This window comes from Salarias fasciatus, chromosome 3 (assembly GCF_902148845.1).
Source record: "Salarias fasciatus chromosome 3, fSalaFa1.1, whole genome shotgun sequence".
In the NCBI taxonomy this organism is placed as follows: domain Eukaryota; kingdom Metazoa; phylum Chordata; class Actinopteri; order Blenniiformes; family Blenniidae; genus Salarias; species Salarias fasciatus.
This window is the reverse complement of record NC_043747.1, coordinates 26237676-26354393: the sequence shown is the minus strand read 5'-3', so window position 1 is coordinate 26354393 and position 116718 is coordinate 26237676. Positions and strand designations below refer to the sequence as shown.

Genomic DNA, 116718 nt, shown 5'->3' with positions numbered 1-116718 from the left:
ATCGGGGTCCATAATGTTTACCTGCATATGAGTTTTGAAATAAATTAGAATTCTGATCAGTTTCACCTCCAAACCCTTGCTGGAGTCTCCAAAGGGTTAAATGATGCTCACTGAATGATCAAGGTGTTTTTAACATTAGAATCCACTGTGTTGGGAGCAGCGCTGCTGGACATTAAACATGGTTTTATGAGTCAGTTTTGAACTGTGAGGCTGACTTAGTGTCAGACCTGGCAACCCTGGTTCTGAGAAGTGCGTCTCTTGAGAAAAAAAAACGGTTTCCTGCTTCTTTCAAGAGGAAGTGCGCTCTTTCCGCGTATTGCGCACTTAACTTTTACACGGTTTTTTTGCTTCTATTGTGAATATATTTTGTTATAAAGCCACAGTTGTAGGTTTTAAACCTCAGCGTGAAGCTCCGTCTGTGTCTCCAGGGATCTCTGCTCCATCCTGACGCTCCTGAGGAAACACAGTGAGTTTCCTGAGCCTCGGTGTCTCTGCGGCTCACAGTTTAGAGTCTCTCACATTCAGACTGGACGGATGGACTGATTTCAGGCTTTATCTTTCACATTTCCTCTGAATGACCGTGTTTGGCTTCAGGCCGGTCCCAGACGGTATTTCAGGGTAGAGACAGACGTGTGAGGGGGGCACAGGGTGGAGGGTGGAGGGTGGGGGGTGGGGTACTTTATGAGGCCTCCACGATCAGCACTGAGGAGGAGCGAGGAAGGAGAGATGAAACTTTTTATTTCATTTTTCAGCTGCTGTCATAAATCGTGTCTGACTTTATATTTTCTCACTGAGAACTGAAGATGAAAGGGAGATAAAAACTCTGAACAAAGCAGATATAATGAAGTTTTATTGTTTTATGTTTTTTCCTATCAGTCAACATCCACATATTGTTTTCATTGTTAAATTATCCCTGTTGAACTGTTCAAGATAAAAAGAAACCAGACTGTGTCTTCAGCAGCGTCTGTCCCGGTCTGTGCAGCGTTACAGTCGCTTTTCCTCCCCCTCCCTCAGGTGGTGTTCAGGGTCGTTCAGGGTCATTCAGGGTCGTTCAGGGTCATTCAGGGTCGTTCAGGGTCGTTCTGACTTTTGGGATTTCAGGGCGCGAAATTCCCTGTAAAATGGCGGCGGGGACCGAATGAGATCGAATCTCCGCCGGTTTCGGTGCCATATAAGTAGGTCCGACCGCATGTTGAGAGCTCGGTGGAAAGTCTGCACTGTCAAGCGGAGCTGGCGTTTTATAACAGCACCACGTCGATGCTACAAAACAAAAAACAGTGACTGCATTCTGAAATTGTTGCTTTGCACTCCTTTGAATGCAGTTTAAATTTTAGGGCAGCTGTCAGTTTAAAAAGGTGAATGTGCTGTTTTGGACTCAGCCTGAGTATTATTTTGTTTGTTTTTTGCACGAGACAGATGGCAAATTAATATCAATAGGAATTGTTTGATAATACTGAATATTGCCTGCCGTACTCGAAGTGTTCTTTAATAATCAGCTTTCATGTGCATTTTTTTATAATGAAGGCAAGGCGTTAGTCCTCTCTCAGGTATTTTATTTATTTTTTATTTACATAATTTCTGAATTTAAAGTACAATGTTCATCCTAGCAACGAGTGTTCCTGTGCAGTTTAATAAATGTTACTGCAAGCATTAATAGTAGTTCATTTTTTTTGTCCATGGTGAGTTTTATGCTTTCCAAAATAAAGAAATGTAAAAACACACACACACACACACACACACACACACACACACACACACACACACACACACACACACACACATAATATGTATCGACCAAATGAATCAATAGATTAATCGATTACTAAAATAATCGATAGCTGCAGCCCTACATGCATACCTGCAACAAAATAAATAATCATTTTATTAATTTGCTACTGAGGGTGGGCCATATAGCATAAGAAGATTTACCATCCCAGACACAGTGCAGCAAATAGATATAAACAGAACTAAAGAAGCACAACAAAAAAACAACAGTTTAATTAAAAAATTATTGTTGGATCCTGTTTTTGATCAGCATTTTACAAAACTGAAAATTAAGGACCTGTTAAAACTTGTGAGGACCTGCTGAAAACATTTGGAGGGCCTGTTAAAATTCTGACAAATTTCATGCCCTGGGGTTTAAAGCAGGAGGTGTCAGAAAAGTTTCCACAGGGAGAACTGGCTTGTGGCGGCCAAGTGTTCATAGCGACGTCGCTTTTTGATCCTTCGATGTCGGCTCTTCCTGTCATTGTGAAGCAGAACTCACCAAGCGTTGGATTGTGAACGTGTGTGAGAATGTGTGTGAATGGGTGAATGTGATAATGCAGTGTGAAGCGCTTTGGTCTCTGCTCATGCAGACGAAAAAGCGCTATATAAGTGAAGTTCATTTACCATTTCGTGTCATTCAGGGTCGTTCAGGGTCGTTCAGGGTCATTCAGGGTCATTCAGGGTCATTCAGCCTCATCGCTGCTCCCAGGTCAGGAGGTCACTGAGCTGCTGAGCTTCACAGCTGCAGCAGCAGAAACATGAAGACTGTTGAGTTCAGCTGCTGTGAGCTGACTGGGCCTGAATCTGTTCCAGTAACATGAGTCCTGATTGGTTAAGCGCCGAGCGCCTCTCCTTCTCATTGGCTGCTCCTGATGTCTGTCAAAACATGCAGGAACCAATCTGGAGAGAAGTCTTTCTTATGTCTGTGGAGGAAAAGGTTTATCAGCATTTATCATTCTTGTTTTATCACACAGCCCTGTGTGTGGTGGCAGATGATCAATTTTCAGTAAATTAAACACTTTTCTAATAGAAAACCTTTTCTCTTTGCAGGGGATTAGTACTGTCGGTTCACCAGGAGGAGATGATTTAACTGAACGCAAGTTAAAGATCTCAAGAGATCATTTATCATTTTATTCAACTTCATGGCTGTTTTAAACTTGTGAGTCTTCAAATCAGTTTAAAATGTGATCAGTTTCACCTCCAAACCCTTGCTGGAGTCTCTAAAGGGTTAAATGATGCTCACTGAATGATCAAGGTGTTTTTAACATTAGACTCCACTGTGTTGGGAGCAGCACTGCTGGACATTAAACATGGTTTAGTGAGTCAGTTTTGAACTGTGAGGCTGATTTACTGTCAGACCTGGCAACCCGCTGCTTGAGCCTCCACCCGACACATTTCCTGTTCTCTGTGGAGAGAAGGGCGCTGTCTCGTTGCGCTCTTGTTATTCTGCTATAAACCTCCGTTCTAACTGCATCGTCTCGCTGTGAAACCTGCTCTGTGTCTCCAGGGATCTCTGCTCCGCCGTGAGGAAGAACCAGTGAGTTTTAATCAGCCTCAATGTTTCACTGCGTCTCCAGACTTTAGAGCTTTTAGATTCATTAAAACCTTCAAACTGGACGGATAGGATCGATTTGATTCTCTGTTTCACATTTGCTATGAATTTTGTGAAATTTGTCATGTTTGTTTTCCTTTATTCTTTTTTTTTTCTCACTGAGAACAGGAGACTGATGAAAGCGAAAGTAAAAAATAACGGACTAAAAAAAGTTTTTTTTTTCTTTTTTTTCGGAGGTGGGGGGGGGGGGGGGTTCTGTAAATGTTGCTGGGTTGATTTTCTTTTTGCAGTTTGATTTGATACAACCCGGATGAACTCTGCCCTGTTATTTTACTTAAAGGATTACTAAAAAAACGGTTTTTCCTGTTCAGCCTGCGGTGTGTGTGTGTGTGTGTGTGTGTGTGTGTGTGTGTGTGTGTGTGTGTGTGTGTGTGTATGTGTGTGTGTGTGTGTGTGTCCTGATCCTTGCTGCTGTTTTCTCTCTCAGCTGACTGAAGATGTCTGGTGTGGTTGAAGAGGAGGACGGATCAGAGTGTGAGGACAGGTCAGAGACGTCAGCTGCTGTTCTTTCTTCTTGTTTCCCTCAAAGTAAAGAGTCAGTTGAAATGTTTGCTGTCATGTCTGGAAGTTCTCTCAGCGTTCCTCTACAGGTTGGACATGTTTGTCTCAGAGTCTAATGAATGTGTGTGAACTGTTAGAACCTCCCTGATCTGTCAATGAGCCAACACAACATTCTGACCTCCTGTCAAACTCCTTACTGGGCTGTATGAGCCTGACCTTTGACCTTTTTCTTCACAATAAACTTACTGAACCATTAAAACTGTCCTCGTTTCTGAATCATCTGATTTCTCTCTCAGGTTGTCTCTGAAGAGTGACTGGTCTAAAGGTCTCCTTCCTCCAGACTTCAGTGGTGAACCTGGACCTTCAGACTCAAAGTAAGAAACTGTTTGTTTCTCTTTCTTTTCTTCACTATCAGTGTGTTTTGACTGTGTTTGATCCAGAATGTGATCATTCCAAAGCGTTCAGTGTGTTCTGACAGATTCTGATCCAGTCAGAATGGAGACACTTTGTGACTGAATCAGGGATGCAAACAATTAATCGCTTATCATTTAATTGCCAATAAGAAATTACTCGTTTAAAATAAATTACTTCCAATTAACACTAGGAATACCAGGATTTTCTGGCCTCCCTGGGAAACCCAGAGAGGCCAAAGTGGTCCAGTGCTTTTGAATACACAAGTCGTTCTCCTACAGCCAGCCACCTTTCATTTGTAAATGCAGCCGATACCTTCCAGCTAGTTGGTTCATGCATACCTCTGAGGGGGAGGAGGAGGCTTGAAAACAGCCAGGGACTACTTTGAGATTTCCTCCTGAGTTTGGCAGAGAAGATTCTTTCCAAACACAATGAACTTTTTTAACCATCACAAATTGTGATGTAACTCCCAGGGTTTGACTGGGACCCAGTTGAGATTGACAGGTTTCCCACAATCTCCAATGTTTGGAGTTTCCTTGTTGCAAACTGCATTTGGTCCTACAATCCAGGCAGGCACATCATCACAAACAGCTGTTCCCAACAAAGTCTCGCTGCTGTTTCTTGCAATACATTGCAACAAAACCAGACAAGGTTGGGATAAAGTTCTGGGTGGAATGTGACCTGAAGAATAAGTATGTGTGCAACATGGTCCCCTATGTTGGGAAAGACCCCAGCCATGCCAAGGGAGTGAGAGTGGGAGAAGATGTGGTGATGAAGCTGATGGAGCCGTTTCTGGACAAAGGCAGAACGGTAACAACAGATAATTTCTTCATGTCTCTGGCTCTCGCCAAACAACTCCTCTGACGGAAGACCACCATCCTTGGCACAATGAATAAGATTCGTGGGGAGCTGCCTGGATCAGCCAGGCAGACTGAATTCTGTGCATCATCAATATGTCACAGGAAGAAATGAAAAACATGAACTGCGTCAACCTCTTACTTCAGTTTTACATTAGATGCAGATTCAGTGTTATATTTTCTACAAGCACATACAGCGCCTTGCAAAAGGATATTTCCTCCTTGAATTTTTTGACCTTTTGTTAAATTTCATACTGCAAACATAAATACATAAAATTGGCAAATCGGCCAGGAAGACTCTTTCCAAAAAGACTGAATTTTTTGTAATCCCAAGTTTTCTTTCTTTTTTTTTTTCCTACCTATGAAACTCTTCCCCTTTTCCCCTGATTTTCAGTGCACAGCTCAGCGGCCGATCGCTGGCCTGCTTTTCTTTTGTAAATGCAGCCGATACCTGCCAGGTTGTTGGCTCATGCATACCTATTGGGGGGGAGAGCCAGGGAGGAAGATTCTTTCTCCAAACAATGGATTTGTTTTGTGTGGTGGGGGTTTGGGGGCCAGAGTGTGAGGGGGAGGAAAGCACTTCAGTGCAGGGGTAGCCTTGTGAAAAGGCCACCTCAAACCTCCCCTCAACAGAAGGACTGATTTTTGTGGCACAGAGAAGAGTGTAGTTTTGCGTTTGTTTCTCTTATAGATCATTGGAATCATTGCAGACCAGTCACATCTGTTCTAAGATCAGATTGCACTCAGACTCTGTTTAGTCATTAGCTCAACATTTGATCATTTAGGAAACAATCAGACAACTTCTGAAGCCACTATGAGAATAGAGGGTGAATAATATTGCACATCCTACTTTTCAGGATTTTATTTCTAAAAACAAGTTTAAATGTTGTACAAATTTCATTTCACTGCACAGTTCTGTCCCATTTGATGTTGGTTCCTCACAAATAATGCCAATTTTATAACTTAATGTTCAAAGTATGAAATTTAAGAAAAAGGGCAAAGAATTCAAAAGAGGTGAAGACTTTTTCAAGGCACTGTACATACTATGTTATGACAAATATTGTTTTCATACACAGCACCCACAGATGCACTGTAAAATATATCTTATTTTTTTAAGTATGAAATACACACACTAATAAAATGTGCAAACTCCCCAATTCTCGTGCGAAATGATACCTTACATCCACAACAAAGTTTTCTCTTCTGAAAATGGTCATTTGTGTCAAAGTGATATAAACTATCACATGAAGAGAGTTTTAGAAGCATCAGCTGAAGATTGGTGTGTGTGCTACACTTCTCCCTCTGTTTGGGCCACATTCCTGCATGATGCATTGCGTAGCGGCTGCATTTACAAATGAAAGGTGGCTGGCTGGAGAACAACGACTTGTGTATTCAAAAGCACTGAGCCACTGTGGCCCCTCTCTGGGTTCTGGGATGGGTTGGGCCAAACCGGCCCCTGCTTGGTAAACCTAGTGTTAATTGCGTTTTGAACCTGTAATTCCCCACAAGCCCGCATGAGGGCGCGCTTGACGTCCTTGACACACATGCAGGAACACAGAAGAAGCTGCTCTGACAACAACAAGACAGACAAGAAGCGGTAAGCTGGCAGGATGAAGGGGAAAGACGGAGTTCGGTACAGAACCACTTTCAAGGGCAACTTCTGTTTTTTGACACCTGGACCTTATTTCTAGCTGTGTCATGCTCATATACTCACTCAGACAAACATGGTGCAGCTCGGAGTCCTTCAGAAGTTATTTAGATCCAACCGATGTAGCCGCACTTAGCGGGGGCCACGGCAGGGGAGCTTCAGCGCGGGACATAATCTCTGCAAAGTCGCTCATTTCGGCTGTATTTCTTCATCCATCGCTGGTGTTATCATAAAGTCAGCTCGTCTACCGTACAGTTTTCACTAACTTAGCCACAATTAGCTCGGATGGGAACGTCGCGGGGACCTGCGGCGTTCCGCCTGGATGTCTCTCCTCACCGAGGGTCTGCGGAGGTCTCCAGGCCGGCACGCGCAGCCGGCTGCTGGGTCTCTCCCCTCGCCGGGATGACCCGGAGGACTAAAGGCTGGGCCCACCGCGGCCTGCGTGCGGTAGGGCTGCACGATATTGGAAAAAACTGACATTGCGATTTTTTGGGGGCTTGCGATATATTGCGATATATATTGCGATATCAAAAATGGAAGAATTTTCACCAGATGACCTGAATAGCTCTATTTAGGGAGATGGCCACTTGAGAGAAATACGTGGTGTTTCATACCGCTTGTCGAGCATGCGGATCATTTTTTTAAATCCCTCTTTAACGATCGACGGTGTTCAATGGCACCATGTCTTTCGCTAGGTAAAAAGTTATTGCATCCATGATTTGTCGATGCTGTTTGGAGTTCCTATCATACGGTGTTATACCGGCAAAGGCTTCTGTAATTGTTTTTTGAGAAAATGAAGTTTCACCTGGGGTCTTTGGTTTTGCACTGGAAATACAGGAGCTTGTGATGGCGTTTCAAATGGTCCAACAGGTTTGACGTATTACCTCGTGTTGAGGCAACCACGACGAGGCACTGTCGGCAGAGAACGTTTTTTTTGTTCCGTATCGTCTTTTTTTATAGCCGAAATACATCCAAATTTCACATGTTGCCCCCCCCCCCCCCCCCCCCCCCCCCCCCCCCCCCCCCCGCTGTGGAGGAGGGAGGGGGGCGGTGAGTACCGAGCAGGAGTGGAGGGAGTGGGGGTGCGGAGCATGGAGCAGCTTGCTGCTTTTACGAAGCAAAACAAAAGTTAAAAATAATAATTAAAAAAAATAAAATATTGCACATCCTGCGATGTGACTATTGCACATGCACACATTGCGATGGCGATGTTCAAACGATATATTGTGCAGGCCTAGCGTGCGGTGCGGCCAGGCCGGCCTGAAGACCTCCGGAGACTCCATGGAGCAAGCTCCGGGCCGTTTACCCACCTCGGCCCCGACTCGGACCAACTCGGCCCTGGAAGTCAGACGCCCACGCGACGTGACAGCCGAGGCCCAGCCAAAGTGCCTCTCTGCTGGGGAGAGGAGCTCCGCGACGTTCCCATCCGAGCTAATTGTGGCTAAGTTAGTGAAAACTGTACGGTAGACGAGCTGACTTTATGATAACACTGGCGATGGATGAAAAAATACAGCCGAAATGAGCGACTTTGCAGAGATTATGTCCCGCGCTGAAGCTCCCCTGCCGTGGCCCCCGCTAAGTGCGGCTACATCGGTTGGATCTAAATAACTTCTGAAGGACTCCGAGCTGCACCATGTCTGTCTGAGTGAGTATATGAGCATGACACAGCTGGAAATAAGGTCCAGGTGTCAAAAACCGAAGTTGCCCTTTAAGTTTTTTAATGACGACAAAGATAACAAATGCACAATCTGTGGAAGTTTTTTAAAGTACAGCTCCTCCACATCTTCGCTAAATCATCACCTCAATCCGTCACATTCAGCCGTGCTGCGAGGAGCGAGCAGCTCAGCCTGCAGTCGCCGCAGCGTCGGGACGAGGAGTGACTCCAGGAAGGCAGGGGGCGCTACCGTTACTGCAGACATGCTGCCAGTACATGTGGTTGAGGGACGGGGGTTTAGAGGGGTAAAGTGCTCATATTTTAAACAAAAATAGGTAAGTCTCACACTTTGCAATGAGGACCACCATGTTTTTAGCTGTTTACAGCCTGTTTTTTAATGTAAAGGAGGATTATAAATGCTGCTAATTGTCCGATTGTGACTTAGTTTCTTTTCAGAATTTATGTATTTTATTATGCTATAAGAGACAGTGCACTAATTCATTTTCAAGTTAAAATCACCTTCATTTTTGTTCTATTTGTTTTGCTTCTAACAGACAGTGCTCTTAATTTTCATGTTTCAAATAGCCTTAAATTAGCCTTGTTCATGCATTGTTCCATCTGTGAATGTGTTGTTCGCTGCTGTTAAGAAAACATCTTTTGTTAAGGAACATGATTTGCATTTTCTCTTTTATAAGAAAGACGGCATTTTCGTAGAAATGAGCCTATTGATTCAGAGGGACATTCAGCTTTACAGAAGAATTGCTGCTTATCAATTAATCGATAATCGATCGATAAGATGAAACAACTATCGATTAATGAATTGCTCGATAATTTGCATCCCTCGACTGAATGTGACTTTGAGAAAACTCCCAGAGTTCCTTGAGCTCCTCACCAGCTGCTGGTAAAAGTCCATCAGTGATTCAGAGCTGCTGCTGCTGTCAAACAGAGTCTCAGTGTGACTGACCTGATGGAGAGTTCAGCAGCAGACTGGCTGAGTGCTGGGAGCAGGCTGGAAGTGACCTTTGACCTCATCTGACACTGGCTGCTGACCTCCAGGAAAAAAAAGATCATGCCTTATTTGAGTTTAATAATTACCAGATGCTTTTATTGTGAAAATCCAAGTCAAGCGAGACTTAAAGGATGCAGTTATGTTCTGACAGAAGGAGGTTATTGCAATTTTCTGAGTGAGATTTCATTTCCAGCTGACCGAACCGAACCTCCACCCTCATTCTGAACCACCTCCAGCCTCACCCCCTCTAAACTCATGTGGACACACACACACACACACACACACACACACACACACACACACACACACACACACACACACACACACACTCATTCATACAGTTTGGGTTGAATAATATTTTGTTCCAGTTGAAGTTGAAGCTCAGAGACTCTGAACTGTTTGAATCTCTTACAGCTGAACGTGTGCATGTGTGCGCTGGGGGTGCAACGGTACAGATAACCCACCGTACGGGCCGTACCTCGGTTTTTGCGCCACGGTTTCGGTTCGGTACGGTACACATTTTGTACAGAAAGAGAACAACTTCTTTCTCCCAAAAATATCCCTTTGTTTTGCTTGTCAGCAGAAACTTTATTTCACAGTGAACATTAACAACATTATCACTGGTGTACTGTATAAAATCATGTGCTTCTGTCATGATAACAGATACTGAACATAGTATTTTTAAATAATAAATGTCCTCTTATTGCCTGAGTGCTTGTGTACATTATACAGCAGTATGAACCGAAGTTGACCCACACCGGAGATTTAAACCAAGCTGGTGCCTCCTCAAAGTTCTGTCTCTCCACTCTGCTGCTCGTGGTGGACATGCCTTCTGTAGGCGCACTCAGTGTTGCCACATTTGTTCAGTAAAATATACAATAAAGTCGATGTGTTTGGAGCCGCGATAGGGGCATGCTTCAAGTCTCAGCTGGGTTTGGGAGAAGAAAAGCCCGAAACGACACTTTGGAACAAGCAAAAAAAAAAAAAAAAAAACCCTCAACTTACATCTGCCAACATCGACAAGAGACTTTTCAAAATGAAAAGCTGATAATAAGCGGACCTGGCAACTGTCGCTGCACTTCGACCCGGCTACAGTTAAAACAGCATATTTGTTGCTGCGATACTGGACTTCACCAAGAGAGGCAGCAATGTGCCGTGAGGCAGCTAGTCTGCCGGAAATTAGTAGAAGAAGAAGAAGAACAACAGCTCTTGGCAGCGTGGCAACGTGAGCAGCAACACAGCAGCGGTTGGACATTAGTTCGCGGAGAGAGAGTGTTTTTTATCCGTCCGGACAGGCGCGTGCACATTAACGACGGGCTGAAAAGCAGCTGTGTAAAATGAGTCACAAAACCAAAAAACCATGGTCCATTGCGGCGTATTGTCCCGTGCAAAGCGAACCGAACGGTTCAGTATTTTGCAGCGTACCGTTGCATCCCGAGTTCCTATCATTGTGAAGCAGAATTCACCAAGCGTTGGATTGTTCACCCACGAATAGGGAACGTGAGCTGGGATTAGGCCGTCGTGAGACAGGTTAGTTTTACCCTGCTGATGATGTGTTGTTGCTATAGTAATCCTGAGCAAGAGCTCGTGCGCATGCAGGCAAAGTGTGTGTCCATATGTTCACAAGGGTGTGAGGGACGGGGTTTCTGTTTTCTGCTGGTTTCATCTCTGAATGTTTTGAACTGCTGAAAAGCACCTTGTGCTGCTTTTTACTATGAAATGTGCTCTGCAACTTTGTGTGTGTGTGTGTGTGTGTGTGTGTGTGTGTGTGTGTGTGTGTGTGTGTGTGTGTGTGTGTGTGTGTGTGTGTGTGTGTGTGTGTGTGTGTGTGTGTGTGTGTGTGTGTGTGTGTGTGTGTGTGTGTGTGTGTGTAGCTATCAGCAGCTCAGACACTCAGCAGAGTCTTCAGGATGCAGCAGGTTGTCTCTGAAGAGTGACTGGTCCAGAATAACTCCTCCATACTTCAGTGGTGAACCTGGACCTTCAGACTCAAAGTAAGAAACTGTTTGTTTATCTCGTCTCTTATTGGACAGAATTCATTTTTAACTCTCACACACCTCTGAATTCTTTCATGTTCTACTAGAATCACTTGAACAAACACATAAAATCAACTCACACACATGATCAACAACTCTCATATTATAAATTTACACACCTTCTACTGAAACCCTACAGACACACACACACACACACACGACTCCCTGTAGGTCATGAAAGAGGCGGAGCTCCAACCTGGAGTGAAGAGGGCAGAGCCATGTTGAAATACCGTTTAAAGGTGCATTAAGGAGTTTTTCAACCTTAAAAATACTTATTTTCCACCATAAATATGTTCCACATTTTTAATGATGTGTACAATGTGTCCTGACATATTCATTACAAGAACCTCTAACAGCGCTAAATTGTCACTTGAAAGTCACAGTGCCGGTCCGGCACCAGAGTTTTTTTGGGGAGAATTTGAAAGGAATGACGTAATGCACGCTCCGGCTGGCCTGCTTTAGTTAAGTTTCGCTTTGTCCGTCATTACTCCGCCAGATGCTTAGTGAGCAACAACTGAGCAGGATCTTCCAGAAAGTAAGAACAGACTGGCTTCTAGCTCTGCCACAGCTGCACACAGACTCCACCAGGGAAAAGAAACTTAAATCTCACTTGAGCGAGGAAGGAGTTCCCCTCTTCCGTGCACGCGAGCCACAGGCACGAGTTTTTCACTAAGCTGCATTACGCCCAAGGCCTGCAGGGGGCACTGTTTCACATAAAACCTGCAAACTCCTTAATGCACCTTGGTAACACTTTATAATAAGTATACACTAGAAAGCATTAATAAATCATTAATAAAGTACTTGTAAGTATCAACTCACTATTAATTAAACATTTACAAAGCATTCTTTGACATTCGTTAAGCATTTATAAGTACATAAGTAGATGCCTTACTAAATATGTATAGGCACATATCTAGTGTCTTTATAAACATTAGTTAAGGGTTTTTTAATCCTTAATAAATGATTTAAAATGTATTCATAATTGATGATAAACTATTTATAAGCGCAGAATAACGTGTTGTTCATTATTTAGAACACTTTTGCAAATCCTATTGAGCCAAAAGTAAGTTTTAATAAATCATTAGCTCATTGTTAAATTATGATTTGTGAAGGATTTACAGCAGACTTAACATTTCATTTGTTGTTAACAGCATGTGTAACCTGTTCAAACACAATAACCATTAACTAAGCCTTAATTAAGCATATGTCAATGCTTAATTTGATGTTAACAAGCACATTATTAATTACCTTATAGTTATAATTGTATGAACCCCTCAGTGAAACTTTTCCCTTTGCCTAACTTATTTCTTATAAATCATTTAAAACTCATTCATAATTGATTGTAAGTGATTAATAAGAACAAAAAAAGATATGTTGCCTGTTATAAGAACAACTGCAAATAATATTGTGCCTAAAAGTTTCAGTAAATCATAACCCGTTTGGCCCGACGGACCCGGTACCGGGTCCAACATTTTTACGCTCCACTTCAACATGTGTAAAAAGTGACTAAAATGCTGTGAGGATGTTTTCTTTCAATTGTGTCTCAAACAATAAGCCTTAATCTCACTAACTGAACGCTCAAACTGCACTTTGATGACCGAGTGTTTGATTTGTAACAACTTTAAAATTCGTATGCAACATTTCGACACGCCCCCCTCACCCGCACCTGCCGACACAAAACGCTACAGAACGCACGGTCCGTCTGTTCCATCCCAACATATTTGGTATCTTGTAAAACTAGAAAAGCTGCTCTTTAAGATGACACCAGGCTGAATATTCTCTGAGCCGACCAGCTCCCGTCAGCGGCAAAACAAACCAAAAACTGATCTTCACATTTCACAGCCAGCACCTCAGATTGCATGATTCTCACACACTTCATTGCCAAATCTCAAAGCTATTCACACAAAACACAACATATTTTATTTCCTTACCGTTTTGTGGTCATTTTCCACCTATCCAGGCTCTCCTCTGACCAAAATTGACTTCATAATCCTCTAGCGAAGTGAAAGAGCGTCGTGCGCCACAATGTTTATATGCTGCCTCATGTCGCCATCTTGTGGGCTCGTCGTTCACCCTGGGAGCTCAAATCACGTTTGTTGATGTTCTACGTCTCGCGAGCTTTCCAACGATATGTTACACGTGACTGGGGGCTCATCCAGCTGGGAGACAGCTTCAAACATAACCCCACGAGCGCCGCCGCCATCTTGGATCGCAGGTGCGCCGGTGCGCACTGCAGAGTGAGACGCACGCGGATGGCAATTAGTGATTGTTTCTGATATATTTGGCAATTTTTTAATTCTGAAACATGCACATTTATCTTCATTGAGCTTTTTTACAGCTAATTGTACGTTGTTTTTGTTTTTTTCTTGATGCGCATTTTGCAGATATTATTGTTTACATATTTCAAAGGGTATAATTTTTTGTTTTCTCAGTGATATAATTGGCTATTTTTGTATTGATTATATTGTTACAAATATATTTCAGTTGGAAGCTAAATGTTATGGTTCAGCCATGTATAAAAATGTATTTCATACTGTGCACAATACTGTGCACAATTATAAGTTTCTCCACAAACACTATGCAGATTCTGATAATATAGTGGCTAAATGTCAGAACCAAAGGGTCCTTTGTATATATACAGACCCTTGTAGTGGAAATTAAAGGTATTTTAAAGTCAGATTCCTTTCAAAGAAAGAAAAAAAACACTTAGTGTAGTTTGGCACAGGTTGGTCTCCAAGTGGCCAAATGGAGGGTTCGCCTGGTACTATCCAAACTGAACCCTATAAAATCTATGTGCTTTGTGCTATTCTCATGAAACTTGGTACAGTTGTAGTCAAGGAGCTACTGAATACAGCCAGTGGCATCATTATAGCTGTCTTCATTGTCATCATGGAGTTTTTCAATGTGGAATCTGAAAAAAAATTCGGTGAAGGTAAAAATTTCATTTTTTTCCTCTACTTTATCAAAATTTTCTCAGGCATGTTAAAATTCACAGTGTTTCTGACACTGGAACTATATTCTCTAAGGTCTTAGCTATCAATTGAGACCAAGATTATGCATATTGTCCAAATAATGGTGGAGATATTGTTGATTTAAAATGGATAGGCATTTTTAGGCGAACCTTGCCACCAAAAACCCTAGGGTTTAACAGGATAAGTTAATAGTTAAATTATGATTCGTTAAGGATTTACAACTGACCTATAAACACTTCATTCATGTTAACAGCGTGTGTAACCTGCTCAAACACAATAGCATTAACTAAGCCTTCATTAAGCATATGTCAGTGCTTTTAAATAATTTTTGTAAACACTTTATTAATTGCTACTTTGTAGTTAGTAATTGAATAAACCCCTTACAAAGTATTTGTTTATGTTAGCTATCTCAAATTTAAGGTGTTTGAACAATCAACTAAGCTTCACGAAGCATTTATTAAACATTTCTTAATACTTATAAGATGGCTATATTTTCACTATAACTCATTTGTAGATACATATGATGTATTTCGATAACAGTTGACATACTCACTTTTAAATTTCAATTTATAAATACTTATTAACCCGTTAAAAATTTAAATAATTAGTTGTAAAGCCTTAGCGGTTAGTAAAGTATTTCAAGAGACCTTATCTAAAGTGATGGTGAAATTTCCATTGTAACGTAGATGGTTATCATATTGTCATTAAGCATAACAAACAGTAAAATATTTCTTTTTAATATCATAAAGAGACCAATGGTTTGAACTAAAAAGCCACTGGAGAGCTCTTTCTGGAAACCCTGGATAAACAACAATGAACATTGTTAAACAACCTTCCACCCTCTCTGAACCCCCTCCACCCTCACCCCCTCTAAACACATGTGGACACACACACACACACACACACACACACACACACACACACACACACACACACACACACACACACACACACACATTCATACAGTTTGGGTTGAATAATACTATTTTGTTTCAGCCGAATTTGAAGCACAGAGTCTGAACTATTTGAATGTGTTACAGCCAAACGTGTACGTGTGTGCACGAACATGCAGGCATAGTGTGTGTTCATATGTTCACATGGAGGTTTTGAGGGACGGGGTTTCTGTTTTCTATTGGTTTCATCTCTGAATATTTTTAAAGGGGACATATGATGCATTTTTCACTTTGTTCAGAGTTTCTTATCGGAGTGTGTGTTGCCGTAGCCTCATTATGACGCTCAAATGTGAAAACTGTTTCCTCCCTGTCTCGCTGCACCACATTTTGTGAAAATGCCTGCTGAAACGGTGGAGTTTGAGTTTGGTCCGATATATTCCCCCTGACTCTGCCCACACCGTGTGTGTGTGAGAGTGGGCGTGGACAGATGCGTTCAAGTGCATACCGAAAAGCAGGCTCAGAAACAGCCTGTTCTGAGGAGGGCTCCTCAGAGTGACTTTTTTGACTGCCTAAACTCCAAACAAAGAATGAATTTGGGGCGAACAAACTTAAATATTATGTTTTTGGGCTTCTGAGACCGACTGTATATGACGTGACTGAAAAATAGCATCATATGTCCCCTTTAACTACTGAAAAGCACCTTGTGCTACATTTTACTATCACCCCTTTTCCACTGGCCAAACAACCTGTCTAAGCCGGCTAATACCCGGCTCCTCATGGCGGTGGGAAAGTGTTTAAACAGCATTCCGACCCGTGTCGATCGACCCTGCAAGCGACTCGGGTTTTAATGGGCTCACCGCCGATCGGCTTTGAGTGTGAAAGGCAGAGCCGGGTCGACGCGGTGATTTACGTGTTGACGTCAACGTAGCATGCCTACGTTAGCACGCTAGTCGTTGTTTCTGGACACAGCGTGAGATATCCTTCGTCAAGATGACCCAGCATTGGCAAGATGACGAGAACAGAGAGCTCCTCTTGATCCGGAGGGAAGAGGAGATTTGTCGACAGATAACGGGGACAGTGCTCCTCTCCATTGTTTAGCTCGTGGTGCTCCGTCGTGCTGATGATGTCATCAGTGTGGGACATCATCAGTGTGGGAAAATGCAGCCATGCAGCTCACCTCCCGGCGATTAAACCCACGTCAGCAGGCGGTGGGAAAAGAGTCAATTGCTGATTGTTAGCGGGTCGACTTGCTGTTTTCAGTGGGAAAGGGGTGTATGAAAGGTGCTCTGGAATTGAGTGTGTGTGTGTGTGTGTGTGTGTGTGTGTGTGTGTGTGTGTGTGTGTGTGTGTGTGTGTGTGTGTGTGTGTGTGTGTGTGTGTGTGTGTGTGTGTGTGTGTGTGTGTGTAGCTATCAGCAGCTCAGACACTCAGCAGAGTCTTCAGGATGCAGCAGGTTGTCTCTGAAGAGTGACTGGTCCAGAATAACTCCTCCATACTTCAGTGGTGAACCTGGACCTTCAGACTCAAAGTAAGAAACTGTTTCTCTTTCTTTTCCTCAATATCAGTGTGTATTGACTGTGTTTGATCCAGAACCTGATAATTCCAAAGCGTTGAGTGTGTTGTGACAGATTCTGATCCAGTCAGAATGGAGACACTTTATGACTGAATGTGACTTTGAGAAAACTCCCAGAGTTCCTTGAGCTCCTCACCAGCTGCTGGTAAAAGTCCATCAGTGATTCAGAGCTGCTGCTGCTGTCAAACAGAGTCTCAGTGTGACTGACCTGATTGAGAGTTCAGCAGCAGACTGGCTGAGTGCTGGGAGCAGGCTGGAAGTGACCTTTGACCTCATCTGACACTGGCTGCTGACCTCCAAGAGAAAAAACAAAAATTATGTGTTATTTGAGTTTAATAATTACCATATGCTTTTATTGTAAAAATCCAAGTTTGGGGTGTGCGATATGACGATATAAGACCGTTAAGGTTTATAACGTCGGGACGATCTCATAAATCAGAAAGATCGTTAAACCGTCTATAGGGCACCTTCTCCTCGTTCTTTTTTCACCTATATATAATATTTTTAGGAGTGATGATGTTACCTGAAAGCTTCAGAAAATATAACCAAACATTCCCTCTAGTGCAGTTATCCACATACATAATAGATACATGCGGAGCAACATTGACGATGATTAAAAAAAAAAAAAAAAACGCAGCCACAGCCAGTGCTGCGTTCTGGACGCAAAGGCAGCTAACACCTAGCGGAGCGCTGTGGAGCTTTTCTGACTGGAGCTGCTGCTGGGTGGAGGCTGTGTCAGGCAGAGCTGGTTTACAGCAGCAGTACGGGATCTACAAGAGATCAGCCGCCATAGAAACACCCCGAAAAGCTGGAGGGAGAGACGCTGAAGCTAGCACCGATGCTAATGCTAGCTAGCAAGCTACCGCTAGCAGTTCACAAGCTAGCATGAGGGATTTTATATACAACAAATCACAGAAATGTGAAAAGACACTTAGTGAACATACCATCAAGTTAACAGCTGAAATGACCCTTTAGTCTGATAACTAGTGGAACGTCTTTGATTTAATGGGATTCTGAGGGGCTGTATTTCAGTGGAGACAGAGCCCTCTAGTGGTCATATAGCTAACTGCTAAAAGCTATTTGATATGTTTAGATTTTTGTGTTACAAAAGTGTACTTTATTGTTCATTATCTTTTACCTCATCTTTAAAAGGAGATAAAAACTTAGATCTCTGAACAAAAAATTGTTCTCAAGCAGCTAAATTATTCACTCAGGTTATCGATATTAAAGTTAAATTGTTTTTGTTGTAAATTGTTGCCCTTTAAGTGGTAACCAGCTAAGTTTGCATTTTTATTGACCCTTTTTAGTAATCTATTTGGTATGTTTAGTTTTTGTGTTACAAAAGTGCACTCTACTGCTGTTCATTACTTTTAATGTTTGTGTTCATTGCACATTTTGATTAGAAAAAAAACTGTACTATTTAAATTAAAGCCAGTTTCTTTAGCTTAAGTTGTCTTTTTTGTCTTTTAGGGTTTTACATGTATAAATACATTTTATACATTTTATATGATTTATATGATCATTAAGGAAAATTGTTCAAACTTGCAAATTAGTCTAGAAAAATCCATACAAAAAAAGAATCATGATAAAATCGTGAGCGTGATATTAATTTTAAAACATCGTGATATGACATTTTTGCCATATCGCCCACCCCTAATCCAAGTCAAGCCTGACTTAATGGATGCAGTTTTGTTCTGGTAGAAAGAGGTGATTGCAGTTTTCTGATTTAGATTTAAAGGGCAACTTCGGTTTTTTGACATCTGGACCTTATTTCTCGGTGTGTGCATGCTCATATACTCACTCAAACATGGTGCAGCTTAGCGGGGGCCACGGCAATGGAGCTTCAGCACGGGACATAATCTCTGCAAAGTTGCTCATTTCGGCTGTATTTCTTCATCCATCGCCAGTGTTATCATAAAGTCAGCACGTCTACCGTCTTCAGGTGAGTCAGCTGACAGTTTTCGCTAACTTAGCCGCAATTAGCTCAGATGGGAACGTTGCGGAGCTCCTCTCCCCAGCAGAGAGGCACTTTGAGTCGGCCTCGGCGTCTGACTTCCAGGGGCCGAGTTGGAAAATGGCCCTCAGCTGCTCCACGGAGGCTCCGGACACCGGCGAAGACGCGCGTCCCACGGCCGGCCCGCTGCGCCGCGGCCGGAGCTCTCTCCTCAGCGGGAGAATCCAGATCTCCGAAGCCCGGCGGATGCGCGCTCCGAGCCAGGCCACGGGACACCGCCGGAGGCCCCCCTTCCGACCGAAAGGCAACCCAGCGCCGATGGAGGAAAAAAATACAGCCGAAATGAGCGACTTTGCAGAGATTATGTCCCGTGCTGAAGCTCCCTTGCCGTGGCCCCCGCTAAGTGCGGCGACATCGTTTGGATCTAAATAACTTCTGAAGGACTCCGAGCTGCACCATGTTTGTCTGAGTGAGTATGTGAGCATGACACAGCTAGAAATAAGGTCCTGATGTCAAAAAACCTAAGTTGCCCTTTAATTGCCAGCTGACCGAACCTCCACCCTCATTCTGAACCACCTCCACCCTCCCCCCCCTCTAAACTCATGTGGACCCACACACACACACACACACACACACACACACACACACACACACACACACACACACACACACACGCACGCACACACACTCTCATTCGTACAATTTGGGTTGATATTGTTTTGTTCCAGTTGAAGCTCAGAGAGTCTGAAATGTTTGAGTTTGAGTCCGTCACAGCCATAAGTGTGTATGTGTGTGCACGAGCTCGTGCACATGCAGGCAAAGTGTGTGTCCATATGTTCACATGGAGGGTGTGAGGGACGGGGTTTCTGTTTTCTATTGGTTTCATCTCTGAATGTTTTTAACTGCTGAAAAGCACCTTGTGCTGTTTTTTTCTAGGAAACGTGCTCTACAATTATTTGTGTGTGTGTGTGTGTGTGTGTGTGTGTGTGTGTGTGTGTGTGTGTAGCTATCAGCAGCTCAGACACTCAGCAGAGTCTTCAGGATCCAGCAGGTTGTCTCTGAAGAGTGACTGGTCCAGAATAACTCCTCCATACTTAAGTGGTGAACCTGGACCTTCAGACTCAAAGTAAGAAACTGTTTGTTTATTCGGTCTCTTATTGGACAGAATTCATTTTTAACTCTCACACACCTCTGAATTCATTCATATTCTATTAGAATCATTTGAACAAACACATAAAATCAACTCTCACACACATGAACAACATCTGTCATATAAACTAGCATAAATTCACACACTTTCTACTGAAATCCTACACACACACACACACACACACACACACACACACACACAGAACTTCTCATTCAATACTTAGATCACTCATTCAAATGTGTGAATTTCTAGTAGTTTATATGAAGCTGGATCTTTGTGTCTTTGCTGTGTGTTGTGTTGCTCAGAGTAAATGTTGCTTGGTGTCCACAGAAAGAGGAAGAGGACTGATGTCTGTGAGGAGCAGCCAGAAAGATCCAGAAGCGTCGCTGCACCAAGTAAGAATGGACATGTGTCTCTGAGGGACTGGTTTGTCTTCACTGGACTTGTTGTGTTGTAGAGTCATGAAAGCTGGTTGTTTGTTTGCAGTCTGATTGTTGTTGTTGTCTTTGAGCAGGTGTTGGTCTGCAGCAGCTTCTAGAAGAACATAAGAAGAGTCTGAGGAGGAGATGTGAACGTGTGACTGAAGGAAGTGATGAAGCAGGAGGAGGAAGCCTCCTCAACAGGATCTACACTGAGCTCCACATCACAGAGGGACTCAGTGAGGATCTTCAGAGGGAACCTGAGCTGAAGCAGCTGGAGACAGCTTCCAGGAAGGAGAGCCTCCATCACACTGCCATCAGGAAGAAGAGGCCTCATAACACTGCCATCAGGGTTCAGGACATCTTCAAAGCCTCGGCCCAGCAGCTCAGACACATCCGAGTGGTTCTGACCAGCGGCGTGGCCGGCAGTGGAAAAACCTTCTCGGTGCACAAGTTCAGTCTGGACTGGGCCGAGGGCCTGGAGAACCAGGATGTCAGTGTGCTGGTGGTGCTCTCCTTCAGGGAGCTGAACCTGCTGGGAGAGCGGCCATACAGTCTCCTCTCGCTGCTGGCTGTTTTCCATCCCACGCTACAGAAGCTGACGGCAGAGGAGCTGGCTGTCTGCAAGCTGCTCTTCATCTTGGACGGCCTGGATGAAAGCAGACTTTCTCTGGACTTCAGCAGCAGCCAGCGGCTGCTTGACGTCTCCCAGCAGTCTTCAGTCAGCCTGCTGCTCACTAACCTCATCCGGGGGGATCTACTGCCCTCGGCTCGGGTCTGGATCACTTCCCGACCGGCGGCGGCCCATCAGATCCCTCCAACATGTGTGGACAGACTGACAGAAGTGCGAGGCTTCACTGACGCCCAGAAGGAGGAGTACTTCAGGAGGAGGCTGAGTGATGAGGAGCTGAGCAGCAGAATCATCTCCCACATCCAGACATCCAGGAGCCTCCACATCATGTGTGGAATCCCAGTCTTCTGCTGGATCACTGCTACAGTTCTGGAGCACATGTTGAGCAGCGAGCAGAGAGGAGAGCTGCCCCAGACCCTGACTGACATGTACTCCCACTTTGTGCTGGTTCAGACACACAGGAAGAAGCTCAAGTACCATGAAGGACCTGAGACGGGTCCACGGGAGCTGACAGAGGCTGACAGGGAGCTTCTTCTGAAGCTGGGCAGGATGGCCGTGGAACATCTGGAGAAAGGAAACATCCTGTTCTACCAAGAAGACCTGGAGCAGTGTGGTCTGGATGTGACTGAGGCCTCGCTGTTCTCTGGAATCTGTACTCAGATCTTCAAAAGAGAGTCTGTGATCTTCCAGAAAGCCGTCTACAGCTTCATTCATCTGAGTGTTCAGGAGTTTCTGGCTGCAGTCTTCATGTTCCACTGTTTCACCAGTGGGAAGACAGAAGTACTGAGGGCCTTCATCGGAGAGGATGATAAAAATAACGAGGATGACGAGGAAGATGAGGATGATGATGAAGATGATGATGCTTTCCAATCTCTCAACAAATTCTTCAAGATGGTCCTCCAGAAATCTCTCAGAAGTCAGAATGGCCACCTGGACCTGTTTGTCCGCTTCCTTCATGGCCTCTCTCTGAAATCCAACCAGAGACTCTTAGAAGGTCTGCTGGGTCGGACAGAGATCAGTCCAGAAACCATCCAGAGAGTCATCCAGAACCTGAAGTGGATCAACAGTGATAAAATGTCTCCTGACAGAAGCATCAACCTCTTCCACTGTCTGACGGAGATGAAGGACCTCTCAGTACATCAGGAGATCCAAGAGTTCCTGAAGTCAGAGAACAGATCAGAGAAGGAACTCTCTCAGATCCACTGCTCAGCTCTGGCCTACATGCTGCAGATGTCAGACCAGGTCCTGGAGGAGTTGGACCTGGAGAAGTACAACACATCAGAGGAGGGACAACGGAGGCTGATCCCAGCTGTGAGGAAGTGCAGGACATTTCGGTGAGTCCACATGTCCTGATCAGTATCTCAGTGATGTTTGTAGGAAGTACTTCCTGTAGTTACTCTGTGGAGATGTTCCTCATTGATGGAATGGAATGCTACTTTATTTTCATTGCAACAAGTTACAGAAGTTACAAGTTACAACGAAATTACTGGGGTTTAAAGACACCGAGGCAGCCAATTATGGCACTCCGTCTTGAAAATGGACAGAGTTGGGGGGGGGGAAGGATACACATATGCACATACATAAATAGCCAGATGCATGAGACAAGTTGCTTCAGTCCAGCAGATCAGCGGTCGCAGCTACATCATCAGAACACGTCATCACCACTGGTCGTCAGCAGAAACGTGTGGTGGAGACGTTGAGAGTGGGGGAGGGAGTGTGTGTGGCGTGTATGTGGCATTTCAGTTCAGTGTTGTGCATGAACGAGTTCAATGAACGGCGTTCACTGAACACGTTCATATTTACGGTGAACTGCAAACTGAGCAATTCAGTTTTCATTAGGGATGTCTCGATGCCACTTTTTCACATCCGATACCGATATCGATACTGCAGCCTTGAGAATTGGCCGATACCGATCCGATACGGATGTCATTCTTTTTGTCATTCTCACAGTTGTTAAAATACATGGATGCAATTTGCTTGATACTGACATCTAAAAATACCACGTTCATTGTACAACACCTGTTCTGATCCCCTAAAGAAAGAAGGAAAATATGTGACACAACTGAAGTTATGTGTAACTGCTGTGGCTTTATTAAAACTTTGAGCTCACATTGCTTTCAACAACACTGTAAACAGTAGATCCAGCTGCACCATTCAAATGTTAGAAAATAAAATAAAGGTGTAACTTTGTGCAAATATTGAAATTTGAAATTTAACAATCCAAGTGTATAAACCACAGGGATGATTCTTGTATGAGCACCGTTGATATAATAAAGATGATTTTGGACTTACAAAGAAAAAGAAGCTCCATTGGAGGAACATGCAGCATCAGTGTTCCCTGCAGGAAAAAAGTTTGGCCAGGGGGGAGCTCGCGCAGCGGGCGGGGGGAGACTAGCGGCTAGCATTAGCGTGAGGCTTTGGACGGGGGGCAGGGGGGTGAGTGTTTGGACCGTCGGGAGGGTGCTCGCGGCTAGCGCAACGCTTCTTTGGACATCTGAAGGAGAGAGAGAGAGCACACACGTGTGGAGCGCTGTTTTTTTGTTTTTGTTTCTTTTTTTTCCCTGTCCGTTGTCCGGGCTCTGCAGAATTTAGCACAGGCTGGGCGCTCGGACTGAAAAGGTCTGGCAGAAACCCTGAACAGATTGGGCTTATGGATCGGATCGAACGAGTTCTCCGATCCGAAAAACTCCGATGCTCGATCCAGTCATTTTGGCCTGGATCGAACGCGATATTGATCCAGCGGATCGGATCGAACCGTCCCTAGTTTTCATATCATGAACCTGAACGAGAGCGCCGCTCACTTTGGCAAGAATGAGTGGCACACGCAGTTCACGTTCATGCTCATTTGAGAAGTCCGGTTTTACGGCACGGTGGAGGGTGGCGTTGCTGATTAAACGGGGATCCCTGTACGTAATGACGTGCGCAGTAAACGGGAAGCAGGACAGTCAAAAACAAGCAGAAAAACACGACGGTGGTTGAAAAACACTTTTGCAATAAAAACCCCGAGAGAACAAACACTGGAGAGGCGAGGTGGAAGCAAACTGTGAAACAGCGAGTTGTATAAAGAGCTCCGTGGCAGAATACGAGCGATCGTCCGGCTGGTGTTATGGATTAACTGGTTCCCGTGTTAACGAATGACGGCGGAGGTCTGTGTAAACACATGTTGATAACAGCAGTTGTTAAAGTAAGACTCACAAAAGACTTTAAACGTATACACTCACTGTAACTGTCGATAACCGACGTTCGCCAGAACAACTACAAGTTCCAGTCATCTATTGGTCACAAGTTAACACGGGCATCAGTTAATTCGAAACATGGGCACGCGGAGCAGACCTCACACCGAGACGTGCTGCTCGGCACGGCGGTGCTCCGGCCAGGGCAGCAGCCGCTCCTTCAGCAGTGTATCATGGAGATGTTGGGACGTTATTCGAGCAGATATCAGCAGATAAAAACACTTTGCTCGGCGCTGAGGACTGCTGAGGAAGACCTGAAAGTTCCTCGTGAGACTTTGTGCGCATGTCACAGGACGCTGTATAATCCGCTTCACCCAGGTTCAAGAATTTTGTTTAGTTTTGGAGTCGCAGTGACTTGTGATGGATGGTTAAGAAGAGGTTTCTATTGAGTACTAACAAAAGTAACAAATGAATGTGAACTAGTTCATTTTTAGATATGTGAACTGAATTTTGAGCTAGTTCTTTTTTAGTATGAACTGGCACAACACTGTTTCAGTTCATCGGTCCATGTACGTGTGTGTGGTTTGACCCGCCTCCCCTTTGCGCACCAACTCGGATGGTAGTTGCCGGGACGGCCTTGAACGAAGCAGTCCAAAGGTGATTTGAGTTGCAGCTGGGAGAGAGAGAGAGGGAAGATAGATAAGCAATCATTCTGGCCTTCGATCTTCAGGGTGTGTTTAGTCTTCCCGGGGCGCCAGACGCAATCAGAAGGTATCTTGTTTTGTTGGAAGGAGCCATTTGACCTTCCTTTTCTCGGTTCTCCACTTTTCACACAGAAGCTGGTTTAACCCTCTCGGTGATGGTGACGTCTCAATCCTCCATAAACCAAATTGTCCACCTTTCGAAAGAGTTCGCACAAACGGTCAGCGTTAGGGTGACCAGATCCCAGTTTACCCCATGTGGGACACATACTATATCTGAGTGGGACAATGTGGGACACCAAGATGTCGTGGTTGTCTTCAATAATTAATTTTAAAAAATGTACCTGTGCTCTGCTCAAGTATATGATATTTCATTTGAATGCAACTTTCCCAGGTTCATGTAAGATAACAACAGAACCTTGGCTCAACTCCAAACACCACAACAATAAAGTGTTTGTTCTGAACAATAATGAACCACATATTCAAGTCCAAGATGAGGCTCCTGAAGAAGCTCCATTCACCTCTGGGCTCAACAAATCAAATCCAACAATCTGATTAAAAAAATGCTGCAAGGAGCTCACCTCACTCATGCAGTTCAGAATAGCAGACTAATTAGACCTCTACCAAATGCATTTTAAATGATGTATTAACCTGTTATTTACTGTGCATCGCCACATTTTATGCCATGCTCTTTATGTTAATTGTCATTTATTTCAGAGGAACACGAGATTGTGCATCTCAAGGGGCTACTCCTCTATAAATGAAATATAAAATAAATAAATAAATAAACATTGTGGTACTGAAGGCACAAAAAGATATAAAATACAAACACCACACTATTAAAGTCTTTGTTCTGACAGAACAATACTGAAGCTCATATTCAAATAAGATGTACTGTAGCTTCCTGCCGGTGTTCTGACCTGTATGAACGGAGTATTGTTCATCGTGCCAGACGCTCGTTAGTTCAGCTGCTGTCACTTTATCTGTGTTCCAGTTGTTTGGGTTTCAGCAGGAGTGTATTTATGGAATGGGAACTGCTCTTTTGAGCCACATTTTTTGTGAGTCTGACTGTTGGTGTCTCACATCATATTCACCTCCATGAGAAACGGAAAACTTGCTCTGACGAACATCACAGAAGACTTTGGTGCAGTCACCCTGCACTGTTCTTACCAGGAGGAGGAAATGGTGTCCCACTCTTTGCTGCATTTTCTTTTTTTTTTTCTTTTTTTTTACGAGTCGTGTCTTTATCTTTTTCCTCCATAACTGCTGCTGCAGCCGAAGCGACGCTGTTGTTGTTTGTGGCGGGGCGGGTCGGGCAGCGGGCGCACACCCGCGTCTGGCTTGATTGACAGATCACCCCAGAGCCCACCCCGCCCCCTGAGGACGGCTCTCTGTCGCGACCACAGACACACAGCTGTTTGATCAGCGCCAGATGAAATGCAGCCTCGGTGAGACTGCATTTAAAACAAAAATCAAGTGCCACTGTCAATGCGGGACATTATCTCAATTTGTGGGATGCGTGAAAAGTATGTAAAATGCGGGACTGTCCCGCACAAAGCGGGACATCTGGTCACCCTAGTCAGCGTCAGCTTTTGCCCGTTGATTTGAAAAGACCGTCCTCCCTTGGATGTCTTTTGTGGTGGCGGTCTTCTTAATCCTCCAGAGGATCAGGCCGCAGCACAGGCCAATCAGCAGCAGGACGATCATCATAAATCCAAAAATGTAAACAACCACAATGTCCTTGACGGACAGGGGTGCCAGGCATGTGACACCCCTCCACTTCTCCCGGGCGTCCATCACATACCCAGCATGCCGAGTCCCGTCCAGACCAGCAGGTCCCCCGCTCCTGTGCTCTTTGTTAAAAAAATCGTATCAATTTTGTAGAGAGACCAGCTGATCAATTCCACGGTTGCCAATTCTGTTTGTTCATAACACCAAGTCAAACAGACGAGACGAGAGTGCAGCAAGCAGAGACAAGAGGGAGGGAGAGGCAAAGTCGAGAGCAATAGAAAAAACGTCCTCCTCCTCCAAGAGCAAAGAAAGCCGTCATGAAGAAACTCCAGCTGCAACAAATGGTGATTTTGATCGTTGACATTTTACCGCCATGTGCTGTTCTCCATGGTTTTCTTGGCTTGTCGGATTATGGAGCACAAAACATGAAATGGTTCTTATTCCGCTATTATAAGCTCCATTTTTCATTCCATCGTTGTAATTGATTACTTATTGAAGCAAAATGAAACTCAGAATATTTTGTTCTGAAATATTTTAAATGAAATTGCTGCCAGAAAATGTCCTTAATAACCCTCAGGGTAGGGCTGCACAATTAATCGAATTTTGATCATGATCACGATTTTGGCTGCTGCGATTAAATTTAGATGATCGTCGCGATTTTTAAATTGAAAAAACGGACTCTGTTGCATGTCAAATCAAGCACTTTTTAAATCCAACAGTCAGCCAGCCACCAGGGGGCGACCGAGGTTAGGGCCTCATCATTATGCCGCCTGAACAGCAAGCGAGTGAACCCTGCAGACAGTACGAAGTGGAGATCAGCAGGCAGTGACAGTGCTGAGGCATCTGGAGGCGAGGAGCTGCTAGCGCCTCCTAAAGGAGCATCATCTACTGCAGCGGTCAGCAACTGGCAGCCCGATGCCACTTTTGACCCGCGAACAACAATATCTGGCCCGCCAGATGATTTTGAGAATCTGAGGCTCCTGCTCCTCCTAAACCGCCTTCATTACCTGTGGAACACCTTGAAATCCTCTGCGTCAGTGAACTACCTGAGCCGTGTAGCTCCTGCTGCCTTCAGGGACACTCCGTAAAAGTAGCTGCTGATGGACGCCACTGTGGTGTCTCAGTCAGCTGTTAGCTTAGCTGTTAGCCACCGACGAACTAGCTGGCTTTGAACAATTCCTTCGTGCTCAAACATCAGTCAATGGAACGCATCTCAACTTCTGTACCGGCGGAAAGAAGATGTAAACGCTGAGCGTCTCAGACAGAATGGGTAAAGTTGTTATTGACGGACAGTTCAGCATCTGAGCGGCGTAGCGGCGGCTTGGAGAGAACGAGGGAATCATTGTTCTGGTAGGTTTCATTTCTGGGTTTAGCGTGACTGTTTACTGTTCTCTTGTTGTTTTATCTTCATCGTGTTGTTCAGTGATCATCGTGTTGCTCTCAGGGGTTAGAATACTGCGGTCAAGTGAGCCTACACTTCTTAGCCCGCAGTCAAATGAGCCGCACGTTCACTAGCTGTGCGCAAATACACCGAGCATTACGGTAACACCGTTCCAAAACCCATTTCAAAAAAAAGTGGAGCACTACGGAACACAGCTCACTGCATGTAATACATTATATACTGATGATTATATATTACTGCACTTCATGAATTATATATTACTTTCATAAACACTATGAAGTATGAATACTGTGTACTTTTACTCTCATTTGTTGCCAAAGTTCATTAGACATAGTAAGACAAGCCATTGTTATCTGACTTTGAAGTGCATTAAAATCCTGTTTTTCAATAAGTAGTCCACAAAATCAGTACTGCTGGACTTAATACATTACAAATTACCTGCACAAGTACTATGAAGTACTATTACTGTGTACTTTTCCTGTAATTTGCCAAAGTTCCCCGTTGTTGTAAATAAAAGCCAATTTCGCCCGACTTTGAAGTGCAATAAAATCCTTTTTTTTAATAAGTAGTCAAATAAATCAGTACGGCTGGACTTAGTACATTACATATTACTTGTACAATGACTATGAAGTACTATTACTGTGTACTTTTCCTGGAATTCATTGCCAAAGTTCCCTGTTGTTGTGAATAAAAGCCAATTTCGCCTAACTTTGAAGTGCATTAAAATCCTTTTTTTCAATAAGTAGTCCACGAAATCAGTACTGCTGGACTTAATACATTACAAATTACTTGCACAAGTACTATGAAGTACTATTACTGTGTACTTTTCCTGTAATTGGTCGCCAAATTTCAACGTTGTTGTAAATAAAAGCCAATTTCGCCTGACTTTGGTGACAAATGACAGGAAAAGTCCACAGTAAAAGTACTTCACAGTGCTTGTACAAGTAATATGTATTGTATTAAGTCCACCCGTACTGATTTCGTGGACTACTTATTGAAAAACAGGATTTCATTGCACTTCAAAAACCCTCCTGACGTCTCACGCTTTTGTTTAGATACGAGGCGGGAAGAAAACTGCTCTTCTTTTCATAAACCGGCTGCTCTCAGAAGAGTCTGAACTGAGGCACCTTCATCAATCCGCCTCCTGCAGCGATCACGGATCAATGGACAATCGCCCGGTGTCCGGTCGCTGCAGAGCTCTGGAGTTTATTTTAGAAAACTCAGGCACGAGGAAGGGGAGAGGTGTGGAGCTGTTGAGGTTTTTTACAGCTCCCTCTTATATGATTCAAACCACTGGCCGAACGCGGAGCGGCGCCGGGAGTCTCAAACTCACTTCCTGTGAGGGACACACCCTCTCTACCGCAAGCTACAAACCTGCCTTCAGAGCTGCTCCGTTTCTAAAAACCTCTTTCAAACTAGATAGTAATTGTACTGAAGTTATACTTAAAAGATTCAAGAATTTATCAATAAAAAGGAAAAATTTAATGATGCTGTTTAAGCAACAAAGGTCACTTCTTCAGGTAAAATTCTCATCTTGAAGAGTCCGGGGAGGACATGAGCGCTTGTCCCACTGACGTCAACGCTAAAGAATTTCATCCCCTCTGAGAATGCTCAGGCCGATAGAAAGTTTCTCCCAGAACTCCAGACTCCCTTAGTGGGTCCTGCTGAGGGGTTTTACTCCACTTCTGAAGAAATCTTATTCCCACAACCTTTTTTGTTCTCACTCAGAGAAATAACACCACTCCACTGGAGCTTTTTACATTTTCAGGGGATTTTTATTCACTCAGAGGATTACAGGTGAGAATCCAAAATTGATTTAAAGGTAAAATAGCAAAAAATGAAGAAATGACAGAGAACTGATTTTGCGTTGGTTCTTACATGTCTCACATTTCAGACATGGATGTTTTAATATGGTCAGTTTAGATGAGCAGTTTTTAGATTTTATCTCTCGTCTGTTTTGAATCTAAATGTGGTGTCTGGCTGAATCAACCTGAAAGGTCAGAATTCAGAAGATTTTCAAAGATCTTTTCTCTGCTAGTTGCGAAAGGAAAATTGACGGCATATCACCGAAGAGCTCCGGGGAGGGAGGGGGGCTCTGAGAGAGAGCGAGCTCACCACCCACCAGAAACCAGGGTGGACTTACACACTCCGGTCGCACAGACACGTCCTCTGATGCTGTGCAGCTGTTTCGTTACCAGGGAAACCAACCGCAGCCTCAGGTCTCAAAACAAAACAAAAACAAAAAAGGAAAGAGAAGAGAAAAAAAACATTGTTGAAAAGAATTATGCACATTATAGAGTTCAACTCCTGCTGCAAACCACATCCCGCCTCACCTCTGTGCCGAAAAGGCAACTTTTTTGTGTAAAAGCTAATAAGTTGGATTCCAATCACAAAAATACTTCATCAGTGAAACACAGTCAGCACGCATGAGCAGGAATATATGATAATATATGATTAAATGAGCGTACATGATATTACTGAAAAACATCAATGAAAAAGGAGTAAAAAGATAAAATAATGATTTAATAAAAAAACATCCACCATGGCCAGATACACAGCAAAACAAAGCTGTTTTATTCAGCAGGGTTCACAGTGAGGAGCAGAGAGGAATCAGGAGGCTGAGCCATTCTTTTCTTTTATATACGCTCCAGGTCATTCTCTTCTGTTACTGACCAAAAGGACTTGCTGGTTCAGAGTCTGTTATTGATCCATGAGCTCAATCAGTTTGAGTTGAAAAATGTTTGGAAACCTGGAAGTGCAGCAGGTTGGACACTACATGGTCAGATTATTACTAAATGATGTTCCATTCAGGTCAGAATGTCCTTCCAGCCTCTTTTCTGAGCAGCAGAATGTTTGAGGTCATGTGGAGATTATTCTGGACAGTATTTGATCTTGTTCTGGATTGTGGCAACAACAGTAAACATGTATTTATTTAAAGCAAGCATATTAGTCCTCCCACGTTGATGAGAGTATTTGGACTTGAACATTTTCACTTTAATGCACATTTGGAGCAGATAAAAAAATGTGTGATCAGTTTGTATCCATCAATGTTTTCATCATCGGGAGTTTCATGCTAAAATAATCATGATTCAGAAAGGTCAAGTAAGTTAATTTCACATGAACCTGCAGGGCAGGTGTGTCGTGCTTGGCCTATGAAAACAGTCCTTGATGTGAAACAGGAGGAATCCAACAAAGTGTCTTCTCTCATAGCAGCTTCCTGTCTTCTCTCTGTCTCCTTACAGAGTTCCTGAAGGAATAGACTGGAGTTACCTCTCTGATTCTGAGTGTGAAGTGATCTCCTCAGCTCTGAAGTCTGACCCCTCCCATCTGAAACATCTGGACCTGAGTGAAAACAAACTGGAGGATTCATCAGTGGAGATTCTGTGTTCTGGACTGGAGAGTCCAAACTGTCAACTGGAGACTCTGAGGTCAGTTCACTGTCTGAAGGTAGAATCTGTTGGAGTCAAAGAATCAAGAGTTGTCCAGTCAGAGTAAACTTTGCTTTGTTTCCTGGTGTTTGTTGTTAAACTTAGCTCATGTGTGTCCATGAAAAAGAGCAGAAGTCCTCGGTGTGTAGCTGCTGTGTGAGCTGGAGATCTGAGATGTGTGTGAAAAGAGCTCTTCTCCTCCTGGTGGCTTCAGCTGTTTGGACTTTACATTTCTAAACTCTTCCAGTCTGAACCTTCTTCAGCTCTCAATGACTTCAACATCAATCTTTGTCCTCTAATCTCGCTTCTTTCTCTCTATATACAGGTTGAGGGGCTGCAGTTTGTCAGAGATCAGCTGTTCTTCTGTGGTCTCAGCTCTGAAGTCCAACCCCTCCCTCCTGAAACATCTGGAACATCTGGACCTGAGTCAGAACCCTCTGCAGGATTCAGGAGTTGAGCAGCTGTGTGGTTTTCTGCAGAGTCCACTCTGTCGTCTGCAGACTCTGAGGTCAGACTCCATGTTTGAGTGTTTCAGTAAAGTAGTGTTGACACTACAGGTCAGACATCAGGCTGATATGAGAGTAATCCACACTGAGGATCTCCAGGAGAAACGGAGCTTCTTCAAAGATCAGATCATGGAGAAGAAGAACCGTAGTTCTTCTCTCAGTTCCTCGGAGCTCCAAACTTCTTAAGAAGAACAAATGAACAACAAGGATCAGTCTGATCAGTCTCATCTGAAGAGGATTAACTCCTCATTTCAACTGTGATTTACAACTAAAGTTAGAAACAAATGACTCATCAAATGTAGAAGGAATTAGAGTTCAGTGTAAAAGAGGTTGCAGTTCTTTCCTTTTCCCAAATGGGGGGGTGGGGTGGGCTTGAAGGGATTGCCCCCTACCAGTTTCACATGAGGAGAGATTTCTACTCTTCAGGAGGAATAATATGCTGGAGCCTAACTTTCAGTCCTCCATTGTCCATTCATGCCTCAGATCAACAGACGGCTAAACTCTTCTCTTCTTCCTCTCTGGGCTGCATCAGTGGCTCCTCTTCTCTCCATGTTCTCTTCCGGGGGGGTCTAACGTGTTTTAGTTCAGGGGCCACATCCAGCTCAGTTTCATCTTGAGTGGGCCGCAGCAGTAAAATAGAGCCGAAATAATCTTTAAATTCAAGCTTTCAAGTTTTTCTTTGTTGTGCTGCAGAGTATACATGATACAAATGTGTATTTTCACAAAACAAAACAATTTCTACAGAAAATGTCGACAATCTCAACATGAAGCCAAATTAAAACCTTCCAAAATACAGTGAAATGTCAGAGAACTTCTCCTGTTGCTGTTGTAATATGCATGTTTTTCCAAACTCAGCCTGACAGCGAGGTCAGATCAGAGCCTCTTGTGGGCCGGTTTTGGTCCACGAGCCTCATGTTTGACACCCCTCAGTGTTTCCCCTAGGTTGAGAATTTACTTGTGGATGTGGGCCGGGCGGTGTAGGAGGACGTTGCGGTCTTTGATAAGTGCATTCACAATAACCTAGTCAATCTGGTTTATGAACCATGTATTATTTATTCTAGATACATCTTAAGCCTGCTTTAACATAAACAGAACCAAAAAGAAAAGCGAAATAAAAAAAATGAAGGAAAAATAGCCATTTAAAGCCACTTGCAAAGCTTGTTGCAAAGCTGACAGTTTGTGTCAGAGCAGTGTATTTTTCTTGGTTTAGTAAAAAAGATCTCCAATGTCTTTCGGTACGGAAAGGATCGGGGTCAGGTCCATTTATGCTGATGCGCATGCATGCAGCAAGATGCTCCCCTTGCAGCCTGTTCCTCAGTTCAGTTTTGATCTAACAGAGAAAAAAAACTTTCATAACCATAATGCAAAAGAGCACAAGAAAATTAACTGAAATTATTCACATTGTGCTCTTATGCATTATGGTTTAAATCACTTACTAGAACTGGGCGATATGGCCTCAAATCAATATCACGATAATATTAAGCAGTTCACCTCGATAACGATAAATGGATAATTATCTACGGGGGGGGGGGGGGGGCATTTAATCACAGCTTTTTATTGTACTGGATTAAATTTAGGACAGTTTACTGTGGGCTCAGGTGGTGCAAACATTATTATTATTTTATTTCTCATTAAATGGGGTCAATTTTCTTGAAATGCTATTACATTTATCAAGATTAGGGTACAAAACATATCTATGTATCCTAACTTTCACAGCAACAGACGTCCAAATCCGACAGAACTCTGCTGATAATGTAAATGTCTTCTCTGTGGGCTTTAGGGAAAATCCGATGACTGGAAGACTATAGAAAATTATTAATGTTCCATGGTTCCAGATATTTCCAGTGTGATGTGGTGTTATGAGCAGCTGAGAATGGAACACAGCTGGACGTCTACCTGTCCCTGAATTACAAATGAGCCCAACTTATTTGTTTACAATCTCCTTCTCAGTTTCCTGTCCACACAGCATCGCTTCAGGAAATATCTACATCCATGCAACATAACAAGGACTCAAAACGATGTAGTTCACCCGCCAGGCCTTCAGATGGCGCTGTCACTCTGACACAGCAACTCCAAAATAGAGAAGAAGACACGGAGCAGGACTCGGAGCTGCACATGCAGCGTGATATAAACAAACACAACACCAGAACATACAGCCTGCTCAATAAAACAGAATGAGGAGCTTCTGCAGGAAAAATCAGCCAATCGAGCTGATTATAAGTTTTACTGTCCGGGACGGTCGACCAGCATTAATCTGCAGCCTGCAGGCTGTTAGCCTGTAGCCGGTAGCGGCTAAACTAGCATGCTTCCATGCTATGTGTCCAGAGATCAGAGTACACGGGGGTGCGCGAGCCTGACACCCAGTGTGAGAGACAGACCGCGCGTTTTTTTTTTTTTTTTTTTTCCATTCATCTTCTTGGGCGGGTGTCAATCTACTTGGGCGGCCCGCCCAAGTAAAGTGTATGTAGGGGAAACTCTGCCCCTGTTCTGGTCTTCCCCTGTCTTCCGTCTCCTCTGCTTCACCTCTTTCCAGCTGAGAACAGGGATTAAAGCAGAAACACATTGTGAGCCTGAAGGGTTGTGCAGGGTTTGATCCTGTCTGTGATATTAACTCACTGCCTTCTTAGGATCTCCAATCTAATCATCAGGCATTAAACCGATGCTGCTCTCAACCAGTAGAGCTGCTCAGAGCCGTGGTATCAGCCAATCAGAAGTAAAGCAGGGAGGCTCAGAAGTCTTGTTTTTCTGTGACGCTTGTTGAAGTTTAGTCTGGATGGGCTGATGTTAGTGTGGATATATATGTTACAACCTGAGAATGGATTCAGTTCATAGACAGCAGCTTCTTTGCTGACATTACCGTTAAGTTAGTGTTGAGGGTCGGGGTAACGCTATGCTCCGTTTGCGTGTCTCCTCATGGTTGGACATTAATTTTTAGCTTTGCCTCGAAGAAGAGCAGTGCAGTACAGCTAGCCAGGACAGGTAGAAGATAATATTCCAGCAGTGTCGTCACAAATAGACACTTCCCAGATAGATGTGTGTGAAAATACTTTCTTTGTCCTCCGTTTTGCCGTGATCAGGAGCGATTATGAACCTGTCCATCTCAGACGGATCCATTCACAAAGATGAATTTCAGGACAATATTCTGGTCTGGATCATGTTGCTTTGTACTTTTTATTATTACTATCATTCAAAAAACATTTAAAGGCATTAAAAAAGCCACATGACAGAATGATGGAGCTCAGAGGTTTTTGCCAAGGTTGGCAGGTCTGCCCTCAAGTGACTCTACATCTCATCGTCATCTCATGGCTGCAGTGTGGGTCAGACAGTGATGCTGCAGTGAGCATGTTCAGGCCGTTGACACTCCACTTCCTGTTTCCAGCATGTGGCCCAATGGCGAGTGGTCATTATTGTCACATGGCTGTGATGAGGGCCAGATTGTGACACAGGTCAAGTTTGAGGCTGATCAGACCATGTTCAGGCTGTTTACAGTGTATTTCCTGTTCCATGGTGAATGTCAAACTTGGTGGTGAGGCTGTGACCACACCCTCAGAGTCTTGAGGAAGATTTTGATGACTGTCGCTCACCAATACAGTTTCTGTGAACTGGAAAAATTTCAGGGCGTTTGACATCATCCTCGAGGCCGGTGGTCTTCAATAGCAGGCCCCCGGGCCGCATGGAGTCCGCCGGCCTCCTATTTGTTTCCCCTGAAGTGTAATTCCTTAGTGTGTTTTGGTTTAGTCCTCATGAGGATCATGTATATGTCAGGTTAGAGCCGAGCTGCAACCCTGAAACAGGTAGACAAGAGAACTCACCAGCAAAAGGAAGCAGACAGAGACAGACATCAGTTTTCCTCATGAGTGGAGAGACAGCTGACTCCATCAGGGCAGCTTCCTTCATCTCCGAAGACCTGCTCACCTCCACGCTTCTTTATTAGAAAACTGATGGGTTGTTACAAACCTGATGTGTTCGTTTTTCTGGTTACACGAGCTTGCAGAAATGTTCTACTATATGCAGAACAGGGCACTGGCATGCTATTCCTTTATTCATGGGCCCTGAAGGGTTAAGTATTCCAGACAGGATAAATCATTCAGTCTCAGCATGAAGCAATGATAATAACTGCATTTTTCCAACAGTATATTTTTCAGTTTCTCTGACCAATGCCAACAGTGTCCTCCACCCCCCATGCTGTCGGGCTCGGACCCCATGGAAAGTTCAGTGTACTTATATCAACAAATTGGCCCTGAGTTCCACTGAAAAGGGGCGGAGTCCACGAGGTCATGTGATGTTTTCGATCCTGTTCTTTAATGATACCTATCTCTAGTGTTGTAGTCCAGACCACAGAAACCGAGTCCACGGTGTATCCAGACCAAGTCAAAACCGAGACCATATCAAGTTTAACAGAACCATTTTATTCAACACTGATTCAATGTAGTTTTTAGACGAGTGTCCTGACAACCTGTCTGGTTCTGTCCAAGACGCACAGCGTTTAACTCTCCTTTCCACCATCTCAGAAGTTGAGATGTTGTTCCGTCTCGTGATGTTGGAGGATGAAGGAATTGTTCAAAACTCGATCGTTGTTTGGTGGCTAACAGCTAAGCTAACAGCAGGCTGCTTTTACAGAGTGTGGCCCTTAAAGCAGCAGGTTTTCAAACAGGTGATGGAGGCAGTTTGGAAGGAGCTGGATACAAGTCAATGTTATTGGACTGTGTGAAAAGAAAAATGAAATTATGAATAATTTCTCAGTCTTTGTCAGCTGTTAGTGAGGATTTGTGCTCTGGCGCTATGTTCACTCACATCCTGTGCACCTCCTGGGGGCTGAGCCCCCCCAGTCCTTAAAACCTCGTGACGCCCCGTCTGTCAACATGAAGACTCACTACTCACTGATCACTGAGCAGAAGCAGAAATCATTGGTGAATCAAGTGACAGAGTTTGATTCTTGGCTCTTTCAGAGTGATCACACACAATTTAATAAGTAACACTGCCTCATAACACCTGGTCTCCAGACTGAGACTGGTCTTCAGTACAACACTACCTCTCTCTGTTAAATATGAATCATTATTGATCACTAAACGCTCTATAAATGTGATTCCCAACATTAGATCTGAGATGTGTCTGAAAAGAGCTCTTCTCCTCCTGTTGGCTTCAGCTGTTTGGACTTTACATTTCTAAACTCTTCCAGTCTGAACCTTCTTCAGCTCTCAGTGACTTCAACATCAATCTTTGTCCTCTAATCTCACTTCTTTCTCTCTTTATTCAGGTTGGTGGACTGCAAGATGTCAGAGATCAGCTGTTCTTCTGTGGTCTCAGCTCTGAAGTCCAACCCCTCCCTCCTGAAACATCTGGAACATCTGGACCTGAGTCAGAACCCTCTGCAGGATTCAGCAGTTGAGCAGCTGTGTGGTTTTCTGCAGGGTCCACTCTGTCGTCTGCAGACTCTGAGGTCAGACTCCATGTTTGAGTGTTTCAGTAAAGTAGTGTTGACACTAAAGGTCAGACATCAGGCTGATCTGAGAGTGATCCACACTGAGGATCTCCAGGAGAAACAGAGCTTCTTCTCTGGTCTTTAGTCCTGTGACTGTGGCAGAGCCGTGTGCAGCTCCACATTTCAAAGCTTGCTAGAAGAAGAAAGGAGCTGCAGTGGATCATTGACTGTGAACCTCTGACACGCTCCATGTTGACCTTCAGCTTTCAAAGCAGGCTGATCTCTCCTGGATCCAGCTGTCACTGATCTCAGGGAGAAGAAGAACCGTAGTGAGGACTCGGCGATATGGCAAAAAAAAAGTTATCACGATATTTTTTTTCATATCATTCAATCTCGATTATAATCACGATATGTTATATTGTTTTTAAACCAGTTTTAAAGCATCTGAACTGAAAATTAAAACTATAGAATAGTTTAACATTTTATTAACAAACCAAGTAAATGGCAATGCAAATTAAATAAGATAAACACAGAAAAATATAAGAACAATCTCACTTAGCAGTGCAGTAAATGGAAAAAAAAAATCGAGCACAAAGATAATAAAATCTTGGGATGCACTGTTTTTTCAGTAAAAGAGAAGAACTGAACGATCGTGAGTTAAAGTGTGACAGTTTACAGCCCAGACGATTTTTGTTGCTATAAAAGATTAAAAAACTAAAGAAACCGCCTGGAGATAATGAAGGTGCTTTAAAATGTAAACATTATTTTCAAGTTATGATGCTAAATATGCTGCTGCCATCATTAATGTTTGCATCAAATGTACAAAACTTTAATAATCTAGATTGGATCGATTAGACTTAAAATGTAACAGTACAAAACTACAATAATATAAAAAAAAAAATGGACAAAAGCAATCGTATGTGTGATCGTTTTTCTCCTCTTAGAATGTTTCTCGTATGGTGCAGTGGCCTGAAGAGACGACACTGGCTGCGGTATGTGCAGTCAATACCCGTGTTAATATGAATATTCTGGTTTCTGAAACATAATAACCTCAGGGAGATCCTCATTCAGACCACGGCGCACAGACAACGCCATGACTGCATTTGCACTTCATGCCACTAGGTGTGCTGTTTGCATGTTCAACCTTATTTTACACAGACACCACAGAAGAAGAGGGGCGCTGCAGGCTCTCTCTGCATGTTATTAGCGGCAAGACGTGGTGATATGTTCAATGATGCGATGCAGCGTTTTTTCAGTAAAAGCGAAGAACTGAACCATCGTTAGTTAAACTGTATCACCAGTAGTTCCTGGACTCAAAAGACCAGATTCCTTGCGGATCGGTGTGCGAGCAGCGGTGTGGGTGGAGCAACCTTTCCTGTCACCAGCATCTTCAGAGGATAACGCCGAGGCATGGCTGACTTCATCTGCTTCGCTGCCCTCGGCTCCACGTTCAGCTCATCTCTGTTTGCTTCTCAGACAACTTACAGGCGGAAGTTGAGCAGGAAAAAGTGGACTGTGATTGGCTGTGGTCACGCACATTTCTGCCTTGTCTGATCGAGTAAATGTGCTCACAGCTGATCACCGTGATCGACTGGAATTAATCGTGATCACTAATCACAATCATATAATCGCCCAGGCCGAACCGTAGTTCTTCTCTCAGTTCCTCGGAGCTCCAACCTTCTTAAGAAGATCAAATGAACAACAAGGATCAGTCTGATCAGTCTCATCTGAAGAGGATTAACTCCTCATTTCAACTGTGATTTACAACTAAAGTTAGAAACAAATCATTCATCAAATGTAGAAGGAATTAGAGTTCAGTGTAAAAGAGGTTGCAGTTCTTTCCTTTTCCCAAATGGGGGGGTGGGGTGGGGTTGAAGGGATTGCCCCCTACCAGTTTCACATGAGGAGAGATTTCTACTCTTCAGGGGGAATAATATGCTGGAGCCTAACTTTCAGTCCTCCATTGTCCATTCATGCCTCAGATCAACAGACGGCTAAACTCTTCTCTTCTTTCTCTCTGGGCTGCATCAGTGGCTCCTCTTCTCTCCATGTTCTCTTCCGGGGGGCTCTAACGTGTTTTAGTTCAGGGGCCACATCCAGCTCAGTTTCATCTTGAGTGGGCCGCAGCAGTAAAATAGAGACAAAATAATCTTTAAATTCAAGCTTTCAAGTTTTTCTTTGTTGTGCTGCAGAGTATACATGATACAAATGTGTGTTTTCACAAAACAAAACAATTTCTACAGAAAATGTCGACAATCTCAATATAAGGCCAATTTTAAACCTTCCAAAACACAGTGAAATGTCAGAGAACTTCTCCTGTAGCTGTTCTAATATGCATGTTTTTCCAAACTCACCCTGACAGCGAGGTCAGATCAGAGCCTCTTGTGGGCCAAAACCGTAAAGCAGGGAGGCTCTGAAGTCTTGTATGACTGTGACGCTTGTTGAAGTTTAGTCTGGATGGGATGATGTTAGTGTGGATATAACCTGAAAATGGACTTGGTTCACAGACAGCAGCTTCTTTGGTAACATTACTGTTAAGTTAAAGGATAGGTACGGTTTAAACAGCTTTCACGTTGTTTATAGAATCAAGTAGAACAAAAAACTCACCCAGAAGGCTTTTCTGATCTGAACAGTGCTTCGGGAGAAATTTAGATCCAAAATCGAGCGGCGGACATTTGTGTACGTCCAGCAGACGGGGCATTGGTAACGCTGCTCCTAAAACAGCTTTAATCGTCCAAAAAGTCTTTAGTTTCACCAACATTTCATCATGGTCCGCTCAGCCTCTCCTCCACGACAGCCCATAAATGTTGTCGTGGTTATGTTGACCTCTGAACTGAAAGCTTTGTTTATGGCTGCCGCGCGCATGCGCAGTACGACTCATTGTTTCTGGGGCTACTGGAGGCTACACGACAACTTTCTTCTTCCAGTTTAGAGCAAAATGGACGAATATCTGTTGGATGAAGATGTTGTGGACGAGAACTTTGAATATGAAGGGTGTCCTTACAGTTTCGAGCGAGAATATACAGATGAAGAGCACATCGAAAGGCGAGTACACAGGCAAAGAGAACGGCTGGCCAGAGCCGGACTGCGCATGCGCGTGGCAGCTGTAAACAAAGCTTTCAGTTCAGAGGTCAACAAAACCACGACAACATTTATCTCGACACCGGGCTGTCGTGGAGGAGAGGCTGAGCGGACCATGATGAAATGTTGGTGAAACTAATGACTTTTTGGACGATTAAAGCTGTTTTAATCGTCCCCACCCCCCCATTTGGGAAAAGGAAAGAACTGCAACCTCTTTTACACTGAACTCTAATTCCTCCTACATTTGATGAATGATTTGTTTCTAACTTTAGTTGTAAATCACAGTTGAAATGAGGAGTTAATTCTCTTCAGATGAGACTGATCAGACTGATCCTTGTTGTTCATTTGATCTTCTTAAGAAGGTTGGAGCTCCGAGGAACTGAGAGAAGAACTGCGGTTAGGCCTGGGCGATTATACGATCGTGATTAGTGATCACGATTAATTTCCAGTAGATCACGGTGATCAGCTGTGAGCACATTTCTGGTGGAACCCTCTGTCTTGTGTGTCTGATGAATTGAGTGTGAAGAAACTCATCGATCTGGATTTATTTCTGTGATTTGCCAGCAACCGTGTGACTGCTAATGTTGCTATTCCCGCGAGATCTTGTGTTCTCGCGATACCGACAGTCCCGCTCTCTGGATCAATGGTTTTTGTCCACCCACATCTTTAAAGTTACCTTCAGCACAATGTCACTAATTTTAAGAGTAATTTTCTATAATTTAGTGTTGATATCTTGTATTTCGGTTATCCTTTTATGCAGTGTATATATTACATCTAAATCCTTATTTTTATCTATCAATTTAGAGGACTCTTAGCAAATAAAGTATAAACATTGTTTTACTGTTTTTAGTCAATAAATTATTCTGTCTTTTTATGAACTAAACAATTCATTGATTTTACAAAATAAATAAAGACAATCTTCTTTTAAGCAACCTCAAAACGTCCCAGCGCACGTGGACGCTGAATCGCCAGCGCTCCTGAACGCATCACAGAGCCGCACTTCTCCCATAGTAACAGCTCGGGCTGCACTCGGGATTTTGACAAAAAACCTAATTGCGATTTTTCTGACCAATGATGCGATTGCGATTCGATGTGCGATTTTCACATTTTATTCTTTCAAATGCAGAAAACAGCTAAAATTATGGTAAAAAAAAAAATTATTGTTACTTTTACATGGTCTTGCTCAAGTTGACACAAAAAAATAACCGAATGTAAATTAAATTGACAAAGCTTCAGGCGGCGGCAGCCGAGGCGCCACCATACCTGTCTGCATCATGTTTAAAAAAAAAAAAAAGAGTGCAATGAAATAACAAAATAATCAAAACCCAATGCTGTCCACATTATAATTCAGTACTGGTCTTGCTCGCATGGTTCACAGAAAATTACTTAGACAACAGTTTTCAACGTGAAATAAATGGAAATTAAAACCCAGAACCGCAAATAGGCCAACCCAGTCTCACGGCAATTCCTGCTGTGAGTCACGTAAATTCATCTATTGCATCGTGTCCGGGAGCACGACTTGCACAGTTTTTTCGTGTCCCACGTCACTCTTTATAAACTAATACATTTCAATGAGAGTCGCCTGGCCACGCCCCCCTCGCGATTAAACGAGGCATAAACTGTTGTTTCTTTTATGCAGACACTCAAATAATAACCAGTTTTACTGTTTTATTGCCCTGTCCACGCTGAAGGTAACCAAATTAGTGACATTATCTGTCCATGCAGCAAGTGAATTTTACTTAAAACGAGATCTTAATATCAGAACATTAAATCAAGAAATAAGTCTCTGTATCTTAAATATATCTTAAATCAAGTGAGATGAGACATTTTGAATGAAAATAAGACTTTTGAACTTGGTAAGATTTTGAATTTTTGCAGTTTTTGCAGTGTATTTTGCAGTCCTAAAAAAATTGGAAATATAAAACTTTATTGATTTATTTCATTAAACATGCTAAAATATGTTCTGGTAAAATATTGTTAAAAATGTAAGGGTTTGAAATGTACTTGTTAAAATGCAGTGAAGCTAAAAACAAGAATGATAACATTTTGTGTTAAATATATAAATTAGAACACTGTATTCAGGTTCTTTATATTGTATTCCTTTTTTCTTTTGAGGTTTTTCCACCTAACGCTACCGCTAAAACTACCTCGACCACTGCTACCACTGCAACGGCTATAAAAGAAGCTAAAAAGGCAGCGAGTCGAGTCCTGCGTGCTTCAGTTGGGGGACATCCTATCAAGTGGGGAAAATCTGCACAAAACGTACACGCACTTGACACATGGTCTTCCCAACTCTATTGGCCCCGAGTTCCTCTGAAGAGGGGCGGAGTCCACGAGGTCATGTGATGTATTCGATACTAGTCTTTAATAATTAATACCTATCTCTCGTGTTGTAGTCCAGACCACATAAACCGAGTCCGCGGTGTATCCAGACCGAGTCAAAACCGAGACCATATCAAATGTAACGGAACACTTTGTTATGGTGCAGCTCAAAGGCTCAGGTGCAGACAGCAAAAGGCAGAGACGGGGGGGGGGGAAGTGATGGAAAAACAGGTTTATTTCCTCCCAAGCTTTTAGGACGGAGATCGAGTCCAAAAGGAGTGAGTCCAGACTGGTGGTGGGAACACTCCAGAGAAGTGTGTCCAGAAATCCTCCCTCTGAAGTAGGGAAGCCAGCCAGAGTCAGAGCAGAGCAGAAAGGCAGGCAGGTGGCTGGGAAGGCAGTCGGAACAGCAGGCTGAGAGGGTCTGAAGACCAGAAACAAGAAACTTGGTTAGTGAGGCTCCGACGGCGGCAGACAAACACAAACTCCCAAGACGAACCGTTGGTGTGTTACAATCCAGCGCTGATTGAAGACTGGGCCTCGCTTAAAGGTGCATTAAGGAGTTTGCACGTTTTATGCAAAACAGCGCCCCCTGCAGGCCTTGGGCGTAATGCAGCTTAGTGAAAAACTTGTCCCTGTGGCTCCCTGCTCGGAAGAGGGGAACTCCTTCCTCGCTCGTTTAGAAGCGCTCAAGTAAGATTTAAGTTTCTTTTCCCTGGTGGGGTCTGTGTGGAGCTGTGGCAGTGCCAGGAGCCAGTCTGTTCTTACTTCCTGGAAGATCCTGCTCAGTTGTTGCTCACTAAGCATCTGGCGGAGTAATGGCGGACAAAACGAAACCTAAGGAAATCAGGTCAGCCAGAGCGCGCATTACGTCATTCCTTTCAAATTCTCCCCAAAAAAACTCTGGTGCTGGACCGGCACTGCAACTTTCAAGTGACAATTTAGCGCTGTTAGAGGTACTTGTAATGAATATGTCAGGGCACATTGTACACATCATTAAAAATGTGTAACATATTTATGGTGGAAAATAAGTATTTTTAAGGTTGTAAAACTCCTTAATGCACCTTTAAGTAGAGGAGCCTCAGCAGACACTGCTGAATCTCATTCAGTGATGACTTGACCCACATTGCAGGAAACAGCCCTTCCCAGCACCGCCCACCTGAGAACACAACAAGAAGAAACAATAGCGCCCCTAATGGGACGCAGACGTGCAGCACATAACAGACTTTTAGAGGCAGTTTGGAAGGAGCTGGATACAAGTCGATGTTACTGGACTGTATTAAAAGAGAATTGAAATCATAAATAATTTCTCAGTCTTTGTCAGCTGTTAGTGAGGATTTGTGCTCTGGCGCTATGTTCACTCACATCCTGTGCACCTCCTGGGGGCTGAGCCCCCCCAGTCCATAAAACCTAGTAAACACCCCCGTCTGTCAACATGAAGACTCACTACTCACTGATCACTGAGCAGAAGCAGAAATCATTGGTGAATCATGTGACAGCAGTTTGATTCTTGGCTCTTTCAGAGTGATGACACACAATTTAATAAGTAACACTGCCTCATAACGCCTGGTCTCCAGACTGAGACTGGTCTTCAGTGCAACACTACCTATCTCTGTTAAATATGAATCATTATTGATCACTAAACGCTCTATAAATGTGATTCCCAACATTAGATTTGAGATGTGTGTGAAAAGAGCTCTTCTCCTCCTGTTGGCTTCAGCTGTTTGGACTTTGCATTTTTAAACTCTTCCAGTCTGAACCTTCTTCAGCTCTCAATGACTTCAACATCAAACTTTGTCCTCTAATCTCACTTCTTTCTCTCTTTATTCAGGTTGGTGGACTGCAAGATGTCAGAGAGCAGCTGGTCTTCTGTGGCCTCAGCTCTGAAGTCCAACCCCTCCCTCCTGAAACATCTGGAACATCTGGACCTGAGTCAGAACCCTCTGCAGGATTCAGCAGTTGAGCAGCTGTGTGGTTTTCTGCAGAGTCCACTCTGTCGTCTGCAGACGCTGGAGTGAGTTGACTTTGTGTTTGAGTGTTTCAGTAAAGTAGTGTTGACACTAAAGGTCAGACATCAGGCTGATCTGAGAGTGATCCACACTGAGGATCTCCAGGAGAAACGGAGCTTCTTCTCTGGTCTTTAGTCCTGTGACTGTGGCAGAGCCGTGTGCAGCTCCACATTTCAAAGCTTGCTAGAAGAAGAAAGGAGCTGCAGTGGATCATTGACTGTGAACCTCTGACACGCTCCATGTTGACCTTCAGCTTTCAAAGCAGGCTGATCTCTCCTGGATCAAGCTGTCACTGATCTCAGGGAGAAGAAGAACCGTAGTGAGGACTCGGCGATATGGCAAAAAAAAAAAAAGTTATCACGATATTTTTTTCATATCATTCAATCTCGATTATAATCACGATATGTTATATTGTTTTTAAACCAGTTTTAAAGCATCTGAACTGAAAACTAGAAATATAGAATAGTTTAACATTTTATTAACAAACCAAGTAAATGGCAATGCAAATTAAATAAGATAAACACAGAAAAATATAAGAACAATCTCACTTAGCAGTGCAGTAAATGGAAAAAAAATCGAGCACCAAGATAAAGTCTTGGGATGCACCGTTTTTTCAGTAAAAGAGAAGAACTGAATGATCGTTAGTTAAAGTGTGACAGTTTACAGCCCTGAGGATTTTTGTTGCTATAAAAGATTAAAAAACTAAAGGAACCGCCTGGAGATAATGAAGGTGCTTTAGAATATAAACATTATTTTCAAGTTCTGATGCTAAATATGCTGCTGCCATCATTAAAGGTGCTGTAGGTAGGATTTTGCTAGTCAGTGCTAATTTTTCTGTGTTTTCTTTAGATTAAATGTTAGAGTATCCATTGATAATCCTTTACGAGTGTAGCATAACTGCTCTACCGCGAGGGCGCAGTGTTTCCATCTGTCTCTGTTCTGAGCTGAAAAGGAATCTCGACAGCTCCAGGTATCTTTGACCAATCAGAAGAGCCCCTGAGGCTCTAACCGTGATTGGTTGAGGGGCGTTCGTCGCACGTTCTTGTGGGAGGGGCTTAACTTGCGTAAGGGCGTGATGTCAGAGAAAACAGGACAGGATTGGCTGTGCTGGGTTTCAAATGGCCATCTTAGATGGGTCAAATCGCCATCTTGCTTAGGTAACCCGAAGCAAGATGGCGGAGATGCAGAATCCTGCCTACAGCACCTTTAATTTTTGCATCAAATGTACAAAACTTTAATAATCTACATTGGACAGACTAGACTTAAAATGTAACAGTACAAAACCACAATAATATTAAAAAAAAAAAAAAATGGACAAAAGCAATCGCGCGTGTCGTTTTTCTCCTCTTAGAATGTTGCTCGTATGGTGCAGTGGCCTGAAGAGACGACACTGGCTACGTTATGTGCAGTCAATATTCATGTTAATATAAATATTCTGGTTTCTGAAACACAATAACCTCAGGGAGATCCTCATTCAGACCACGGCGCACAGATGACGTCATGACTGCATTTGCACTTCATGCCACGAGGTGTGCTGTTTGTATGTTCAACCTTATTTTACTCAGACACCACAGAAGAAGAAGAGCGCTGCAGGCTCTCTCTGCATGTTATTAGCGGCAAGACGTGGTGATATGTTCAATGATGCGATGCAGCGTTTTTTCAGTAAAAGAGAAGAACTGAACCATCGTTAGTTAAACTGTATCACCAGTAGTTCCTGGACTCAAAAGACCAGATTCCTTGCGGATCGGTCAGCTAGCAGCGGTGCGGGTGCAGCAGCCTTTCCTGTCAGCAGCATCTTCAGAGGATAATGCCGAGGCATGGCTGACTTCATCTGCTTCGCTGCCCTCGGCTCCACGTTCAGCTCCATCTCTGTTTGCTTCTCAGACAACTTACAGGCGGAAGTTGAGCAGGAAAAAGTGGACTGTGATTGGCTGTGGTCACGCACATTTCTGCCTTGTCTGATCGAGTAAATGTGCTCACAGCTGATCACTGTGATCTACTGGAAATTAATCGTGATCACTAATCACAATCGTATAATCGCCCAGGCCTAACCGCAGTTCTTCTCTCAGTTCCTCGGAGCTCCAACCTTCTTAAGAAGATCAAATGAACAACAAGGATCAGTCTGATCAGTCTCATCTGAAGAGGATTAACTCCTCATTTCAACTGGGATTTACAACTAAAGTTAGAAACAAATGACTCATCAAATGTAGAAGGAATTAGAGGTCAGTGTAAAAGAGGTTGCAGTTCTTTCCTTTTCCCAAATGGGGGGGTGGGGTTGAAGGGATTGCCCCCTACCAGTTTCACATGAGGAGAGATTTCTACTCTTCAGGGGGAATAATATGCTTGATCCTCACTTTCAGTCCTCCATTGTCCATTCATGCCTCAGATCAACAGACGGCTAAAATCTTCTCTTCTTTCTCTCTGGGCTGCATCAGTGGCTCCTCTTCTCTCCATGTTCTCTTCCGCGGGGGTCTAACGTGTTTTAGTTCAGGGGCCACATCCAGCTCAGTTTCATCTTGAGTGGGCCGCAGCAGTAAAATAGAGACAAAATAATCTTTAAATTCAAGCTTTCAAGTTTTTCTTTGTTGTGCTGCAGAGTATACATGATACAAATGTGTATTTTCACAAAACAAAACAATTTCTCCAGAAAATGTCGACAATCTCAATATAAGGCCAATTTTAAACCTTCCAAAATACAGTGAAATGTCAGAGAACTTCTCCTGTAGCTGTTCTAATATGCATGTTTTTCCAAACTCACCCTGACAGCGAGGTCAGATCAGAGCCTCTTGTGGGCCAAAACCGCAAAGCAGGGAGGCTCTGAAGTCTTGTATGACTGTGACGCTTGTTGAAGTTTAGTCTGGATGGGATGATGTTAGTGTGGATATAACCTGAAAATGGACTTGGTTCATAGACAGCAGCTTCTTTGGTAACATTACTGTTAAGTTAAAGCTAGGGTTGGCGATCTTGGAAAGCTAGCGTTAGCATGTAGCATCTCCCCAAGCCAAGCTAGCTCTGCCCAGCTCCCACCCCATTGGAGGAGCTCCCGTTGGGATCAGAGACGTTCGCGGTGCGCGCGGTGCTTCCGCGTTCCTGGCGTAACCTGTCCTCAGCGCTTTGTTTCTGCGTTTTTCTTCATTTGCACTACGCCAAGTTATGGCGCACTCAACGGTAAGTCAACCCCCAAACATTTGTCTCCGCTATTCTGCAACGACGCTCCGTCCTTCCACGTGTGCACTGAACCAGGGTCAGTGCACGCCATTGACATGTACGCGCAGGGGGCAGGTCGAACGGCGAAGGGATTTGATTGGTTCAAAAGAAGGTGTCCCCTCAAGACTATTGGTTGCTGTTTTTTCCCGTTTTACTCCTGCTGTAGATAGCGGATATTTTCCAAACTACTTTAAAAACATGCCATGAATGTTTTCCCATCGGGTCATAAAGATCATTTTAACCAGTATTTAGAAAAATGTATCTCATTCAAATCGCCAACCCTAGCTTTAAGATAGGTACAGTTTAAACAGCTTTAACGTTGTTTATAGAATTAAGTCGAACAAAAAACTCACCCAGAAGGCTTTTCTGATCCGAACAGTACTTCGGGAGAAATTTCGACCCAAAATCGAGCGGCGGACATCCGCATACGTCTAGGAGACGGGGCATCGGTAACGCTGCTCCTAAAACAGCTTTAATCGTCCAAAAACTCATTAGTTTCACCAACATTTCATCATGGTCCGCTCAGCCTCTCCTCCACGACAGCCCGGTGTCGAGATAAATGTTGTCGTGGTTATGTTGACCTCTGAACTGAAAGCTTTGTTTATGGTTGCTGTGCGCATGCGCAGTACGACTCATTGTTTCTGGGGCTACTGGAGGCTACACAACAACTTTCTTCTTCCAGTTTAGAGCAAAATGGATGAATGTCGATTGGATGAAGATGAGCACATCAAAAGGCGAGTACACAGGCAAAAAGAACGGCTGGCCAGAGCCGGACTGTGCATGCACGTGGCAGCTGTAAACAAAGCTTTCAGTTCGGAGGTCAACAAAACAACAAAAACATTTATCTCGACACCGGGCTGTCGTGGAGGAGAGACGTGAGCGGACCATGATGAAATATTAGTGAAACTAATGAGTTTTTGGACGATTAAAGCTGTTTTAGGAGCGACTTTACACATGCCCCGTCTGCTAGACGTACACAGATGTCCGCCGCTCGATTTTGGATCTGAATTTCTCCCGAAGCACTGTTCAGATCAGAAAAGCCTTCTGGGTGAGTCTGCTGTTCTACTTCATTCTATAAACAACGTGAAAGCTGTTTAAACCGTAATTTTCCTTCAATGTTGAGGGTCGGGGTAACGCTATGCTACATTTGCGTGTCTCCCCGTGGTTGGACATTAATTTTTAGTTTTCCCTCGAAGAAGAGCAGTGCGGTACAGCTAGCCAGGACAGTTAAAAGATCATATTCCAGCAGTGTCGTCCCAAATAGACACTTCCCAGATAGATGTGTGTGGAATTTTCCCAGACAGATGCTTCCCTTTGTAAAAGATGCATTTCAGGACAAATTCTGGTCAAAATATTGTCGTATTATCAGCTCATTACCACAGAAACCCTGAAAATACTGTATTTGTCCTCCGTTTTGCAGTTATCATGAGCCATTTGGGACGTGTCCATCTCATACGGATCCATTCATAAAGATACATTTCAGGACAAATTCTGGTCGAGATCGTGTTGCTTGATACTTTTTTATTATTATTATTGTTATGAGTACAAAACATTTAAAGGCAGTAAAAAAGCTACATGACAGAATGATGGTAATCAAAAGTTTTGGCCAAGGTTGGCAGGTCTGCCCTCAAGTGACACGAAATCTCATCGTCATCTCATGGCTGCAGTGTGGGTCACACAGTGATGCAGAAGTGAGCATGTTAAAGCCATTTTCACTCCACTTCCTGTTTCCAGCATGTGGCCCAATGGCCAGTGGTCATTATTGTCATTTGGCTGTGAGTCAGAGGAGGAAATCGGACAGACTTGGCAGACCCAAACATGTTATGAGGGTCTGCTGGGGACGTCTGGTGGAACCCTCTGTCAGCAGAGTTTTGAACTCTCACCTCCGGAAGAGCTTCTCTCATGTGCCGAGGGACACTGGGAACATGGAGATCAATTTGACCATGTTCTCCACCTCCATTATCGAAGCAGCTGCCTGGAGCTGTGGTCATAAGGTCTCCAGTGCCTGTCGCGGCAGCAACCCCCGAACCCGGTAGTGGACCCTGGAAGTAAGGGCTGCCGTCAAGCAGAAGAAGGAGTCCTATCAAGACTCATGGGACTCCAGAAGTAGCTGACAGGTACCGGCAGGCCAAGCGAACTGCAGCCCGAGTGGTTGTGGAGGCAAAAACTCGAGTCTGGGAGGAGTTCGGGGAGGCCATGGAGGAGGACGACTGGTCGGCCTCGAAGAAGTTCTGGCAAACTGCCCGGCGGCTCAGGAGGGGAAAGCAGGTCTCCACTAAAACCGTTTACAGTGGAGGTGGGGAACTGAGCCGAAAGGCGAAGCTCTCGATTTACCGGTCAATCTACGTTCCCACCCTCATCTATGGTCATGAACTTTGGGTCATGACCGAAAGGACAAGATCCCGGATACAAGCGGCTGAAATGAGCTTCCTCCGTGGGGTGGCTGGGCGCTCCCTCAGAGACATGGTGAGGAGCTCAATCACCAGGGAGGAGCTCGGAGTAGAGCCGCTACCCCTCCACATCGAGAGGAGCCAGCTGAGGTGGCTCGGGCACCTCTTTGGTACGCCTCCTGGACGTCTACCTGGGGAGGTGTTCCGGGCATGTCCCACCGGGAGGAGACCCCGGGGAAGACCCATGATGTTCTGGAGAGGCTATGTCTCTCGACTGGCCTGGGAACGCCTTGGGATCATTCCAGAAGAGCTGGAGGAAGTGTCTGGGGACAGGGAGTCCCTGCTGATACTGCTGCCCCACGACCCGGTCCCGGATAAGCGTTGGAAGATGTAGGGATGGACATTGCCTCATAACGACTGGTCTGCAGACTGAGACTGGTCTTCAGTACTACAACACTACCTATATCTGTTAAATATTAATCATTGTTGATCCCTGAACGGTCTATAAATTTGAGTCCCAGCTCTAGAGCTGAGATGTGTGTGAAAAGAGCTCTTCTCCTCCTGTTGGCTTCAGCTGTTTGGACTTTACATTTCTAAACTCTTCCAGTCTGAACCTTCTTCAGCTCTCAATGACTTCAACATCAATCTTTGTCCTCTAATCTCACTTCTTTCTCTCTTTATTCAGGTTGAGGGACTGCAGTTTGTCAGAGATCAGCTGTTCTTCTCTGGTCTCAGCTCTGAAGTCCAACCCCTCCGTCCTGAAACATCTGGACCTGAGTAGGAACCCTCTGCAGGATTCAGCAGTTTCTCAGCTGTGTGGTTTTCTGCAGAGTCCACTCTGTCGTCTGCAGACTCTGAGGTCAGACTCCATGTTTGAGTGTGTTTCAGTAAAGTAGTGTTGACACTAAAGGTCAGACATCAGGCTGATCTGAGAGTGATCCACACTGAGGATCTCCAGGAGAAACGGAGCTTCTTCTCTGGTCTTTAGTCCTGTGACTGTGGCAGAGCCGTGTGCAGCTCCACATTTCAAAGCTTGCTGGAAGAAGAAAGGAGCTGCAGTGGATCATTGACTGTGAACCTCTGACACGCTCCATGTTGACCTTCAGCTTTCAAAGCAGGCTGATCTCTCCTGGATCAAGCTGTCACTGATCTCCCAGCTGGAGCTCCAAACTCTCAGCAACTCTGCAAACTCTGGACTTGTTGGCTTTCTGTCCAGTAACCTTGGCTGTTGACATGTCCTCCACTGGACTCTGCTTCTGTTTGGTCTTCACATCAGTTCAGCTCCCCACAAGATCAAAGATCAAATCAGTCAGAAGAAGAACCGTAGTTCTTCTTTCATTTCCTCGGAGCTCCAACCTTCTTAGAAGAACAAATGAACAACAAGGATCAGTCTGATCAGTCTCATCTGAAGAGGATTAACTCCTCATTTCAACTGGGATTTACAACTAAAGTTAGAAACAAATCACTCATCAAATGTGGAAGGATTTAGAGTTCTGTGTAAAAGAGGCTGCAGTTCTTGGATTTCATTTTCCCAAATGGATCAGGTGGGGCGGGGCTGTAGGGATTGCCCCCTACCAGTTTCACTTGAGGAGAGATTTATACTCTTCAGGGGGAAAATTTTGCTGGAACCGATCTTTTTTATTCTTTGATTTTTCACTCTTCATTCAACATTTATGTAGAACAAAAAGAAGTAAAGTACAAATCAAAAAGGAACACTGCAGGGTTACACAAGTTTACCTATAAAGACAAAATTAAGTTAGTTTTCCATAGTTAGACAATTACAAGGGGGCAACATCCTCTTCCTTTGCAGCAAACAATAACCTTTTTTCCTCATTTTTCCCAAAAGTCACTTTTGTTTCTCAGGGAAAAAGTCATTATTTCCATGATTAAAAGTCCTTCAACTATATCAATCCATTGTTTTTAAACAGACGGTTCAACTTTATACCAGCTTCTTTCAGGGCCTTTTTACAATCGATGAGCAGAGTTTAACCCAGATACCAGTCGTTCCCAGCAAATGCTTTGTTCATGTCTCCACCCAGATATAATAGTCTGACATCCTTGGGGATATCTGAACCTAAGATTAGCTTTAGGGTGGAGCATATTTTTCCCCAAAATAATTTAATTTTTGGACAAGTTCAGAAAATATGGGGGATGGGGGATTTATTGTCCACATTTCCTCCAGCATTGTCCTTGTGTGTTTGATGCTGTTTAATTTGTGGAGTCGTGAAGAAGCTTCTTCAGTTCTTCCAGCCAAACACTCTCCACTGCTGAGAGTCAGTGGTTGAGTGCTGTGTTTTCTACATTGAGTCCCAATCCTCCTGTTATTTCCTCAGACTCTACTCAGACTCACATTTTGGGACTTGTGAAAAATCATTTTGTTTTTCTATTTCTTCTTACTTTTTTTTTTTTTTTTCTCATCGTTCAAGCCCGACGGTCCTGAGGTCCAGCAGCTGTATGGACCAGTTCAATATGAGTGAAAAGTTAGGAAAGTGCTGTGGAGATGCTGTCTTTCAATTATTTCTCAAACAAAAAGCCACTAACTGATCACTCCAAACGCACCATAACATTAAAGAATTAATTCTGTCAGAACTTTAAATTCATATGAAAAAAATGACCGAGCTACCAACATCAACAACATCCGGAACAAAACACAACAGAACACGAGATCCATTTGCTCCACCTCCACATCGTGGGGCTCATAGGAAACTACAAAAGTGGCACTTTCGGATGAAACCCAGCTGAATATCTTCTGAGACGACCACCTCACGTTAGTCTCTGAACAAACAGAAACCAGACCCTTACTACAGCCGGCACCTCAGATTGCTTGTTTCTCACTCACTACTTCACCACTTCCCAAAAGTATTAATATTATTTCTTTACCATTTTGTGGTCATTTCCAGTCCAGCCACGTTATTCTCTCACCAGAATTCACAGTGTTTTCCTCTGTAATATTACCTCATTGACTGGCAGCCATGTTGAAAGCAGACAGTTCCATCCTGCCAGAGTTTTGGGGATTTTTTTCGCTGAACTTTCAAGGCCCAGAGAATATTGAGTTTTAGGACTACATAGACATTGAAGCCATCTAAAGAAATTTGATAGTCTTTTCTTTTATCAGCAAAAAACAGTGTTCTTTTACACTGTTTAGATCTTTTGAAATCTGCTGTTGGAGCCGAGGATATTTTGTCCATCTCCAATTGGTCCTTTGATTCTTTACTTGGTATGAAATATGGCAGAACAGCTGACTTCATGGACAGTCCCCTGAGTATTTCGCCCTGAAAGAATCCTGATCATTCATGCAACAGACCTTTTATTCCATCTTCTTCTGGGCTGGGCCCCGACAGATAGGTTGGACTTCGTTCACAATTGGGCAATTTAGTGTTGTGAGCTGCCAGTCGAGAGCTGACATGGTTTTCGAGGATGTTTGAGACACTAGTGTGTGGGTGTTGGTATCTCCGGAAAGGTGGGTATGTTTACACTTTAGCAGAACATCTTATATACTTGGTGCACTTGTCTCAGGGACAAGCGTCACAATGACCTGACGTGCAGTTAATACAGCTGTTCCTTTAACTTTATCATGGCAATTGTTTTAATATAAGTATATACCCAACACTGCAGTGGAACACATGGTGGCTTCAATGAAAACGCCTCACTTTGACCAAAAAAACAGAGAAAAGAAGCTTTTTCTACGGAGAAGCAAATTCATGCAGAATCTATTCGCAGACATCTGTGTGTGTGTGTGTGTGTGTGTTTGTGTGTGTGTGTGTGTGTGTGTGTGTGTCTGTGTGTGTCTGTGTGTGTCTGTGTGTGTCTGTGTGCAGCATTGTCCTGCATGCAGAGGTTGATGCTCCAACTCTAGTTGCTTCAGCAACTGTGAAATATTGAAATATATATAGTTTCACAAAAAACATGTTTATTGATTTGTATTGATGAAGTTTTTTTTTTTTTTTTTTGTACCTTTTTCACACTCTGGGACTGGGAACTCCACTTGATCCAGGCTCTGTAGAAATACATTTTTTTGCTACTGCAGGCGATACAGTGATGGAATATAACAGAACAGAATAGAAGTCCCAAAGTCTCTGCGTTTGCATTAGGAAATTCTAAGACACAGCCACTGTGGCTCAGCCGTAAAGAAACTGTTGAGCCACATGGCGCCACAACTTTCTGGGTAATGGTGTAGTAGAATATGTACGGAGTGTCGTGGCTATTTAATGATGGGAACTGTTCGGGTTCTATTTCTGGTGGCGATCTTCAGTAGCAGAGGCACATTTTGTTGTTGTTCCTAAGTTATCACTCCAATGTTTCTAAAAAAATTTAAATTGACTGTATTTTTTATATTTTTTTTCCAAAAAATAACACCACTTCAGGCTGCCACAAATGACTATTTTAATAATCGACTCGTCACCAATTACTTTTGCAATGAGACGACTAAGCAGATCTTCAGTAACCTGCTGCTTATTGCACCAACATGCAGCTGCTCTTATATCACCATCATTAGCTTCCAGCTCCAAGTCTTTAAGGTGTGTGAGACTAAAAATTAAGACTATCAAGATGATAGTTCTTTCAACTTTTAATGAACTTTGCAGCTTGTAGCAGCTTTTCTTACATTTTTTTAACATGATGGTGCAAAATAAAATGAAGCCGAACTCTGGCCTCTAACATTTGGATTTGTAAATGTTCAGTACATTGTAAAATGGAACCAGAAACGATGCACTATGAATACTATGCAGTAGTAAGAATACAAAATATTAACAAATACTTGAAAACATGTTTCTCTTCTCAGGCATCGCCAAAATCATTAAATGTATCACAGAGTGCAAACAGCTGAGTAAAATAAAGCACTGGGCTCAGGAAAAGCAAAATAAATACTGTTGTTGGCTTTTCTTAGCTTCATTTGTCTCTGGCATCAAGCACAGTTGCATTTTAAAGTATTGAATAGAGCTACAAAATCAAATGATTCAGGCACCAGAAAATAAAAAGAAATTGTGATCAAAAATTTAAGTTTTGGTCTCATTCATATAAAATAAAAGAGCATTTTGTGCTCAGTGCTCAAAACTGTTGTCAAATTTACTGTCCCACTTTACACTCTGACTCTAGATCGGCAGTCAGCAACTGGCAGCTGACAATAATATCTGACCCGCCAGATGATCTTGAGAATCTGAGGCAGCTGCTTCACGGAGGCAGCAACACCGTCCATTAAATTGTCAGTATAAGCCGCCTTCATTAACTGTGGAAAACCTTGAAACTCTCTGCGTCAGTGAACAACCTGCACAGTGCAGCTCCTGCTGCTTTCAGGGACACTTTGTAAAAGTAGCCGACTGATAGATGCCACTGGCATCTCAGTCAGCTGATAGCCGCCGATGAGCTCGCTGGCTTTGAACGATTCCTTCATGCGCCAACATCAGTCGGCGAGACGCATCTCAACTTCTGCGACGGTGGAAAGAAGATTTAAACGCTGAGCGTTTGGGACAGAACGGGAAAAGTTGTTACTGACGGACAGTTCAGTTCTGAGAGGAAGTATCTGAGCGACGTAGCGGCGGCTTGGAGAGAACGAGGGAAACAGTTCTGGTGGGTTTAAAGCGATACTTCAACATTTTGGCAAATTGGCCCATTTAGTGCAATTCCTTAGTCATTTCGAACAGCATACTTACTTTTGTTGATCGGGCGAGCTGTTGTTATTCAGAGGTGAGTCAGGGAAGGTTTTCGGGACGGACACAATGGAAGTGAATGGTATTTTTGTTCACCTTCGTCAAACTCATCAAATACAAAATCCAACAACCCCAAAACACTTTGGTGGACACTTTATAATCCGCACATTCACTACGCTGTGGAACACCAACAAATGATATTGTAGCGTTACGAGACCGAAACAAATACTGGAAACTACTTTTTCTTTTGAAATCACTACGCCCAGACGCCATGTTTAGTAAGTAGTTCCGTCTTAGCAATCTTCGCATAAACAACTCAGTCTCGTAATTTTGCATTAACATTTCACAGCGTGGGTTTAGCGTGGCTCTTTACTGTTTTGCTTGTTTTATCTTCATCTTGTTGTTCAGGGATCATCTTGTTGCTCACAGGAGTGAAGGACGCTCAGCTGTGAGGCGTTCAGGTTCCAAAGTCACAATCCGGCTCTTTTCAGAACAGAGGTCCTGTTGAACATTTGTAAATACTCACAGTCGGCGCTTCTATATGTTCGTTTCGAAGGAAAAGCGATCATTCACAACATTGAAATGGTCCTAAATTGTTGACAGTACAGAATTATAATTATTATATTGTACTTTCCACATTTCACACACATACTTGTCTTAAAAGACAGTTTGTTTAACAAGTTGCTGACTGAAGACAGCAGCCACAGGAACTCAAGTATGCTGCTGTCAGGTATTTCATAATTCAGCTTCTTGGTTTTTTTTTTTTGTTTTTGTTTTTTTCTGTGACTCTACAGAGTGAAGCAGGAGACACAGAAGTTATTAGCAGCAGACTGCGACAAATACAAGCTACTTTTTAAATCACAAAATTTCGGACATTTCCGTCATTGTTTTATCGTTCAAGATTGGATGCACCAGCCCCCCCCCAGCCCATGAGTCAACTGCCCAAACAAAAATTGGCCCGACGCCAAATCAAGTTGCCTACCCCTGCTCTAGATCATCCAGGTCGACATTCTGACTCTATAATATCTACATCTACACTCTGGCTCTATATTATCTGGGTCTGTACTCTGACTCTGTTATGGGTCTACACAAGACTCGTCTCATGAAAGTTCTCATTTGTCCATGTTGTTGAGAAAGACTTGCTCTCTTTGGAGTGCAGATGTTTCTGCTGTGGAGAAGATCTGCCCCGACGGGGTGGAAAATGCTGAGCAATATAGTGACGTTAATGTTTGCAGCTAGCTAACCAGTTAGCTTGAAGAGAGATGGAATCAGTCGCGATGTGTTTCCTCCTTGGTGCTCGTCCTGCTGCCGTGGAAGGAAAGTTCTGATGCTGTTTCGACCATCGATGGTTTGGACAGAACTTTCCTGGAGATATCACAGCTGATCCGGCAAGGCGAGCCGTCCACTGTGCATGTGTGTCAGACAGAAAGACAGGCAAGACGGCAGAAGGTGCAGCGGCAGTTTTGAGAGAAAAAAAAAGCTTTGTAATATGGCGCTATAACGTCTTCACCTGCACTCCCAGAATGACGGTCTTGTCCGGCTCTGCTGGATCCCCTCAGATGTGGGGATGAATCCCTGCTGCTGACCGATCCAGACAGCTGCGAATGGTCAGAGGAATCCAGGTCAGGATCAGAATCACTTGGCTCTGAACTGCTTCCGGTATCAGGTTCCAGTGTCGCACCAAACAGTGTGACTGTGCTCACCGCTGGCTCGATGCTATGCTCGCCATGGTCACCAGCATTTTGTTCACTGTCACCCCGATCTTTCATGATCATGACACTTGTAACAGAGTGGTGCGCCCGGTCAGTTTGGGTGATTGTATGTTCCTCCCAGCTTTCCCAGTGACACAGAAGGACACACAGGTTCACCGGTGGACAAAAGGAGTACAGAGGTTCCAAGTGAAAATAATTTATTCTCTTATTGGTTGAGTTCATTTAAATTGTCGTTTTGAAGTACACATAGAGGCGAGCGCTTCATTTCAGTCAAAAGTCCCGTGCGCGGTTGGGCTGGCCCACATGAACACGCCACCGTATCGAGGACACGATTCAGGATAAACATTTAACATGACAGCAGCTCCAGGACGGACAAAGACAAAGACAAAGACAGCCGTGGTGTGCCTGCGCTGGAAACGGGGCTCGAACAGGGCAGAACCTAAGAAATAAGAAGGGTTTGTTACAGCCTGCACACCTGTTGATTAACGTAAAGTTGACACAACAGCATACCGCTTCCTATTTTCGTTAGCGGGCCAAATGCTCAGACCAGCACCGGACCATCGGGACCCACGCACCCGATCTACAGCTGCTGCGGGATGCGCTTGACGCGCTCCCCCGGAGCCATCGCGATACTGCAAGGCTTAACTTTCGTCAGGATCAATACGATATTATATTTCATAGAAAGGGAGTAAGCCTTTACCTGCTCTCCCGGAGCACCGCTACCAGCCAGAGCCAACCCGGAAGTGCACGAGCCAGAGGACAACACAGACGTACAAGGGGTTTTTATAGCGCCCCCAGCCAATAGGCTGAGAACAACACTAAACACACCCATCCTGCCACACACTGCTGACTGCAGATCCACTGCCAGACAAACTGTGCCAGTGTCAGCTGCTTGCACTTTTTGTCTCCGCTAGATTTCACCATGCGCTTTGCTATTTTCCTTTCTTCACCCACATTTCCCCAAGGCCCATCTTCTTCAGAGCGGCCGATCTGCTGCTGCCCATTGGAGGAAAATCCAACTGTTGCCCCCCACTGGGGCAGAAATATGTTACCTACAGGTCTGATATTCACACACAAGATGTAAAAGGCTTTGATCTGCCTCCCCTGCAAAAAAAAAAAAAAAAAGCAAAAGACGTTGATTGACGACTTTGGCAGTCAGTGACTTAAAAAAGTCGTCATGCGCCATCATTTGATCTGCTGCCTCTTGTGGCCATCTAGCTAGCTTGACATTAATCTTGGGAATTTGAAAAACGTTTGTTGACATTCTACATCTCTTGAGCTTTCGAATGATATATTACAGACAAATGATACCTCATCTGTCAGTAAGAAATCTTTAAGTGTAAATACAAGTGGGCTGCCACCGTCTTGGACAAACTAATGGCAATTAGATACTGATTCTGTGATACATTTGACAATTTGGATTCTGAAAACTTCTGAATTTTACTTCAATGTGCTTTTCTCTAACATAGGCATTAGGCTTTTTAATATTGAAAAAATGATTTTGTTCTTTTCATTATGATTTATTTGGCTGTTTTTGCACTATTTTATACTAGAATATACTTTTTTTTAATATTAGACACTTTATATTGTCTATTGTTGTAATAAACATATTGCTATTGGAAACTAAATGTTGCAGTTCAGCAGGGGTGTCATTAGGATTTAAGGACAGGGGGGCTTAGCATCAGGAGATGCGGAAGATGTGAGCAAACGCAGCACATGAGCACAAAATCTCATAAACTAAGCCTGAAAAATTATGCATTATTACTTCCTTTTCTAAAAAAAAACACACACACACACACAACTACAGTCATAGGTTTGCACGATAACAGGATGTTCCTAGCAACAGTTCTCAAACTGTCATTCTCAGACCCCCATGAGTCCGTGAGCCATAGTTTGGGGATCCCTGAAAAAAATTTCAAATAAATTGATGGCTAATGAATACCGTATTTTCCGTACTATAAGGTGCATCTAAAAGCCTCTAATTTTCTCAAAAATCAACAGTGTGCCTTATAATCTGATGTGCCTTTTGTGCGGACAATACGGTAATAAAGACCACTCGGTCTCCATGTTGTTTTGACTAAGATTCCCATCATGCTTTACGACCTGATTACATAGCAAATAACCTCTGCTTGCTTGTAGCTAAGCTACTGAGTTCATGAAGCTTCAGGTACATTATCCACCTTTAACCTGTCAGTCACCATAATCACACAATTTGTCCTCCAGAGCATCCGGCCGCCCACCGCAACGCGGGGAGCAGCCGGCCGGCCACGGCTGAGCTGTCGGTGGGGGACTTCACTCAGGAGACCAGCCGGCCTCAGCCGCTGGCTGCACCCGGTGATTAAGTGGGTTAGACCAGTCGTGGCCGCCCGCTGTGCTGCATGTCTGTGAAGAGGAGCGGTCCTCAGTCAAACTCACTTTGATATGTCGCATGACTCACGATTGAACACATTTCAACGGAGAATGTAACCACCGAGATGGCAATATGTATTTCGCTAATACAGAAAGTGTTTGAATTTTTTTTCTCCCCTTTTATATTTTAATGGATGCGATCGCGATGTTTCCAGAATGTTCCTGTTCAGCAGTGTGGGTGCACACATCTTTAAAGTTACCCTCAGTGTGGACAGGGCAATAATAGTAAAACTGGCTGTTATCTGAGTGTCTGAATAAAAAGGGGAGGGGGATGTGGCCAGGCGACTCTCATTGAAATGTATTAGTTTAAAAAGAGTGGCGTAGGACATGAAAAAACTCTGCAAAGCATGCTGCTGGACAGAATTCAATAGATTAATTTCCGTGTCTCATAGTACGAATGGCAGCGAGACTGGGTTGTCTATTCTTTGCGCCTTATAATGTGGTGCACACTATGCATGAAAAAAGTTTGGAAAAAAAAGCAATTTATTCACGGTGCGCCTTATAGTCCGGTGCGTCTTCTTGTGCAGAAAATACGGCAACCATACTGAATCAGTAAACCTGTACATGAGTAGGAATACACCAGTAAAACTATAAAGTATTGGCTGATAGTGAAGGGCTTGCTTAAAGGAATACTCCAAAGATTTTGGACCCACGCCCTATCCCTATCATTTTTACAGTGAGACAAGATCATACATACCTTTATTGTCTCTCTGCGTCCAGCGGCTGTCTCCCAGCTGTTAGCATCATCGTTAGCTTAGCTCAATAGCTGGAGGTGAAGAGGAGACAGAGCCGGACTGACGAAAGTGGACAAAATACTCCTTCCAGTGGTCCAGGGGACGGCGTGTTAGCACTTGAAGTAAATCCGAATGGTTATAAAACATTTTAAAAGACGTGTTTTCTTTTCAATCCGTTAAAATAACGTTTTGATACACACAGACCTGCGCATGCACAGTGCTCCGCGGAAGGATATACCGGAGCACAGCATTAGAAACCATAGACTCAGCCGCTGTGTGCCGGTATATCCTTCCACGGAGCTCTATGCTTGTGCAGATCTGTGTGTATCAAAACGTTATTTAAACGGGTTAAAAAGAAAGCACGTCTTTTAACATTTTTTAGAACCATTCGGATTGACTTCACAATACGCTGTCCCCCGGACCACTGGAAGGAGTATTTTGTCCACTTTTGTCAGTCCGACTCTGTCTCCTCTTCACCTCCAGCTATTGAGCTAAGCTAGCTACGATGCTAACAGCTGGGAGCCAGCTGCTGGATGCAGAGAGACAATAAAGGTATGTATGACCTTGTCTCACTATAAAAATGATAGGGATAGGGCGTGGGTCCAAAATCTTCGGAGTATTCCTTTAATGCCGGCATTCATACTTTTCCCTTCAGTTTATCTATGTTTGGAGAAGAGACATGAAAGATTTATTTTTCAGAGACTTGACGTGGACTTGCAACAAAAGACGTAAGCATTTCTGCATCACAGGTTCCCAGTTTAAAATCTGGGTCCAGGGCAGGCCAAGCCAACATTTTACAATCATTATCCAGGTCATATTCTTGAACCATTTTACTCCAAATATTTATTGTCTGTTTAATAATTTCATTTTCACTTCCTTGACGCAGTTTAGTCCATTTTTCTCTCAATCTTGTGCAGATTTAGTAGTTGTCTATATTGTTCTCTGTGTCCTTCCACCTTCCCTGATATAGGGGCAGCAGGCACATACTAAAAATCACACTTGTGTGGCATAAAAGTTTTCTCTTTAGTTGGGTTCTGACAGTCCTCTCTCATCTTTGTTTAACTGAAGTGTTTTAAATCTTGCTCTTGGTTTCTGACCAGCCCAAACCCTTCTAGATATTACTTTATCCCACGACCCAAACTGCACCTCAGGGATCATGTGTGGGATGGATTGAAACAAATATAGAAGTCTCAGAAGACCATTCATTTTGATTATTTGAATTTGTGTATCAAAGTCTGGGTTAAAGAACGACCATCTTCTAATGTCTTTCTGAATGTTAGCATTAAATTGGTTTGAGATTTGTTTGTAAGTCTTGTCCAGATTTTTATTGGCCATCACGCCTAATTTTTTGATTGTTTTTGATTCCCAGTTAAAGTCATATTTCTTTCAAATTGCTGCCTTTGGGGAGTACTTTAAGGAGAGAACTTGGGTCTGTTCTCCTCCTGGAGGCCTCAGCTGTTTGGACTTTGCATTTCTAAACTCTTCCAGTCTGAACCTTCTTCAGCTCTCAATGACTTCAGCGTCAAACTTTGTCCTCTAATCTCACTTCTTTCTCTCTTTATTTAGGTTGGTGAACTCCTGGATGTCAGAGAGCAGCTGGTCTTCTGTGGTCTCAGCTCAGAAATCCAACCCCTCCCTGCAAAAACATCTGGGACATCTGGACCTGAGTGAGATCCCTCTGAAGGATTCAGCAGTTGAGCAGCTGTGTGGTTTTCTGCAGAGTCCACTCTGTCGTCTGCAGACTCTGGAGTGAGTTGACTTTGTGTTTGAGTGTTTCAGTAAAGTAGTGTTGACACTAAAGGTCAGACATCAGGCTGATCTGAGAGTGATCCACACTGAGGATCTCCAGGAGAAACGGAGCTTCTTCTCTGGTCTTTAGTCCTGTGACTGTGGCAGAGCCGTGTGCAGCTCCACATTTCAAAGCTTGCTAGAAGAAGAAAGGAGCTGCAGTGGATCACTGACTGTGAACCTCTGACACGCTCCATGTTGACCTTCAGCTTTCAAAGCAGGCTGATCTCTCCTGGATCAAGCTGTCACTGATCTCCCAGCTGGAGCTCCAAACTCTCAGCAACTCTGCAAACTCTGGACTTGTTGGCTTTCTGTCCAGTAACCTTGGCTGTTGACATGTCCTCCACTGGGCTCTGCTTCTGTGTAGAAGAGGTTGCGGTGTGTTTTAGTTCAGGGGCCACATCCAGCTCAGTTTCATCTTGAGTGGGCCGCAGCAGTAAAATAGAACCAAAATAATCTTTATATTCAAGCTTTAAAGTTTTTCTTTGTTGTGTTGCAGAGTATACATGATACAAATGTGTATTTTCACAAAACAAAACAATTTCTACAGAAAATGTCGACAATTTCAACATAAGGCCAATTTTAAACCTTCTCGTCCATCTCAGACGGCTCCATTCATGATAGATTTCAGGACAAATTCTGGTCTGGATCGTGTTGCTTTATACTTTTTTATTATTATCATGAATAAGAAACATTTAAAGGCATTAAAAAAGCCACATGACAGAATGATGGAGCTCAGAGGTTTTTGCCAAGGTTGGCAGGTCTGCCCTCAAGTGACTCTCCTCTCATCGTCATCTCATGGCTGCAGTGTGGGTCAGACAGTGATGCTGTCGTGAGCATGTTCAAGCCGTTGACACTCCACTTCCTGTTTCCAGCATGTGGCCCAATGGCGAGTGGTCATTATTGTCACATGGCTGTGATGAAGGCCAGATTGTGACACGACATGTCAAGTTTGAGGCTGATCAGACCATGTTCAGGCTGTTTACAGTGTATTTCCTGTTCCATGGTGAATGTCAAACTTGGTGGTGAGGCTGTGACCACACCCTCAGAGTCTTGAGGAAGATTTTGATGACTGTCGCTCACCAATACAGTTTCTGTGAGAAATTTTTGGAGAAATTTCAGGGCATTTGATATCATCCCCGAGGCCGGTGGTCCTCAATAGGAGGCCCTCGGGCCGCATCTGGCCCGCTGGCCTCCTTGTTGCCCCTGAAGTGTAATTTCTTCACGTATTTTGGTTTAGTCCTCACGAGGAACATGTATATGTCAGGTTAGAGAGGTGCTGTAACCCTGAAACAGGTAGACAAGAGAACTCACCAGCAAAAGGAAGCAGACAGAGACAGACATCAGTTTTCCTCATGAGGGGAGAGACAGCTGACTCCATCAGGGCAGCTTCCTTCATCTCCGAAGACCTGCTCACCTCCACGCTTCTTTATTAGAAAACTGATGGGTTGTTAAAACTAATAGTATAAATACCTTTCTGGTTACTCAAGCTTTGCAGTATTTTTCTACTACATGCATAACAGGGCATTGGCTTGCTATGCCTTTATTCATGGCCCCTGAAGGGTTAAATATTCCAGACAGGATACATCAGTGAGTGTAACCATGAAGCAATGAAAATAACTGCATTTTTCCAACAGTATATTTTTCAGTTTCTCTGAGCAATTTCAGCAGTGTCCTCCACCCCCCATGCTGTCGGGCTCGGACAGTAATTCATCGTTCAGTGTATCTCATGATATCAACTAACTGGCCCTGAGTTCCACTGAAAAGGGGCGGAGTCCACGAGGTTGTAAGAGTTTCAGTTATTAAGATGGCCTCCTACATGCCCAGGATGGCCAGCCCGTCTGAGAATGGACAAATGAACAGCCCAAAGTCTTCCATTTATTCACAACACCCTCCACAGACAACAGGCGACCCAGGTGTGTCTCCCCACATCCCTAAAATAACTAGGACCAAAGCACTCATGTGAAATTCAGAGGGTTCAGTTCAATGACATTGTCAGTTATTTCATCAGTGTTATTTAGAATTAAGATACTCTATTTACACCATTTACACCCATTCTATGTACAACAACATTCAGTTCTGTCTTTCCCATCGAGCTTCCTTTAAGCCACACATTACAAATTCCCCAGTGAAACCTCCCCTCCCCGGGGTTCCACTTGGGCCAGTCCAATCAGGGTGATGATGTGCACCTGGCCTGATTCAATGTAGTTTTTAGACGATGTCCTGACAACCTGTCTGGTTCTGTCCAAGACGCACAACGTTTAAATCTCCTTTCCACCATCTCAGAAGTTGAGATGTTGTTCCGTCTCGTGATGTTGGAGGATGAACGACTCATTCAAAACGAGCTTGTTGGTTGGTGGCTAACAGCTAAGCTAACAGCAGGCTGCTTTTACAAAGTGTGGCCCTTAAAGCAGTAGAGTTATTCCGATTCCGATACCAGTATCGGAAATTGCGCCGATACTGCCGAAAATGCTGGCATCGGTATCGGCAAGTACTGGAGTCCAGGCACCGATCCGATACCACGTCATTAATTAAATTAGTCATCTATTTACTGGTCAGCTCCGTTAGCTCCGTTAGCGCTGACACTTCTTCTTCTGCAATGTTTTAAGGCAGCTTGCATCCTGTTGGTTGCACTACCGCCACCTGCTGGTCGTTAGCTCTGACACAGTTCATTGCCGCTGTGCTGCAGCTGCTGTTCATGAGAAGAAGAATGCATCACGTGACAGACGTACAGAAGACGTTAAAGAAGCGTATTTTTTTTGTTTAGAGTGCAACTTCTGCTCTGTGGATTTTTATTTTTTTGAATGTGACTTCACAGGTTGGTTTTATCACATTTTGGAAAGTAATCTTTTAAGTTGCTGTTGAACTATTTTTTTTACTGTTCTATTTAAATGCCTTGTTCATTTTACGATGTCATGTTTGCACCCTAATTAAAAACACAACAACCTCGATTTGATTATTAAAGCTAGGGTAGACGATATTGTCCAACAGCACTTTTTGTCATACTGAGTGAAATGCTCCTTGCCCCCTGGGAGAAGTCAATACATTATGTGGACGGAAAAAGGTGCGGAAAAAATCTGACCACTGTAGCGGCCACAGGAGTGTAAAAACTCGACCAATCGTATCGCGCGGACCGCTCTTCAGGAACCAATCAAATCCCTTCGCCGTTCTACCAGCCCCCTGCGCGTACATTTCAATGGCGTGCACTGGCCCTGGTTCAGAGCGCACGCGCGTCGCCAAGGCGCTCTCGGCACTCGCAGCTCACGTGAAAAATAGAAGGAAGTGGAGCGGGCGCGCTGCGCTCCTATGCGCGTTGTGTGCGGCAGTCAGAAAGGTTAATAACATTGGAGGCGATCACAAACTCCCTGCACGAGGCGCTTCCGCGTCCAGTGCGTTCGCTCCCAACAGGAGCTCCTCCAATGGGGTGGGAGCTGGGCGGAGCCTTGGGGAGATGCTACATTCGTGCTACATGCTAGTTTTCCAAGATCGTCGACCCCAGCTTTAAGTTCCTGCTGCATTACTGGTATTTATACTGTTTTATCCAAATGACTTCATTTTACAATATTTTTTCTGCACTTCAATTTAAAAATGCAACAACATATATTTCTAGATTTATTTAAGTTGTCGTTGCACTACTCTTTTATATTGATCTATTTAAATTCCCTTTCATTTAAAAATATTGGGGCTGCACTTTAAGTTATTGAAAATAATTATTCCTACATTGATTTAGTTTAATTGCATTTGCACTGCTGGTTTTTTTTATACTGTTCTATTTAAAAATAAATGGCTTGAATTTGCTGTATTGGTTCATGTTTGAGAGGGTTTAACCTGAGCCAGGCCTCACCACAGTGATAATCATGTGACAGTCATGCAGGCGAGGCATGGGATTATTTTATAATATACTGGTATCGGATCGGTACTCGGTATCGGCCGATACCCACAGTAGAAGTATCGGAATCGGTATCGGGAGGCAAAAAATGGTATCGGAACATCTCTGTGAAGCAGCAGGGAGCTCACACAGCACAGCAGGTTATTTACTGATGCAGAGGTTTTCAGACAGGTGATGGAGGCAGTTTGGAAGGAGCTGGTGTAACATGGTAATCTGTTATTCCACTTGCTGTCATTAATTTAGTGTATTTTTTATTTTACGGGTCACTGCATCCAGATCGAGCCGGAGTGTTGTTTTATTTTGAATATACATTCACATTGATTCCGCATTTCAACTGTGATTTACAACTAAATTTAGAAACTAATGACTCACCAAAAGTGGAAGGATTTAGAGTTCTTTTTTTGTAATTATATTTTTATTTGTGGAGGTGGCAATACAAACGTGCAATTATATCAGTTCCAAGGAAGTCCTCCTCTTCTTTTCTATGACTGACAAAAAAACACATAACAAAAACAAAAACGAGACAGAAAAATAGAAAAAACAAACAAAAAGAGGCTTGGGAGCTTACAGTTGTGGCTTCGGTAACGCTTCCTTTTACAGTACGGTAATTACTGGTCTACAGGAACCCTTGATCTCCATCATCCCGAATACCCAGGACCGCCGTCGCCAGGTGTTGTCACGTCGTCCACGTCCAGACTTGTACCTCCCTCGGCGTGATGAAAACGAGGACAGCACAACTGTTCCTTCTTAATGCTCAGGGTTTATTCACTTTAACACCCAAACCCCAAATGTGAGAGCTGAAAACATACAAATATACATTTTAATAAACAGAAACTTACACAATAAACAAATATACACATTGCACAAAACACAAATATCTTTAAACCTTCAAACATACATATGAAACCGACATTACAACCAAAATATCCACCCAAGCCTGAACATGACACCACAGCCACCCAGCACCCAGCTGCAGAGCTCCACACTACCACCACTATAATGATCAATAAAACACCAAGCAAAATGGAAATATACACACCTCACTGGATGATGGAGATCAAGGGTTCCTGTAGACCAGACGGGTCTGCAGAAAACACATGATGATGTGAATTCACAAGACTGGAGCAGTGTACTTATTAATGTTGATTTATAGTGATTGTTTATCACTGTTATTTGTATTTTGTTTTTTGCAAAAGAAATCTGTTCTGTTTCTTAAAAAAAAAAAAGGTGCCTGACTGCTAAAAATGTGCACTGTTTTGTAAATTGTTTTATAAGAAGTTGAACTCCATTTGATTAAAATGTTTATCTTTGGCAGCTCTCTTGTTTTTGCATGTCTGTCACAGTGAGGTGTTCGGAGTGAGGAAGTGTAATAATAATGCGTTCATCTTCATGTAATGTGATGGCTGGTGATGGTGGTTTTGATGGAAACTCTGATCTCCTGACAGATACAGTGTGCTGTTCAGACACTGCATCACAGACACTGATGGGGTTTGCTGCATTTTTGGTGCAAGTGTGTGGGGTAATGTGAAAGTTTCCGAGTAACAGGCTAAATACTGAGTAATTACCAGGTAATAACATGGAAACAGACCTCACTTCCTTTTACAGTACAAATCCACTTTAATAACTATGTCATTTCCAGGTAGATATTTTTCTATTTACTGGGTAATAAATGAGTAATTACCATGTAATAACATGGAAACAGACCTCACTTCCTTTTACAGTACAAATCCACTTTAATAACTATGTAATTTCGAGGTAGGTATTTTTGCAGTTCCTGGGTAACTAATAAGTAGTTACTAGGTAATAGTGTGGAAACAGGCCTCACTTCCTTTTGCAGTAGTCTACAGTTCAACCGTAATTACCAGGTAAATGTTGTAGTTACTGGGAAATACTAAGAAGTTACCAGGTAAATAGTAAAAAACACTTGACTAATAGGGAAATACATAGCGTACACACCTAGCAGTACCTAGTAATACCTAGTAAAAAGTCTACATTTCCCAATGATTACATGGTAATTACTTAAAAATTACTTAGTAAGTACTTGGCAATTACTGACATATTTGCTATATACATTATAATTACCCAGTAATTAATACTTACTACCAGGTAGTTACTTGGTATTTGCCTGGAATTGGCTTGGTAATTACTCTAAAAGTACTAGGTAATTAGCAACATAGTTACCCTGTAATTACATGGTAATTTTACAGTAACTTCTCCTTATTACATGGTACTTACCCTGCAATTACCATGTTAATACATGGTAATACATGTAATTACCATACTGTAAAAGGAAGCGTTACCGTGGCTTCTTACATGAGCATTCGTCAAAGTGTGATAGTATCAGCATTTTGATCAGTTATTCAAACAGGATAAGTATATACGGAGTCAAATAAAGTCAATACGGTGAGGGGATATAAAATGAATCCATTTGTTCCAAATGAGCTAGAAATTATCTCTTTGAATTCTGAAGGAATATTTTAATTTTTCCATTAAAAATATTTCCTTTATTATTCCAAACCAATCTTCAGTTGTCGGTGAGGTTGGATTTAACCATTTTCTTGTAATTGACTTCTTGCTGGCAGCTAGAAGTGCCTGCAACAATTTTATATCCCCTCTTTTATCCAAGGTTGTAACAAGACCCACATACAGATTTGTAAAATTGTTAATGATTTTAACCTGAAAAACATCCCACAGCACTTTATGAACTCCCAACCAGTACTGAAGCAATCCAGGGCATTCCCAGAATATATGAAAAAGGTTTGCTCCACATTGTCTCCATATCAGTGGCTCCTCTTCTCTCCATGTACTCTTCCACCAAGACGAATCCAGGCCAAAACTCTAAAATATCTGATCAGTTCACCCTGTTATCCACACGAATTCAGCATTCCGTGGATCTGAAACCGAACATTTTTGAAACCAGGTCCCAGGGTGAACAGATCCGAAATCTGTTGAATCCATGGCTCCGTATTTACTCCTGTTTTGGAGCGTTTCCTGATACGCTTGCGTCATCGCGCTACGTCGTAACAAACGCGCAGAACACTGTAAACAACAATAACAATGGTGCTGTGCGGTGCAGCAGACGTCCTGCTGAAGCCTTTTGCTGCTTTTACAGCAAAATATTTCCACCGGATACAACAAATCAGCACGGAGAGCACGATGCTTCATGTGATTTTTTCTTTTTTTCTGTTTTTTTTTTTTTTAATTGTAAATATACTCGTACATGGCAAACATTATGCCAGGGGGAACACAATAAATGATCACTTTCTTTCAAACGGTTTAAATTTCTCACAGATAGGCTCCTGATAGTTTTTACAGCCTTTTTGTTTTCAGAGTGTTTTAACATTTTTATATAAGACAGTACAACTTTTCTGAAGTGGGTAAATGACGGCTTCTGCCTGCTATATTTGCATTTGTGAATTAAGAATTTTGATTTTCGGATGAGTAAATTGATGATAAAATATTCTTCCTTCTTTTCCAGTTTTATGAAGAAACAAAAAAACAACAACACATTTTCCCACCTCAAAGTAAAGTCCTTGTGTACATTATTAATTACAAAGCGACAGAAATCCTTCCAAAAGATCTTGGGGTCGTCACATGTCCAAAAGAGGTGTTGAGTTGTTTCAGGGTGATTTCAGCAGAAAGAACAGTTCACATCAACGTCCCTTTTTCATTTTGTCATGAAGTGGTCAGCAGGATTCATGTAATGTTGGATCCACCACGAAAAAGATCACGAACGGCTACAAGGCGGAGGCGCTATGATATTGCCATGTATTTCCGGCAGCTGTCAGTGATGCACCACCTAACAGCCTGGCATGTTATTGCAGCGTTTCAGCCGTTTTGAAAACAGTCATGTGGACGATCAACAAATTGGTTCTGATCCTGAATTGAGTCTGAACCTTCTTCAGCTCTCAATGACTTCAACGTCAAACTCTGTCCTCTAATCTCACTTCTTTCTCCCTTTATTCAGGTTGATAGACTGCCACTTGTCAGAGATCAGCTGTTCTTCTGTGGCCTCAGCTCTGAAGTCCAACCCCTCCCTCCTGAAACATCTGGAACATCTGGACCTGAGTAGGAACCCTCTGCAGGATTCAGGAGTTGAGCAGCTGTGTGGTTTTCTGCAGAGTCCACTCTGTCGTCTGCAGACTCTGAGGTCAGACTCCATGTTTGAGTGTTTCAGTAAAGTAGTGTTGACACTAAAGGTCAGACATCAGGCTGATCTGACAGTGATCCACACTGAGGATCTCCAGGAGAAACGGAGCTTCTTCTCTGGTCTTCAGTCCTGTGACTGTGGCAGAGCCGTGTGCAGCTCCACATTTCAAAGCTTGCAGACAGGCGTGCACCCCCCCGCAGCCAGCAGCCCCCCAAACCACAGCCAGTCCAAACCCCAAGCCTGCCTGAAATACTAATTTCAAGGAAAAATTTCTTGACTTAAGAGAAAAAAATCTGCCAATAGAACAAGCCAAAAATTTTCTTGATTTCAGAGAATTTTCTCTTAAATCAAGCCTTTTTATCTTGATCAAATATAATATTTATGTAAATTTATCTTAAATCAAGTAAAATGAGACATTTTCACTCAAAACAAGTTGAAAAAACTTGCTCAGATTTGGTCCACCAGAAGGGACCCAGAGCCGGGAACACAGAAGAGCCCATGCGCTACGGAAGCCTCACACGGACAAAAGTGCGGCAAACGAGGAACGTTGGCTCGACCCAGAGAGCGACCGTGTTCTCACTGCATCTGGATCGAGCCGGGGTGTTGTTTTATTTTGAATATACAATGGGGGAAATAAGTATTGAACGCATTAACTGTTTTGTCATTACATTTATTTCCAAAGATGCAATTCATGTGACATTTCTTCCAGACACTGGTATTAACTCAAATAATCCACACATGAAAAGAAATCACAACATTCAAATCCATAAATAGTGATTATGTGGAATTAAGTGCAATAACACAGGAAAAAAGTATTGAACACACTATCTGAGACTCGTTTAATACTTTGTGGAGAAGCCTTTGTTTGCAATGACTGCTTCCAGACGCTTGTTGTATGTATGAACTAATCGCCCACACTGCTCAGGTGTGATTTTTGCCCATTCCTCCGCACAGATCGTCTTCAAATCCTGAATATTCTTTGGTGCCCTCTGGTGAACCCTTATCTTTAGTTCTTTCCACAAATGTTCGATCGGATTTAAGTCAGGTGATTGACTGGGCCATTCTAACACATTGATTTTCTTTTTTTTAAACCATTCGAGAGTCAACTTTGCCGTGTGCTTCGGATCGTTGTCCTGTTGAAAGGTCCAGCCCCGTCTCATCTTCATCATCCTGGTGGATGGCAGGAGGTTCATCTCAAGAATTTGCCGACAGATGTTTCCATTCATTGCTCCTTCAATTATATGAAGTCTGCCAGTACCACGAGATGAGAAACAACCCCATGCCATGATGTTTCCACCACCAAACTTCACTGCTGGTATAGTGTTATTTGGGTGATGTGCAGTGCCATTTCTCCTCCAAACATGGTGTGCAGTATGACAGCCAAAAAGTTCAATTTTGGTCTCATCTGACCAGACAACATTCTCCCAGTATTCCACAGGCTTATCCAGATGCTGTTTAGCAAACTTTAGACGAGCTTCAACATGCCTTTTTTTGAGGAACGGAGTCTTGCGGGCTGAGCGTCCATAGAGGCCATGGCGGTGGAGTGCATTGCCTATCGTTTTCTTTTTTTTTTTTTTTATAATTCACATTTTTTATTGAATTTTTCATTTTTTCAACAAGAACAAGAACATTCACAACAACAACAACAAAAAAAAACAAACAAACAAACAAAACAAACAAACAAAAAAAAACCCCTAGAATTAAATAACTAACCTATAAAGGCAGGTTTTTTAGCAGGCAATGTCCATCACAAAGTTTCTAATGAAAAATTGAGAGGGTTTAACATATAATGGGTGTTTAGCAGATGTGGCACATTCTTCATATGCTTGTATTCACAATAATATTCACTTTTCAGCTCCTTACATACACAAAATCTCTAAAACTCTCCCATTCTTCATTAGCAGCCTCATTCCCACCATTCAGTCTCATCAGCATTTTTTCATAAGTAGCCATTTCCATCATTTGAGCTTTCCACATTTCCATTGTAGGAGTTCGGGGTTCCTTCCAGCACGTCAGGATCAGACGAGCACAGGTCAATAGACCGGATTTTAATATTTGGTATTTGAATTTATTTAAATCTGGTACTATTGTTCTGTCCCCGAGGAGGCAAAGCCTTGGTGACGTTGGGAGTATACATTCAAGCCAATTCCCTACAAACTCCAATACATTTTCCCACAGAGGAAAAACCCAAGGACATTTCCACATAGCATGTAAATATGTGCCACGGTCTCCCTTACATTTCCAGCACAGGTCATCGTCAATTTATTTCATTTTATTAAGTCTAGTCGGAGTGTAGTAATATCTATGTATAATTTTATATTGAATAAATTTGCTCCTAGCTTCTCTAATATATCCTTCAGTGCTGGAAAGAATCCCCTTCCACGTTTCTTCATCCAAAGTACAATCTAGATCTTTCTCCCATATCATCTTTAAAGAATCACACCTTCTGCTGGTCTTCCAGGGACATAACTCGTACCACTTGGAGGCTGTTTGAGATGTTGGTGGTAATTTTAAGAATTGTTCAACTATATTAGCATCGTTATTTATAAAGATCTTACCTTTAATGCAATGTCTGAGCTGTAGATATTTCCAAAAATGGGCCCTTCCTTCCAGTTTAAATTTATTGACTAATGTTTGATAAGAGACAAAATTACCCTCCTCATACAAATCGTCTAATGTTCTAATACCTTTTTTCAACCACTGGGCCCAGTAAATGGTTTGTTTACCTATTTTTATTTTAGAGTTATGCCAAATAGAAGCCGATTTCTGGGTGTTATGTGAGATTCTACAAATTTTATGTATGCCCTGCCATATTTTCCTTGAGTGGGTTAAAATTGGGTTCATCATATTGTTGTCCTTTTGTTTAATCATTTGTGAGAGAGTCTCTGTGGGTTTGAAAGGGAATGTGAGCTCCTGTTCAATCAGAATCCAGTCCAAATCCGTGTTCGTTCCACTCCAGTGTTTCATGAGTTTTGCCATTTCAAAAGAATTGCTATAATAAGAGATGTTTGGCAAAGACAACCCCCCATATTTCTTTGGTTGATAGAGTTTATCTAAACAAATTCTGGGTTTCTTTCCACCCCAAAGGAAGCATTTTATCATGTTGTTATATCTAAGTAGCAGTTGTGGAGGGATGCATAGGGGGATCATTCCAATGAGATAGTTAATTTGTGGGGCAATAACCATTTTAATTGTATTTATTTTCCCCCATAACGTTAAATTTAATATGCCCCATTTCTCCAAATTACCCTTAATTTTATTTAATAATTTTTCCATATTAGTTGTAATAATCTTTTCTATATCCGAATTTAGTTCTATTCCTAAATATTTCATGTCTTTTGGGAGCCATTTGAATTTAAACGCATTGAGTAGATGAGGGGAGCAGGTCTGGGAGACTGGCATGGCCTCTGACTTATGCCAGTTAATACAGTATCCTGAAACTTTAGAATATGTTTTAATAGTTTCCAGTAATTGTGTTACAGAGTTAGCTGGGTCCTGACAGTATCAGAATGTCGTCCGCATAAAGAAAAAGTTTGTGTTCTCTCCCTCCTGCAGTAACTCCTCGAATTCCGGGCTCCTCCCTTATCGTCACAGCAAGAGGTTCAAGAAATATTGTGAACAATAAAGGACTAAGACTGCACCCCTGACGTGTCGATCTGGATATGTTAAAAAACTGAGATATCATCCTATTGGTGAAAACAGCAGCTTTCGGATTTGAATATAAGATTCCTATCCATCTGCAGAAATTAGCGCCAAACCCAAATCTTGACAGTGTTTCAAATAAAAAGGCCCACTCCACCCGATCAAAAGCTTTCTGGGCATCAAGGGATAAGGCAACAACAGGTTGTGGGTTAGATTTATTCATCCATAGTAGATGTAATAATCTCCTCATGTTATCAGTTGATGTTCTATTTTTTATGAAACCTACTTGATCTTTGTGTATAATTTTTGGCAAAACTTTTTCTAATCTCAGAGCTAATACTTTTGATAATATTTTACAATCAACATTGATTAGACTTATAGGTCTGTAGTTAGCAGGGTCTGTTAAATCTTTATCTTTTTTTGGTATTAGGGATATGATGGCTTCATTAAAGCTGTCTGGTAACGATCCATACTCAAATGCTTCCTGCAAAACCTTTGTAAGCACTGGGCAAAGCACATCCAGATATTTCTTATAGAATTCAGCTGGAAAGCCGTCCACACCTGGTGACTTCCCAGATCTCATATCCATAATAGCGGTTTTTACTTCTATATTTGATATGGGGATATCCAAGTTATCTTTTTCCGTCTGAGGAACCTGTGGCAGTGTAATCTTTTCAAAAAAAAAGGCAAAATCCTCCTCATTAGTTGTATTTGAAGATGTATATAGTTCCTCATAAAAGCTTTTAAAAACCCTGTTAATGTCAATAGGTGATGTAAGTAAGTCTTCATTTTCTCTAATTGTCGAAATTGTATTATTTGCATCCTGTGACTTTAACTGTCTCGCTAATAATCGTCCAGTCTTCTCTCCATTTTCATAGTAAATAGTTTTAAGCCTAAATAATGCATATTCTGTTTTTTTGTTGTAAATTTCATGTAAATCAAATTTTAATTGACAAATTTTACGAAATTGTTCCTCCTCAAACCGTTCTGCCAGGATTTTTTCTAAGTCAGTTATTTCCTTTTCTAAAGATTGTAACTTTCTGAGGTTTTCCTTTTTTTTTCCATGAACTGTGAGAAATAAATTTTCCTCTAACAAATGCTTTAAGAGCATCCCACACTGAAGCCAGTCTCTCTGTTGAACCAATATTTAACTCTAAAAACATGCAGATATGTTCTCCCAGTTTTTTGGCAAATTGCTCATCTTGTAGTAAACTTGTGTTCATTCTCCATCTTCCAGCTTTGTTTTTATCAGCATTCAAATCTAAATGTAGCTCCACCAGTGCGTGATCTGTTATTGCTATAACCCCTATATTACTGTCTATAACCCTATCAACCAATGAATTAGAAATTAGAAAAAAGTCTATTCGTGAGTAAGTTTTGTGAGAGTGAGAATAAAATGAATACCCCTTTTCCCGTGGATTAACAAACCTCCAGATATCAATTAAACCCAAATCTTCCTGTAAGCTATGTATGGCAGTTCTATCTCTGGGGGTTGCACCCGGTCTATTCTTAGTGCGGTCTAAATAATCATCCATCACCTGATTGAAATCTCCTCCTAGGATAATTTGGCCATCCAAGCCTCCCAGCATCTTGTTAACTTTATGAATAAAAACTGAGCTTTCTTTATTTGGGGCGTAAATATTACATAATGCAACTTTTACTCCATTAATTTTTGCCTCCAGGCACAGGGTGCGTCCATCATGATCCTTTGATTGTTTTGAAAGTATAAAATTTAGCCTTTTGTTAATTAGAATAGCAACTCCACAACTCTTACTGGATACAGAATTATGAAATACCTTTCCCACCCAGTCACGTTTTAATTTCAAAGCCTCATCTTCATTTTTAAAATGAGTTTCTTGTATGAAAGCAACATCTGTATCCTTAGATTTAAGATATGTAAGTATCTTTCGCCTTTTAGCAGGGGTACTGCAACCATTAATGTTCCATGAAACAATATTGATGTACCGACTACCCATAAGGCTTGTAGAAATATTTGCCTCTCATTGAAAGTAAAACCATACTTTTCCATATTTCAGTGTCATAAATCAATGCCATGCCTCTGCAATAATAAGTGTTTAAACATAAACTTATTACAAATCCTGCAACATTAACAAAACCAGTGAACAAAAAGAAAAATAACCCCAACTCAAAAAACACTGTCTCAAAAAGGAACCTGACAGTGTAAGCAGCCTCCCTGCTGATTTCGGTCCGTGTGGATCCTGTGGGCAGCATCCTCCCGCCGCCTGGTTCTGGCAGCTCCCAGCTGATCCCCGTCCCCTCCGTCACCTTCAGAATAAAGTTCCACTCTCCAAAGTGCGCATTAGTCCTCTTGTTCCGCGGTTGTAATGTTATCATGGACAAAGCGTTCGGCCTTTTTTGGATCCGTGAAGCTCCATCTCTTCCCCTTCCATGTGAATCTCAGGTTCGCTGGATGTGCGAGTGTGTGCTTCACCTGGTGCTGCCACAAAGTCTTCATAATGGGGGAGAACTGCCTCCGCAGATCAGAGCGCTCCTTGGTCAGATCTTCGAACATCGAGAGAGTGCAGCCTTCCCATTTCAACCCTTTTGTTTTCTTTGCAGCTGCAAGAACTTTCTGTCGAGCTGTGTAACGCAGAAACTTCACCAGAACGACACGTGGTGCTTGATCGTCATCCTGTCGCGGTGCCCCGCTCCTGTGGCTCCTTTCAATCTCGTATTCGTCTCCATCCAGTTTAAAACCATCTCGTAGTATCTTCCTGACATAATCATTCATATTGCTCCCAGCTTCTTTACCTTCTTTCAGTCCAACCAACCTGACATTATTTCTTCTGCTTTGGTTTTCATAATCATCCACTCTCTTCCATAATTGTTCCACTCTCTCGTTGAGCCGCTTATTATCGTTAGCCACGCTAGCAGCATTATCTTCCACGTTGGAAATGCGAGTTTCGACTTCTTCCATTCGCGTTTGAAGCACACTTACTGAGTTCTTGAGCTCTGTAGTGTCTGCCCGTATTATGGCCACATCACTCGCTACTTGATTCAAAGTTGTCCCAAGCTTCATAACTTCAGCCATGAGGTCTTCCATGCCGCTTTTCGGGCTAGCTTCAGGGCTGGCAGGGTTAGCATTCCCGGGGGCTGTATTTTTCAGACGAGTCTGCACACATCGTTTGGGTTGATTCATTCTCGCAGTTCTGATCTTCTCCGTGGCTGGATGAAAGCGCTGCTTATTTGGGGTTCCGAGTAATAATTGCAGAGAGTTGCTGTCGTTAATTACTTACATTAATCGACAAGGGTCGGGAGCAGATCTAGTGTGCTGCCATCTTCCAGGTATCCCCCACGTGACTCTCTGCCTATCGTTTTCTCTGTAACACTTGTACCTGCTGCCTCCATGTCTTGCTGGAGTGCTTTCCGGGTGGTCCTTGGCTCTTTGAGAACTCTTCTGACCATCTTTCTGACTCCCTGGTCAGAAATCTTGCGAGGAGCTCCTGTGCGCGGCCTGTTGATGATAAGGTGATGCTTCTTCCACTTGCGGATAATGGCCCCAACGGTGCTTACTGGAATACTCAGATTCTTTGAGATAAGTCTGTAACCAGTTCCATTCTGATGCTGAGCAACAATCAGGCTGCGAAGGTCTTGAGAGAGCTCCTTGCTTTTACCCATCATGAGATGTGTCTTGTTTGACTACTTGGTGAAAAAACAACCTGTTTATAGGGCCATCAATTAGCACTAACCCAGCTGATGTTGGTTTGCACTTATAGGAAGTACAAAGACTAATTACTTTCAGGTGTGAGATGGTATGGTGCCTTTCCTTGACAAACTATACAGCTTTCCCATGGTGTGTTCAATACTTTTTTCCTGTGTTATTGCACTTAATTCCACATAATCACTATTTATGGATTTGAATGCTGTGATTTCTTTTCATGTGTGGATTATTTGAGTTAATACCAGTGTCTGGAAGAAATGTCACATGAATTGCATCTTTGGAAATAAATGTAATGACAAAACAGTTAATGCGTTCAATACTTATTTCCCCCATTGTACATTCACAATGACTCCTCATTTCAACTGTGGTTTACAACTAAATTTAGAAACTAATGACTCATCAAAAGTGGAAGGATTCAGAGTTCTTTTTTTGTAATTATATTTTTATTTGTGGAGGTGGCAATACAAACGTGCAATTATATCAGTTCCAAGGAAGTCCTCCTCTTCTTTTCTATGACTGACAAAAAAAAAACACAAAACAAAAACAAAAACGAGACAGAAAACTAGAAAAAACGAACAAAAAGAGGCTTGGGAGCTTACAGTTGTGGCTTCTTACATGAGCATTAGTCAAAGTGTGATAGTATCAGTATTTTGATCAGTTATTCAAACAGGATAAGTATATACGGAGTCAAATAAAGTCAATACGGTGAGGGGATATAAAATGAATCCATTTGTTCCAAATGAGCTAGAAATTATCTCTTTGAATTCTGAAGGAATATTTTAATTTTTCCATTATAAATATTTCTTTATTATTCCAAACCAATCTTCAGTTGTCGGTGAGGTTGGATTTAACCATTTTCTTGTAACTGACTTCTTGCTGGCAGCTGGAAGCGCCTGCAACAATTTTATATCCCCTCTTTCATCCAAGGTTGTAACAAGACCCACATACAGATTTGTAAAATTGTTAATGATTTTAGCCTTAAAAACATCCCACAGCACTTTATGAACTCCCAACCAGTATTGAAGCAATCCAGGGCATTCCCAGAATATAAGAAAATGGTTTGCTTCCATTGATCCACATTGTCTCCATATCAGTGGCTCCTCTTCTCTCCATGTACTCTTCCACCAAGACGAATCCAGGCCAAAACTCTAAAATATCTGATCAGTTCACCCTGTCATCCACACGAATTCAGCATTCCGTGGATCTGAAACCGAACATTTTTGAAACCAGGTCCCAGGGTGAACAGATCCGAAATCTGTTGAATCCATGGCTCCGTATTTACTCTTGTTTTGGAGCGATTCCTGATACGCTTGCGTCATCGCGCTACGTCGTAACAAACGCGCAGAACACTGTAAACAACAATAATAATGGCGCTGTGCAGTGCAGCAGACGTCCTGCTGAAGACTGCGAGCCTTTTGCTGCTTTTACAGCAAAATATTGCCACCTGACACAACAAATCAGCACGGAGAGCACGATGCTTCATGTGATTTTTTTTTTTTTAATTGTAAATATACTCGTACATGGCAAACATTATGCCAGGGGGAACACAATAAGTGATCACTTTCTTTCAAACGGTTTAAATTTCTCACAGATAGGCTCCTGATAGTTTTTACAGCCTTTTTGTTTTCAAAGTCTTTTAACATTTTTATATAAGACAGTACAACATTTCTGAAGTGGGTAAATGACGGCTTCTGCCTGCTATATTTGCATTTGTGAATAAAGAATTGTGATTTTAGGATGAGTAAATTGATGATAAAATATTCTTCCTTCTTTTCCTGTTTTATGAAGAAACAAACAAAAAAAATCACATTTTCCCACCTCAAAGTAAAGTCCTTGTGTACATTATTAATTACAAAGTGACAGAAATCCTTCCCAAAGATCTTGGAGTCATCACATGTCCAAAAGAGGTGTTGAGTTGTTTCAGGGTGATTTCAGCAGAAAGAACAGTTCACATCAACGTCCCTTTTTCATTTTGTCATGAAGTGGTCAGCAGGATTCATGTAATGTTGGATCCACCACGAAAAAGATCACGAACGGCTACAAGGCGGAGGCGCTATGATATTGCCAATTTATGAAGCGCCACCTTACAGCCTGGCATGTTATTGCAACGTTTCAGCTGTTTTGAAAACAGTCATGTGGACGATCAACTAATTGGCCCTGATCCTGAATTGAGTCTGAACCTTCTTCAGCTCTCAATGACTTCAACATCAAACTCTGTCCTCTAATCTCACTTCTTTCTCTCTTTATTCAGGTTGCAGGACTGCAGTTTGTCAGAGATCAGCTGTTCTTCTGTGGCCTCAGCTCTGAAGTCCAACCCCTCCCTCCTGAAACATCTGGAACATCTGGACCTGAGTAGGAACCCTCTGCAGGATTCAGGAGTTGAGCAGCTGTGTGGTTTTCTGGAGAGTCCACTCTGTGGTCTGCAGACTCTGAGGTCAGTTGACTGTCTGTTCCTGTTGTAGAAGGAGAAATGTTTGTCAGCAGCTGTGATCTGAGACTCTGATCCTGCAGTGAGAGAGTGGACTGAGCTCAGCAGCAGCTGACTGGTGTGTGTGGACATGAGGAGGAGTGTGAATGTTGTGCTGACATGTGGATGATGTGTGTGATGAAGATCCACAACAACAGAACAGCTCATTGATCAGGACTCAGTAATGTGGAGCTGCTCATTTCTCCATCAACACATCTGATTGGTTCCTCCTCATTGATTCTGCTGCTTTCTCTCTTTATTCAGGTTGTTTAACTGCAGTTTGTCAAAGATCAGCTGTTCTTCTCTGGCCTCAGCTCTGAAGTCCAACCCCTCCCACCTGAAGGAGCTCAACCTGTGGTCCAACCAGCTGAAGGATCCAGATGTGCAGCAGCTGGTTGATCTCCAGCAGAGTCCAGACTGCAGCCTGCAGACTCTGGGGTCAGTAGATGGTTGGAGTGAGTCCATGCTGCTTTCAGCAGGTTTGGACTAAACACAGTCAGTGTGAGAACAAAGATCCAGTGTTTGACTCTCAGTGAGGCTGTGAGAGGAGAACGCTGAGCAGCTTCAGGATTGGACAGCAGAGGACACACAGTCAGCCAATCAGAGGAGCCGCAGGCTTGTTGTGTTGGTGTGACAGTGGTGGTCCTTCATGAGCTCTGAGCTGCTGACTGCTGCTCTGAACAGGACTGAAGTCCTCACTGCTTCACAGAGACTCTGATCATCTCCTCTCTTCTCTCTGCAGGTGGGACTGAGAGCAGAGCTTCATCCAGCAGTGAGCGACAGAGGAACCAGCAGAAGATCTGCAGTGTGAAGAGCTGTGAGAGTCCAGCATCGAACCAGGGTTCCTCTGGATGTGACTCACTGGTTAACAGGAGAGTTCCATGTTAAAACGGTTGCTGATCTGTTCCAGACAAAGACAGATGGTGTTTGACTCCATGAATCAGTTTATAAAAATGACAGACTTCAGAGCTTTGCTTCAGTAACAGTGAAGCTCCTTTTTGACCAAATCAAATGATTCCTGGATTCCATCAGTGGATCCTGAACACTGTGTCTACATATCCAGGTCTGGAGTCAAGAAGTCAAGTCTGCTTCAGAGAATCTGCCTGGGATTGGAAAATGGTTTGTTTGCAGAATTTAAATCAAGTTGATGAACAAAAAGAAAAAATGTTCTGCAGCTTCAGTCCTTTGAAGTCAGTCCGTTTTGTGTCGTGTGTAGAGAAACTTTCCTGATGTGTCAGAGGTCAGTGGACTGGTGGAAACATGGAGCTGCAGACGTCCTCTGGGTTCAATATTCGTGTGTGTGTGTGTGTGTGTGTGTGTGTGTGTGTGTGTGTGTGTGTGTGTGTGTGTGTGTGTGTGTGTGTGTGTGTGTGTGTGTGTGTGTTCCAATGTGAGGAATTATTTCCTCCTCTTCTGATAATGGAGGTGGATGAATTATTTCTTTGTGTCTTGACAACATGAAACTTTTTAACTGCAAATATTTGAAAAAAAAAAATGTTTTTCTTGTTAGTTGTTATTTCTGACATAAAGACTGAAAAGAAAGTCAAGCTCCATCATGATAGAGGTCCAATTTTTTTCCGCACTCCTTTGTTGTTCCATAATCTAAATCCTCATCTTTATTACCTGGAGTGATCCGACAGATTAATGGAAAACTTTTTAAATGCTGACATGCAGAGTTCCACTCTGAGGCTGTGTTCTAAGAAATGGGTTCTTTGGATGTTTTTCCACTGTCTCAGTGTCTGAAGAGTACAGATCCAGATTCAGTGGTAACCCTGAGGTGGATTCTTCTTCAATGCAGGATTTATTGTACAGAAATAGTTTTGTAGCGGCGGCCTGGGGGGAATGGCTGAAAGGCATTGTGGGACATGTTCTGGGAGGGGGTTGTTTTCATGATTGTGTTCATGTTCTTCAGTTGTTGTTGTGTTGTGCCATAATCAGTGATGTTCTTCAGCATTTATTGTGTTACTTTGGCCGGGTTCTGTGGTTTATGTTACACTTGGAGAGATTTCGGATCCCGCTGCTGCAGAAGATGCTGTGTGTGTGATGTGTTTGGGTGCCTGTAATAAAGTCAGAATTGTGAAATCCCAAAACGCTCCTCATTTCACCTTCGCCAACATTACAGTATGATGCTGAGGTTAGTTGTGCTGCTGTAGAGAATCACCTGAGGTGAGGAAGCTGGAGCCCTCCCCTCTCATCAGCATCATTGTTTAAGACGGAGTCTGGCTTCGTTTAGTTCTTTAAACTACTATATACAAACTAAATGTAAAGTTTGAGCTGGAAATCTCTGCTTGAGTTGACAAAATGACCCTGGAAGATCTCCAGACAAGAAAAATAAGAAAAAGATCTCAAGATACTGAAAAGTCTTTCTAATATTTTGTCTCCATTAATGGATGTGAAAGGACTGGACGAAGGTATCAGGGACTCACAGATCAATATCATGCATTCAGGAACACCTCCACCATCCTCTGTGGCCTCAATGATACACATTAAAGCTCGTGTCCGGAGTTTTGAAAGAGAGAGGTTTTCTTTTTTTTTTAATCCAGTGTCTCGAGGTTCTTTTTTTTTTAATTTATTTAACAAAAGACACAATACAATACAAACTCTTGTGGAGGAAAAAAAGTGATACTTCCAGTTTTTCTTATGTCATACTACATACAGCCGTACAATGAAAAGTAGCTTAGAACAGGAGTGCCTTAGAAATCATATGAGAGATCATACCAGCTGCCTTCCAGTCTTTTCATCTAAGTAATGCTGAATAATACAGTTTAAATTCATTCATGAAACATGAAAAAGAGGGTTTGTTCCCTCTGCATTTACTACAGTGGATGTGGTATTTGGCTAAAAGGATGACAATATTTATTATATTGGAGTTAGACGAGCTTAAATTGTGCATATAGTATAAGGTGTGGGAAATGTTTAAGGTCGAAATCTTTCGTTCTATTTCATCCCTCCTGACCGCCAGAGGCGGTGCTTCAAGCACTGAATGATCATTCTTGCGTATGCACATGTCGAGAATAAATAACAACAACGTCACCTGGTGACCTCCGGTGACCTACGTGAGTCTATAAAGTCACGTGACACCGGAGACTCAGTCCCTTTTGTTCTTCTCGCGCATGGTCGAGTACTTTGCTGCTTGGAGTGTTTTTTGGGACCCACGGCTGCTGTTTGCGACTCACTGCTGTTAGCCCGTGACCTAGCTGCGTGCGGTCGGTGTTGCGAGCACGGCTCGCCCTCCGGGGCTGCGTGAGCTGCCTGTGGCTGTGTGGTGCTTCAGCGTGGTGAGTATTTCCTGTTACCGTTTACGGTTTGGACGCGGTTTTGTGTTTGTCTGTTGCCGTTTTCGGCGTGACTTTCTGTTTTGCTGCGGCTGTTTTCGGCTGGTTGTCTGGTGATAATTGGTTTATTGCCGTGTCCGGCTCCTTCTTGTTTGTTTGTTTTTTTTTTCTCCTTCCCTTTTTGGGTCTCCACGGGTGGCGTGTTCGCTCACGTGGCTGTGTTTGGTGGCTAATTTTTGCGGTCGTAGTGGCGTCTACGCCCGGTCTGACCCCCGGTTTGTGCAAGATGCTTGATTCTCCCTGTTGCCGGGACTGTTTGGCTCCGCTCCAACAGGACGATGGGCATGATCTGTGCCCTTCCTGTCTGGGGGTGGCCCACCTGCAGGAGGGCCTCACTGAAAATGCTTGCCTGAACTGCAGCGTGATGCCCTTCTCGCTGCGTACGGCTCGCCTAGCCGCATTCGAGGGTTCGGCGGCATGGACATCTGCGTCGTCCTCTGCTCCGCTCCCTGCTGCGCAGGCGGTACGGCGCTCCGCTGCTGGAGACGTTTCTTCTGCCCCACGTAAACGCTCCGCTGGGGGTGACACTGCTGCTCCACGGAAGCGGTCCAAAGGGGAGCGTTCTTCTTCACTGGCGATGAAGGTTGATACTTTGACGTCTGAGCTGGCTCAGATGAAGGCTCTCCTCCAGGCTCTTCAGGGTGCGGAGGGTCGCCAGGAGGCCCCTGCACGTTCCACTGGGGACTCGTCCTCTCTTTGTGAGGAAGATGCCATATCTGTTGCGGCGTCAGATTCCCATTTTCAGGACTCTGACTCGCAGTTTTTTGGGCTGCCGGATGTGAGCCCCGAGGCTTCTGAGGGGGGCTCTCAGGTGTCCGCCTCTTCCGTGAGGAGTGAGGATAATGCTGCTGTATCCGCGATTCGCACAGCGCTGGCGCGTCTGCATCTTGACGCTCCTCCTACGCAGTCGGCTGCATCCTGTGCCTTTTTTCGACGACAGGCTTCTGCCACGGCTTTTTTGGTGCCGCCGTCGGCGGAATATATTGGCCAGCTTCAGGCCTGCTGGACCGATACGAAGGCCTTTTCGAAACCTACCGCTGATGGTAGGGCCCTGGCTTCGATGCAAGAGGCCGCTAAGTTTGGGTTGGACCGTATGCCGGCTGTTGAACCTGCTGTGGCCTCCCTTATTGTGCCCCCAGATGAGGCCTTGAGAACGGATGCTAGGTGCCCGCGTCCTCAATGTCGAGCTACTGACGAGCTGCTTTGCAGGGCTTATGAGGCGGGGGCTCGGATGGGACGGATTGGTAACTCCATGTCCCATCTGTTACTTGGCCTGGCTTCGTCTCTGGAAGCGGTGGGGGTGGACTCCCCTACGCAGGGCCTTGTTGATGCTTCCCTACAGGCTTTTGCCTTCATGTCCCGGGAGTTAGGTCGCCTTCTGTCTACCTTAGTTCAGGCTCGGAGGCAGGTCTGGTTGGCGCAGTCCCCCCTGACGGAGTCTTGCAGGAGAACGCTGCGAAGTCTGCCTGTCCTCCCGGGTGAGCTTTTTGGCTCTGCTGCACTGGAGGCTCTGCAGCGTACGGCGCAGGCCACCCAAACGCGGCAACAGCTGGTGGGTCTTCACCGGCAGGCTCCTACACGCCTCGCCTCACAGGGGCCGGGCCCCAGGGTCTTCACCCCTTCCTCTGACCCTTTCACCGTTCCTCGGCTTCCCGTTTCGAGGTCGGTTAGGTTGCGGAGCGATCGACAGGGAGCCCCGGTTTCTCGTTCGCCTCAACCGGGGCAGAGGGGGCGGCGGCCCCCCAGGTCCTCTAAGGACCGTGGGGGCCGTCCATAGGTCTGGGGGGCCGGCGGTGGGTCGTTTTACCCCGGAGCAGCTCCGGTACTGGGCCGCCAACACTCGGGATCGTTGGGTGTTACACACGATTTCCGGCGGTTACAGGCTGCAGTTCCGCCGCCGGCCTCCTGTTTCGGGCCAGGTCCGGGTCACTCACATTCCGGACCCGGCGAGGTCCCGGGCGCTACAACGGGAAATTGTGACCTTGCTGGACAAGGGCGCGGTGGTGCCTGTGAACCCCCTGCGGGATCCAGGGGGGTTTTATTCCAGGTATTTCCTGGTCCCGAAGAGGACCGGGGACCTGCGACCGGTATTAGACCTACGGGGTCTGAACGAGTTTTTAAAGGTTTTACCTTTTCACATGCTGCGCACCAAGGATGTGCTCCACACGGTGGCAGAGGGCGAGTGGTTCACCAGCATCGACCTGAAGGATGCATACTTTCATGTACCGATCGCCCCTCCGCACTGGAGGTTCCTGCGCTTCGCTTTCCAGGGACGGCACTTCGAGTTCAGGGTCCTCCCCTTCGGCTTGTCCCTGTCTCCACGGGTGTTTACAAGGGTGGTAGCAGCTGCCCTCGCACCGTTGCAAGCAAAGGGGTTGAAGATTCTGCCCTACCTGGACGACTGGCTCATTTGTGCACCGTCACGCGCGCAGGCTGTGCGGGACACGGAGACGGTCCTGATGCATGTTCGTCTGTTGGGGTTCAGGGTGAATTATGCCAAGAGCAGGTTGGACCCCACACAGAGCACCGTTTTTCTTGGGGTTGCTCTGGACACTGTCGCCATGACGGGTCGGCCGTCCCCTCAGCGGGTGGGGGACGTCGTGGAATCCCTGGCTGTGTTCCGAGAAGGACGACGGCTGCCGTTTGTTTGCTACCTGCGCCTCTTGGGGAAACTGGTTTCAGTTTCGGCTGTTGTTCCTCTGGGACTGCTCTACCTGCACCCGTTGCAGATGTGGCTGAATGGCCTGCGGTTGGATCCGACACGGCTCGCTCACAGGCTCACAAGGGTGCGTGTGTCACGGGAGTGTCTCCTGTCCCTGGTTCCGTGGCGGGACAGCCTGTGGCTCAACCGTGGTGTGCAGCTGGGAGCCTCACCAGCGCGCCGCGAGGTTGTGTACACGGATGCATCATCCATGGGCTGGGGTGCGACCTGGCAGGGCCGTGTGGTGCAGGGGACATGGTCCCATCGGCTCCGAGGCGAGCACATCAATGTGCTGGAGCTGCTCGCAGTTTTTCTTGCTCTGCAGCGGTTGCTTCCGTGTCTGCGGGACAGACACGTCCCAGTGCGCTCAGACAACACGGCCGTGGTTTATCATATCAATCACATGGGGGGAACACGGTCTGTGAGGTTGACTCAGGTGGCGGCTCGGCTGCTTACCTGGGCGCATTCTCACCTGGCAGGGCTCCGGGCAGCGTACGTCCCGGGGCCGCAAAACGAGGTGGCGGACTCCCTCTCCCGGCAGTCGTTGCTGCCAGGGGAGTGGAAGCTGCATCCCCACGTCGTGACTCTGATTTGGAGGTCTTTCGGCAGGGCACGGGTGGATCTCTTTGCGTCCGCGGCTGCAACGCATTGCCCACTCTGGTTTTCCCTGGCGGACAGCACCAGTCCGCTTGGTCAGGATGCACTGGCACACGACTGGCCTCAGCAGCTCCTGTACGCATTCCCTCCTCTGCCCCTCATATTCCCGACTCTCCTCAGGGTGGCCCAGGGGGGCCACAGGCTTCTCTTGGTGGCCCCATTTTGGCCGGGGAGGACCTGGTTTCCGTTGCTGCGGAGGCTCTGCTGCGCCTCTCCGATGCGCCTCCCCTGCAGGGCAGACCTCCTGTCCCAGTTGAACGGCCGTGTCTGGCACCCCGATCCCAGTCGCCTCCAGCTCTGGGTTTGGCCGCTGCAAGGCCCGGGGTAGACTTTTCTGTGCTCACCGGGGGCGTGGGTCACACCATTACTAGTGCACGGGCGCCTTCCACACGGTCATTGTACGCCAATCGGTGGAAGATCTTCGATAAATGGTGTCAGGAGCGGGGACTGGACCCTGTACGCTGTCCGGTGGTGTCGATTCTGTCGTTCCTGCAGGGCCTGTTGGAAAGGGGGAGGTCTCCCTCTACCCTGAAGGTATATGTGGCGGCCATTTCCTGTTGGCACATTGAGGTGGATGGTGCGACTATAGGGGGCCATAAATTAATGTCCTTATTTTTAAAAGGTGCCCGGCGGTTGCGGCCTCCGACCCGCCGTATGGTTCCTCCGTGGGACCTCTCATTGGTGCTCGAGGCACTGCGCTCTCCGCCATTCGAACCGCTGACCGAGGTGGGCCTCAAATGGGTGTCGATGAAGACCGCGTTTCTTCTGGCAATGGCTTCGGCTAAACGTGTCGGGGAATTGCAGGCCCTCTCGGCCCACGAGTCCTGCTGTCGGTGGCGTCCGGATGGTTCGGGGGTTACTTTGTGGCCTAACCCCTCCTTTGTTCCTAAGGTGCCCTCAGCGGCTGCTATGGGGCCACTGGACCTGGCCCGTTTTGACTCGGGTTCTTCCTGTGAACAACTTTGCCCTGTGCGTGCTCTGTCCACCTACCTGCGGAGGACAGCGTCTATTAGGAGGTCTGACAGCCTTTTTGTGTGCTTTGCCGGGCCACGGGTGGGCCAGGCACTGTCTAAACAGCGGTTGTCACACTGGGTGGTGGGTGTCATCACGGAAGCCTATGCTCTTTGTGGTCAGCCGCTGCCTCCGGGGGTGAAGTGCCATTCCACCAGGAGCGTTTCCACTTCCTGGGCGGTGACGGCGGGGGTGCCGCTGGAGGCTGTATGTGCCGCTGCGTCGTGGACATCAGTCAACACTTTCGCCAGGTTCTACCGTGTCAACATGGCTGCTGCTCAACCGCTGGACGGCGTTCTGCGCCAGCATCGCCCTTCAATTGATTGAGGTGGGTGCATGAGTGGGTCCATTGATTCCTCGGGACCTTGTTGACACTAGTCATCCAGTGCTTGAAGCACCGCCTCTGGCGGTCAGGAGGGATGAAATAGAACGAAAGTTACGTATGTAACTACGGTTCTATGAATCCCGGATGACCGCCAGAGCGTTCAGTCCCTCGGAATCCTCGTGCTGCGCGAGAAGGTTCTTGGGACTGAGTCTCCGGTGTCACGTGACTTTATAGACTCACGTAGGTCACCGGAGGTCACCAGGTGACGTTGTTGTTATTTATTCTCGACATGTGCATACGCAAGAATGATCATTCAGTGCTTGAAGCACCGCCTCTGGCGGTCATCCGGGATTCATAGAACCGTAGTTACATACGTAACTTTCGTTTTAAAGATTACCAATTTTTAATACTAAACCAAAATTGTTGTGAATAGTGACATGAAAAAAACACATGCTCCAAAGTTTCATCGTCAGAATTACAAAAGGTGCAAGGATCAACATCAAACTTAAATCTTCTCTTAAGAAATTGGGCGACCGGATATATGTTATTGATTATTCTAAAGTGAGTCTCTTTCACTTTCGGAGGAATAGGCCATTTTATGAATTTTGAGTAAGCGTTGGTCATAATAGATTGATTATCTATATTCGGCAGCTTCCTGGGTAAGGCTCTGTTATAATCATAGTTGATCATTTGTTTTATGGCTTTAGTAATAAAGTTATTATTACACTTAACATCAATTAAGTTATAATCATTCACTTTTAAAGCTGGGAGTGATGCAGTCACATCGGAATATAAGAGGGTATTTCTAATTAACTGAATTAACGGTAAAGGGATCACTTTGCATACCTTTTGAAAATCCTTATAGGAACACTTTATATTGTATTTCTCTATAAAGGTTGAGAAGTTTAGGAGATTTTCATGACAATCTAATAAATCCTTCACAAAAATAACACCCTTTTCGACCATTCCTTCTTAAATATTGATTTTCTACCAATTATAATGATTCTGTTATTCCACAGAGTGGATCCATGGGGAGAAAAATTGTGGTTGAATAACATTTTCCAAAAGTGAAGGATTTGTCTGTGGAAGTTGGATAATTTGATTGGAATCTTATTAATCTCAAAATTACATTTCAAAAGAAATTCAATCCCACCGAGCTGCTTAAATATTGAGTCCGGGATGTGGAACCACATGGAATTTGGTTGCATAAGAAAAGGCCTTTAACCATTTGATCTTAAATGTACCAACCATTGATTCAAAATCCAAAGCATTAATACCACCCCTCTCATACTCTTTAGTTGAGATCTTTTTATATAGTGTGTTTTGTTTTTCCACAGAAAATTAAAAATAATTGAGTTTGCTTTTTTAACATTCATGGGAGATATATACATTGAATGACAGGGATAGATAACCATAGAAATGCCCTCTGCTTTTGTTAACAGGTTTCTTCCAAAAATAGTCAAGTCCCTCGTTAACCACCGGCTGAGACCTTTTTCCATCCCTGATATACAGTTTGTGATATTAACATCTTCTCTTCTAATTGCATTATTAGACAACAAGATCCCCAAATATTTCACTTCATTTTCAACCCGAATTGATGAAATGTTCCTGTGTACACAAGTATGAATGGGAAGTATCTCATGTTTTTTAAAATTTAGTTTCAGACCCGATGCCTTGGAGAATAAGGAAATCCTATCAAGTGCTTTTTCAACCATGAGATCATTTTTTAACAAGATTGCCGTATCATCGGCGAACTGGCTAATTTTATATTCCCTATCAAAGATGTTAATACCTTGCAATTCAGGGCTATTTTTAATGAGTAAGGCCAATAACTGAGTCGTTAAAATGAACAATTTTGGGGAAATGGGGCAGCCTTGTCGGATGCCACGCTGGACTTTAAATCTGGAGGTAAGACCTGGATTTAAGGAGACCGAGCTGGAGATATCACTATAAAACGTCTCAATTATTTTACAAAAATTTTCACCGAAACCCATAAATTTTAAGGCTTCTAATAAAAAAGAATGTTCAGTTGTGTCAAACGCCTTATAGAAATCAAGAAATAAAATCAAACTGTCACCATCAATGAAATCACAATAATCCAACATATCAAATACGAGCCTAATATGATTATGAATGTTTCTCCCTCTAACAAATGCTGACTGGCATTCATCAGTTATATCTTTTAATCCTCTGTTTAGTCGGTCAGCAAATACATGTTCCAACATTTTGTAATCATTACATAATAAGGTTACAGGTCTCCAGTTATCCAAGAGGAGAGTGTCTTTATTGGGTTTTGGAATTAAAGTGATGATTCCTGGTTTCGTTGTGGTTGAAAGGTTACCAGTTGAGATACATTCTAAGAGAGCTTTGTGTAACATCACTCTGATGTCGCTCCAGAAGAATCTATAAAATTCAGTCGTTAAGCCATCCAGGCCAGGAGATTTTCCAGTGGACATCTTCAGTATAACTTTATCAAGCTCTTCAATTTTTAAATCTTCCTCCATAAATTGTTGAAAATCAGTATCAATGATTTTGTTAAATTTCCTAATGGCATTCAGAAAAAAAAGACAGTTTGTGTCAGAATAACTCGATTTGTATAAGTTGCTATAAAACCCTTTAATTTCACTATTAATTTGAGCTTGGTCTTCAATAATAGATCCATCTATAATTAATTTATTAATTTTCTTTTTTGACTGTCTATGTTTCTCAAGGTTGAAAAAATAAGAAGTGTTTTTCTCTCCTTCTTCAATCCAGCGGGCTCCAGATCGTACAAAGGCACCCTTTGCTTTTTCTAAATATAACTGATCTAATTCACTTTGTAATTTGTTTAATTCAACAAGTTCCCCACTTGACAGTTTGGCTTTTATGCAAATGTTGTTAATATTAGTAATAATATTTTGCTGTTTTTGTTTTTTCAATTTAGAGGCATTTTTACTTGCCCGAATTGCAAGTTCTCTTGTCTTAAATTTAAACCATTCCCATTAACTTACATTTGACATTTTCAAGGCATCAGTTTCTAGTATTAGCTGTCTAACATCCTTGCAGAACAATTCCCTGTCCAACAGAGTATTATTGAATTTCCAAACGTAGTTAAGTCCAGGTTCAGGTGTTGAAAACATAAAGGATAAAGTGATAACACAATGATCTGTTAAGGGCGAGGCAGAAATATCCCATTTGTTCACATAACTGACTAAAGGAGTAGAGATGAGCCAGTAGTCAATTCTTGAGCTTTGACCATTGCCAGATGCTTTAAACCAGGAAAATTGAATAGAATTGGGGTTTTTCTCCCTCCAGTCATCTACCAAATTTGCTCTATATATCGATTCAATAATTAGGTCATCATACTTATGGCATTGTGCCTTTGGTGGTTGTCTGTCCAGCCAAAGATCAGGTACTAAATTGAAGTCACCTCCAACTATAATTTTGTCAGTTGAATATGTTTTCATACAATCTGTAAGTAATCTACACAAGTCAGATATACTGTAAATGTTTTGTTTTTACCCCTCTCATTGTAACCATAGAACCAGAATGAACTTTTCATCATTTGTATCAGCAATCACCATCAACCAATGACCATTAATGTCACTTGATGTCACGTGATTAATTATTTTTCCAGGAAATTTATTAAAAGAATCATAACACCGGCAGAGTGTGATGTCCCATGACTGAAAAAAATAGAGTCACCCCACTGCAGCTTCCAAAAATGAGCGTCCTCTTCAACAGAATGAGTCTCTTGTAGAAAAACACAACTGCCTTTTTGCTCCTTGCAAAACAGAAAAAAAACTTTTCGTTTCACATTGTTTTTTAGCCCCCAAGCATTTAACGATATAAAGGATAACAGAACTATAGGAAGTCTTTCTGAAAGCGCAAGAATTCAAAGATGTGCAGGAATGACTCTAACTGTCCTTAACAGAAAAAAGTCGTTTACCTTCAGAACTCACCAGGTGAAACAGAAAAAAATCATCCGGAAGATGATTATATGGGAGAGCGATGCTCATTTGGGGTCCACTCTTTGATTGTTTATCAGCGCATATCATTCTTTCAAGAACGCTCTCTGACCTCTCTTTCTGGCATCCTGCACCAGTGGCCATAACTTGGACCGAGCCTCTCTGTCTTCCTTCGAGAAGTCTTCTTTGAAGTGGATGTGTTTTTCCTTACAGACCCTGGCGTCTCTGGATCTCTTCCAGACTTCATCCCGGACCGCCCCTGTCAGCAACTGTATAATAACTGACCTCGGAGTGTTTGAGGTGGCAGGATTGCCTTTCTTTCCCAGACGATGTACCGTGTCGACAGTCTCTCGAAGACGTTCCACAGATATGGGCACCACTCTCGTCAAAATCCCGATGACGGTTTCTTTGGTGTCTTCACCCTCTTTTTCTGGCAGACCATTTAACCTCAAATTCCACCTTCTTTTATATCTGGCTTGTTCAGCAACAGCTTCCTTGAGCCGCTTGTTCTCCTCTTGAAGCTCAGTCATTTTCTTCTGCAGCCCGTCAATGTTTACCTTGTTTTCCTTGATAGCTTCTGCATTGGCCTCGATTCTTGTCTCGAACTTTTTTAGGAGTTCGGTCTGCTGATCCATCTTGACTGTCAGTGTTTGCACAGCATGTAGATTTGCCTCACACACGCTGTCATCTGGAGGGCTCTGGTCGCCTTTCTTTTGTTTTTTGGGGTGAGGAGATTTCACTGGAGTGTGTGCTGAGTTGCTTTTCCGTCCTTTGGAAATTTGCTCATCAATCTCGATGTCAGCTACGTCTTCATCGTCACATGCTTCATGAAGAGCAGCCCGGTTGTAGTCGTGGTCGTTCATTGTAACTTGCTCCCTCAAACTTAGTAAAAACTACTTTAGAAGGCAGCAAAGTTCGTAGTTTACCTTTCTTTTTGTCCAGACACTTGGTGAAGAGTTTCTCCTGGTTTGTTCTGAGTTGTAAACTGCATAGAGTTACATTTAAGGACAAAAGATAAACTATTTTTATCCGAGCCTGCAAAGTGCGTCTGCTCACTCCACCATCTTGGATTCCCCCTCATGTCTCGAGGTTCTGCCTCCCTCTGCTTTCATGAGCGACCAAGCCACGCCCCTTTAATTGTGCACGCTATTATCCGTCGGGTGAAAATGAGAGCCTCTGAGTCCTACAGCATTCTCCATGTTGAGCTGTTTACGGTGGATGTTCAGCAGACAGTGGATATATCCGAGGTGAGCGCGGCGGCTGCTGTGGAGCTAACTCTCCTCTGCTTGGGCGAGCGACCGTGCTCTCTGGCTGCTCCACACTTTGATTGACAACACGAGAATGCGGAAGCTCGAAATCTATTGGCTGAAGCTGACGGGCGCTTTTTCGGATAACATGGGGGTCTATGAGGCGAAGGCGGGGCTCATAAATAAAGTTTTATATTGCTTTATGCTAATATTATATTGTAGTATCGAACCAGACTGACACATTTAAGCTCTGTTGAAAAATTATACATACGTTGGAAACGAACGGAAACTCCGGACACGAGCTTTAAGAGGAACGATCAGACTGAACATGTCAACAACAGCTGAAAATAGAAGTGACAGCATAGCAGCTGTATTGATTCATTAGATTTCTCAAGTGGATCTAAAGCAGTGACCAGTGAGTCTTTATCTCCATCTGGGATGATGAATGGATGAATACATCCAGAATCAAATATGAGAGACTGACAGCATCAGCATCGTCAAACAGCGTCCGTTTGGCAGGACACCCAGGCCTGCAGTCGCTGAGTCCTGTGGTCTGGGGCTTCTTGGGGACCGGGACGATGGTGGAGGACTCTCAGCAGGAGGCCGCACGGCATGAATCCAGGGAGGAGCTGAAGATGTTCATCAAGACGGGGTCAGCTCATCCACACAGTGTCTCCTCTTTTCCATCAAGCTGATTCCAGTGCCAGGTCAGTGCTGGTGCTGGTTCCAGCAGACCTTTTCCACTGAAACAAGGAGCTAATCCAGAGCCACGTAAAGACTTCACACGTCACTGAGTTTCCCGGGACGCTCATTGCATTATTCAGGAACAGTCGACCATCAGAAAGGTGAGGTGTGATCATCCCTTTTCAGTTGTTAAGTGGAGAGTGGAGTCAGCAATGGCCCCAGCCAGGGAGGAATTTCTGAAGAGGCCTCAGCAGAGAGGGGCGAGGAGGGGGTGATGGAGTCCTTTATCATGTGAGTGTTGAGTCCAGCAGAGGAGTAAAGCCAGGTTTACACTTGCACGATTCTGTGACACGCATTGCCACGAATCGAGTCGCAAACAGTCGCAAACCACTCGTAAAGTGGCGTGAAGTGTGCGTAAACCCGTCGGGACTGCGTGCCATGTCGGGACGAAAATTTTGAAATGTCCAAAATTTTGGTCAGGACAAAATGTCGCGAACCGGCCGTGAACTACTCGCCAACTTTCTGTGAACTCCTTGTGAACGCGTCGGGACAATGCGGGAGAATGCGTTCAAGTCGTGGCCACCAGCGAGTACCCGGAAAAGGGCCCCATGCGGGGGATTTTCGACCCACTGTCGCTGCAGCATCAAGTGTTGCGTCTTTAATTTGTCATTGAAATTGACTGATGTCAGCCGTCCGTCGGGGCCCCCTTCAGCTCGGGGCCCCGGGCAGCAGCTGTTCTGCTGCTCTTCAACACAGAGCAGCTGCAGGTACAGGATCTTCTCTTCTCCGCAGTGATGGAGTCTCTGGCGTTCAGCATGTTGTCTGTTCCACAGCAAATCCAAAAATGACCCGGGGTTGGGGCAGCCCTCGTATATGACGTGCATAATTGCGCGCGCAACCACGTCGTGCCGGTGCGGGAAGCTCGTAAACTATGCGCAAACTATGCGTGAATGCGTCATGAATGCGTCGAGCCAGTTCGCGACACTGACGGGCGCATTCGTGAATTGTCCGTGAACTGTGCGCAGGGCCGTTTCTTCCTATAGGCCAACTCGGCGAATGTCTAGGGCCCCCAAGCCACCAGGGGGCCCCAAAGCTGCATGTTCAACCTCTTCTGAGGCTAATTGAAATGTCCTGTTTTTATCTGTGGCTAGCTCTTGTGTTTATTACACCTCTTACATGCTTAAACATAAACATTGGATTGGATATAAATGAAATAAACTGCAATGATAAGCTGTGGCTGGTGCTTTTGTGGCATTTGTTTGCTGGACCGCTCTGTCACACAGCAAGTGACGTCATGTAGCGGCCCACCGACAGGTATGATGGGAATGATGGACAGCTACCCGTCATTAACAAAACAAACCATAATGGCATTAAAAAGAAATTATCCCAGCGGCGCGGAAAAACGGAAGAAAAAGAAGACTGAGGAAGAAAAAAGTTCAAAGGATAAAGGTAAGTCATCCAGCCCGTAGACCCGTTTATTCAGATTATAAGGAGCGAGGACATGTTGTTGTAGTAGTCTGCTCTGTCATTGTTCAGGGGAAGCTGTCTCTCACATATTTTACACTTTATTTTATGATTAGTTAGAATTAATTTACTAAGTTTAGTGTGTATTGTATTGGGCTCTAATTAAAACGGTGCCACTTTTTTGTTTTTAATTTAAAGAACTATTTCAAAGGTTTGTTTTTTAATCGGCATAATCAGCATTTATTTAATAGAGCCCTTTACATACAGTGACCAAAGTGCGCTCCAAAAAAACTTCAAGTATATGAATGAAAATAACTACATAGTTTAAAACAAAAAAAAAAGTAAAACAATATTAAACCAATAAAAACAAATACAAGTAATGTGTGTCTTAAGTGATGTATAAATATTAGGCATGGTGTTTTATTCTTATTTTAGACTGTTATGGCAGTGGTTCATTTGTCTTAGTTTTATTAATTTAGTACAATTGGTGAACTAAACTAATGCAGAAAACTTAAAAGTGGTAACTTTGTAACTGGGTAGGGGAGAGAGGGGTAATTTGTGCCAAGGGGCAAGTAGTGCCACCCCTATTATTTAGAAAACCATAGTAGTTTTTGGTCATGTGACCACATATTTTTGAAGAGGCGTCCATTCCGCTCATCTTGCAAAAAAGGGAGACATATGGCTTGAGAGGTAAGCTCGTTTAAGTTCAAAAAACATATTTTTTTGCCCTCCAAAGTAAAATTTCCATGGTGAAGGTTTTTTGATTGCTGTGTTTGAACAATTATAGAAAACTGTGAAAACATTTCACACATGTTTTATTGCTTTAGTAAGCTACATTATGAGTCTATACAGTTAACATGATGCTAGCTCAGAACAGCTGGGGGATGCATTTTTTTTCAAAATGGTGGGCCTGGGGTAATTTGTGCCAAAGGACCTGGGTTAAGTTGTGCCACTGGCACAACTTCAAGCTCGTGTCCGGAGTTTCCGTTCATTTCCAGTGTATGTATCATTTTTCAACAGAGCTTAAATGTGTCAGTCTGGTTCGATACTACAATATAATATTAGCATAAAGAAATATAAAAATGTATTTATGAGCCCCGCCTTCGTCTCATAGACTCCCATGTTATCCGAAAAAGCGCCGGTCAGCGTCAGCCAATAGACTTCGAGCTTCCGCATTCTCGTGCTGTCAATCAAAGTATGGAGCAGCCAGAGAGCACGGCCGCTCGCCCAGCAGAGGAGAGTTATGCTACGTTCACACCGGACGCGTTGCAGGCGTCACGGGCGTCGCTTTTACATTCAAAGTCTACGGTGGACGAGCTTCAACGCACCTAACGCGCATCAGGCGCTTTTCGAGCGTCGCTTTCTGAGCGTTTCGAGCGTTGCCGACGCGCGCCATGCGCGTCACGCGTTGAAGGCGTCAACGCCTGAAGTTGGGAAAATTGAACTTTGGAAGCGTCAACGCCGAGCGTCATCCAATCACAGACGAGCACTCTGAGCGCTGACGCGGGCCAGAAGCTCGTCAAACTGGGCCCGGGAGAGGCGGGGTGACGCGCCGCACCGGGGGGCCGACTCGGTGCGACGCCCGGAGCGGGCCCGCTCCGTAGGACCGCTGGGTGAGACCGCGCGTCTCGGTCCTGCTGCGGGTCGCCGGGAAGCCGGTCGGAGAGGCGGGGGCGGCCGAAGGTGTGATCCGCGTCACCCGCCGACAAAGCCCGACCGAGCCTGGAGGCTGGGGTGCTGGGTCGGGGGAACAGCGCTGCGCGCCGTGCCGGGCGGGGGGCCTCGTGGCGGGTCCAGGGTTCGTGTGTGCTCTGCTTCTCTCCTGCTTCTCTGCTTCTCTGACTCCTCCTGCTGGAGCCGCTCACTGCGGCTGGCTCACATTTCGCCGAATTCATCCGAACAAAATCATAAACAGTTGGTATTCGGACAAACAAACGACACAATCGGGCTCTAAACGACCACTTTGTCGGCTAATTAAAAAAAAAAACCCGACAAAGTTATACATTTGAAGAGTTTAGAGCTAAAGTGATTTATGCACCGATCCCGCCATTGTCAACATGAAGACAGGACACAAGCTCCTCCCACTCCCGCCAGTGAGCTGCCGCGCGTCGCGAGCGTTGCAAGCTTCGTGTGTAATTTGAACATGCGTCGAATTCCACACTTTACTCACTTCAGCTTTGAGGCGTCAGTGACGCCCGTGACGCCTGCAACGCGTCCGGTGTGAACGTAGCATTAGCTCCGCAGCAGCCGCCGCGCTTACCTCGGATATATCCACTGTCTGCTGAACATCCACCGTAAAAAGCTCAACATGGAGGATGCTGTAGGACTCGGAGGCTCTCATTTTCACCCGACAGATAATAGCGTGCACATTTAAAGGGGCGTGGCTTGGTCGCTCATGAAAGCAGAGGGAGGCAGAACCTCCAGACGTTGGATTAAAAAAAAAACCTCTCTCGTTCAAAACTCCGGACACGAGCTTTAACCTAACTTATGATTATTTACTATATATTACTTTTTTGTATTTTATTGTTATTGTACTTCTTATTCTTCCATTTGACCACTAAAACTATGTGTCATTCTTAATTTCAGATCAAAATCCATCATGTCATGCAGATACAAAAGGAAGACAGACAGGGCTCCAACTTTTCAAAGTTTCTGAAGCAAAGTTATGAGGCCTGTTGATGGAAAGTCCATCTTCACATTTAGAGAGAATTTTGAAGGAGTCATCCCTCGAGGTGATGTGCTCAAAAAATTTCCCACACCATGAAAGTGTGGTGATAGAGCCAGAAGGGAGCGCAAGTTCATATTCCACTGCAGCGTTGACAAGTGGAATGTCCAGTAGTTGGTCGAATCTGTGAAGATATTCAGATGCAGTTAGGTGCTCATTTTTGATTTTTTAGTTTGTTCTTAGCTTGTGTTCATGTGGCACTGGGCCTTGTTGAAGCAAATTGGCCTTTGATTATGTTAAAACTTTAAATAAGCATTAAACAAGTACTTTTGTATTGAATTTGTCTTGTTTTTAATCTAGCATTATCATTTCATACACAGTTGGTCCATATGAAAAATACAAAAACATTACAAAACACTAAATTTTTATTTATATTTAAAATCATCTTTTTTACTTCAGTTATCAGTGGCACAATTTACCCCAGTGTATTCTGACTAATGGCACAATTTACCCTGCACTTGGGGTAAGTTGTGCCACAAAATCACTTTTTTTTTCCAAAGCTATATTTCTCACACAGTTTATTTAAGATCCAAAGTGATTGCTCCCAGGGATGCACAACATCCTAAACTATATGAACATATTTTAGTTGCAGGCGTTCCTGTTATCCCCTTGTGTAAAAGGCACTTTAAGTAAAAATTGGCACTACTTACCCCACTCTCCCCTACAAACTTTTAAGGGACACTGTACATCACAATGTTTAATATAAAAACTGATTAATTTAAATTTTCTGTATTACTGCAACAACACTGTAATAATAAAATAGAATATGTACTCAGGATCTATTTTTTGCTTGATAACCTAATGAGCTTTGTCTTTGCAGGAGCAATTCTAAAATATTTTGGAGCTCCAGACATCGAGCCTGAGAGATCGTCTGAACATCCTGACCAGGAAGCTCCAGGGCCATCACGTGCCTCCAAACCTCCTTCTGTCCAGAAAGCTCTAGAACCTCTTTCTGCCCAGGAAGCATCAGCTGCACATTTACATGGTCAGCTGTCTGTTTTTGATCCAGCTGACTGGCCAGTGGCCGTCAGTTTTCTCTGATTCATTCAGAAGTGATATAGTAGGCAGAGGGCCATTTCAGATCAGTTCTGTTTTTACGTTCCCCAGAAAAGAAGATGGCAGAAAGCTAGGAAGTAGACATTTTGAACGCAATACACTGTGACTGTTACTGTGAATAGTGTGTTATTAGCTGTTGTGCTGAGTGTGACACTGTAGTGTTAAGTATTATTTTAAGCGGTGGTTTGTTTTGATTGTTGCACTTTAAAATACATGTTGATTTGTTATGTTTTCTTATTTTAAGTAAACTTTTTTTAAAATAAATTCTCATTCTGTTTTATTTATTGACACATAGAGGATGGTTTTCCTTGTATTATAGTTTTATTGGTTTAACTTGCCTGAGTGGCTCAACTCTTAAGACATTTGTGTAGCACCCGTGTCACCTCTGTAGCTGAGAAGGGTGGGTGCTTGGGTTCGATGGATGTTATAAAACCCCAAAAAATAAACTCTTAAATGCCGATTTCAAACTACTTAAGAATAATATTGCGACCCAGAGATATATAAAACAGGGAACGTATTTAATGAACAATAATATGAAAATGCAAATATCAAAAAACACACTTCAATCACCCACTTCCTCTAATCAATAAACTTCCTTGCAATATAAACACAATTATACTCAAACCAACACTGCAATGCAATAATCAAATACAACAAGAAAGGTAAGAACGGTTCAAAATCACAAAAGTCAGCAAATGGTTGGCCCACACTCACTCACACACAGTACTCACGCTCCGGAGATCACGCGAGGGATGAAAAAAAAACTCGTTGCAGGCCTGATAGTCCTTGAGAAAAAAAAAAACCCCACATAACAAAAGTAATCCACAAGTCCGGGAAAAAAGTTATACTCCGACAGGTATAATCCACAGCCTCGTGGCTTCCAGCTTCAAACTCCGTCCGATTATTTCCCCGAGTCTCTCGCTTCCCTGCTCCGACGCTGTGTCGGCGAACGCGGAAGTACCAAAGGGGAAAAAAATGGCGACGCTCACGGTCCCACCTAACTCAGTCCAAACTGAAACTTCTGGGGGTCTCCTCACCGTCCCCGAAACAAGAACCCTCAGCCTTGCTAACACTTGGTCCAAGTGAGGACAAATCACGGCCCAGTCCCAGAAACAACGTCTGAATTCATTCAGACATCTCCCGACTGCACCGTCTCCAACCGAACCCCTCTTTTCTTTTTTTCACACCCCAGGTCCAAAAAAACCACACCCCCTCTAATCATCAGCAACCAATCAGAGTGGTGAAACATGATACTTCAAACACATCACGTTATTTGAACAAAATAATATCATTCTTTTAAATAATACAATTCTTTTCTGAACCACCTTCAGTCAAGCAGCAAACAAAACCAAAAGAGAAATACATGAATCAGTCAAATATAAATATTCCTTATCCAATAATTTTCAATACTGGGATGAAAAAGGAATACTGATCACCATCACAGAAAAATACGTGGTAATAATTTCACAATTACCACCGGGTTACATTTGATTTTTTGATTTTAACTGTAGCCGAGGCTTAGGAGACCATCTAAAGGGTTAGAAATTTCTTCATTACAGTCTGACAAAATAGGGGCCCCCAACCAACATCTTGCCTAGGGCCCCCATGAAGCTAGAAACGGCCCTGCTATAAATAGTGCCTGACAGGCGTCAGTGTCGCTCTGGGAGCTCAGTTTTTTCACAGATATGCACGAGGCTTACCTGTAGCACATCTGATGACCAGAAGTCGAAACTCATTGTTATTAGTATTTTATGACCAAATTCCGGATATTTTTGGGTACCCCCTCGTACTTCGAGGACCTCCTCAATCCCGTCGCCACGTCTTCGCTGGAGGAAGCAGAGGTGGACTCGTCCATCACCCCAGCTGAAGACACTGGAGTTAAAGTATTTTGGGGTCTTGTTCTCCTGTGGGGGAAAGATGGAGCGTGAGATTGACAGGTAGATCGGTGCAGGGTCTGCAGTGATGCAATCGTTGTATCGGTCGGTTGTGGTGAAGAGGGAGCTGAGCCGAAAAGCGAAGCTCTGGATTTACCGGTCAGTCTACGTTCCCACCCTCACCTATGGTCATGAGCTTCGGGTCATGACCAAAACACAAGATCCCAGATACAAGCGGCTGAAATGAGCTTACTCTGTAGGGTGGCTGTGCGCTCCCTTAGAGATAGGCTGAGGAGCTCAGTCATCATGGAGGAGCTCGAGAGGAGCCAGCTGAGGTGGCTCGGGCACCTCTTTAGGACGCCTCCTGGACGCCTCCCTGTGGTGGTGTTCCGTGCATGTTCCACCGGGAGGAGACCCCGGGGAAGACCGAGGACATGCTGGAAAGACTATGTCTCCGGGCTGGCCTGGGAACACTGGTTTTCCTGAAGAGAGAGGAAGTGTCTGGGGACAGGGAAGTCTGCACATCCCTACTGAGACTGCTAACCCTGAGACCCGGTCCCGAATAAGCGTTAGAAAATGGATGGATGGATGGGGCAGGTGGGGTGGGGTTGAAGGGATTGCCCCCTACCAGTTTAACATGAGGAGAGTTTTTTACTCTTCAGGGGGAATAATAAACTTGAGCCTAACTTTCAGTCTTCCATTGTCCATTCATACCTCAACAGACGGCTAAACTCTTCTCATCTTTCTCTCTGGGCTGCATCAGTGGCTCCTCTTCTCTCCATGTTCTCGTCCTGGGGGGTCTAACGTGTTTTAGTTCATGGGCCACATCCAGCTCAGTTTCATCTTGAGTAGGCCGCAGCAGTAAAATAGAGCCATAAGTATAAGTTAATAGACCATATAAACGTAAGTTCATAGACAGCAGCTTCTTTGGGAACATTACCGTTAAGTTCATGTTGAGGGTCGGGGTAACGCTATGCTACATTTGCGTGTCCCCTCGTGGTTGAACATTAATTTTTAATTTTCCCTTCAAGAAGAGCAGTGTGGTACAGCTCGCCAGGACAGTTAGAAGATAATATTCCAGCAGTGTTGTCCCAAATAGTTGTGTGTGGATTTTCCCAGATAGATGCATCGATTTGTGAAAGATGCATTTCAGAACAAATTCTGCTTAAAACATTGTTTTATTATCAGCTTGTTACCACAGAAGTCCTGAAAATACTTTATTTGTCCTCCGTTTTGCTGTGATCATGAGCGATTTGGGACACGTCCATTTCAGATGGATCCATTCATAAAGATGAATTTCGCAACAACTTCTGGTCTCAATAATGTTGCTTTATACTTTTTTATTGTAATTCCTTAATATGTTTTGGTACAGTCCACACGAGTATCACATGTGTTTTTCTGTTTCTCTGAGCAATTCCAACAGTGTCCTTCACTCCCCCCATGCTCTCGGGCTCGGACCCTAATTCATAGCTCAGTGTATCTCATGATATCAATAAATTTTTCTCTCTTTATTCAGGTTGAGGGGCTGCAGGTTGACAACGATGAGCTGTTCTTCTGTGGTCTCAGCTCTGAAGTCCAACCCCTCCCTCCTGAAACATCTGGTACATCTGGGCCTGAGTTTCAACCCTCTGCAGGATTCAGGACTTGAGCAGCTGTGTGGTTTTCTGGAGAGTCCACTCTGTCGTCTGCAGACTCTGGAGTGAGTCGACTGTCTGTTACTGTTGCTGAAGGAGAAATGTTTGTCAGCAGCTGTGATCTGAGACTCTGATCCTGCAGTGAGAGAGTGGACTGAGCTCAGCAGCAGCTGACTGGTGTGTGTGGACATGAGGAGGTGTGTGAATGTTGTGCTGACATGTGGATGATGTGTGTGATGAAGATCCACAACAACAGAACAGCTCATTGATCAGGACTCAGTAATGTGGAGCTGCTCATTTCTCCATCAACACATCTGATTGGTTCCTCCTCATTGATTCTGCTGCTTTCTCTCTTTACTCAGGTTGAGGGGCTGCGGTTTGTCAGAGATTGGCTGTTCTTCTCTGATCTCAGCTCTGAAGTCCAACCCCTCCCACCTGAAAGACCTCGACGTGGGTTGGAACCATCTGCGGGCTCCAGATGTGCAGCAGCTGGTTGATCTCCAGCAGAGTCCAGACTGCAGACTCTGAGGTCAGTAGATGGTTGGAGTGAGTCCATGCTGCTTTCAGCAGGTTTGGACTAAACACAGTCAGTGTGAAAACAAAGATCCAGTGTTTGACTCTCAGTGAGGCTGTGAGAGGAGAACGCTGAGCAGCTTCAGGATTGGACAGCAGAGGACACACAGTCAGCCAATCAGAGGAGCCACAGGCTTGTTGTGTTGGTGTGACAGTGGTGGTCCTTCATGAGCTCTGAGCTGCTGACTGCTGCTCTGAACAGGACTGAAGTCCTCACTGCTTCACAAAGACTCTGATCATCTCCTCTCATCTCTTTGCAGGTGGGACTGAGAGCAGAGCTTCATCCAGCAGTGAGTGACAGAGGAACCAGCAGAGGATCTGCAGTGTGAAGAGCTGTGAGAGTCCAGCATCGAACCAGGGTTCCTCTGGATGTGACTCACTGGTTACCAGGAGAGTTCCATGTTAAAATGGTTGCAGATCTGTTCCAGACAAAGACAGATGGTGTTTGACTCCATGAATCAGTTTAAAAAAATGAAAGACTTCAGAGCTTTGCTTCAGTAACAGTGAAGCTCCTTTTTCGACCAAATTAAATGATGTTGCCTCAGAGAATCTGCCTGGGTTTGGAAAATGGTTTGTTTGCAGAATTTAAATGAAGTTGATTAATCGATCATTGCGGGCGACCTCAAACAGCACGGAGTTGCTGTGGAGGATGCAGAGCAGATTGCACAAGATCGCCAGCACTGAAAAAATCTGATTCATCTGGTTGTCTCAATGCACCAGGACGGGATTCCCTGACCCTCACTGGAGCACTAAGTTAAAGCGGATCTATTATGCTGCTATTTTTCAGTCACGTCATATACGTCACAGAAGCCCAAAAACATAGTATATAAGTTTGTTTGCCCCAAATTCATCCTATGTTTGGAGTTTGAGCGGTGTAAATAGTGGCTCTGAGGAGCCCTCCTCCAGAACAGCCTGATTTTCACAGCCTACTTTCCGGGATGTCCTTGAACGCATCTGGCCACTACCACTCTCTTACACATGGTGGGGCGCATTAGAGGTACATCCCCTCGACCGTTTTAACTTAAGTTTCATTTTCATTTTCAAAAATGTGGTGTACCGAGACAAGGAGGAAAAAGACCATTTTCAAATTTGAACGTCTTAATGAGGCTACGGCAACACATTCTACTGTAACCACCTGTCCGGGGGCCCCCAAAGGCTGGATCCTCTTCCGGGTGGGTGGGGGAGTGGTGTTCGTCTTGTCGACATTGACGAGAGGAAGATTTCAGAATCGCGTGTTTGAGTGTATATTTTCTTAAAAGTGGAGTGCGCAATTGAGGGAGGTGACTGAATTTTTCACTTCTGGGGGATCATACAGAGGTTCTGGGAGGTAATATGACTGTAAAGACACCTTTTTAAAGTAAATTTTGCATAATATGACTCTTTTTGGCCTTTTGGTGTGTGTGTGTGTGTGTGTGTGTGTGTGTGTGTGTGTGTGTGTGTGTGTGTGTGTGTGTGTGTGTGTGTTTTGGCGTGCGTGCATGCATGTGTGCATTTGAGAGTACATCAGGAATTAAAAATGTTCCTCAGGTGTGTTGTTCAGGTGATACTTCAGAACCATGGACAACACCACGTGTATATGTTCTACTTAAGTGTCTTTGATTGTTCCCGTGTGTGCGTGCGTGCGTGCGTGCGTGCGTGCGTGTTTACTTGAGTGTGTGTCAAGAATCAAAAATTTTCCACAGGTGTGTTCAGGTGAGACTTAAGCACCATGGACAGCACCACGTTTTAATTTTTCCAATTGTGTCATTGTCTGATTGTTTCTTTGTCTGTGTGTGTGTGTGCGTGTGTGTGTATGTGTGCACGTGTGTGCTTGTGTTAGTGAACTTGAGTGTGTGTCAAGAATCAAAAATGTTTCCTCGGGCGTGCTCAAGAGATACTTCAGCACCATGGACAGCATCATGAATACTTTTGGCATATGTGCCTTTGTCTGATTGTTTGTTTCATTGTTTGTGTGTGTACCTGTGTGTGTGTGTGTGTGTGTGTGTGTGTGTGTGTGTGTGTTCTTGTACATACCCAAAAGTAAGGACCAAAATTCGTATTTCACCAACAGAGTGAGGACATTTTTGCCGGTCCTCACTTTTCAAAAGGCCTTTTTTGGCCTTTTTGAGGGTTCAGACTTGGTTTTTGATTTAGGGTTACAGTTGGGTTTAGGTTGGGTTTAGGGCATAGGTTAGGGTTAGGCATTTATTTTTGATGGTTAGGGTTAGGGTAAGGGGCTAGGAAATGCATTATTTACGATAACGATATAAGTACAAACGTGTGTGTGTGTGTGTGTGTGTGTGTGTGTGTGTGTGTGTGTGTGTTCTTCTAAGTCCCAGTATTTCTGAGAAACTGTCAGAAACCAGGCCAGTTTATTTTCAAACTAAAATCCACATCTATATGTCAAGAAATATTAAAAACCGGTTAAAAAAAGAAAACGTTCCTGAATTCCAGAATATCTCAAAATTCTGGATGTGAATCATCTGAAATCAGTGAAGTCATGAGGTCTATTTTTTGTTCCTGTATTCTTAAGTCCCCTTTAATGCCGACATATTCAATGCAAAGTGGCCAGAAAACGAGTTTAAGTAAATAACCTGATAAACTGTCATCATTCAGTGAAATATGATCAATAATCAGTCAGTTTCACCTCACTTCACAGCCAGCAGGGGGAGCCCTGCAGGGAATCCATTCCACTGAACGGCCTCGTCACTGGGAATCCAGTCCAGGTTTTCCCCCTGACCTTAGACTCAGTCCCTGCTGCTGTCATGAGAAGAAGAGCGTGAACTGACTGATGAAGAATGGATATTTTAACCGCAATAAACATAATTTATGTTGTTGTTCGTTGCTAATATTTCTGATTTTTTTTGGTGTTGTTTGTATTTAAAGCCCTGTGACGTAGGAACTTATGTTCCGTGTGTTGCTCGTCGGACTGTTCAAGAGGGGACACATGCATGAGCACGGAGGTATGGAGGGTGAGAAGTGTGGCGTTTCAGTTTTTTCTTTGTAAACGGCCGCTTCTCTTTGGAATAAGGACTTTTCGTCAAGTATTCTCACACCTGCACGAGGTTTTAGCAGCCAGAGAGGAATTTATTGACCTTTATGTTCTGTTAAGTTGTTCATTTATTGAATTTTCTGAGGTCTGAGGAGGAGAGAGGGAGGAAGATGGAGCAGCTCGCTCCTCTACAGGAGACAGAGACACGGGGCCCAGACAGGTGAAGCTGGACAGATTCCCACAGGATCGTCTCTGGATGGACTTCAACAGCATTAAATCTTCCTCACTTCAGGCGCTGTCCGTGGTGCTGAAACCCCAAAACACTCAGAAGGGACCTTTCGTCCAAAACCTGCTCCCTCTGGCATGACAGGCAGTGAAGAGACAAACCGACTCAATTCAAGGAGGCAACGATTGTTGAACCTGTAATTCTGCATCGTGTTATTGGAAAGAAATGGCTCCATCTTAACGAGTGGCTCAGAGAAATGACGTCTCGGAAAAGTTAGATATTCTGACTGCATCGTCTCGCTGTGAAACCTGCTCTGTGTCTCCAGGGATCTCTGCTCCGCCGTGAGGAAGAACCAGTGAGTTTTAATCAGCCTCAATGTTTCACTGCGTCTCCAGACTTTAGAGCTTTTAGATTCATTAAAACCTTCAAACTGGACGGGTGGGATCGATTTGATTCTCTGTTTCACATTTGCTGTGAATTTGTCATGTTTGGTTTCCTTTATTTGTTTTTTCTCTCTGAGAACGGGAAAGTCAAATTTAATAAAACGGATTAAAAGAAGTTTTTTTTCTTTTTTGGGGGGGGGGGGTGGGGGGGGGTCTGTAAATGTTGCTGGGCTGATTTTCTTTTTGCATTTTGATTTGATACAACTCGCATGAGCTCTGCCCTGTTATTTAAATTAAAGGATTACTAAAAAAAAAAAAAAAAAAAAAAAATTGTTTTTCCTCAGCCTGCGTCCAGGTGTGTGTGTGTGTGTGTGTGTGTGTGTGTGTGTGTGTGTGTGTGTGTCCTGATCCTTGCTGCTGTTTCCTCTCTCAGCTGACTGAAGATGTCTGGTGTGGTTGAAGAGGAGGACGGATCAGAGTGTGAGGACAGGTCAGAGACATCAGCTGCTGTTCTTTCTTCTTGTTTCCCTCAAAGTAAAGAGTCAGTTGAAATGTTTGCTGTCATGTCTGGAAGTTCTCTCAGCGTTCCTCTACAGGTTGGACATGTTTGTCTCAGAGTCTAATGAATGTGTGTAAACTGTAAAGCATTGAGTGTGTTGTAACAGATTCTGATCCAGTCAGAATGGAGACACTTTGTGACTGAATGTGACTTTGAGAAAACTCCCAGAGTTCCTTGAGCTCCTCACCAGCTGCTGGTAAAAGTCCATCAGTGATTCAGAGCTGCTGCTGCTGTCAAGCAGAGTCTCAGTGTGACTGACCTGATGGAGAGTTCAGCAGCCACCCCAGAGCCCAGATCTGCCCCCAGGCAGACTCCCAAGTGCCGGTCCAGAAGAGGGCAGAGGAAAGCCCCAACATGGACCCCCGGCAGCCCCGGGGGCCTCGGAGCCAAGACCGGCAGAAGCCACTCCCTTCCACCCTAAACCCCCGCTCCCCCCGTCCTCCCCCACCTTGCCCCCCAACCCCCCCTACTCCCCCGCACCTCCTTCCCCCCCCACAACACACACACTCATAACAGCCAGTCAAACCTAAACCAAACACACTCACATTCCCGCGTCATCCATCTGTCATGTCCTGTGGGCGACACCCCATACCCCCCCCCCCCCCCCCCCCCCCCCCCACATGGTCCAGAATTCTTTATAGAATTCTGCTGGATAGCCATCTGGACCTAGAGCTTTATGATTGGGCATATGCTGCAGAGATTTATGGAGTTCATCCGCGGAAAAAGGAGAATCCAACACTGCTCTATTTTCATCTTTCAATTTTGGAAGATTGATATCATTCAAAAAGTATTAATTTCCTCATCTGTTATGTCTAATTGCAATTGGTATAATCTTTGATAGAAATCTCTGAAGATGTTATTGATCTTGTCTGGGTCATGGCTGATGTTTCCTTCTCAGTCTTTAACAGCTGAGATTGTGTTTTTCTCCTTGTTTGTTTTTAACTGATTCGTCAGGAATCTTCCAGATTTATTACTGTGCTCAAAGTTCTCTGCACGGAGTCTTTGCACCAGGAATTGTGCTTTTTTTATCTTTTTGGATTGTTTATCATGTTAAGGGAATTAGAACAGTTGGCAAAAAAACAAGAGAAAATGCTGTGAAAGGGGGAGAACTTCCATTCCACTCCCATCTATCTAAGATTTTTACCCAAAGTAATCACAAGGTTTGTCACATCAAACTTCTTCATCCAGATTCTATATTAAATAAATGATATTATGACAGGTAAAAGGAAAAATGTAGGATAATGAGACCCAGTCATGAATATCAGGCCAGAACTGATCAATGGTTTCAGCCTCAGACAAACAAAACCTGGAAGGATCAACATCAAACTGAAGCCTTCATTCATTGGTACCAATCATTGGTAGGTTATATAGCTGACGCCTTTTTAAAATAAGATTCCTCGAATTTACATTCAGTCCAATCGATTGAGATCCTCGACCTTTAAGAAAGGTAGAGTCAAAGAAAACTACATCGTACTTAGAATCATTCTGAGGATCAGGATATTTAGTCAGAGTTTCCTTGAAGAGCTAATTTTGTACTTTCTGTGAAAGTTTTCAAAGGAAAGCTAAAGACCCTCTGAATCCAGTAAATCACAAACAGAATTAAGACCATTTTTAACCCAGTCAGCTGGATTCAAAGATTTTATATTGATAGTAACAACCCTGTTGTTCCATATGAGAGAACTTTCATGTGAGAAGTTGTAGGTAAAGATCATTTTTCATACATTAACACCTGTTTTTGGAAGTTAGAGAGCTTTATAGGGCTTCTGGACACTTCAAAATCACATCTAAACTGGAAGGTATTTCCCCCTATTTTATCAAACCACTCATTAGGGATCTGGTACCAGATTGAGAAATACAGTCTTTGAGCCATTTCATTCTAAACGCTCACGTTAACGCCTGATAAAATGTTTGTTGGCGTTATGGAAGCAGCGCGTTAACTTGTTAATGTGCCCAGCCCTAGTTTATATGAAGCTGAATCTTTGTGTCTTTGCTGTGTTGTGTTGCTCAGAGTAAATGTTGCTTGGTGTCCACAGAAAGAGGAAGAGGAGTGATGTGTGTGAGGAGCAGCCAGAAAGATCCAGAAGCGTCGCTGCACCAAGTAAGAGTGGACATGTGTCTCTGAGGGACTGGTTTGTCTTCACTGAACTTGTTGTTGTGTTGTAGACATGAAAGCTGGTTGTTTGTGTGCAGTCTGACTGTTGTTGTTGTCTTTGAGCAGGTGTTGGTCTGCAGCAGCTTCTAGAAGAACATAAGAAGAGTCTGAGGAGGCGATGTGAACGTGTGACTGAAGGAAGTGATGAAGCAGGAGGAGGAAGCCTCCTCAACAGGATCTACACTGAGCTCCACATCACAGAGGGACTCAGTGAGGAGCTTCAGAGGGAACCTGAGCTGAAGCAGCTGGAGACAGCTTCCAGGAAGGAGAGCCTCCATCACACTGCCATCAGGTGTCAGGACATCTTCAAAGCCTCGGCCCAGCAGCTCAGACACATCCGAGTGGTTCTGACCAGCGGCGTGGCCGGCAGTGGAAAAACCTTCTCGGTGCTCAAGTTCAGTCTGGACTGGGCCGAGGGCCTGGAGAACCAGGATGTCAGTGTGCTGGTGGTGCTCTCCTTCAGGGAGCTGAACCTGCTGGGAGAGCGGCCGTACAGTCTCCTCTCACTGCTGGCTGTTTTCCATTCCACGCTCCAGAAGCTGACGGCAGAGGACCTGGCTGTCTGCAAGCTGCTGTTCATCTTGGATGGCCTGGATGAAAGCAGACTTTCTCTGGACTTCAGCAGCAGCCAGCGGCTGCTTGACGTCTCCCAGCAGTCTTCAGTCAGCCTGCTGCTCACTAACCTCATCCGGGGGGATCTGCTGCCCTCGGCTCGGGTCTGGATCACTTCCCGACCGGCGGCCCATCAGATCCCTCCAACATGTGTGGACAGACTGACAGAAGTGCGAGGCTTCACTGACGCCCAGAAGGAGGAGTACTTCAGGAGGAGGCTGAGTGATGAGGAGCTGTGCAGCAGAATCATCTCCCACATCCAGACCTCCAGGAGCCTCCACATCATGTGTGGAATCCCAGTCTTCTGCTGGATCACTGCTACAGTTCTGGAGCACATGTTGAGCACCGAGCAGAGAGGAGAGCTGCCCCAGACCCTGACTGACATGTACTCCCACTTTGTGCTGGTTCAGACACACAGGAAGAAGCTCAAATACCATGAAGGACCTGAGACGGGTCCACGGGAGCTGACAGAGGCTGACAGGGAGCTTCTTCTGAAGCTGGGCAGGATGGCCTTTGAACATCTGGAGAAAGGAAACATGGTGTTCTACCAAGAAGACCTGGAGCAGTGTGGTCTGGATGTGACTGAGGCCTCGCTGTTCTCTGGAATCTGTACTCAGATCTTCAAAAGAGAGTCTGTGATCTTCCAGAAAGTCGTATACAGCTTCATCCATCTGAGTGTTCAGGAGTTTCTGGCTGCAGTCTTCATTTTCCACTATTTCACCAGTGGGAAGACAGACGAGCTGAAGACCTTCATCAGAGAGGATGTTAAAAATAATGATGAGGATGATGATGAAGATGATGATGCTTTCCAGTCTCTGGACAAATTCTTGAAGAAGGTCCTTCAGAAATCCCTCAGAAGTCAGAACGGCCACCTGGACCTGTTTGTCCGCTTCCTTCATGGCCTCTCTCTGAAATCCAACCAGAGACTCTTAGAAGGTCTGCTGGGTCGGACAGAGATCAGTCCAGAAACCATCCAGAGAGTCATCAGGAACCTGAAGGAGATCAACTATTATCAAATGTCTCCAGACAGAAGCATCAATATCTTCCACTGTCTGACGGAGATGAAGGACCTCTCAGTCCATCAGGACATCCAAGAGTTCCTGAAGTCAGAGAACAGATCAGAACAGAGACTCTCTGAGATCCACTGCTCAGCTCTGGCCTACATGCTGCAGATGTCAGACCAGGTCCTGGAGGAGTTGTACTTGGATAAGTACAACACATCAGATGAGGGACGACGGAGACTGATCCCAGCTGTGAGGAACTGCAGGAAGTTTAGGTGAGTCCACATGTCCTGATCAATATCTCAGTGATGTTTGTAGGAAGTACTTCCTGTAGTTACTCTGTGGAGATGTTCCTCATTGATGGAATGCAATGCTACTTTATTGTCATTGCAACAAGTTACAGAAGTTACAAGTTACAACGAAATTACTGGGGTTTAAAGACACTTAGGCAGCCAATTACCGCACTCCATCTTGAAAAGGAACCGAGTTAAAGGAACTCAGACAGAATTGGGGGGAGGTAAGGATGCATCAATTCAGTTCACTGTTCCAAAGGGAGTCATGATTAGAAGTGAGACACCAAAAAGAAAAAGCCAACCTGTTCACATACATAGATAGCAAGATGCATAAGACTGTTGCTTCAGTCCAGCAGATCAGCGGTCGCAGCTTCATCATCAGAACACGTCATCACCACTGGTCGTCAGCAGAAACGTGTGGTGGAGACGTTGAGAGTGGGGGAGGGAGTGTGTGTGCCGTGTATGTGGCATTTCAGTTCATCAATACATGTATGTGTGTGTGGTTTGGCCCGCCTCCCCTTTGCACACCAACTCAGATAGTAGTTGCCGGGACGGCCTTGAACGCAGCAGTCCAAAGGTGATTTGAGTTGCAGCTGGGAGTGAGAGCTCGGGATAAATAGATAGATCGATAAGCAATCATTCTGACCGTCAATCTTTAGGGTGTGTTTAGAGTTCCTGGGGAGCCAGACACAATCAGAAGGTATCTTCTTTTGGTGGAAGGAGCCATTTGACCTTCCTTTGGTCGGTTCTCCACTTTTCAGACGTGGTGGCGGTCTTCTTAATCCTCCAGAGGATCAGGTCGCAGCACCAGCCAATCAGCAGCAGGCCGATCATCATAAATCCAGAAATGTAATCATCCACAATGTCCTTGACGGACAGGGGTGCCAGGCATGTGTGCATGCGCCACCCCCCGGAAACCACGGTCTACTTGTACGCTCTGGCCATGGACACATCCTCTGATGGTGTGAAAAAAGTATGTACTATATTATATGTCAAACCGAAAGATTTATGGCCCCCCAATAAACCCCTCCCCTCGCCATTTGTCCACTATTTGTCCACCGTATGTCCACTGCGCATTTGTGCCCCCCCCCCCCCCCCCCCCCCCACCCCCCCACCCCCCCAAAACTTCCTTCCGTCTGAGGTCTTTTGAAGTTTTTACGACGGGTTAGGTGTTGACACATCTGAAGGGATGAGTAGGAGCTAGACAGACGGTTCGAGGGGGGTGAATTTATATTGCACTTAGAGATGGCGGAGAAACGTGTCATGAAGAGGTTACATTACAAGCCGAGTCATCATGGTAGTTTCGGTGGGGTAGAGCGGCTTCATAAAGCGCTTCAAGATGAGACGGGAAAGAAAGTCAGGGTGGAAGATGTGAAAGACTTCTTATCATCTCAAGACGCCTATACTCTGCATAAACCGGCTAGGGTACATTTTCCAAGGAACAGAGTTTTTGTTACAAGACCTCTCAAACAATTTCAGGCAGACCTTTGCGATATGCGAGCGTTAGCGGATGAAAATGACGGGTATAGTTATTTACACACGGTCATCGATGTGTTTTCGAAATTAGCGTACGTGCGAGCTTTGAGAAAGAAGACTGCAGCTGAGGTGGTGTCTGCCTATGAATCCGTCTTTCGTGAGAGCCAGACGCCTGAAAAACTACAGACTGATGCAGGAAGAGAATTTTTCAACAAAAGTTTCAAGATTCTGATGAGGAAACACAACATCATACATTATGCCACAGCCAGTGATCAAAAAGCCTGCATGGTTGAAAGACCAGAATGTGGAGATATTTCACTGCTAAGAACACGCGTCGGTACGTGGAGGTCCTACCAGACTTAGTGAAAAGCTATAATAACACTCACCACAGCAGTATAAAAATGCGTCCGGCTGATGTGACGAAGGGCCTTCAAGTGTTTCACAATTTGTACGGTACGCCTACACCACGAGACAAGAGAAAAAAATAAATAAAGACAGGATTTAAGGTCGGCGATGTTGTCAGAATATCCAAGTTGTGAGGGGTCTTCAATAAAAAAATACGAAAAGAGTTTCACGGATGAAGTATTTACGGTGTCAGAATGCATTGTGCGTACTCCGCGTATATAAACTCAAAGATTATGACGGCGAAGCAATCGAAGGTTCATTCTGTGAGCCGGAGCTGCAGAAAGGGAAAAAAATAGACTCATTAACATTTAACTCATTAACATTTCTCAATCATACAATTTTCAAACAGTCTGTTTGATATTACATTTTACTCCAAACAGATATGTCCAGGTGTCTGTAGCACTTTAGATGGTTACATGACCTTTTTAAAGCTCTCCAGAGGTGAACCTAAAAATTATGATCTAAACAAGAAACTCAGGTTTTATCTTAACATATAAAGCAAATAATCAAAAGTGTTACTATTTGTGACCTGAAGATAACCAAATCTGCTCCTAACTTGAAATTTTAAGTTACTGCTCTCAAAACTTTGAAACATGTCGTGTCCTTTGTGATAAGCATCGTGAAATTCTCTGATATTTCCCAGTTAACGTGATCACTGTAAAACCTTCACATCCACCCAAGTTCTAATATATAGATCTGAAAATACAACTCAAAAGGAAGGAAGGTTTTTTAAAAAAGTGTATAAAATACAAGAAAAGGTATAAATGAATAGTAAAATCATTCAAAGACAGAATCTCATTCTAAATATTCAAAATAAAGCCACACAAACTTAATCAGGAAGCGTAGACACGCGCTTGAATAAAAACAGAATAACTGGTTGATAAATTTCACAAACTCAAATTCAATTTTCTGTACAAGAGACAATAATGATGATGTTGTCGATGTACGCCAAACAAAACCGAGTCAGCAGGTAATGTCAGCTTTGGAAGCTGCTGTCTCACAGCTGCAGCGTAGACGGTTGGACTGTCCAAAAAAAAACAAACAACGTTAATCTTGTAAAGCGATATTGTTGGTCACAGAAGGTGAAACTAAACAAATCCAATGTATTCCTGTGTACAGCAGAACACAAATACACAACTGTGTACCATTTCGCTCTGGCTGGTATTGATACTAAAATAGCATTAACATCTGGTACAACCGGAGTTAAAGGAATGATGCTGACATTTTTTTCCCCCTCGGATCCTGTGCAAATCTGCACTTCTTTGTTCCTGGTTTCAAAACGGGATTTCTTGGTGTGGTGTTTGGAGACAGACATGACACTCCTCGTTTCAGCATTGATTGAACCACTGGTCTGATCCCCAGTTCTTTTTCCATTGATAAGGGATACTGTTTAACACAAACAGGATATTTCGCATAGTTAATTGTTGCTTGATAAGGTTCCACATCCAGCAATCCTACATGATTTGCAAATACAGATTTTCTTCTCCTTTCTAACAAATCCACAGAAACATTACAAAAGAACAAAATATGACAAGCCCATGTAAGAGCAGCATTTATATAAGAATGAAGAAAGAACAAAATAAAGTGCTTAGGTTAAGAAACAAATACAATCATCAGTTTTACATACCTTTTCCTGTAGCAATTTCTTTTCTGAACAGTCTCAACCAGCTGCACCAGAAACAGAATTTCAACTCAATATACATTTTCTCACTCTTTTTCTACTCTGACAGACAGTAATGCACGCAGTTTCACACACTCCGGACTGCAGTTTGCTCCACTGTTTTAGGTGGTGTAAAGATTTGTTGTGCTTCCACTCTTGCCTGTATCTTCTTGATAGCACTCCCTACATATAACGTGACTCTGTTGCTCGTCCGATACTTTAAAACTGAACCATCTCCGAATTACTGAGCCACTGCTTTTTTTCTTTTACTGAATGGGGTTTTTATTGGGGTGTTGTTTGGGACACATGGCACAATGACTCCTCGTTTCAGCAGTGACTGAACCACTGGTCTGATCGCCATTTCTTTTCCCTCTGGTCAGGGATACTGTTTTAACAAACAGGATATTTTGCATAGTTAATTGTTGCTTGATAAGGTTCCATATCCAGCAGTCCTACATGATCTGCGTGCTGTGTCCATAATTTAGATGGAACAGACGCTCAAACTGACGGAGGTTGTAACAACACATCCAACTGAACTTCTGCTTTCGTTGTATTTTGCAGGATTTTAATGAAAAAAAAAAAAGCAAAGTGTCCTCATCATACGACCAAACAATAAATTTTTAGTTGCTATCTTCATCATCTGGTTGTCTATGAAGAAACTGGTAACAAATGTCAAGCAATTTAGTCTCTGTCCCAGGGATCGTTTGTAACTGCACTTTGAAGTTTTTACGATGGGTTAGGTGTTGAGGAGATGAGTAGGAGCAAGACAGACGGATAGAGGGGGGTGAATCTATATTGTACTTAGAGATGGCAGAAAAGCGTGCCATGAAGAAAGTTAGGGTGGAAGATGTGAAAGATTTTTATCATCTCAAGACACCTATACTCTGCATAAACCGGCCAGGGTACATTTTCCAAGGAACAGAGTTTTTTTGTTACAAGACCTCTCAAACAATTTCAGGCAGACCTTTGCGATATGAAGACGGGCTCACCTTTCCTCCTCTCCTCTCTTTCATCATCTGGTTGTCTATGAAGAAACTGGTATCAAATGTCAAGCATTTTAGTCGCTGACTCAGTGATCATTTGTAACTGCACCGATGAATGGTTCAATGTTTCCATGCACATCTTTTAATAATAACATCAGTCCCTCTGGAGAGAGACAAACAGTATTTG

General features: G+C 43.9%; 1 protein-coding gene and 1 long non-coding RNA gene across 2 annotated transcripts; both read left to right on the top strand.

Moving 5' to 3' along the window:
- The first annotated feature begins 16772 nt into the window (after positions 1-16772).
- LOC115381878 (uncharacterized) lies at positions 16773-19633 on the top strand. Its single transcript, XR_003930477.1, has 3 exons — positions 16773-16898; positions 18885-18890; positions 19622-19633. It is a non-coding gene; the product is annotated as an uncharacterized LOC115381878 (long non-coding RNA).
- Positions 19634-20559: 926 nt separating this feature from the next.
- LOC115381104 (NACHT, LRR and PYD domains-containing protein 12-like) lies at positions 20560-82113 on the top strand (the record flags this gene model as incomplete). Its single annotated transcript, XM_030082374.1, has 10 exons — positions 20560-22421; positions 31337-31522; positions 31848-32030; positions 37286-37468; positions 44685-44867; positions 51145-51318; positions 70604-70786; positions 80362-80544; positions 80842-81015; positions 81320-82113. Coding segments are annotated over 10 exons (3321 nt in total), but the record flags the coding sequence as incomplete, so codon positions are not given.
- Positions 82114-116718: the final 34605 nt, after the last annotated feature.